Source organism: Struthio camelus, chromosome Z (genome assembly GCF_040807025.1).
Source record: "Struthio camelus isolate bStrCam1 chromosome Z, bStrCam1.hap1, whole genome shotgun sequence".
Taxonomy (NCBI): Eukaryota; Metazoa; Chordata; class Aves; order Struthioniformes; family Struthionidae; genus Struthio; species Struthio camelus.
The window spans coordinates 18,527,939-18,663,489 of NC_090982.1; the positions used below are offsets into that span (position 1 = coordinate 18,527,939).

General features: G+C 40.0%; 4 protein-coding genes across 10 annotated transcripts; 3 read left to right on the forward strand and 1 right to left on the reverse strand.

The window, feature by feature from the left end:
• The first annotated feature begins 9,860 nt into the window (after window positions 1-9,860).
• On the forward strand, window positions 9,861-65,864 carry RIC1 (RIC1 homolog, RAB6A GEF complex partner 1). 6 transcript variants are annotated; one of them, XM_068928799.1, is made up of 26 exons: window positions 9,871-10,274; window positions 21,712-21,819; window positions 26,507-26,583; window positions 41,710-41,817; window positions 42,893-43,035; window positions 43,275-43,411; window positions 44,827-44,918; window positions 46,208-46,296; window positions 47,116-47,260; window positions 47,759-47,807; window positions 48,903-49,055; window positions 49,411-49,614; window positions 51,167-51,205; window positions 51,465-51,575; window positions 52,240-52,329; window positions 52,927-53,087; window positions 54,120-54,258; window positions 57,345-57,461; window positions 58,414-59,142; window positions 59,465-59,623; window positions 59,740-59,873; window positions 60,933-61,219; window positions 61,997-62,191; window positions 63,033-63,210; window positions 63,363-63,551; window positions 63,887-65,864. In XM_068928799.1, exons 1-26 carry the CDS (start codon window positions 10,134-10,136, stop codon window positions 64,170-64,172), a joined length of 4,260 nt encoding a protein of 1,419 aa, XP_068784900.1. In that variant the 5' UTR covers window positions 9,871-10,133; the 3' UTR covers window positions 64,173-65,864. The 6 variants fall into 6 exon arrangements, with proteins under 6 accessions (XP_068784902.1, XP_068784900.1, XP_068784901.1 ...); XM_068928800.1 differs by having other exon boundaries at window positions 44,830-44,918; XM_009669096.2 differs by having other exon boundaries at window positions 43,278-43,411.
• Window positions 65,865-67,604: 1,740 nt separating this feature from the next.
• ERMP1 (endoplasmic reticulum metallopeptidase 1) lies at window positions 67,605-92,559 on the reverse strand. Its single transcript, XM_068928804.1, has 15 exons — window positions 92,234-92,559; window positions 90,985-91,286; window positions 85,646-85,773; window positions 85,187-85,292; window positions 84,172-84,318; window positions 82,610-82,702; window positions 80,913-81,125; window positions 79,831-80,051; window positions 77,004-77,178; window positions 76,230-76,420; window positions 75,429-75,581; window positions 74,665-74,867; window positions 73,810-73,925; window positions 73,106-73,269; window positions 67,605-71,877 (listed from the first exon to the last, which is right to left on the reverse strand). The coding sequence occupies exons 1-15, from the start codon at window positions 92,557-92,559 to the stop codon at window positions 71,713-71,715; spliced, it is 2,703 nt and encodes a 900-aa protein (XP_068784905.1). The 3' UTR covers window positions 67,605-71,712.
• A 7,305-nt stretch (window positions 92,560-99,864) lies between these two features.
• Window positions 99,865-117,536, forward strand: LOC104140357 (monocarboxylate transporter 13). 2 transcript variants are annotated; one of them, XM_068928805.1, is made up of 5 exons: window positions 99,865-100,764; window positions 107,815-108,104; window positions 112,013-112,156; window positions 113,294-114,100; window positions 116,026-117,536. In XM_068928805.1, the coding sequence occupies exons 2-5, from the start codon at window positions 107,903-107,905 to the stop codon at window positions 116,250-116,252; spliced, it is 1,380 nt and encodes a 459-aa protein (XP_068784906.1). In that variant the 5' UTR covers window positions 99,865-100,764; window positions 107,815-107,902; the 3' UTR covers window positions 116,253-117,536. The 2 variants fall into 2 exon arrangements, with proteins under 2 accessions (XP_068784906.1, XP_009667381.2); XM_009669086.2 differs by lacking the exon at window positions 99,865-100,764 and having other exon boundaries at window positions 106,902-108,104.
• Window positions 117,537-121,848: 4,312 nt separating this feature from the next.
• Window positions 121,849-127,611, forward strand: MLANA (melan-A). The gene is made up of 5 exons (XM_009669076.2): window positions 121,849-121,916; window positions 122,792-122,890; window positions 125,132-125,228; window positions 126,015-126,116; window positions 127,133-127,611. The coding sequence occupies exons 2-5, from the start codon at window positions 122,817-122,819 to the stop codon at window positions 127,199-127,201; spliced, it is 342 nt and encodes a 113-aa protein (XP_009667371.1). The 5' UTR covers window positions 121,849-121,916; window positions 122,792-122,816; the 3' UTR covers window positions 127,202-127,611.
• Window positions 127,612-135,551: the final 7,940 nt, after the last annotated feature.

Consider the following 135,551-nt stretch of genomic DNA (forward strand, 5'->3'; position numbering starts at 1 on the left):
GAGGTTAATATGAGCTTTTGCTTGATGAACAGCCTGGAATCTGTCTAATTAAGTAATTTATATCCCTAACAGTTTTGTGAGGCACGTATTACTAGTAAGATTTTACACATGAATCAAACAACAGAAAGACTTGGGTGACTTCCTAAAGGCCGCATCGGTGCCCTTATATGATCTCAGAGCAGAAGTCAGAAGTCTTGGAGTATAATCGTTCCATCTTCTCTGAGCCTCCTCATGAAAAAACATTTTGCTCATGTGCAGGAGATAACCATGAAGAGGAATAATTTGATAGTAAATGTAGTTATGAAAAGGCTTCACCTCACTTTGATGATATTCTTGCATTCAGGCAAGGGTTAGCTTTTGATCAGTGACGATTTGGGGTTGAGAAATCAGTTTTCATGTAACTGACCATGCGGCAATACACTTCAGAATTTTTTCCTGCAACTGTAAGATATGTAAAGTCTGAGATAGCTCATTAACAAGTAGAAAAAAAGTAGAGTTAGCATGTAATTTATTCTGCTTTCCATTGTATTTGAACAGGAAATTTGACAGCTCAGAATATGACGGCCTTCTATGACAGTGACAAAAGACAATTTAAGTTTTACTTGCAGCTGTGTTCTGGGGATGTTGTGACAGCTCTCCCCCAGCATCCACTTGGCTGCAGCTCACATAAGGCCCCAACAAAGCTGCTCATTTTTTTCAGCGTATTCACTGATCAGAAAGAATTGGAAATTGAATTTCTCATCCATTTCTTTCAGACTCAGCCAGTTCAGTACAGATGAAGATAAGTGCCTAGGAAAAATGGAGGTGGGAACTGGAATTATTGTTGCCAAGGGTGCTGAAGGATTGTAAGACACAAACTGATAGGAAACTAGATTTTGTTGTTTCTGTGGCTCTTGAAACAAGCCAGTAATTTGTTTGCATAGTGCTTTATGGATGTTCAGTTGCAACACTCTATGTTTGCTTCAGGGCAGCCTTGGGGAATAAAATTCCAAAGTTCAGATGACGCTCTCCTAGCAAAATATTTAAAAAGAAATAGCTCAGCCCAGTACAAACAGGTAATCAGTATAGAGCAAGGTTGCTACAGTTCCCTTTGCCTACCAGAGAAGACCCTGCAAAGAGCGCTGCCAATGCCACCGCCATGTTAATAATCGCAGGGGTTATGCAGCAGCCTTCTCCGTCCAGACAAGTGCCTACATTGAAGAGATATGCTAAATGGTACTAAGACTAACATCCCCCAGTCATACACAAGATATTCCCTCTCTTTTTACTTGCTCCATTCTTTCCTTTCACTTCATCCTTTCTGAGGTCTGACACTGCTCTGTCTGCAAGGAATACTCGCAGTGTGTTGTGTACCTTGACATCTGTAAACCCGGGTCCTGTTCGTTGGAGAGAGCTGGTGTTGGAGAGAGAGGACCAGGCTGCAGGTGATACCCAAGAGCTTGCCGGATGCTTAACCAGCATGTTTTGTTTCGCTTTTCGTCTCCAGACCAAAAACATCTGTTTTCAAGTCCAACAGCACAGTCAAAGCATTATCTGCTGCAGATAACACCACATCATAGAAGTATTTCTTCAGTGAGTGAGCTAATAGGTACAATGTTAGGTTCTTTTCTGAACCTCTACTATTTTCTTACTGGAAGAGCGCAAACTGATATCAAACTCACAGGTGGAGTCTGTGTGAAGATCAGGTCAAAAAAAGAGAGCTAAAACTTCAAGCCTGGGGTTTTCCTCTTCTTCTCTTCCAAAGAAACTTTGGGATCTAATTTTTAGAATTATCTTCTGTTTCTGACATTTCTAAAATTCATTCATTTCTAAAATTGATATAATCCTTTGGTTTTTGGAATGCTGCTATCTTACTGCATCCCATCTACTTTTTTTTGCGGGGGGGGGGGGAAATACACGTGCTAGATTCAGTGGAGGCAGTATGGGCCTCCTCACAGTCTTCAAATAACAGCTACACCTGTGGGCAAGGAAATTCTGCATATTAGCACACCTACGAAAAGCAGTACATGCAGTCTAGCTGCCCATTCATTAGTGTTCAACGGCACTATAAAAAGGCTACAAATGCAAAAGCTGAATAGCTTGTTGCTGTAACTACACGTAAAAGACATACAGTATACAGCATATATAGAACATATAGCATACATATAACAGACAAGTAAAACATTCATTGCAGACTGTTGCTCTACTCCTCCAGCACACATATGCAACAGTCAGATTGCTGTCTGAACACTGGTGGGACTGAATCTTTCTTTTTCACCTCCATAAATATTGCTACCAGTTGCATACTTTGGTGATTGTCCGCCGCACAAGAGGAAGTGCTCAGAGCAATCAGATTTTGTTCATAAAGCTCTCATTTTGAAGCATGGGTTACAAAGTGCTCTGCCTTTACCATGAGGTCTGGAAAACTCACTTTCCACAGTGTAGCCAACAATGAAAGATACATTGCAAAACTTTAACAGAGGAAAAGCAGTGGTAGGCATATCTTAACTGGACCTGTTATGAACATACACTCTCTGGCAAGGATTCATCAGAACACAAATATCCCATCGTCATTTACAGAAAATGGCTAAGATACAAAGTTTGTATGATGCAGGAACCGCAAACATACATATACGTTATCTCTACTAATCGCCTGTGAGCGTGGACAAGAAAGTGGAAGCCACTGTGGCCGTTGGCATGTCCTAAGACCTTCAGGCTGTTCCTTCTCTGTTATGAAGAGTCATTTCAGAGGCAGTGAGTCCTCGACTGGATACATCTGAATGTCAGAATATTTGAAACGGCCACATGTTCCTCTCATCCTCACCCCTGCAGCGCTTACGGCTGTTCAGAATTATGTGAGTTTGTCAATAAGTGACAATGATCCACTACTAACGTGAGCAGTGCATGTACCTATGCACATATGCAATACCATGCCTAGGAAAATGGCTTCTGAGGATTACTGTGGCAAGGTTACACATTTTAAAATATGATCGGAATATCTTTGCAGCCATCTAAAGTGGAAGCAGAATTTGTCTACAGAAGGTGACACTGTGCCGAACACCAGCTAGAGAAAACTAGTGAAACTTTGTATTGTGTGGACAAAAGACAGGCATATCTTTAATGTCCTATTTACAAGTAGCTTAAGGATAGATTTCACTGCATGATGTGAAGCTCTGCATGTCGGTCTCCTCACACAGGATACAGGTACCTCCTTCCTAGCGTACCAGAAAGGACCTCAGTACTGACTACTTGTACATAGGACTTCTTTGTCATAAAAGTTAAGCTGTGTGCTTAATCAAAGGCAAGACAATTCAAGTGTACTTTTGCGAGTTTTAGATGATTTAACACAGCCAATGTTTACAAAATTTGAGAAACACCTGCTAAAGGCGATAGTTAAACTATATAACATATGGCAAGTCTAGGTACTCATATCTATCAATTTCACTCCCGTGTACAAGAGCTACCACCTCTCCAACCACTTTGCCCATGATTTCAGGTTGATGTAACACACTGTGGCTGTGCTGTGTGCTCAGCACCTCAGGTAGGGAGTGTCACCTAGTTAAAACATGCAGCAATTATCCCCAAAAGCTTAATTCATGTTTTTCATTTGTGGCAGCTTGCAAGGTTCCTTGGTCAATTTGTTATTGTTCGTAACGTGTCTTTCCAACGCTTGTTACATTGAAAGCTATGCTAGGAATCACGTTCCAGAGTCATTTAATTCCATTAACAACCCTTTACTTGTTATTGGAAAGCCCTGTATAGTTTGAATGCATCTTCCTCACTGATCAGAGATGATCCAATCAAATGAAATAATTCGCAATTCATAGTGGTGGAGTGGTCTTTAGAGGTTGCACTGTGTGTTCAGAACCTAAAAGAATAAACTTATTTCCTAACATCAAGACTTAAAATGATCTGTGATTCTGGATGTTTCGGCTTCCTTGTATCCAACATCAAACATCTTCAAGGAATGTAGCTCTCTGGACATATTCAGAAACCACAGTGGCTTCTGGCATAAAAACTGTGAGCACAAAGCAAATTCTTCAGTGATTACGAAACAGTGCATTCCTCAGTCACTGAAACCTAGATAATAAAGTCTGAAAGAGGATCATATATTTCTAAGGATATTTTCACTGACCTAGAAGAGGATTTCTTTTTTTTTAAACAAACCCCTTTTGAATTCATAGCAGTTACGAAAACCAAACTGAATGCCTGAGGGCTGTTTCTGTATAGACGTTATTCTAAATGACCTGCGTCTTCTGCAAGTGTTGTGATACCTAACAACGTTAAATTAGGCCTACATCCTATGGTTTTGGCAATACGTTTATTTACGCTGACAATAATTAACCCATTAAGTGATATCGATTGCTTTCAATACTTCCAAATGATACAGTTTTATATCTCTTCCTTCATATTCTGTTTTAGATATCGTGTATAATTGCTAATGTATGGATAAGAGCTCAGCTGTGGTTTCCTTATCTATTTTCTCACAGCTGAGTGAACCTAAGTATTTTCAGCCCCATTTCATTTCTAAACTAAAACCATACTTAACAACTTTGTTGCTTTTACTTTCTACAAATCTTTCTGCTCCAAAATTTAACTAACAAATTCACTAATTTACTTGCAAATATTAAGCTTGGATTCAGCCAAGAATTCTTGGTGAAACCCATTTCTGAATGATATATATATTCGTAAAATTAAGAATAAAAATGTATGATTGCATATATAACTCATCCCCTAAAAAACAAGGGAAAAGACAAAACAACGGAAACAAAACTAAAAAACTCATGAAACTGAGTTCTAATCCTAGTGATTTATACTGTTGGTTAGCTACATGCATTTTCTAGTCAGAAATTGAAGACATACGCAACATAGGCAACATATGAAATGACATTCCACTGTAAAATGGATGGCAAGTATTTATAGGTCATTAGTGAATGATGTGAGACCAACAATTACTAATTGCATACATTTCTAAATTATCTGATGGTAAACAGTATTATTAAATGATTTTATGACCATTTGTGAATAATTTAGTAGGAAATAGTTGTTAGAAAAACAGGTGGAATGCATACTATTAATGTTATTACTCACACTTTCTTTGCTCCGAACTAGCTTTGTATGCTGGGTATAAAAAATATACATACATAGACAAAAAACATGTTTAAATTTCAAGATGTATCAAAACTCCTTCACTGGAGTATTCAAGAATGCTTGTTTTATATGAGAAAATGATGGAGTCATTGCAAAAGAGTACCTTCTTGGTATTTGAGGCCCTATCTTGTACATATGTACATACTGCTGACTTGGATTTTGCAACAATATAATACGCTACTCTTCCTCTTCTTTCTGACAGTCTCTTCACAGGAATTCACCCCCGCTGTGTTGTGCCTGAATTTAGAAAGTCTCTTTGATAATTAGTGATTTTTCTCTATGTGTTTTAACAAAAAGTGGCTTTGCAGTTCACTAGCCTTAGTGTTTAGTCTACTGCAACTTTCCTTCTTTTCTTCTTAAAGTACGTCAGATTTTCCTGTGATGTTGTAGTAAATAATTTCACTGTTTTTTTAAATATCTGACCTAAGTATTTTGAATTCTTTAGATTCCACCTTTAAGGACAGTAACGACCGTAACAACTTTCTCTTTGAAATCTTACCTGCGAATGGTCCGTAGGAAAGAGAGCTGAACATTTGCGATACTTTGTTCTGTTTACAGCACCTGTTCTGACTGAAAAAGCCCGTTTTTCTGTGGTTCAAAGGATGACTAATATAGCAGGGAGTTTAAATGACGTGTAAGGTGAATGACTTATTTGTCCTAACACCAGTTTTAAGAAGCCCAGATGACTTAATAAAGACATCTTGATGTACATAATAAGAGAGATGTGCATGTATTGTCACATGCCTTCTGCTAGATACATGACGTGACACCTGTGTCCTTAAACAACCTGGCAAGCTTCATATGGTGGGCTGTGACAGCACATCATTAACACTTTTCCTGTAAAGTATTTTTGGCTTTAAGCCACTTGGCCTGTAGCAATAATTTTTTGTTTTTTGCAGCACTTACGGGGGCTGACTCTCCTTAATTGTTCATGCAGATACACTGTAACACAGCTGCAGATAGGACAACAGTTGAGGGCTAACAGCTCAGCCTAAACGGCAGTTCGTGGCAATAGCTGCCAACTCTGTAGCGGGAATCTAACTGTGGTAGCTGTGCAGCATACTTACCTGCTGCAACATTTTCACCCCGGATCTAATGTCGTCACCCAGTTTCACCATGCTGCTCACATCTAGGCTTACGTATGTCAGCTTATGATATTTGAACATCCCTGGATGTTCGCAGAGATTGTCGTGGGCTTTCCACTTTCAAGACAGAGCTATCTCAAGAGTGCAGTTTCCAAAACAACATGCCTGTCACTACGTCGACAGTCACATGAAAGTACGTCTTATCTTCAGCTAGGTGAACTTGATGACAGCTGGACCTCTGTGCATGAAGGGCTTGCACAATTCTACCCAGGTATGTTATCAGAGACTCACTCCTACAACCCATGATTTTACCTCAGCAGTCACTGCCAGATCCGTTGAAGAAACTCTGTGAGCTTGGTCCTCTGCATGCTTGTCATTTCTACGCATCTTTTACCTCCTAGGTGAGTATGATTTACAGTCTAGTACCGTAACACCGAGAAGTGTGTCAATGTTTTTGCACTCAAGCACAAACAGTCTACGGATTCAAAAAGAACTACTATCTCATTATCACATTACCATTCTAGGCATCTAAATACGCTCTTGGTTCAGCACACAAAAATTTAACAAAAGGACACAGTTCAGGTCATATATCACCGATAGCAGGATTTTAATAGTCACACTTTCAAAGGAAATATTGCACCATTTTGTAGTCAGTGAACTCATCATTATCATTTCTCAATTTTATGATGTGTCCCTTGTCTCTCCCCAAGGAAAGGAATGACAGCAGCAACGTACACACTGCAGAGACTCCTGTCTCTTTGCTTGTTGCCCAGTGTAGAGTTATGACAAAATCGTACAGAGTAGTTATTAGCAGAAGCAGCTTTCCTTCACTTATGCATAGACCCTGCATGATCTAATTGTTCAGCAGAGGCAGCATGGCCTGTGAGCATGTTTGCCTCTTGTGTATGTATGTGCTACAATGCTGTAGCATTAACTAAGGGAAGCTACCTAAAACTAAGAAAGACATATGGATCCTTTACAAATTTTCTCACAGACTTGGATAAATTTCTCTGTATTTTCCTTTCATTAAGTAAGATGAAAAAACAATGTGTAGTTATCCCAGAAGAAATACGATTCCAAAAGCCACACTTACGTCATGGGATATCTTTTGTGGTATTTTTTTCTTGAGAAAAAGGAATAGATAAATGACAGGCTGCTAAAATCGTGAGTATTATTGCTATTTCCTAATTTAAAGGGCTAGCAACAGAAAAGCAAGTCAAAAAGAGACCACGGAAGAGACGAGTGTTTGTAGGAGAAACACTGATTGGCACCTTTCTGAGGGGCAGGAATTCGATGGCAAAACATTTCCAAGTTTTGCATTTAAAAGTTCAACATAAAAACATGCTTTGCTTCTTTACTGCAAAGTTTTTCAGGATTTATTAGGCTTTGTCTAGGTTCTAACATATACATATTCACAACTCACTCTTTTTGTTTCTGTGCTCACACAGAAAGATTTCAGCTAGAATATGATATTCACACAGTAACAACAATTTATTACCTAGAAAGATATGAGGAAAGAATGTATCTTAGATGTGGGGACAGGCCGCATTCCACAAGGGGAACTATGTAATCCGTGTTTTGTAGGAGCGGGTTTTGCGTTATGCCGGCCAGCAGAACTCTTCGAACAGGCAATGAAGGGCAAGCAGTTCAGTAAGTTTCTTTGATTATTTCCACCTGCAGCTCTTTCTTTCCAACATGGGCGCTGCCCTTGCAGTGGTGGGGAAATTTACCTCGTTCTCTTGCATATTCTTTTCAATTGCAAGATTTGCAAAATTTCAATAACGAAAGCCGCATTCACTACATCTAAAGCTATAGCTTAAGCAGTTACCACTTCCAGCCATCCTCCTCTCCACATTTTCCTGTTCTCTACTTAACGTATCAAGAAAAGCATTTGGGCAGTCACGGAAAAAAGATTACAGAACACGTCTTGGCTGAAAAATAACTTAGCCAAAAAAAAAAAATCATTTTTCAGATGAATTAGTTCCATTAGTTCCATCCCACTCATCATGCAGCAGGACAAACCTTCATGCCCATACGCAGCAGAAGCTCCAAATCAGTGCCGCATCCATCGGACATGTTGCGGGTAGAGCCATTCCCTGAGCCTGAGGTAATCCCAACCCAAAACACATATTCAAAGGCGACCTCTAAGGCATTGGAAACCCCTGGATCCGTCTCTGCTTCCCAGACTTGTTGTTGTCGCCTCCAACATTGCCCTGTGGAGCTCTGTTGCCAAAACAGTCTCTTAGAGGTGTGTGCGGGGGTGCGAGAGCACCCATTTTGTGTGACGTCTCTGATGCAGTGCCCAGGCCTCCCAGGAATTGCCAAACATGAGTGTGCAACAACATAAAACTCCTTTCCTAATTGATGGTGGGATGAACTGGAGAACATGACCTATCTGAGCACTGTTTGCCTATTTGAAGTAGTTTTTATTCCTCTCTAGACATATGCTTATACCGGTGGACTGATGGAGGACCGCGGCAGCATGCAACTGACTACAAACTAAACAGGGCCCTCAAAAAACACCGTTCTGCCTGCAAAACGGCTTCACCCTTCCACTGTCCCTATTCTTGGCCGAGAACTTCGACTCTAAGAGAGGGGTTTTTTCACTGCACGGTGTCAAACCACTGCACTGCACTCCCTGGCCTCTCACCCCCCCCTGCCCCGGACCACAGGCTAACCAGGCAGTTCCCCCTCTGCTCCCCAGGGCCGTCACCAGAGCAGGGCGAGGGGCAAACGGCTTTTCCCCGCCGTCCCCCTCCCCCTCCCCAGGCACGGCGCTCAGCACCAGCCCCGGCCACGCAGGCGACCGCTGCGCCCGGGCGGCCTTCCCCAACAGCCTCTTAAACGCCCCAACGGTCCCCGCAGCGCCCCGCCCCCGCAGCGCCCCAACGGTCCCCGCAGCGCCCCGCCCCCGCAGCGCCCCAACGGTCCCCGCAACACCTCGCCCCCGCAGCGCCCCAACGGTCCCCGCAGCGCCCCGCCCCCGCAGCGCCCCAACGGTCCCGCCCCTACCGCCCGCCCCCGGCGCTCAAGGAGCGGGGGGAGGGGCCCCGCCTTTGTGCGCCTGCGCGCCCCCCCCCCCCCCCGTTCTCCTCCACCCCTCCCTCCCTGCGCCAGCTCTTTCTCTCCCCGCCCCTAACGCCAGCGCTCGCGCTGTGGCGCGGAACCTTGACACGCAGTCTCTCGGGACGTGGGTGGGGGGGGAGGTGAGGGCGAGCATCCCGGCCTCCTCCTGACGTCACTTCCGCGCAGCCCGGCGGCTGGGGCCAATGGGCGGCGGCCGCCCCGGCCCCTCCCCGCCTCCCGCCCCGCCCCCTCGCGGGCCGCCGTCGCGCTCGGGGCTGCGGCGCCCGGACGCCGTAGCGGAGGGGGAGGAGGCGGGAGATGGCGGCGGCCGCGACAGCCCCAGCCCCGGTCCCGGTCCCGATCCCGATCTCGGCCCCGGCAGCGGTCGCAGGGAGAGCGGGAGCGTCCGGCACCCCGAGGCGGTCGGAGCCGCCGCCGCAGCTCCCGCCGGCCCCCTGGCAGCAGTGACCGGCCGCCGCCCCGCAGGCCCCGGCCCCCGCGGCTCGCTGCGCTCGGGCCTCGCCCCGCCCCGCGCTCTGCTCCCGCCTCCGCCCCTCGGCGGCCGCGGCCCTCCGCTCCCCCCGCCGCGCCCCGTGAAGAGGCCTCATCCTCCCCCGCCCCAACCCATCCCCCGTGCCCGGGCGGCGGTGCCGAGCCCGGGCCCCCGCCGCTCCGCTCGTGATTATGCTCGGCCGGCTGCGGGCCGGCCGTCAGAGCCCTTCGTCCGCAGGTCCGGGAGCGGGGAACCGGCGGGCCTGTTGCTGCTCCTCGGCCCGCCTGGCTGCCGCCGCCCCCCGGCTCGGTTAGAGCCCGCCGCGACTCCGCTCCCCGCGCACGGGCAGAGCTGCAGCCATGTATTTCCTCAGCGGCTGGCCCAAGAGGCTCCTCTGTCCTCTGGAGTCCCTGGAGCAACCTCTGCACATCCAGACGGATCCCCAGAGAGCTTTCTTCGCAGTGTTATCCCCATCTCAGCTGAGCGTCTGGTACTGCAGAGTGAGTATCTGCCTGTTAGCCCTCAAACCCTCATCTCCCAACCGAAAACCCCTCCAGTCTGTAAGATGTTCGTTCGCTCCTCTGCCAGAAAGCGTTGTAAAAGCTGGGACTAAATTTTACAAAGTACTACAGTATTTGTGGCTCTCTCTTGCAAGTCAGACGTGTTAAGCGGAGATATTTACCTGTAGGAACATACTGTCAAGGAAATATGTAAAAGTAACCTACTCGGAGTTAGCACCTGTTATTACCGAAAAGGAGACTCCAAAGCAACCTTTTTTTTTTTTTTTAGTTTGACTTTAAATAGCACGGTAGCCTGTTGCAAAGGATGTTATAATAACCCTTGTTTTGCAAACGTGCTTCATGTGACTGAAGGTCACTTGTCCTATGTTTTTTGCACCCAAAATTGGGAATCCAGGAGTCTTCCCCAAACCTAACTGCTTATGTTTGTCATTACTTTCACGATTCAGGCTTATTCAAGAGTGATTGTATAGCACAGACGTTCACAAACTTGTCTTGCTATGACCCCCATTTAAATGTTCTGTGGCCCTGAACATTAGAATTGGCATGGAATACAATTGAATTTGGCAGATGTTTGCATGGAAGTTGCTGCCCTAGCAACACTGAAGAGTATGTGTATAACATACGTTAAATACCTCACTTTAAATGGAAGTTTAACCTTTTTTCCCTTTGAGTTTGGTAACAAAAAGTGCTGTCAGCTGTGATATTGGCTTTAAATTTTGATGCTACATCTTCTTAAGTAGTACCTAAATTGAACCCTAAATCTGTGTATAAATACCTGTCTCCATCTAGTTAATAGAGTTCATCTCAGGTTGCAGGAGAAAACCAAAAATCTAATCTTAGAAAACTGATATTCAAAGGTATCAAGGGACAGACATAGCCTTAAATCACAGAACGGTTGAGGTTGGAAGGGACCTCTGGAGATCATCTAGTCCAACCCCCCCTGCTCAAGCATGTTGCCCAGGATCGCGTCCAGCCGGGTTTTGAATATCTGCAGTGAAGGAGACTCCACAACCTCTCTGGGCAGCCTGCTCCAGTGCTCAGAAAAAAATCTTCTCTTGTTGAGATTCCATCACCTTACCTTGTTGTGTTGTGTTGTGCTCAGTATTGCTGTTCATTAGTTTCTGGGTGGGGTGTTGTTTTTTAACCTACACAAATGTCTAATTAGAGCAGATTAGTCCAGTGGCTCTGCTGTGTGAACATCATCATGTGGCCTTTGATCTCTTAGAGTCATGATACATAGTGTAGACATACTCTTCTAGCTTTGCTAGTTGTTAATTTATAGCTGTAGTCAGTTAACAGAGCCTAATTAAAGGTAAATATGTGAAAAAGGACAGGCTTATAGAGTGCTTCTCAAGATACGTTGTGTTGTCTAGAATACAGTTTCCTTTATGGTCCATCACTGAGGATTTAATATGTTAACTTTCAGGTCTGGACTTGTTTTGAAATGTTAACTGTTGTACAGCTGGCTAGAGGCAAAGCTGGAGCAGAAGTCACTTGATGCAGAAGTTTGAGCAGAGTTGCAGATCATTTAAAACTTTTTTACTACATTTTAATTTCAGTATGTAATGGGTGCTTTGGAGGAAAATGCTGGCTTTGCCAGGTAAGATCCGTAGTTGACGTTAAACTAAAAAGTATGTTCCAGTCTCTCACCCTCTGCAGACAGTCAGCGTTAGCAAAACCAAGTACAACAAAGGTCTCTGTTAAGATAACCTTGTTTAAGATAATCTTTCTGCTATATGGATGCAAATGACAGAATAAAAAAAAAGCCATTTAGTGTGTAAAAGCATGTGTTGGATTTTTGTGAAAGAAGCTAAAATTTTTTGCATTCTATAATAAGCTTTCAGTTGTCAGAAGTATCTTCTTTGGAACAGAACTAAGTTCTAGTCTGGTTTAAGTAATTCAGTTTCCTGAAGCAAAAAAGCCTTTAGGCTAATATCTTTGTTAGTTCAGATAGTAATAAGCCTTATGTATATAAAGTTCCATGTCAGAATAAGGTGAGGAGGCTGGTAAGGTTCTGAGTTTTACACTTCCTATTTCAGGCATAGGGGCCATTGAAATATTTTCAGACTTGCAAACTTACATTTATTATTTTGTGTTTTTCATGTGATATGGTATTGCCTAAAACTCCTTTGAATCTACTATGTGCTTAAGAACTAGTATTAGGAAATTAAAGATTAGAAATGGAGTAAATGATGTAGGCAAAAACAGATGGAATGCTGTTGAAGATTTTGAGGCAAAAATGTGTAGACTAATTTGCATGTTATTTTGTAGGGAGAGATTGGATATATTGATGATTTTCATTACTGTAATGAAAAAATAGTAGGTAAAAATCAAGGTTCTATTTTGTTCTTATTTTGAAAATTAGGAAAATGTGACGCAGTTCCCACTTGTACCGCCAAGATTTTATTTCTTGCAGTTTTATAGTTAAATAATTCTAATCTGTTGTAGGATCTTGATTCTTAAATGTTTCTGTGGTTAGACTGAAATTTGGAAGGGGAGGGACAGTTAATGATTGTAATCTTTGGTTACCAAAGAAGCCTGGAACTCCTACAGTGAACTTGGAAATCAGAATGGTGCTGAAAATTGGTTAAATTAAGCAACATATTTTCTCCCTGTTAGAAGTGGAGGTTGCACAAGGATCCCATTTAATTGCATGGGACATAGTGGTTATCTGCTGCCTTTAAAATGTTATCTGTTTGTTGGCTTTCTTGCTGAAACCAAGCTTAACCTTATTTTCCCTCTCCATATATTTTAGCCTTCTTTGATGCAACCTAGGCGTCTCATTTGCCTCTAGAAGGAAATGATTGCAAAAATCCTGGATATAACAAAATAGGCTGCTTATCTTACTGTATAAGCCGCTGTTGGAGCGGGAGGGAATCTGCATTGTGGTTTTTAATGATATTGTCATAAACTGAGGATGACTTCTTTGACGATGTGCTGTTTTTCTACAAAATCCTCCAAATGTAATTTTGAAATTTCTTTCTGAGGCTGCAGTTCTGTTTTTGTGCATTGTCAGTGATATATTCGGTTTAAGGGCTTTTCGCTTACTTACTTCTGTTACGCTTTTACGGGTACTGCTGTTTGTTATGCCAGCTTGTTTTTTGTGTGGCTGTGCTCTAAACTGTATTTGAGAAATGATCTATTTTTTTTAAAGGGGAAAACTTTGCAGTTTTTTTCCAACTGGATCACTTCACAGGTCTGTTTCACAAAGTGACAAGTAAGCAGTTACATTGGCATAACTTGGGTCAAAAGAAAAAAAAAATCTTAAAATGGATCCGCCTCTGGCATAAGAATAAGGAGGAATTACAGGCTAACAGTAGGAAGTGATAAATGGTGGTGTTTGAGTTTCTTTGCTATTATAAAATAGAACTCATATATCACAGATTCAGTGGGAGAATGATCTTTAATAGCGTTTTATTAATGTGACAGGTTGAGAAGCCTGATTTATTGATGCTTATTGTCCTGTTTCTGGTATTGGAACTTTTGCCTGCTTTGTCTGCTTTCTGCAAGTGACATGAATGAACTAAAATGATGCTGATGTTTTTCATTGTCTTACGGAGTTAGATGTCATGCAGATTTTGCTGTATAAATAGGTGTTTCCTGAGAGAGACTAAGAATGGTCTACTAAGACATATTTCAGAAAGTCTTACCATTTGAAATCTATAATTTTAAGTGAATGTTCTCGAAGGATGAACAAAATCAACAGATGTTTAAGACTGTAACAGGTAGAAGACAGGACATACTTCCTTTGTGCGATGTTCTCTGCTTTACCACTTTTGCAGTTAGACGGTCACATAGAAACAAGGGAGAAATGTTTTAAAAATAGGAAGCGTTTGAGGAACCAGAAAATATGCAATGATGTTTCAGTAGCTAAAACCAAATGTTAACTGTGCCTTTCTGAAACTCACTAGTTTACAAGTTGAGGCCATATGTAACTCCCAGTAGAGCAGTTCAAGCTGTGTAAGGATTTGAAATCTGCTGATTAAGATGTCCTGTAATGTCTTCTGTATAGAAGGACTTCTCTTTTTAGTGATAGTTGTAGATGTGGTGCCCTTGTGAACGAACTGAAGCAAGTTACTAGCTTTCTTGGAAGGAAGGTTATACTATGTTTCAGTCTTCCTTGCTATTTTCTGATACTTTTAAAGTATTTCTTTTGTAGTATTTTAGGAGAAATTTTGATTTAGCTATCTTGGAAGATTCCTTCACATTAAGAGCTAATGAAGCCTGCCATAGACAGCTATCGAAAGCTTGTAAATTTTTTTATTCTGCTTCTATTAGGTAATTGGTTGTTTGAAATCAGAAAATTTATTTTATGAATTGAAATTTCTTAAATATTAAAATTAAGTCATTGATGTTTACTAGATTGACTAGGGAACTAAAGATGAGGTTTCCTCATCTGCAGCTGGGCAGTTTGAAGTGTTGTCTTCTTTCTCGCTCCCAGCTATACTTTTGTGACTTGTTATGGACTAGTGTTGGCTTTTATCTTGACTCCATGAACAGATGGAAAAGTGTTTGCTTTCTTTTGCCAGGATAGTAAACTGAATCCCTCAGGGGATCAGAGGAGCGTTCTAGTTGGCAAACTGAAAGCAGTTACTCCTTTGACAGCGGTAACTTTTAATGCCATTAGATTGGTGTGGTTATCTCATGAAATGTGAGATTGAGATATTTTGAGGAGTTCTAGATATTTACCTACAGGATTCGATAAGCTGAGGGGAGATGTATGTAACTGAAGAAGGTGGTGTGATAGATCAGTGGAGTTTCCCTGGAGATCTTGAAGAGCAAAGTAGGTGGAACAAGAATAGAGTCTGACGCAGTTGTACATATAAATATAGTTCAGCATTTCCTTTCTTTAATCTTAGCAGACTGTGGCAGTGCCAGGAATATGTACTGTCCTTGAATATTTAATGAAAGCTCCTGGAGGTTATTGGAGTATCTGCTCTGACTCTGCCAGTCAAATCCAGTTTTGTAAGCTCTCTGGAGCTGAGGATAGTTTGGCCCAACCACTTATTTTGAGGAACGTTTCTTAATAACCTAAATGTGTACCAGCTTATGATTTATATCTAGCCATTGTTTTTAAACTTGCCTGTTTTTTATGACAAGCTGATACTGAATCAGACCAGCCGAATGAACTTCAGCTTTATGGGAACGCATGCCTGTCAGAATCCTAGACTGCAGAGTAATCTGTATTTGTTCTGTATGCTGAACTAGGCTGTATACAGGCAAGTACATAACTCTCTTCTCATGTGCTTTCAGTGTGACACAGATGGCATCAGTGCAAGTTACCATGTCTTACCTCCTATCCCTGTGGTTTTTTCTTAGTTGTTTAACCCCTGAGAAGCTAATGAGGAATTTCTTACTGCTACCCAACAGATGTTGATCTGAGAAGACTTTCTTTTTATGCGAGCTACAAAAAGACTCTGGGCCTGACGTGATCCAATGACCTACAGATAGTTATAATCTTAATTTCCTACGTGAGCTTTACCTTTGTCGTTGCCTTTGTTCTTTGTGTTGAATCTTAATAATCAGTTATTAAATAGACAATACTTCCAAAAAAGTAGCAGTTTTGCTGTCTCTTCTGTTGTAATTATATATTTGTAGTTACATCATGAAGGAAATAAGAGAAATACCCTTTAGACTGATTGGATCATCATGAGAGATCTAAAGTTATCATGTTAATATTCGTTGGGCCTTAAAAGTTTTTCAGTTTCTCCTGTGCTAGTATCGAATAAATGACCCTTGAAAGACATCTCATTTACTTGCATTGAGAGAAAAGCGTCCTCAGTTGTGAATTTTGACAGTCCAGTCTATTGCACATAAAGTTATTTGCCAGTATAAGGTTTGTTTATAGTTAGAGATTGTATGAATCTACTCTGCATCACACAGACTTCTGTGATGCTGTATTTGAAATTTAAGCACAGCTGTCTATGGCCCTGCAAGTTCCTGTGTTGATGTTCCATTAAAAAAACCCCCTGTGTAATACCATGTTGTCAGCTGCTAGTGCTGTTGCATACTTTCAGCCGATGTACTATGGGAAGAATCTTCTTCCTGGAGATAACAGCTGTGAAGAGACTGCTAGTCTTCCAGATGTTCAGTGTTTGACAGCCATACTTAAATGCAAAAAACTCTTTGGAAACTCTTTGGAAAGTAAATTAGTAGTAGTGAATTAGTGGCATTAGGGGTGAGAATCCTTTAAAAAAGAAGCATTAAGGTTGGTGTCCTTTACTTGCATTGGAAATTCAAGTTACTTTGGATTCATATGTAAAATAAAAAAGAGCAGAAGCAAAAGTATAGGTCAGATCTGAACATGCCCTCTGCATATAGCTAGGCAAAGCCTTCAGACTAAATGTTCTTTGGGGAAATAATTGGATTCTGTGCAACTCGTTTGGTATTTTTAAGTGTGTGTGACTTTCTTGCAGTACATACTTAAGAATTTGGGTATGACTTGATATATCAGCTACTTAATGTATCCTTCCCTCAATTCTAAGAATGTTGTGGTTTCGCTATTCATATTTAATACAGTTATAAGAACTACTGTTTGGTGTTGTATAGAAGTTGTAAGAGTGCTGTTCTCTTACAGGAACATCCGAAGATCAGAGAGAGATTGTAACTTCATATTTTTGTTTCTGTATCAATTTTCTTAACTTTATTTGTGTATGTCATCGGTTTAAAAAAAGTCAGTGTCTCCATCTCAGTATGATATTCCCAAGTTTCAACCATTTACTATTACTGTAATTGAGTATCTTAAGGATGAACCTTCTAGCTTTCAAAGTCCAAACTACAGTCTGTCAAGGCAGAGAATATGGTTAATGGAAAAAAAAAACAGTATTGACAGCCATTGTCTCTGTCACCCAAATAACCACTCTTCTTGAGTAGTTGACAGGGTCCATTATTTATTTTTTTGGGTGGCTGTGAATGGCAGTGTTTCTCTCTTGCCCTTTCTCTTTCGGGATCTAGGTGAACTGAAATTTTTTTTAGTATTCCTTCATTTTTACTTGCTCTCTTACTTTTAACGTCTGAAGGTGTAGATGCTGTTAGGTGTCTGCCTCTCAAAATTTTTTCAGTAGTTTTTCTTTTTATTTCTTGACTCATATAACTTATTTGATAAAACTACTATGTGCACAGTTTGTCTTTAACTTGCCGCGGTCAAAGCACAGAATCCAAATTAAGGAAAACTCCATTTTTCCCAATTGTATGTTCTCCCAGACAGAAACAATGACTGTACTTCTCTCTGTGTACCTCTAAATTTATTAATGGATAATTTTTTTTTAAGCCCTTTAAACAGCTCATTAAGTCAGGCATTTACTCCTGATCAGCTACTCTTCAATCTGTAGTACTGCTGCTATTTAAAGACTGCGTGTTCAGAGCGACATTCACATCTTAGTTTAAGGTGTAAATGTCTTCAATGTGCATCTGAATCAAATGTGCATAGAAAGCTTGTGTTTGGAAATGGTAATATAATTTCCACTGAAGTGGTAATATCACTTCTGAAATGGTGATACCACTTCTGCTTTGAGAGAATTCAGATGTAGGGTTTGACCATCTTGATAAATCTCTTCAGGAAAACTGCTTGATGTGGTTCAGTTTGTTTTGAGACTGTTCATGTTGCTCATGGTTATCCCTTAAAGAAGGAATTGGGAAAGGTGATGTATCCTGTCAGCTAGAATTAAGTTAAACAATCACAAAGTTTTAAATGAGTGTGACAGTGATTGCCCTAATGTTGATGCAGAGCTATGGCAAAAGAACTGCGTCTTCAAGTATTTCTTAGCTGAAAATCCAAAAGAATTCTTACTCTGCAACCTTTCAGCAACTAATAACAAAATGGAAATGAGTTTTAGCGTAGGTTGTTGAATTAGGTGTCTTTATGTATGAAGCTAGCTAGCTACCTTACTTTATAAATGATGTAGTTCTTCTGTCTCGGTTTTGGCTATCCAGAGTATATTTGCACTCATTGCTCTCCTATGAATGTTTTAACAGTCTGACATCAAAAAAGAAAAGACATATTTTATGCTAGAAAGGCATTGATTTAGGAGTGAGAGCACTGTGGAAAGGACTCTTGTGAAAAAGAAAGGTAAGGTAGTTGAACGGTAGGTAAAAAGGGGGAAAATCTAGTGTATTCATGGGAACAAGAAGTTATATCCCATTTCTTTTTTCAATATTGTTAACTAGAGCGCTGGAGAACTTATTTAGTCTTAGAGATGACATCACTATATGTTTTTTAGGATCTTTCCCCTTTTTATTTTCTACATTTTAATTATTCTGTGACCATCCATCCCCTGTTCTATTCATAAATGAATGTTAGCTTCTGTTATGCCTTACTCAGAGGCCAAATTGTTATATCAAAATGCTAGACTTTCTCTGCAGCAGATTGTGAAATGCCAGATTTACTTTTCGTTTATCTTGAGAAGCTCTTGCCAGCTTTAAGTCAAAATTTGAGGGAGAATTTCTTATTAATTGCACAGAAAGTCTTCAGTTATTTCTTTGTTACAAACTGGAGGTGTTTACTGTTGTTCTATAAATGAATACCTTTTTTTTTTTTTGGAATAACTCTGGTTTTATTTGTTAGATAAATTCCAATGTTTCTAGAATCACCAGTTTCTTCAAAAGCTGTTACTCTACCATGAAATCTTAACTGAAAGCTGATTTTAAAAAGGAGGATGTTTTTACATATTTGAGCCCTAGAGTATGCATGTTTCACCTCAGTTACACCTAACTAGATTCGTTTATAACGTTCAATGGCTGCGTGAAGAAGTGAGAACAGGAAAAGCCATATGGAGTTCATGAAGTTGATGTGGGAAGCTGTTTTTTATGATAGAAGCAAATGTAAAGGTTTAAGGAAAAATCTACGTAATAGAACCCAAATACCTGAAGTTTCTGTACCTACTGTGAGCTAATTATCTAAAACTAACCAGAAAGAAGTATTGTACTAATTGGCACTTCTTTTGCTAAAAGTAGGGATTTAACAGCTTGTTCCACTTGGGACAAGTAATGAAAATTATGCTGATATACCCTCCTATTTACAGAAGGAGTGCAGTTGTACGGTTCTTAGTGCTGTTATATGTATTAGATGACTTTTGATAATAAATTGCTGTAGAAGTAAAATGGTGATTTTTCTCTCCCATCTGAGCAGAGTAGGGTAACAAGCTGTCCTTCTAGCTGTATTACGCTCATAGCTGTTCACACTGGTCACACGTCTGTGACAAACTTCTAAAACTAGGGAGAGCGTGTTTGTACATCAGGGGTTTTTCTCCTGTGAAATCCTGCTCTTGAATATCCTTACGTGTGAATAGCTTTATATTAATTAAATATTTATGGTTTAAACGTTAGCTAGGTAGACTTTGTGACCTATTGAATTAGAAATGAGTCTGCTAATAAGAAAAGAGATCTCTTAAACTGCATAAAAGTCAAATATGCTTGTATTCTTAATGTTGGCTCATTTAGTCCTCAAATTTTAAGGCATAAAATTAAATCAATCTGGAAGTCACTTCATATAAATTTTATAGGTTCTCTGTTTGCAAAACTTCCTTCCAAATTCTAAGGTGTAGTAGTATCTTTCTAATGAAGGAATATCACAAGAAAGTTACAGTATAAATGCTGTCATTATCTTCTGTAAAAGTAACTGTATGCAAAAACCTATGCTGGAGTGCATTAATGAGGGTTTAAAAAGGATGTTCTTGCCTGCTGGTGAAATGCTTAAAGCACAGTAGAAGAGGATTGGTCTCAGAATCATTACTGCAGATTACCAGGACTGTATTGTCACTAGATGCATGTTTTTTCTGTCTGTCTGAGGCAATTAAAGTGGATGTAAGCCAAGCAGTGAAAGGTCTTAGCTTAAAAATTAGCTTGCTTGTTACACGTTCTAGTATGTATGTTTCGCTTTATTTTTTGATAATTCAATTTTGTGTGGATGTAAAATTTAAGCAATAATGTACAGAATGCTGTTTATGGAATGAGAAGTCATGCTATGAATTTACCAGGGCAAAGAGTGCCTGTATGGTGTTAATTAAACTTCTTACTTGCATGTTTGGTGAGAGTATTTGATTACTTAGTTTCATAGTATCTTTTTTGAATATTTTTTGACATTACTTTTTATTAAGGGAAACTGAAATAGCTGATGATAAACGTGGTGGTGATAGGCACCCACGCAGTGTATGGGTAGAACTAAAAGTTTTTGATTTGTTGTACCAACTTCTGCAATTTGAGCTAGTAGACTGACTAAAAACGGTAGTAAAGTTGTCATCGCCTGTGGCTCTAGTGATGCTGTGCCAAGAGATTTCATAATTCCTTTCAGCAAAAGGAATGATTGCTACTCAGCCTTTTGTTTCCAGGGGCTGGAAATTCTTTTTGGGACTCAGAGTTTGCTTCTGAGTTGGCTCAGAAGAAAAACTGGCACCGATAGAGTTAAGGGAGAGGGTCTATTGGGAGGGTGAGGGGAAAGTTCTTTTACAAGACCAGAAGAGCTTGGCTTGTTTAATTTTGTTGAATCTTGAGGAGATACAGTTGTCATCTAACTAGTGTATACGTGCTTCTTCCCTTTTTCCTGTCCTGAAAAGGTCAGAGGGTGGCAGAAGTGGGGATACATACCTAAGCTGAAAGCTATTACTATTTCAAGAGCAAGTGAGTACAAATTGGTCTGCAATATATTTAGGAAGGAAATTAGAAGGATGTTGCTAAGCTCTGGAGCAGTGAAGGGTAGCTTTCTACGGGTTTTTTTCTGTTGCAACTCTCAACTGCCTTAATGGAAGAGAATAAACAACTTGGTGGTTATGATAGCAATGTCTGGGCTTTGTGACCCAAAAGCTGTTCTCCGTTCCCAAAAAGGGTACTAGTGCGGGCATCTCATAAAATCATACGCAAAGTCTTCATCAAACAGTACATGTGGCTTTACTGAATGATTTCTGGAAACCTTTTCTTGGAGATACAAAACAGATTTCCTGACTTTTGCTTTCTCTGATGGCCCATCCATTTAATAGCAACCAAGTAGACAGAATATTCTATAGTAAGAATTTGGTACATTTCATCCTGCTTGATTTGACAGTACTTCTCATTATAAAAGCCTATTTGAGATGCTTTTCTTCATCTTAAGCATCAGTCGCTCTGTCTCTAACTTGAAACAACTTGTACACTCTGTGATGACTGCTTACTGGAAGAATGAAGTATTTTATATAAAAGGTCTCAGATTTGAAAGAGTGAGATTAAGACTGGCACTGTCACAGGTGTTCTGCGTAATCTCTCTTTAAAAGCATTTTGTGTAATGCATTGTCAAATATACAGTAATAATTTCTTGAACCTGTGTTTTTTAATGGAAATATGTTTTGTTATTAAAGAAACGTAATTGTTTGCAGTTGTATCACAAGATAACAAAAATCCCTTTCCTTCTAGACGTGACATAAAATTACTGTTGTTGTTTTTTCTCCAGCCCAGTGTATTAATCGTAAGCTACAAGGAACATTCAAAATCGGCTTCTCAGTTTGGACCTTATGAACAAGCAGAATGGCGGCCTGACAGCACCATGATAGCTGTTTCAGTAAGTAGCGTTTTGTTTTAATTTGTGTTGTGGTTAAGCTATTGTAAAGAGATTCTTGTGCTATCTATGTTTTCATGCAGAGACCTGCAGACTGCGTATACATTTAACTGTTATATATCTCACACATATATATATATATATATAATAGTATCCTGTTTTTTACGATGACCGAATGAAAGTCGCTTAAGAAAACTTTAGTTTTTCCCTGAAGAATTGCAGTTCTCCTTTCTAAAGCAATATTCCGATGCACTGGCTAGGGTTGACCTAGCCATCTCGTTACTTTAATAATTTGGTCATGAAGAATAAATAGGATCTTTTCTGTAGGGAGTTTAAAGAACAGACACGTGAATGAAAGAAATAGTTGAGGTGGAATTAGGTGACATGAGCATGTTTAGCTTGACAAATAATAAGGGTTTACGTGTCTTCCAGAAAGGTGAATCTACAGAGGTTGAAACTATGGCTTTATTAAGGTGTGAAAGTGGTATGTTTTGTTGCTTTTTTGTTTTTCGTTTTAAATCAACAAAAAACAATAGCTGGGCACTGAGAACACAGAAGCAAAGGCAGTGATCACTGTCGTGGGTGATACATAGACCCTAACTTCTGTTAAGGCTCTGAAAGGAATAGATGAAGTCTTGTTTTACATATGCAAACAAAATCTGTGGGATGATGGTCAGTGGCTAATGCTGTGCTTACAGCAGTGAAGTGAACGGTTTCAGCATCAGCATTTAGAAAATGAATTGGAGGAGCAAGGTCCTCACAGCAAAGGTAGGAGTAGTTGAGAATTTAGGAGTCAGAATGTGGAATGATGCCTGTGGTGACTGTTGGTTTGTTCAAGGCCCAGGTCTTAATTTAGATATATTCCTTTCTACAGCCTTTTAAATCAAGGCTGTTATATGTAAAGTTTTCTTGTGAGAAGGTGTAGAAAAGAAGAATGAAATCATTAAAATTCCTCATCAAAAGTTCGGTATGTGGAATTACAAATTGGATAATAATTGCTGCATTTGTTGGCACAGTGACTTAGTGTCCTAATATAAACAGTCTTATGTACTTCAAAGGATGCCTGTCGTGCCTTGTATAGTGCCTTTTAACCACACAGACCTTGTTATCTTAGCGGAAAACACCTCAGATGATTTATGGAATAGTTCCTGTTTCTACAGTTGTCTTCATGACTATGTGAATCAGCTGAACTTCCTGTGCTCCAGTTTTCTTGTGTGTAATCCTGGAGTAGACTTCACTGCGTAGCTGGTTTATAATGTTTAAAACACCTAAAAGGACCTGGTGAATCCACTCCTATTGCTGTCAGATTATATCTTGAGACCATAAATTCTAATAATTACCAGCGAAGGCAAAACAGACTCTTGTAAGAATTGTCACGAATAATCAAAGCATTCTTCTATTTTATAATGCAGCATGTAATCACAAATAAACTATCTAAGCACATTTTAACTACGCTCATATAAAGCAGTTCGGAAGAGACAGAGTCTGTTATATTGAATTAGGGTGTATATTGTTTTCTCTGTGATGTGGGGATCCATTTGTTTAAGAGACCTTCCACTGCAGCTGAGAGTCAAACTAGCTTTAATTTCATCTGGTTATTTAGTGTTATTTAGCTTGGTGCTCTTTATGGCAGATGATGTTGGACTCTTAACGGCCCTTATCTTGAAGTCTGAGTTTGTAAACTTCACAAACTAAATTTCAAAATGATCAAATGGTTGTCAAAATACTGAGCTGCATGAGGTTACTAGTATCCTTTGTTTCTGATGCTTATATAGCATCTCCCATGTGTAATTATTTATTCAAACATGTTATGTTAGCTTGAACACCACCTTTCTTGATTTTTTCCAAGATTTTGTAATAAGCTTTTGGAATCTGTCCAAGGTTTAGTTTTAATTAGATACTGAGTCCTACCAAAGGACTAGATTTAAAAATACTGGTATTTCTTTTATAGAGAGAAAGGAAGAACCTTTTTTCTTAGAGAATAAACGTTTTTTTTCCCTTCTTTGTGACTTTTTCTTAAGGAGAAAACGAGTGAACAAAAATGATAGAACAATATCAAGTTGAGCTATTTATTTATAAAATTTGAATATTTTATGTTGCTGGTTATGTTGAAGTTAATTGCTGAAGTCCTAGGCAGTACCTGAATATCTTAATTTGAAAGCTGAGGTAGGTGGTTCTGTTTCTTAGCTGTTTCTTGGCTGAATTTTTTGACTGAGTAGTTTTACGTAATGATAAAAATGTTGAACTTTTCTTTTTTAAGAAGGTGAACAAACAAGTTAGTATTTACATAAGAAATGTACCACTTGGCTAATGAACTAATTTTTTTTTTTTAATGACATAATTATGAGGGTAGTCTTGATTTAATGTCCACTAGAACAGTGATCTGCAATGTTTTCTTTATTTCTTTCTCACTATCGAAGTGTTCAGAGCATCTTTATGAAAATAAATCACTGTGCAGCAGACCTTCTGAGGTAATAATTATTTGTACTGAAAGCAAACCTTCGTTTAGCTTGTAAGGTTTTCTAAAAAAATCTCAGGTAGCTTTAATGGTACATGATTAAACAAGCTTAAACAATTTTTGCACCATACCCATCCTCTAGCCATTACAGCTTTTTCTACTACTCTTGTCTTGTCTTGCTAAGCTGTTGGAACATACCTAAACTGATGTCTTCCTTTGGACTAACATCATTTTAGATTTTGTGATTTTTTTGGTAGAATCTCATCCTAGTCACTTTCTGAACTGTCGTCTTTTTTTTCCTGATATTTTGCAGTTTCTTTTCTCATCTTGCTCTTTTTGTAATTTTTCCAGTGTTACTGGGAAATACTTTGTTCCTTGTTGGACTGGCATATTCACCCATGGTAGCTGATTCTAGTAGTTAAATAAACTTGTAAACTGGATGGAGGTGCTTCATTGTAGAAAAGAGTGTAAGAGGTTTGAGTCCTTCCATTCCACTGCTGCAGTCAGTCTTCTAATAGTCTACTCTTCTAAATCCATTTCCATAGCTAAATTGGAGCATTATTAAACATCATAGCGTATGAGAAACCATAGAATGAAATCACTTGTGAGGCAATGGATGGTTATGCTTTGGCAAGAAGATGCCATCTCGATGACCGTCTGAGAACAATCAGGGAACAGATGACAGTGATGGTAACTTTAGTAAAGTTTCTTTGGAAGACAGACATTTCTAAAGCAGTGTAGAAACTTAACTGAATGCGTATAATCAGTTTGCAGCAAGAGCATGGTAGAATGCTTTTTACAATTCAAATAACTATTCATGGAATTTGAGGCTCTGCTCAAAAATGAACCTGTAACAATAGCAACTTCTACTTTAGATAGAGTTTGTGAAGGTCTTTTGTATCTTAATATCAGTATAAAGATACTTCACAGTATTGCTTTACTTCTCCTTCCAGTATAAGATAACTTACGGGTTAAATATTTAATGATGTAATGGAGAGTACCTGTACAGATGTTAGAAATGAGTGTATGCTTCCTTATTACATAATACCTGAACATTATTTTACCGGATAGGGAAAAGCTCCCACTTTTTTTTCAGTCTGTCTCAAGATCAACACTATGGTACATATCTTATTCTTGCACAAGAAAGATATTTGCTTTGAATGAGAACTGTGTTTTTTAAAGTGCGTTCCTGGAGCTTGTTTGAAGTTGAAACGCTAAATTTATTTCGTTACGAAGCAAATTGATTGAGTGGGGGGAAAAAATGCCCCCCTGAACTGCTAAACTAACGTAACGAGTGTTTCTCCTTCCTTTATTGGAAGAAAGGGAAACCAACCCTACAAAGCAACTTGAAACCATTCGTTTCACTGCTGCTTGTCTTCATAGTGCTTTGGGTGCATGCCTAGCCCCTATTAAAATGACTGGACAGAAACACTGTTTAACTGGTATGCATTTGCCAGTTTGTCTGAAGGATAAACTTATGCTTAAAAAAATAGTACCTCCTAATTTTGGACACCTAACTTTATTGGTCACCTGGCTCTCCTGTATTTATACAAATCCTGGGTCAGCTTCTAGTCCGGACTGGAACATCTGATAACTAAATGATTTGCATTTGTTCTTCAGATAGTGTTATAATTTGAAATCACTCTTCCAGAATAACAGAATATGACTTGGGCTTGAGTGATAAAAAATTTTCCAGACATAGGCAGGTTAAGTGTGTTGTGATACCTAATGGCACTAGGTGATGTTAGGATTTTTTAAAGCCTGTCTGGATGACTGAGAGTCAGTGCCTAGCTCCTCTGTACTCTATAGTGTCTATCAGCGTTTGGATTTACTGTGAATGCTCGCTATATTCTGTTAGATGCCTTCTGCAGTAACTTGCTCTTTTACTGGGAATTAGGTGCCTACATTTTTGACTATCTGAGACTAGCTGTCTTTTAAAAATGTATTTAAATCAATGTAAATCAGAAAAAATCCAATCTGTGTGCATACATCTAACTGTTTTTTCATATTTTCTCCCTCCTGAGTGATCTGTACAGTGGGTTCTGTTAAAGGGTAGTATGGATTTTATCAACAATGAATTTCAAGAGACAAGTTTTTAATATATCCAGAGCTGGTATGAGTGTATGTTTGTCTGCAATGTATTGGAGAGTTGTATAAAAATCGTAAGAGTCTGTGTAAGTTTTATATACACAGATAGCTTAGATATATATTTTATCAGCGTTTCTGTTTCAGACTGCAAATGGATACATCTTATTTTTTGAAATTCCATCAGCAGCAGACAAGTATCTTTATGAGCCTCTGTTTCCAAAGTAAGTATTTACATTTTTCTCTGCTTCCCTGCAATATAGTAAACTGTGACTAGCCAGGTCTTATATGGATTTTAGGATTAGAAAAAATTTGTTCTTTTAAAGTAGGTTTTAAGACTTGATGGATATATGAGGTGTCATTCTTACAAATTAAAGTCAGTTCAGAGGAGAAATTGAATCTAATTAGTTGGCTGTCCCCTGGTAGGATTCCTTAGCTCCCTTTTGTCAGCAGCAAAAACTTTCAATAGCAGCATTAAAATAGCCTAATTTCATAACTGATTTGAGGCAATCTCTTTAATTCATGTAATCTGACAGGCTTTAATAGTTGCTTTTGAGTAAATCAGTTAAACAAACCATGTTTCTTAAGAATTGATAGGGTGAAATCTTTTTACAGATTCCTCCCCTCACCCCAACTTGTTGGTAGTTTAGAGATCTTTTAAACAAGCTGGGCAGAAGTTCTAAATATTTTTGAAAGAATATGAAATATCTTCAATAAAAAGTATAAGTGTTTTAACTGTAATGTATTATATCGACATGGCCATCTAATTGCCTTTATTGTGAAGTAGAGAATCCTTTTAATTTTGTTAAATGTGACCGTACATTGAAGGTATTTCTGATTGGCTTTTAATAGAATTTGCAAAATTACAAAATATTTAGGAGAGAAATTAAAACCTCAAGGGGTGTATTTGTGTGTGTCCGTGTTTAGGCAGAACCTATAGTCATTGTTTGAACCAAACTTGTCTAGAGCAAGAGGAAAACGTTACTATCTCTCATTGGCTAGAAACTACTTTTAAAAATATGTCTGAAAATTGGCATTTGAAGCCATGATGTGACTTGCTTCAGGCAAATTCTGAAAAAGAAAGCATAATACCAAGAGACGAGCAAGAATTTCACTGGGCCAATAAGAAAGAAGAGCTCAGATATGAATTCTAGGAATACAGTTTTTCTTTTTTTTAAGTGTTAGCCATTCAAAGTGGTATTCATATTTGTTTTTAATTTTTTGTCTGAAATACAGGAGACTTCATGTTAAGTAAATTTTTTGTCATGTAAACCAGGAGCTAAATTGTATGCCTGTATTATTGTGATAATGCTAGTCAACTTAATTTTAAAGTTTTTTAGTATTCGTGAAGCAAACTAAAATGGAGTGATGTTTCCAAGTGGTCAGCTCTTGAGTAATAGTGGATAACCTATGATGTCATGTAAGAGAACATTCTTGTTTTAAACCCTAACTGTTAAACCATGAACGCTAAACATTTGAATGCTCATGAAGACTTTTTTTTTTTTCAATCACATAATTTTGTTACAAGTGCTTATGAAGAAAAATGACTTGGCAGGTATTAAATGATTTCCTAATAAATTCCTGCTATTACTACTTTTGCTAGTAAACAATACTGTTGCCTTGCCTCTTGTGAGACCCAAACAGTGTTTTTCAAAACGACAAACTGACTTTTTGTCTGACTTACTGCCTTTTTTAAAAAAAAAAAAAAAAAAAAAAGGGAGAGCAGAAAAGCGTCATCTGCTGAAAACCTGTTGAAGTGAATAACAAGATAGCTTATCTTCAGCTGTAGGTAATATACAAGACTAAACAGGAATCGATGGTATGCTGCTCTTGTTCTATTGGGAATGTATTTTTAATTGTTCTATTATTGGTAAAATCTGAAAATATGTGGAAATGTGTATAAAACTGCAGTAAAGGTTAAAACAGGCGAACTTGTGGGAAAGTTTGCTTAAGTTGGTATGTAGGCAGCTTTAAAAATATACTCTTTCATTAAACAGTGGCTAACTGGTCCAACTTTGTAGAAAATATGGATTGATTTGTGCTGTCAATCTACAGGCTTATATTTTATGAAAAATATTTTTCTATTATGTTGGAGGGTGAGGCTTTTAAGATGTATTTATGTAGCCCAAAAGGATATTAATGCCAATTCTGTGGGTATATAAGAGAAGGTGTTTGTCCTTGGAGTATTTATGATAGGTTGCTCACAATCTCCTAAGACTAATGCATGTCCTTCTCTTAAAGAGGATAAATTATCTCCTTGAACTTACTAGGATTGCTTGTTGATCTGTTTTTAGCCCTCAAGTTGGCAGACTTGCACAAAATTACTACTATTTGGGTTATATTAGAGCACAAGAAATATGAAAACCCAATAGGATTTGTCTGTGAGTTAATTGTGATTAACCTCAAATCATTCTACAATGTATTATGACTGGATGAACTTCTTTTTTATGGTGCAGGGCTCTGTCTGCAGACAATTTCACTGATTCCGCTTTATAGTTTTTCCTTCAGGATCAAACATGAAAACAAAAGCAAACAAAAAAACCCAAATCTCAGATCTGAAACTTGAACTTTCCTCTGGGATGTGTTTATTTCCCTAAGAAGGGGGTTATTTCACTGAAGTACTTGGATTTCATTTTCTAGTGGACTGAACAATGTCAAAATAAGCTCTTAACTTTGAGACCACTGAAAATCAGCGTGTGGCCTCATACTTGGTTTAACATTGTGCTTAAAAGGGATCATCTTACTGTGTTCTCCCACTGTAGCAAGTGTGTTCTTGGCCTCTTTTTGCATTTTGGTGGTAGTGACTATGCAGCTATGCCTTAAGTCAAATCAGGTTGCTGATCTAATGGCAAAATGAAACAGGCTCCACCCCCTCCTCCCCCTCCAAACTCGTCACAGGTGTCAAATGAGCAAATGCTGAAGCTTATGAGTGATAGGGGAGGCAAGGAGAGAAAGGAAGCAACTGGCAGGACCTCCTTCTCCTTTTGCGCAGTATAAAGGAAGGCTCTACATATTATGCTGGCTAGTATCTTGTATTTTAAGATGGCTTCCTGTGCTATGGAAGTCTTTTAAATCCTTACTTTTAAGGATGTGAAGCTTTTGGTAAATTGCATGGTTTAAACTTCTGAGGGTTTTCTGTCCTTGTATTATCAATATGGTATCAGGCAATGTCTCACGTGCTTTTGGAAACGGGTCAGTATAAGCAGTGAAATGGGTGGACGACAGCTTTCAATTGTAGGTGTACACACCTCGCGTATCTGAGGTAAAGTTTTTTGGTGATCACTCTTCTCTTCAGCCACCGCTGCAGCACACTAGAGGGTTAAGAAATGTTGCAGAACGTCATCTTCTTCTTCTTTTTTTTTTTTGCCTAACAGACACACTTGTGGCAGTCTTTCTAAATGTTCTCACTTTTTTTAGCTTTTAAAAATTCTGAATAGCTTCAGGTTTTGCTTAATGTTGATGATATGTCCCTGTCTACTAGTAAACGTTTTGTAATTGTTTTGTCTCAAAAAAACAATTAAGCTGCATGGGAGGCTGTACGAAGTGTTAGAAACACTTTTGCTGATTTTGACTGTATGTGCATTGCAGTATGTCTACTGGAGGTTGGAGGACTTCTCTTCTCTCCTCTGCTATTATTTGTTTAGAAATATGTAGAATAGGAATAGAAATATGGAGACTAGGAAAACTGATTTCCTGTTTAAGAAATGCTTGTTAGGCATGGCTTCCTCCTTTTCAGAACAACCTATTGTAATAGTCTTTATATTCAAAAAATCATTATTTTAATGGAAGTGCTGTGCATGAAAATTAACAAAGCTTACTGCTGGAACCCACAAAACCTTTTCAGTTTGTTTTATCACTGTCTGAGGGCATGGCTCTTAACAAAACTGAGGCTGTATTAAATACTTTGAGATGGGTGAATGGGAATTATTTTAAACGTATGCAAGTATTTTATGCCTTTTGGTGTGTAATCAGTTTCAAATATACTGAAGTAGTTATGATAAGTGTTAAGGAACTGTTCAGCATTATGCACAAAAATTTAAGGTAAGAATAATGTGGTAAAATTAATGCTCATATCATAAGGACAGTATTCTGCCATTAACTTGGAGAGCTTTTCCAAAGAAAAAAGGAACCTTTTGACATGTCTCCTGGAATCACTTGATAACTTCTTTGTCAAATTGTAGTATTTCAGCAATGTTATGATTTGAAATTGTCTGTTGAAGGAAATATTTTTGTCTGTGTTGAAAAATTTGGCTAGGAAGTGCTAGTCCATTCTTGGAGTGACTGCTCGATAAAAAATGTAATCTATTCTGCTTAATTTGTTAGAATAAAAACAAGGAAAAAAAGTAGTAATTGGCTTTAAAATTGAGCCAGAATATTCTGCAGTTTTGTTCCAGCTCTTGGAAATTTTGTTCCAGTTCAGAGCAGGCTTGGAACAGTTTCAGTATTGGCTGCTAGCCCACATTCTGGGATATTTTTCCTTAAGTGAACACACAGTCCTGCTTCAGTTAATTCAGTCTATTTTTACCACCATATTAAAAACAAAAAAGAAAAAGCAAAATTAAAATATGAAAATATATGTGTGTGGTAAAACAGCATCTATCTTTACACCTTATAAAAGTGGCAGAGTATGCATACAAATTTGTAACTTTATAAGCTGTGGCAAACTATGACAGTATTTTTTTGGAAATGTTCCCAAAGGAATTTGTACAGATATTCCTTTGTTTCACGATGATGGATCTATAATGCCATTACAGTAGAGGCTTCTCTATACTGAACTATGAATTATTTCTGATGAATTCAGAAATTGAATTCAGCAGCGCAGCAGTGTCTGGGCTCTGCCTGGGCCTTTTGTGGGCCTTGTTGGAAGTTGTGGAGACTTTCTGGGGACCCCCGAGGAACTAGACGGTGCCTGCTGCTAGCAGGAAGGGAGAGCTGGGCAAGGACTCCTGCAGGGGGCCTTGACTTAACTTCTCCTGGGAAGTTCTAGCTAGGTGGGGCTGCTGCTAACGAGCTCTCTGGGCTGCCCTGGTCCGAGGGAGTTGGGGCTTTTGTTTCAGGTGGCTCCTGGTTGGGTGGGTCAAGCACCCTTGTGAGTCACTGCTAGGCAGAGGCCCATATAAGAGCCAGGCCTAGAGCGCAGCTCCCACAATGCAGCCAACAGAGGCAGCGAACAGACGCAGCAGTTGGCGCAGAAGGGTGCCAGAAGGCAAAGAAGGCACCTCTCCATTTTGCACAGTGGTGTGTCCTTTCCCCGGGGCATGGTCATGACACGCCGCAGAGCACGTTCCCCGGTGGCTGCTGGAGGTGCTGCATCGGCTGTGTCTGAGGCTTCAAGCCAGACAGACCCTCAGACAGCAGATGCAGCTCTGCAGGTGTCAGGCCGCAGGGAGTGCCTGGGGCCTCTCCGTGGGGTCTGGGCTGACAGACAGCTCTCCTGCGTGAGGTGTGCTGTGGTTGACCAGTTGCGTCACCAGATCAAGGAGTTACGGGAGGAGGTTAGTAGGCTGCGTAGCATCCGAGAGGATGAGCGGGAGATTGAGAGGGCGTTCTCGGAGACGGTGCAGCTCCAGGAGTCCCCTGCCCCCACTGCAGCGGAGTTGTCAGAGGGCTCAGCACCGTGTGTAAAGGTGCATCATAACACTGTTGAAGAGGGCTGGAAGCTGGTGAGCTCTCGTAGAAGGAGAAGGGCTCTTGCTCCTCCTCAGGAGTTGCCTGTGAAGAACAAGTTTAGCGCCCTCCAGCTGAAGAGGAGCTGGGCACAGCTCCAAGGGAGGCAACTGGCCTGGCTGGCAGACCCTGTGCCGTGCAGGAACCCCCGGAAGAAGCGGCGAGTGATTGTTGTGGGTGACTCCCTGCTGCAGGGGCCAGAGGCACCTCTCTGCCGACCCGACCTCTTGTCCAGAGAGGTTTGCTGCCTGCCAGGGGCTCGAATAAGAGATGTCGTGGATAGACTGCCAAGGCTTGTCCATGCATCGGACTACTACCCTCTGCTGGTCTTCCATGTGGGTGCTAACGACATGAAAGGCAAACTGGAAACCATCCAACAGGACTTCCGAGCTGTGGGAATGGTGGTGAAGGGTCTGGGAGCCCAGGTCGTTTTCTCCTCAATCTTGCCTGTGAGGGGAAAGGACGGGAGGAGGAGTAGACGAGTTTTCCGAGTTAACAACTGGCTGCGCCGCTGGTGTTGGCAACAGGGCTTTGGTTCCTATGGCCATGGGACCCTGTTTGAAGATCGACAGCTGATGGGGAGCGATGGGATCCACCTTACCAAGCGGGGCACGCGTGTCTTTGCCAACAGGTTGGCCAGCCTGGTAAGGAGGGCTTTAAGCTAGGCAAGATGGGGGAAGGGGAGTGGTATAGTGGCAGGGGAGTCAGTAAAACACCGCTCAAGTCAGGAGGCCTCCAGCGGGTGCATGCAGCCTGGGGAGACAGGATGGGACATGGCTATGGAGGATCCTCTTGCACCTCTCCTGGGAAGCCTGCGTGCTTGACTGGCTCTCTGAAATGCCTGTACACCAATGCACGCAGCATGGGGAATAAACAGGAAGAGTTAGAGATCTGTGTGCGGTCGCAGGGCCACGATCTCATTGCAGTGACAGAGACATGGTGGGATAGTTCACATGACTGGGATGCCGTCACGGACCTTTTTAGGAAAGACAGGCCAGGAAGGCGAGGTGGTGGAGTTGCCCTTTATGTGAGGGAGCAACTAGAATGTATGGAGCTCTGCCTCGGGGTGGATGAAGAGCAAGTGGAGAGCCTATGGGTAAGGATTAGAGGGCAGGCTAACATGGGAGACACTGTTGTGGGGGTTTACTGCAGGCCACCTGACCAGGAGGAAGTCGTCGATGAGGCCTTCTACAGGCAGCTGGAAGTACCCTGCGGTTCACAGGCCCTGGTTCTCATGGGGGACTTCAACCCCCCTGACATCTGTTGGGGAGACAGCACAGCTAGGCAGAAACAGTCAAAGAGGTTCCTGCAGAGGATTGAGGATAATTTCTTGATGCAGGTGGTGGAGACGCCAATGAGGAGAGGTGCACTGCTAGCCCTTGTACTAACGAACAAAGAAGGTCTAGTTGGAGAGGTGAAGGTTGGGGGCAGCCTTGGCTGCAGTGACCATGAGATGGTGGAGTTCAGGATCCTCCGAGGAGGGAGCAGGGCAATGAGTAGGATTGCAACGCTGGACTTGAGGAGAGCTAACTTTGGCCTCTTGAGGGGCCTACTTAGGGGAATCTCATGGGGTAGGGCCCTAGAAGGAAGGGGGGTCCAAGAAAGCTGGTTAGTATTCAAGTATCACCTCTTCCAGGCTCAAGATCGGTGCATCCCTCTGAGGAAGAAGTCCAGCAAAGCGGGCAGGAGACCTGCATGGGTGAGCAAGGAACTCCTGGCCAAACTCCAGCAGAAGAAGGAAGTGTACAGAATGTGGAAAAGGGGACAGGCCACTTGGGAGGAATACAGGGACGTTGTCAGAGCGTGCAGGGATGCGACAAGGAAGGCTAAGGCCCAGTTGGAATTAAATCTGTCAAGGGATGTCAAGGACAACAAGAAGGGCTTCTTCAAATACATCCATAGCAAAAGGAAGAGTAGGGAAAACGTGGGCTCGCTGCTGAATGGGGCAGGTGCCCTGGTGACAAAGGATACAGAGAAGGCAGAGTTATTGAATGCTGCCTTTGCTTCCGTCTTCACTGCTAAGGCCAGTCCTGGGGAACTCCAGACCCTGGGGACAAGAGAGGAAGTCTGGAGAAAGGCAGACTCTCCCTTGGTTGAGGAGGATCAGGTTAGAGATCTTTTGTCCAAACTTGACATCCACAAATCCATGGGCCCTGATGGGATGCACCCACGAGTGCTGAGGGAGCTGGCGGGTGTTATTGCTAGGCCACTCTCCATCCTCTTTGAAAGGTCCTGGAGATCAGGAGGGGTGCCTGAGGACTGGAAGAAAGCCAATGTCACGCCAGTCTTCCAAAAGGGCAAGAAGGAGGAGCCAGGAAACTGCAGGCCTGTCAGCCTCCCCTCCCTGCCTGGCAAGGTGATGGAACAGCTCCTCCTGGAGGTCCTCACTAAGCATGTGGAGGACAAGAAGGTGATCAGGAGTAGTCCGCATGGAGTCACCAAAGGGAAATCCTGCTTGACCAACCTGATAGCCTTCTCGGATGGGATGACTGGCTGGGTAGATGAGGGCAGAGCAGTGGATGTTGTCTGCGTGGACTTCAGCAAGGCTTTTGACACTGTCTCCCATCACATCCTTGTAGGTAAACTCAGGAAGTGTGGGCTAGATGAGTGGACGGTGAGGTGGCTTGAGAAGTGGCTGGATGGCCGAGCTCAGAGGGTTGTGGTGAATGGCGCAGAGTCAAGTTGGAGGCCTGTGGCTAGTGGTGTCCCCCAGGGGTCAGTCCTGGGTCCAGTCTTGTTCAATATATTCATCAGTGACCTTGAGGAAGGGACAAAGTGCACCCTCAGCAAGTTTGCTGATGATACGAAACTGGGGGGAGAGGCTGACACAGTAGAGGGCTGTGCTGCCGTTCAGAGGGACCTGGACAGGTTGGAGAGGTGGGCGGAGAGGAACCTCCTGAAGTTCAACAAAGGCAAGTGCAGGGTGTCCTGCACCTAGGCAGGAATAATCCCATGCCCCAGTACAGGCTGGGGGTTGACCTGCTGGAAAGCAGCTCTGCCGAGAAGGACCTGGGAGTGCTGGTGGAGAACAAGTTGACCATGAGGCAGCAGTGTGCCCTTGTGGCCAAGAAGGCCAATGGTCTCCTGGGGTGCATTAGGCAGGGTGCTGCCAGCAGGTGGAGGGAGGTGATCCTGCCCCTCTCCTCAGCCCTGGGGAGGCCCCACCTGGAGTCCTGTGTCCAGTGCTGGGCTCCCCAGGACAAGAGAGACATGGCGCTACTGGAGAGAGTCCAGCGGAGGGCTACCAAGATGATGAGGGGACTGGAGCGTGTCTCCTATGAGGAAAGGCTGCGAGAGCTGGGCCTGTTCAGCCTGGAGAAGAGAAGACTGAGAGGCGATCTCATCAACGTGTACAAGTATCTGAAGGGGGAGCGTCAAGAGGATGAGGCCAGTCTCTTCTCCGTGGTGCCCAGCAACAGGACAAGCGGCAACGGGCAGAAACTGAACCACAGGAAGTTCCACCTAAACCTGAGAAAAAACTTCCTCGCTGTGAGGGCGACGGAGCATTGGAACAGGTTTCCCAGAGAGGTGGTGGAGTCTCCTTCGCTGGAGATATTCCAAACCCGTCTGGATGTGATCCTGGGCAATCTGCTCTAGGTGACCCTGCTTGAGCAGGGAGGTTGGACTAGATGATCTCCAGAGGTCCCTTCCAACCTAAACGATTCTGTGATTCTGTGTAATTCTGGCAAGAGAGTGACTTAAGCTTTGTGAGTGAAGACATAGTGTGCAATGACTTAATGGCAAGGATATTTTCTCATTCAAAAACAAAGCAACAAAAACTTTACAGTTACCATGTGTAGCTTATAAACCATGTAGATTTTTTATTTTTCCTCAAATTTCTTTATATTTTCAAATGGAGCCTTCAGTTGTTGACCTTGTAATAAAAGGATGTGCTATGAATGATGTATAAACACAGAACGAGACCAGAATGCTTTTAAATACCTGAAGAAGCTTTAAAACTTCTTGCTAACTTATGCTACTGACACATGTAGTTAGTGTATTTATGTCCTACTCTTTTTGACACTTATCAAATCTTTTTCTTTTTCTATAGCAAGACTGTTTGTAGGCACTGAAAATTGCCCCATCAGTTTGATTCAGTAGATTTAGACTAGTATGTACAAAGGTTTGAACTTTAAACTCTAGAACAATCAGCAGCTATGCAAGGACAACTGATTAGGTGTAAAGTTAAAACTTATTAAAGCATTTTTGTTGGGAATTACGTTTGGAGTGAACTTTAAGTGTGTGGTTTTTCCAGTAAGTTGCTTTTGGCATTGATTGGATAATGTATATTTAAAACTGGGTTAGTTTTAGGATTTTTATTAACCATTATGATGCTTGCTAGTCCATTATGTGGTTTCAGGATATTTAGTGTTTCATGAAGTCTTTGAAACCGGAATAATAATTTGGTAAACCATTTAGCTTTTAAAAAAGAATAGTTGATTAGTATGTGAGCTCATTATTACTCTCCTCAAACCACAGAAAGCTGTTATTATTCAGATGTATAGCCTTTGTTAGCAAAGACTGTACTAAGAATTACTGTTTAAAACTCTTGCCCGTTCCAGAGCTTTTATAATTGGGTCCATAGGCTCTCTTTTAGTTAAATTTGTGATAAATTTGTGACCTGTTGCCAGTCTGCATATGCATGCCACGTTTCTGCTGCTGATGGCTGGTTGTAGTATCTGGTGGGAGATGCAAGTTTAGGAGATAGAAGACGCTATCTATGAAGGCAAAGCTCATGGAGCAACTTGTTTTACTTGTGTCAAATTGTTCATTAAAAAGTATCATAAATGATGAATTATTAGTGAAGGATCACGCATTTAGAGGTGGTAATGCAGTCTGTTTAAACCTGACTTACAAAAAAATAATAGCTGTACAGACAGTACACTAACTGAAGTCTTGGCGTGAACCCTTGAACAATTAATAAGCGTTATCTAATGCTGCTAATACAACAACAACTGATGTTGCCAGTTTTCTGCTGTTGCATCTTCAGGGAGAGCAACCCATGGGACTACCTCATGGTATAAATTCATTTGTAAACGTTTACTCTTTTTTTTCTCATATCATATATAAAGCTCCTAACAGCAGAAACATTTGATTTTTTTTGCAAGAAACACTGCTGAAGGAACCATTTTAGCAGCAAAAATTGGAAGCTTCATAATCCCGAAGTAGTATGACAATATTCAGTCTTGTTAGCTTCACTTATTTGTTCTAAAGGTACTTACTGAAGAACCGAGTGTGGAGTGTTTTTTTGTGTATTTTTTAGTAAAATGTCTCCTTTACTTCTCAAGCAGCTGTAATTCAACTTGTGGGAACTGATGCTATTGACTTGGATTTTTTTGTTATATCTGACCTGTGCATTTAGACACATTCATTTTTTGGAAGCGTAGTGTTTGCTGACCATAAGACCATCTATGAATTTCTCTAAACTATTATCCAGCCATAACTGTAGGTCTAGTTTTAAATTAATGTAATATGCAGACATTCTAGGATTTATTTTGGGTATGGACCCATAACTAGTAGTTTTCTTATGTATTGTCCTCTGCCTAGCCTTCGTGATGCAAGTATTTTAAGTGCCTTGTTTTGTCTACTGCTAGTAGTAGCAGGAGTTAATTTATATTCATTTGGTTTAAAAATTCCTTTGTTATTCTTCATTTCTGCCTGTTTAGGGAAACAAATTCTTCTTTTAGGTTGAAAAACACAGACCTGATTGGATTTGAAGGAAGGAAATAACTGTATTTCCATAGGAAGAATAGGGTAAATTCGGACAGAAGATTTCAGACGTGTGATGTGTGTTTTTCAGCTAATTTTAATAGAGAAGACCTCGTATGTTAGTGTCTGCATGTTTTTCTTATTTTATTATTTAAATTTTAATATACGATACATTGAAGGACAATCCAGGGAAATCTGTAAATGTCGTAATCATTGACGAATTGAAAAGAAGTATAGGAGATATTCTTGTTTCTGCTGGATTCAACCTTCTTAATATTTCTTAGTTGCTTCTGCTAGCAGTGACTAAGCTGGTAACGGTATTTCTGAGTTAAGTTTTGTCTGTGGATCATTCTGTATCGTTTAACCACTGTTATGCAGTGGAAGACATAAATGCAGCACTGTGCTACTGGAACACCTAGCTTGCTTGCATACTGTCCTCCCTGGACCTCCCACAACCCCAGGCAGCAAACTGTTGTGTGTTGTTTTTTTTTTTTTTTCTCCTATTTCTCCTTCCTCCATCACATTCAGGGGAGGCTAGCTGACTAAGATATTGCGTATTGTAAAGTGCTTTCCCTTTTTTACAGTTAGGATACTTACTTTTTTTTTTTTTTTTTAAAAAAAACTGTTCTCAGTTTTCTTATCCTTGCGTCTTGCAGCTTTGAGCTTATTGTTTTTTCTGTTAACAGAATCAAAGTATTATAGAGCTAATTATTCTCCTAAAGAAAATGAAATGAATACAACAAATTATTATTTTGTGCTGGAATTTTAGCACTTCACTTTTGTATAAGCTTCTCTTTCATTTTGGGGAAATAAGGGCTAGAACTAAACAGCTGGAGAGAGTTAGTGTAGGACAACCTTAGAGAATCAGAGTTTTGGAAAGGAGGGCAGCCCTTAACATAGAATTATGTACCCTTCTTCTTAACCCTTATTTAAAAAATCAGATTCTCAGCTTCTGCAAGGCATTTTATTAGGCCATATAGGGCTCTGATTTTTGTGAGTAAGCACATGATTTATTACATGTGAAACAGGGAACAGAAAATGAACCTAGTGATTAAAAACTCCACCTAGATGGACAGTTTAAGAAGATCTGAAACTTCCCTTAAAACTTGCATTCTACCATTAAAAATAGTCTGGCATTCCTTTTGCTTCTTGTTTGGAATGCTCTTAAGATCATGCATGCAGTGGGAGATTTTTCTGAATTCTGAGGGTTAGGAGGTAATACAAAGTTTTAGTTATGTTAGCCAATAAGGCTAATATCTTTAAAATAAATGAATAAAATATCTGAACATGGAATCTTGCTGCTGGCAGGCCCTCAGTTATTCGTGGAAATTAATGCCTGAACTCGCAAAATAAAGGGGCATACATGAGACCTTTGGATATATGACTCATAATTTTCTCTTCATTCTTTAAACCACAGACTCATTCACTTCATGAAGGTGTTTTTACATGTATATCGAAATGCAAATACTATTGAAATAATGCTGTTTGTTTCGTACATTTAGTCCTTGCAATGTGTTCATTCCTTTCAATTCTTGTACAAAGCTGAGTTACTTAAAATTTGGATTCAAATGTAGCAGATGCTGATGTGGCAACACAGACCAAACATTCTTGGTTTAAAGGTCAAAGTAACTTGTAGCTGACTCATGAAAATGTGGACCGTTTGTGAACCCAGTGTAATTTTTATTGCCTCTGCCAATAGTAAGTTTCTTTTGAATTGGAGAATGACATCATTATAGTAAACAGATTAAAATACTGACACTTTGAATTTTGATCATGACAGGGGTGCCTCCAAGGAAAAAATATATCCTACTAATAGATTAACCCTTGTAATAAATTAACTGAAATTAGCAAATACAGTTGAAAAGTCTTGCATACTTTTTTTTTTTTTTTAAAAAAACTCCTTTGATTTTAAAAACAAACCAAGCCCTCCACCATGGAGACTGCAGTTTCTCTTCCAGCAAAAGATGTCTTGTAAACTATATGATCCTATTCTGGCTTTATAGTTTTTACTCTCTAGAAACACTATATTTATACTTCGTTGTATACCTCAGTTAGTTATAAGAATCATATTGTATGTTGTGTTGTCTACGTGTAACAGTAACATTTAATACAAATGTAACAGTAATATTTATACAATCATTTTTCTTCAATTTTAGTTGCTGTAGTTGATTCAGTTATACCACTGGTTCTAGCCGATAGACTTTTCGTCTTGCTTGGGAGTATGTCATTATCTGCATCTTCCATTTTATTTTACCTTCTTTAAGCCCAGCTCATGCTGCTGGACCAAAGAACCATCTTTGCGTCCATGACTTGAAAGACATGTTTCCTAACAGCTTTTGCGAGGGAGAGGCAGTTGTATTAGTTTTCTGTCCCTTTCTTCCGTCGGGATGATGGTTTGCAGATAGTGACATAGAAATCTGAAGGAATTAATCCTGTATAGTATAGCTTTTGTTTCTATATGAAAACCTTGACTCTAAAGGATGCCAGACCAAATCAGGTGGATTTGGCCTCATGGACTTCAAGAAATTCAGTTTCATTTACAATTTAAGAAAAAACAATGTTATTCTTAACTAGTCAGCTTTTCTTATTGTATCTCAGGTCTCGTGTCACTCCCTGATAGCTAGCTTCCATAAAAGTCTGTCTTTTCCCAAGCGATTCTATTTTGTAATTATCTTTTGAAATGCAAAAAAAAAAAAAAGCATTTAATATAATTTAATGTTTACACAAATGTATCATTTTTGGGCAGTAGGCTGACTAACCCTATGTTAGTTGTTCTCATTTTTGCTAAAATCCTTCATGGTCACCATGGTTTTTTGTTGCGGAAAGATGTTGCCACCTCCTTCTGCTAACTGTAGCATGTCAAAGGTCACCGTCCTGGTCTCTGCTGTCCTAAGCAATTGCATTGGCTACCGTGCTGTAAAAGGAAATGTTTTGTCAGTTGGAATCCAGGTAACTATGATGTGGATTTGTGTATATATCTGTTGCTTCTATCTAATGAAGTTAGACCAGATTTAACTCTAATTTGTCTGCAATGCCTTTGTCATGCAGATCTAACTTTGTTCATTAGTATAGTGCTATGTTCTGCACTGGATGGAATGATGTTTCAATACTTAAGATTGTAAGTCACTTTTCTAAAAAAATATTATTGTTAAACAAACTTCTGATAACCTAGACATGTATGGAATTATTTGGTGATGCTGTATGGAGGTTTAAAATAATTGCATTTTATGAGAGAGTGACATGTGAAATTTAAAATGAGGGAAATATAAATTGGAAGCTTTCTGCATCTGGAAGTTGATTTGGTGTAGTGGTCTGTTAGAGGAAGAAGATGCATGGTCAGCCTTGCCTTTTCTTACTACAGGTCTTAGGTTTATTGTTAATGAGGAAATATATTCATCTGGATCCCTGTAAATAAATGTCTATCTGTTGGGATATGTGTGCAGAGTTAACAGCATAGACCTTAATCTTGCAAAAGGAACTGAAGAAACATAAGTGGTCTAAAATATCTGGGGTGCGTTTTGGCAAAGAATGAGTTAGGGATGTTATGTGTTTATCTCCATGAGAAGCAGAATCACCACGTTTCTAAGACTGATTAAATCTGAGTAGAACTGGTAAGTAACAGTAACAGTTGTATACTATTTCATTGAATGATACTTTTCATTTATATATATATAAATTTTTATTTTAATAGATATATAAAACTCAGACCACAAAGTTATTGTAATGCTCACTGTCTGTTGGTTGTCTTAATTTGCATACTTACTCTTTATAGGCACACATATATTTATAGTAATAGGATTATATGACAAACTTTCTGCACTAAAACTATATTCTAAATATTTATTGTTGCTTCTGGCAGGCTTGTGGAAAATTTCTGGTATGTGTTTATTGTTTTCTTTTCTATGTGAGTCAATAACAGTTATCTTGTTGGAGATGCAGCTTGTTTCAGTTTTAATATTTCTCTTTTCTTTTAGAGGAAGCCCACATGTGAAGGGGACCCCACATTATAAGGAAGAACAATGTGCTCCTTCATTAAATCTAGAAATGAAAAAAGTGCTGGACTTGCAAGCATCTGTCACAAGGTATGCTCACTAATAATATGCTAAGGCTTTTTCCTCATATAGCACTTACTTCTTAAAAAGGAAAGAGGAAAACCAAAAGGAAAAACCTTCTAGTAAGTCTAAGAAGGTAAAAATGGAAATTGTTGTTCGGGAATTAGTATTTGGAAAGCAGACATTCTTTTTTTCTGGGCTTGTCTGTATTGATATTTTTGGCTTTTAGAGGTCTATATTGCGTTTACTTTCAGCATTACATTATAGTACTATAAATGTGTTCGGCTTCTGACTCAAGATGTGAATTAGGGATTTTGTGGACACATCTGTAAAGCAGAGCAAAACTATGGACAGAGTTCCAGCACCTCCCCTGCCATCTGCTTAGATTTGCCAGTTTGTTTTAGGGTAACTTCTTGTTTAGCTCAGATTTTTTGTGGTGAGTGCCTTCCCTGTAAATAGACATTTAATGTGCTGAGTAAGCATGAATGAAAAGTTGACAAAACTGTATAGGATTGGGAGGGTGTGGAGTGAGGAAAAGAGAGCAAAGTGCAATTTGCATACGGGCCTCATAGGAGAAAGGGTTATTGGAAGAAATGCAGTAAAAATTGAGTAGATACTGATTGTTATCTGCATGCAAATGGATAGCAGTGTTTTGAATTTTTGAGCTCTTTTGGGAAAGGCTACAGGAAAAATCTCTTAAGCATAGACCACAGGCTAGACAGTGTTTTGGAAATGTGTATAGTCAAGGTTAAAATCAGTTATGTAGGATGGAAGAATAATGGACTGTTGGTAGCAATGTATTGTATTTGGTGGGGAAAAAAAAGACCTTTAGCAGTTCATTTACTAGTTAAACAATTAATGTAACAATACAGATCTGTTCACAGACTAATTCTCAAGGGAGGAGAAACATATATATACCATATTTTATCAGCTTAGTGTCTTTACTGTCTAGAGGGCTTCTGTACTTAGTTCGTAACACTACGTGATTTGCTAACATAGCTGCTTAAACAAAGTGCAGTAATGTAGTGGTTATTACATTAGTTGATATTTCTGTGATACGGATTTAAGCTGCAAATTTTTAGAAAATGACAAATGCATCTGTTAGTTTGCAGTCTATGTTAGAGGATCTGCTTGTTGCTACTGCTGATGGATTTCTCCATCTTATTCACTGGGATGGCATGACCAACGGAAGGAAGGCCATCAACTTATGTACAGTTCCATTTTCTGTGGACCTGCAGTCTTCTCGAGGTAGGGTTTTTCGTTTGTTGTAACTTACGATGGTTAAATATTGGAGAAATACCCTCTAATATAAAACATGATGTTGCCTTTTTCAAGCAGAGAAATAGAAGAATGTCCCTCTTGTAAATGTGGAAAAATTACCTGTTGAAATTAGTTTCTTCTCTGAAGGAATAGGTAAAGAACTGAAATCTCTGTTGGCTTGCGGTTATCACTGTGTTGGTGTCTCAAAATTATTAATGTTTTCTCAGCAGGTTCATTTTTGGGCTTTGAAAATGTTCACATCAGGGATATGGAGTACTGTGCCACGCTTGATGGGTTTGCCGTTGTTTTCAATGATGGAAGGGTTGGTTTCATTACACCAATGTCAAGTAGATTCACTGCTGAGGTACAATTCCTCTAATATTTCTGGTGCACATTCTGCAATTAAGGTTTTTGTTTTTTGGCTTCCCCCCCCCGCCCGCTCTCTGTTTCAGTTAGCTTACCCCTTAAACTTCAGCTGGTCTAAAAATAAATTTAAAAACTACCAAGTGCTTAAGAGGTAACAAGAGAGCCATACTGGATTTCATACCATAATTTGAACTAAATTGTTTTCTGGCTAGTGGCTGACTCTATGGGAGAGCATGGCTGGAAGTAGATTTGGTCTTTATTTATCATCTCCGAATCCCATTACAGTTCTGAAGTCATATTTCTGTCTCGGCAACTGACTTCCTGTTGCTAGCTGTAAGAGGGGGTGATGAGAATTGGATTCTTCAGCTGCAAAGTATCATGTGTACTATTTCTAGTTTTCAGCTGTAACCAGGTCTAACTCTTCCCACAGTGACATATTTCAGAATTTTTGTAAAGGAATCTTTCTCCAATATGTTCTGTTTCCTGAAATTCAGCCTACAAACTACACTAAATTTTATCATTAGAGTTCTTTATTTTAATTACAGAAACAATAGAAGGATGTGTGTAGTCATGCCTAAACTCCTAATTTGCTTTGGTTATTCAGAGCTCTGATAATCAAAATCCAGTGTATGTGTAACTTGTTCCATTCTTCCTAAGAAAAATTAGAGAAAGATGCCAGTCTGTAGGAAGGCTACTTATCTGAGCCATGTCAGTTACTACTGAAATTTGCAGTAGAAATAGAAATTCAGGTAGAAATACAATCTACCTTAATATTGAAACAAAAGGCAGTATTAAAATTTTGGTTTGAGATTTCCACATTAATATGCTGTGCAGTTTGAATATCTCCATCATGGCAGAAAAATATTACCTGTAGTGGTTTTTGGTATTTAAAATACAGCTATGCTTCTTGCTTGTAGATACACATATTGTAAAGAAAAAAGCCTAGGTGACGAAGGTCATCCGGCAGATCCAGAATATGGTCTCTGCCTCTGTAAATGTGGCTGGAAACCCATAGTGAATGCACAAGCTTGTCCAATAAACTGCTGTCACACTCATGGGAGAAAAGGGTTGCTGTCATGATTTTGTGGAGTTTTTGATTGTTATCCCCAAATAGGTGGCTGGATTACAATGTAGAAAGGTCGCATCACTGTGCAAACACCTATGTACATTCATACGCACATATTGTATGTATCTACATTATATATATTTTTTGTTTGGTTTTTTTTGACCATGTCTATGAAATCAGTCTTAACTGGGAGCATCTTGGGCACGGTACTGTAAAGTTCCCTTTCCTGGACAACTTTGAGCTTCAGTTGCGTGACTGCTGAATTCTGTTAGAAGTACACGGATAGAAGACAACTATCATGATTAAAAGTCCTGTTTAACCAAAAACCTGACTTCTTTTCTTTGCAGCAGCTCCACGGTGTTTGGGCACAAGATGTGATTGATGGAACTTGTGTGGCAGTAAATAACAAATACAGATTAATGGCATTTGGATGCGCCAAGTAAGTTTCGTAAGGCAAGTTGAATGGGAGTTTTGGGTTTTTTTTTTTGTTTTTTGTTTTTAATAAAACGTAAGTACTACTTTCTGCTTACAAAATTGTGCTGCAGAAACTTTTAAAGGTGAAAATTATCAGTTTTGCAAGAGATGGTGTAACCTACTTTGTCAAGAACGTAGGAGGAGAGAAGAAAAGAAATGATTACCTGGTTGTGATAAAGCTGGATTTGATGCTTGTTTTTTTTAAGCTATGAAAAAGAAAAGTAGTTGGAACTGTAGCAAGGGTTGGAAATGTGCTGCTATCCCAGTTAATCTCAAGGCAAGATTATAAAATCAGTTTTAAGCAGTTAATCATGCTCGTATTGAACAAGAAATAGCAACACTTTGCACCCAACTGTGAAAGTGTTGATTTGGTTAAGAAGAATGTTGTGTATTTGAATAAGTGGGAATATCCATAAATTAAAAAGTTAGGAAAGTGCTCTTAATTCTAATGTTTGTTTTACCGTTCTTTCAAGACTTCCTCCTATATAATATTGTTTCAGAAGGTCTAGAGTGTAACTTTTTTAGAGCGTTTTCTTAAAAACTTAGTCGTCTGGGTGGTTTAGTCTTCAACTATTTTCTTAGGTATTCTACACTGTAGTAATAATGCTGTATTTTAGTGTCTGCCTTTGAAACAAAAAGCAGTTACTATATATAGTTCATTGATCTTAGTATGCACTAGTGCACTTCAGATAAAACTTCAGCACCTGGTTAATACTGTGCCCATTGCATGGATTGTCATGAAGTTGGGAGCTGTATAAATACTTGGGTTTGTGTGTGTTCGTGTGTATGTTTTCAGAAAATGAAGCACTCTCAGTGAATGAAGTACTCTTAGGTTTTGAGTTCCCCACTGCATTCAGGAAACCATTTTGTAAATATTTTTTTTGAAGTGCTTTAAATTTTTACTTGCCACAGCGCCTCTGTTCTAGATAAATTTAGTATTGTACAGCAGGAGACACAGGTATAAATGTTAAGGTGTGGGGCTGTTTTTTTCCCCCATTTTTAGAAGTGAAAATGAATAGTTAAAAAAATGTTTGTCCTTAATCAGAACTTACTCTTGCATGAAAGTTGTATTATGGACAGGTTATCTTTTAAAATTACTTTTATTAAATTGTAGGTATGAATAGAGTATTTCTGAGAGTGGGAAAACAACTTTTAGTCAATAAATAACAGTTTTTTTTTTTTTTTTTTAAACTCTTGATATCAGTTAGAAGTTCAAATACTCTTGTAGTCTAAAGCATCTGTAATCTCTTCCAGCGGCTCTGTACAAGTTTATACAATAGATGTCACCACTGGAGCCATGCAATTTTCTCATAAATTGGAGCTGACACCAAAACAATATCCTGGTGAGCTAATTCTATTGCTAGAATTTTTCCAGCTGTTTTTCAGATATTAAAGAGTATTTTTATCCCTCGCTAGTTAACAGTTATTCATTGTTTGCATTCTCATTGGTGGTATTAGTATTTTTCCTCCTCCCCTTTCTCCCTTGATTATTAATAGATAATGAGATGCTTTTTCCGTTACTCACCTGAGAAAATGAGAGATTATTGTCAAAACTGGTATTGGGTGTATGGATGTGGGAATTCACTTAAAACAGTTGTCATGCTTTCTGTAATTCCATAGAAAATCATGTAGGGTGCCGAAATTGCAGAAAAAAAATTGAGGAAGGCACCAGTCCTCTGGCTGAATCGAAGCACAATAGAATTTTTCATGTAGTAGTGAATAAGTACTGTGGGCTTGAGAGTGGGGAGCATATGAATGGGTAAATCATGTCCTTAACTTGAACACGTGTACCTGTTGTGAAAATGAAATTTTGCAGTTCCCGTATGTGCCAAAGGAAGAGGATTTTTTTTTTTTTTCCCCCCCTCCAAGGATCGTCTTATCAGAATGGCAGTTATATGTTTGTGCGATAGCACAGTGTATTTCTGACCTGTTTTTTTAAATTCTTAGTTTCCAGTGAGGCTGGAATACCTTTAAAGAAAATATGAATTCTTTATTTTTCTGCTTACTCATTTTTAGATGGTTAGATGGATGAATGCAGCAAAGTAGTAAATTGGAAAATCAAGTTTTTATTTATATGTTCTCTTATTCTTTTCATATGACAAAAGCAATAATGCTCATTTTGACATTTTTCACAAGGTATTTTATTGTCTACTTTTAAACAGATATTTGGAATAAAACAGGACCTGTTAAACTAATCAAATGGTCACCTGATAGCTGTGTTGTTATGGTGACCTGGGAATGTGGAGGTTTATCTTTATGGAGTGTTTTTGGTGCTCAGCTTATCTGTACTTTAGGAGGTGATTTTGCGTGAGTATCTTTCATTAAAAATTACAAAATGTTTATCAGAATGTTCTATTTTTCTAATGAAAACATTTATTTAGAAGATAATTAGCTGAGTTAGAGGTTTTTTTTCTCACTACATTATAATTTCTAGATATCAAAGTCAGGGAATGATAATTAGGAGAGGATCATTTGAATATAAATGATAATATATTATCTTTTTGTAGTCGCCTTTTTGGATAGCAAAGCAAATTACCTAAAGGCAGGCTTTACAAGGAAATAGTATTAAAATTTCCTTAAATATAATATACTTACTGAAATTGTTCTAGTATCCAGAAATCACAAATCAGAAATGTTACACTAGACAACTGGCAATTGCTTTGCCATTAGGCATTGACATGGATCAAGCAGGCTTTACAGCTAGAGGTGAGGATAAAAATAGAACCCTATGGTAATATGACGATAGGAAGATACTTCTTAATTTTGATGCGCTTATTCCAAACTCAAACTTGTTCTATTTTTAAGGTATCGATCTGATGGAACCAAAAAAGACCCTCTAAGGATCAGTTCTATGGTAAATATGAATGTAAAAATGTTGTAACAGGATGCCTATTAATTTTTTATTATTTTCAGTAGAGCAGATCCTCAGAAAGCAGGCTGGCTTTCTTCAGCTGTATTTACATTTAATAAGTTAAGATGCCTTAACTGTACTTCCTAACACAAGTGTTGTATTGAGGGAAGGGGGGGAATGGGATAGCTGCCTGATCATGAAGTATGCATGCTAAGCCTTTTCTTGACTTTGTTTTAATATTAGAGTGAACATTTTTTATTTTCATTAATCTCAGTTGCTATTCTGTGCTGTATTTCAGAGTACAATGGGACACAAAACTACACTGATTGTGAACTTACTAATTTTCCTAAAATTAACTAGCCCTACCGTTGGTTGTTGAAGTAATTCACAATATGGAGTCATGAGAAAGTTAACTACTGTTGTTTTAATACAAACAACAAATCCTGCTAGTCTATCAAATCCTGCTAGTCTATCAAATCAGTAGATGTTAAGTGTAATGTTTAATGATCTTGAAGATCCTTTTCCCAAACCATGGTGCCTTTTGTAGAATTCTTCCAGGGGAAAAAAAAAATTTGATTATATTTACGTATAGCCTTGTTGCTATCAAGATGCATAATTTTGAAGATGCACCCCAATTGGAAATACGTATTCGCAAGAACAATAAAATATATCTTTTTTTTTTTTTAAAAAAAAAGGGGGGTTGAAATTCTAATACTGTTGAAGTTAATGACCAAAAACTGTAGTCATTGTTGGGATCAGGATTTTGTACCTGATTCTGTGTGTGTGTTTTGGCTTTTATTGTTAGTTGCTTAGCCAGCACGCTAAACAGTCTGCATAGCTTAAGTGGACTTCTTCCAGAGTTACTTTTCATTTAAGAAACTTTTTTTTATATACATACAAAGATTTTAAGTTAGATTTTTACTGTTCTTTGTGAGTTTTACTGCTTAGAGGCCCTTATCTGATGCCTATGATGGTATATGTCAGAGCAGCAAATGTGTGGTTTTCTCCCAGTCCTGTATCTATCATAAGATCAATTACAATAAGTTCCTGTAGCTCTTGCTTTCTGAAAATCAGTAGTGACTTTTTTTTAACATTCAGAGCTGGGGTTCAGAAGGGTATCACCTGTGGGTGATTGATGGAAGTTGTTTGCAAAACACAAGACCTGAAGGAGATGCAAAAAATGAAGCTCGCCAGTTTGGTATTCTGCAGTTTCAGTTCATCAAGAGTGCACTTACTGTTAATCCTTGTATGGTAAGTTTTTATTAATAATTGTCCTCATTTTAGAGAATATTTCTGGTTTGCAGATGACTTGAGTTATTCTCTTACCAGATTTTAAGTCCATTTTCCAACTGTTAGCTTGATCTTCCTTTTTTAACCATATCTCTGTTTTAAAGCCTTAAAAATGATACTTTGAAAATATTGCTGTGCAATATTCTAACGTGAAACCTATAATTTAAGACATCATTGCCTAGTGATACAAAGATTGAAAACTGCATTAATTCCTGTATTTTAGGTCATTTAAGTTGAACTTGTTAATGCAGTGATTTTGTGTTTTGCTTTTTTTTTTTTTGCACTTTTTGTTGTTTTTTTTTTTTTTTAAATGTAGAGTAACCAGGAGCAAGTCCTCCTTCAAGGAGAAGATCGCTTGTACTTGAACTGTGGAGATGCAACACAGGCCCAGAGTCCCCGAAATACTTCAGTACCCTCTGAACACAAGCCTGCCAGGGAAAGAGGCCTGTTTTCAGATGGCAGTTTAGATTCTCAGGGGTTAAGCACTTTATTAGGACACAGGCATTGGCATGTTGTACAGGTAATTCTCTCTGGTTACCCATATGTGTTCTATGCGTTCTGGAGTTTATGGGGCTAGAACTTGCACCTATTCTCAGTCTTTAACAGACCCTTTTTGTTTTGTTTGAGACTGTTGGCTTACTTCCTCTTGGTTCTCCCCCAGTATAGCTCTTTCTTATTACCTAATGATAAAGGAATGTTGGCCATCTCAGCTTTCTGGATGTGAATTTGCATCCTAGCCAATAAAAAAAAATCAACATATTTTTGACCCGAGGAAAGAGCAGTTAAATTCCCTTCCTATGGTTTGAAGTGGAGAATAGGTACAACATGCGAGAAATCATATTTATGCAGATCACTTTAAGCATATTCAACTGTTGAATACAACCTTAGGACTTCGGTTGCATCTTCAGGCACTCTGAGATGGTATATATTTAAGTAAATAATTAAAACTTTACTGGGCAGTGTGCTCTAGATGACCCTGCTTGAGTAGTTGGGGGGGGGGGGTGAGCTAGACTAGGTGATCTCCAGAGGTCCCTTCCAACCTCAACTTCTCTGTGATTCTGTAATATCAAATGTGGGAAGAAGAAGCTGTTTCTAGCAGTATAAATGACCCAGATCCTACTTTTCCTGTAATATTGAAGGCAAGTTAAATAACTTTTAATGTGTAATTTTAGTTTGTCTTCTTCCACACTTGAATTAAGGATCTTCTGAAAACCTATGCTCAGAGGAATTATACCAGGATTTTTCACGTAGTTTTTCACGTAGTGCATGGGTCAGTATTATTAAACTGCATTTCATGCTAGGCATGTATATCAGATTTTGGAAACTTGAATTTCTACTCTGACTGTCCAGGTAGTTGTCCTGTCCTCTGAAAATAAGATAGGAGGGGGAAGCCTTCATCTTATTTAGGAAGAAAAGTAACACAGCTGAAACTTTTGTGACGGGCCTTATACCCATGAGAACAGCTTAGTGCTTTGGTAATGAGGGCACTTGCCTCAGTCAAGTCAGACTTGCCTGCCTTTTGTCAAACTGAGGACTGAAGCTTGATCTTGGATTTGTATTATTCTAGGTGACATGAAAAATCCAGGATCAAGATTTAATTTGACACATCTCCGGCAAGTGCCCTCGTCGCCATGCCCTCATGGCTCTGGCAGGGTGTGTTTCTGCTTGGATTAGAAATTTTACCCTGACACTGAAACACCCTGCCTGCCTGCTGGGTTTATGAAAAATAGCACACTCCCATGGAAGGTTCTGATGTAGCAGAAGTTTCTGGTGGGGGGCAAGAAATGTACAAATTTGATTCTTAATCCATAGTGTAGCATTAGCCATTGTGTATTCTTAATACTTTTCTATATATATTGTATTAAAAACAAACTAACACTTGCTATTCTGTAATGTTAAGGAGGCGGGGGGGAAAGCACTTGTATTTAGAAAAGAAACCACAACACTTAAAAACCCCTAAGTCAATGATCTGCAAAACAATGGATATTGTACAAATTCTGTTAAAACATTCTAATTAATCACAACTCTAATGGATTTTGGTATAATTACTTGTTTGTTTTTGGTTTCTTTAGATTCACAGTACATATCTAGAGAGCAACTGGCCTATAAGGGTGAGTTATTTTAAGAATATATTGTTGCTTCGTTAAAAGTATTAAGTTCTTGCAACTATCTTTTAGGGTTGCATCTCTGGCAGATGAGATCGTTGTATTAAATTACAGAAAGAAAAATGTATGTTGGGCAGGATAGTAGGAAATGTGAAGATACTTTACAGATTTTTGACTCTAGTATTATATTGCTTGTAGTGATGCACTTGGATAGGATAAACAGTTTAAATTTCTGTACTGAGGTTCTGTTTTTTTCTTTGAATAGTTTTCAGCCATTGACAAGCTAGGGCAGAATGTAGCTGTTGTTGGCAAGTTTGGTTTTGCACATTATTCTTTACTTACCAAAAAATGGAAGCTGTTTGGAAACGTTACCCAGGTAAGCGGTTATTTAATTTTGTCCAAGTATGCTGGGAAGGTTATACTTGTTAAAATGTGACTTTTGAAGAGAATGAAAAATATCTTTTCTAAAAAAACAACTTGAAGAACAGACTTGGGATTAGGGATGCTGGTTTTCCATGTCTTTTTCGTAAAATGGGTGGAACATATCTTCTGACTTTGGCATAATAACTCGTATCTGATTATTAGCAATTTCCGAATATGTTGTGTAAGGTCAGAGTCCTACTGCAATATATCTTATTTAGGAGCCTGTGAGAGGCCTAGCTTTGGATGCCAAGCTTGTAAACCTCATGAATAGCAAAAAATTAATTTGAGACTCTCCAGATCAGGGGTGGCAGTAGACTGGTGAACTGCAGAGCGGTGTTTTATATGATAGAGTTTATTCTTCGCATACTATTCTTCAGCAACTGGCTATTTTTAAACAAGAACAACTTCTGATATCTCGATTAGATTGTTTTGCTGCAGTCAGTAAAGCTTTACAGACATCATATCTGGCTCTCAGAAACTGCTCACAGAATGCATATATGTATGTGTGTATATATTTGTGTATGCATGTATGCGCGCTTGTGCATGTATTTGTATGTGTATATATATATGTTGATCTCTGTCATTTGCTTGTCCTGTTTCTTTTTTTTTTTTTTAAGGAGCAAAATATGACGGTAACAGGTGGCTTAGCCTGGTGGAATGATTTCATTGTTCTTGCATGTTATAATTTAAATGATCATCAGGAAGAGGTGAGGTACTTTTTTCTCCTGAATAAATAAATCATAATGTTTTATATCACATATGTTCTAAACTAGTATTATAAATGCAAAAAACATGATACACAGGTGGCTGTGGTCACTTTCAAAACTTCTTTCTTAGCGTGTAACTAATTTGTTGCAGAAGAGTTTATTATTCCTAGTAAAAGCTATTTTCTGCTGACAACCACTACTACTTTGCTTATTATTCTGAAAACTCTGTGGTGTTTTTGAATGCTAGCACAAAAGCTATTTTGAGGTTTTAATTACAGTATTTTGGGAGAATTTTGTAAGATTTCCAAATAAGGTGGGCATAAGAACTTGAATTAATTCTGTTTTTTTTAAAACTAAGGAATGAAACTTCTTCCTTTTTTATGCACCTCAGAAGTGGCTATACTGTTCTTTAACTGCTTTGGATGTATTGCTTTGTGTAATATTCTGGAGAAGGCATTTGTTAAAACAAAAATACAGCATTATGTCTTGCTAAAGATCCTTGACAGCCATTCCATAAAACGTAAATAATCAAATATTGCAGTACTGTTAATTTCCCTTAAACAGAACCTGTATTCAAACTTCTGGTTTTCCTTGTAGCTGAGAATTTACCTGCGAACATCTAATCTTGACAATGCATTTGCACACATCACCAAAGTGCAAGCAGACACGTTACTACTCAGTGTCTTCCGAGACATTGTGATATTGTTCAGAGCGGATTGTTCAATTTGCCTTTACAGTATTGAGAGACGGCCTGAAGGGTGAGTATCAGTGAACCAGTTTTAATACAATTGCTTTAATGCTTTTGCAGTAATGTACTCTTAAATGTGTCCTCAGTCTCAGTAAACGTTCATGATAACATAAAATCCTTTGATAACTTGTTGAATCAGACTTTTAAAACATGGAATCGGAGTGGGAGTGTCATATGCATAAGCGATAGTTCCTGAGTGTTGTCACTCGCATGCATGAAAATGTACAGATTAGGTGTGCAGGTAAGGACTGAGATATGCACATTCCAAGCTGTATCTGTACAAATACTGCACTGGGGTGCTGTGGAAAACTTGGCTTGTTCTAGCTGATAGGAACTTGAAAAACTTTTAAACAGAAGAAAAAGACATTGAAAGACACCCATATATTTGAATATTGTTAAAATAAAAAATGTTAATGTTGCCAACATTAAAAGTAGGAATTGTTGGAGCGTTGCAGGGAATATGAAGGCAGAAAAAGGTTTGGCCTCCGATTTGTTTGTGGGGAGCTATTTTGAGGCCAAAAAAATAGGAGCACAAGAACCGGATGCTTACAGATGGTTAAGACCAATGAACGTAGGGAGGAGATAAACACTCACAGACAGTTTTTGAAGTGTCCAAGCAGATGCTTTTCTTTAGTACTGTAGCTTGGTTTCAGAAAGGAGAAGGGACGTTTTTTAGTAGAAAGCAAGCTGTTGACTAACTTTAGAGGAAAATATTTTCAATGCCTTTTCAAAAAAACACAAAAAAACTCAAACCCTAATGTTGTCTTATTGAAGGGATGCTACAGTCTTGTAGTTAAAAATCTCATGTTCCCTTCTATCTGCTTATAACTTGATTCCTCTAAATTATCAAGACAGAGTAACTCAGTTTAGGTTTATTTGGTAACTTTAGGTGGTGTAGATGTGTGAGCCTGCATGATTCCTGGTTAAAAGGGGAGTTGTTTTGATCTGTCGAGTACATTGTTTGCTGAGGTTAACTTGGTTATTTTCAGTGTTTGCTGTTGACTATTAAAAACTTGCTAAACAAAGTTATCTTTTCTTTCAGTCTTAATCCAACTGCCAGTATCCAGGTTCTTCAAGAAGTATCCATGTCTCGATACATTCCTCATCCTTTTCTTGTAGTGTCTGTTACATTGACATCAGTGAGGACAGAGACTGGCATCAGCTTGAAGATGCCTCAGCAGGTACAAGTTCTACAGCACTCAAAATTTAAAGAATCGGTGTCCGCTCTGGATTTGGTTAGCTCTCAAAGGTTATCTGACTGATACTGTCATAATGCAGTGGTTCTTCTGTATGGTAACAAGCAGAACATGCTTTTTCTAGTACTTGTTACATAGACTTTTTGTATGTGAACTAAAGAACAAAATCAGGACTTATTTCTACTTCATATCTTCTCCTTTCATTCTGTAAAACCTATAAAACCACATCTCAGAGGGCAAATTGGACTTTGCTCTGCCAAGGGGTGTGTTTCTCTATTGCATATTAAATGCTGCTATGTGGGACTAGGAAGCATCGTCGTTGCAGCAATAGGCCAGTGACCCAAATTAAAAACCGTGAAAGTGTTGCAGGTGGGAGTAGGGGGGAAGCACATGACCCTAAAAGGTACCTTCTAGTCCATTTCCTAGTACAACAAAGTAAAATAAACTGAGATAAGATAGTCAGTCTCACTAGCTCTGTTAGGTCAGTCTCACTAGCTCTGTTAGGAGAGAGGCCCAACAATGGCTGAGGTGTGAAGATAAAGCCCTGTCTCAACTCCATGAAATGATTCAGGCTCCTGAGAAGTGCAGTGCAAAGAACTTGATCTTTTATTGTCTGTGATATAAATAAACTAAGCTTAACTATGAAGTAGCTGCAGTGTGAAACATAGTTTCTCGTATGTTTTTGCCAGATTTCTGGCACAGAGAGCAGATAATGTAGGGTAGTCATGAAATTGTGGCATCTGTGAGGTAGGCCCCTAGACACACCAAAGAGGATGCTTCTCTTTACATACCAAAGCCGCTGCACTCCAGGGGCACAGATGCAAAATCTGAAGGTTTGCACTTGCTTCCTTTAGTTTATTCCACTTCAGTGTCCGGCAGTGCTGAACATGTCGTGAGCCTTCCTTATGATCTCAGACAGGGGCATAAAAGGCAGCAGTTTGTGGTTTTTCCAGGGTCTGTCTTGCTGTCAGACAGCATCCTTGTGTCTGAACTACCTGACCTGTAGGATTTCCTAATTGTGAGGAAAAAGCTACTGGAACCTTTTAAAGTATTAGTAATGTTTAAATTTAACTTCAGATCAAACAGATGCTATCTGTTTTCTTTCTAATTAGGAGCCCATAATTTTCAAACCTTGTCCATCCTGCAACTGATTGCTTTCCTAGTGGAAAGATATGACAGGTGCTTGTTCAGTCTGGGTATGTCCAGATCCCAAACTAGTGTTTGATTTTTATCTTCTACCTCTTGCCTGATAAGTCCTGCTAAAGATGGAAGCTGTCATAGAATGATTAAGTGGTAGCAGACTTAAGAGCCAGGCTTCCAAACAGAAATGCTGGTCAAGCTGGTATTTACACAGTACACTTATGTAAGTGATGCCTGAGATTTGTTTCTGTAGAAAAGTTTCTGCCAGTCAGAAGACAAGCATTAGTATCAAGATTGACTGTAACACTGCACCGGAGCCACTGAATGCATCAAGACTTCAGACAATTAAGGCAACGTGTCCTACTGAGTGGAATGTGACGACTTTTTTGGTGGTGTTACCCCGTTAGTGACCTCAGTCAGTCCCTGACAACTGCAAACTTACAGGCCCTCTACCCTTACGTAATAAAACTGAACTTCATGCGCAGTGTAGTATTAACTCAAATAATTTGACTTTAAAATGGACATGAAACAGTTCTGAAATACATCCTTAAAAACAATACTTTGCTTCCTTGATATACCCAAGTAAAAATGTTTTTCTTTAGCTGCAGCTTCTGAAAGCTTAAGATAACTGTGCAAGTGCGTAGCTACATAGCTAAACTCTTTTGGCTCTTGTGTTAGTCTCTGTAATCTGATATTGCAGTTACATAATTGCGATACCAGTGAGAACACAGAGTTTCTCATTTTTCTGAAAATATTGTTGGCTTGTCCATGCCAATAGGGGTAAGTGAGAAAAGCAAGATCGAGTAAACATGTGAGATGAGTCTAGTCAACAAAAAAACTACAATACTTACCATTTTGCTTAAGAACTATGTAAACGACTATGCGTAGATACAGTTCTGCTTATTTCTTTTGAATACTTCTGCACAGAATTAGGTTTTAAGATTCTTCTCATTTGGACTGGGAAGCTGCTGAATTCACATTGGCAGAAAGGCTAGTCAAACCTAAAAAACAAAAAACAAACCCCCCCCAAAAACAAAAAAAAAAACCAACAGACAACCTTCTTTTAAGGGATGTATGCCTAGAGACATGATTAGAAGTGCTAGACTAACAGAAATGTGAGAGTTTTGGCAGTTAAAACACTTCCTTTCTTCAAGAATTGTGATAATTTCTTTGCTATTAATCCATTTGAAATAATAGCATTATTATCACAATGGTGGTGTTTCTTTTCCATTTCTGGAACTTATTAAATCACTAATGATTGAAATGAGGTATTAACCATTATAAATTCAGTTTTGCAGGTAATGATTGTGTGAGCCAGCATCTATATATATGTGTATAACTGGCTATTTCAGGTTTATATAGAAAGCATTTTCTAAATTAGGGCATTATGCAATTCAGATTTAGAACTGTGTGGGAAGGGGTCTCCATGTACCTAGTGCAACATCTGTTACGCTTAACTCTCAACAGGTGTGACTGGAGCTCTGAGCTACATCGTGTTTACAAAGGGGTAATTGTCGGCTTTAAGCCGGTTAATGCTAAGTAGCTGTTGTGTTGCAAGTTTACACAGCAGCCTATTTTGCTGTAACTTGTCAGCTCCTGGTGTAAAGCAGCCAAGGAAGACAATGCCTGGAGTTCTCAGATATGCCCTGTTTACGCATGCTACTGCTAGGAAGTAAAACTGTTAGGGAACTCCTTGGGTAATGTCTTGCCTGAGGAGCAGAAACTGAGGGCTCTGAACTGGTCCCCTTTGTAAACAGAATCTGCCTTGGAGGGTAACTAAACATGTAGTAGCTTGTAAATTCTGGACACCGATTATGAGTGGCCTTTGCAGTTAATTAACTCTTTTATAGTCTACGTTTGCATTGTAGCTATGGGTAAAAAAAATGCATTCAGAGTGCTTAAATAATTTTCATAACGCTTTTTTTTCTTAGGCCTGTGAGGCAGAAAGCATTATGCTAAACTTAGCTGGACAACTCATCATGTTGCAAAGGGATCGATCTGGCCCCCAGATACGAGAGAAGGATAATAATCCTAACCAAAGGAAGCATGTAAGTAAATACATGTGGGATGTTGTATACAGTTTCAACGATGTCAGCGACTGGTCAAGTTGCAAAAAGGCGTGGTCCAAGCTTAAAGTTGTCTGTAATGCTATGTGGTGCTTACACTTACAGGTTTAACTGACAGCTGGAAATAAAGCACTACCTCTACGAGTCTTCTAAGAATCTCCCAGAAATTACTCCTTAATTGTGTGAAAGTCTAACTAAAGAAGTATCTGCCACTTGTATTTCCTAGCAGTATTTACTACTTGTATTGTAGTGAAAGATAGGAGTTTTAAGCATCAAGGTCTGGTACAAAATGTGGTTTTTGTAGTATCGGTAGAAAATCTTTGGTCTCTAGTTTCTAAAACTGTTCTGTAAGTTTAGTTTCTAAAACTGTTCTATAAGTTTATGGAATGTTATTTTCACAGAATGTATTTACAAAACTTCTAAAAACAGTAACAGAAATCAGAGACTGAACTTTCTTGTCTCAATCTTTCTGTGCTGATGAACACCACTTCTGCTATGCGAAACAAACACTTTGGGAAGGTGAAAAGTGAAAAGTTTAGATGAAGAACAGTTGGTTTACAATTCAGTCAAATATCTGCAAATTTTTGTCTTTGTCAGTTCTAGGTTGAACTCTTGCGCTAAGTGAAGAAGCAGAGAGCAGTTTTTTCTTTTCGTCCCTTATCCTTATCTCTCCAGCTTCCTGACTAATACCAGGAGGGAAAAAAAAGAAAGAAATGCCTTTTTTTTTTTTTTTAAATTAATGTAAGTGATAAGTAGTGTTTTCCCAGGTGCTAAGGTACAGCTAAACTTAAGAGATAAACATATTTATTTATTTTTTGTTAGAATACAATGTGTTTTGCAGCGAGAGGAACTCTCAGCTGAACCAAGAGTTCTTGTGGGCAGAAAAAAGGAATAATGACTTTTGATAAATGTTCTTTATCTTTCTTTTTTATAGCTGCCTTTTTGTGCTCCAGTTGTTCTAGCCCAGTCTGTTGAAAACGTCTGGACTACTTGCAGGATCAACAAGCAGAAACGCCACTTACTGGAGGCTCTCTGGCTCAGCTGTGGCGGGGCAGGTATGAAAGTCTGGCTTCCCCTGTTTCCCAGAGATCATCGAAAACCACACTCCTTTCTGTCAAGACGCATCATGCTGCCTTTCCACATCAATATATACCCGTTGGCTGTTTTGTTTGAAGATGCCTTGGTTCTTGGTGCTGTTAATGACACTGTGCTCTACGACTGTTTATACACTCAAACCAGTGCTAGAGAACACTTAGAGGTCCTCTTTCCTTTCTCCATTGTTGAGAGAACTTCTCAGATCTACCTCCATCACATTTTACGCCAGCTTTTGGTTAGGAACCTCGGTGAGCAAGCCTTGCTTTTGGCCCACTCCTGTGCCACGTTACCATACTTTCCTCACGTACTAGAACTGATGCTTCATGAAGTGCTGGAAGAAGAAGCTACCTCGCGGGAACCCATTCCCGACCCTCTGCTTCCCACGGTGGCGAAGTTCATTACAGAGTTCCCCCTCTTCCTGCAGACAGTTGTCCATTGTGCTAGGAAGACAGAATATGCCCTGTGGAATTACCTTTTTGCTGCTGTTGGAAACCCAAAGGACTTATTTGAGGAGTGCTTGATGGCCCAGGACTTGGACACAGCTGCCTCTTATCTCATTATCCTACAGGTAATGGTACCCTCCATATTGCAAAAAGGAGATGACAGTTAACAAGGTTGTATTATTTAAAAATGATTGTCATACCAAACGAATGCGTATTAAATTTTTAATTTAAAAGTTTTCTGCTGAGATTATGCCCAGTTGTGGAAGGAGGAATATCAAGAAATTTGAATAGTTAATTTACTGTCATAAAAAGAAAAAGAACAGCATCAAATCTAATTCTTCCATTATCTGGTGGTATTATGTAACATGAAGTGCCTTGAATTCTTGAGTACTTTTTATTGCTGGATGGAGAAAGCAAATGACTTAAATTATATTTTGTTATTTGCAGAATATGGAAGTTCCAGCAGTTAGTAGACAACATGCTACTCTTCTATTTAACACTGCTTTAGAGCAGGGAAAGTGGGATCTTTGTCGTCATATGATCAGATTTCTTAAAGCCATTGGTTCTGGAGAAACAGAGACACCTCCAGCTACACCAACAACTCAGGTTTGTGATCAACATAGTAAATACTGTGCACCAACCCATGTTTGACTGATCTCCCCTATACCATTATGCGATGTGCTTACTCAGCTGATTGTATGTTTGGGTTTTCTTGGTTTTAGGAACCTAGTTCGAGTAGTGGCTTTGAGTTCTTCAGACATCGTAGCATTAGTTTATCCCAGTCAGCAGAGAATCTCCATAACAAATTCAACCTGACAAAAACGCTGAGTATGCCCTCTGGCCCGTCTGGGAAAAGGTAATTGGTAATAATAATGTATGTCCTCTTCTTCCCCATTTTGTTAGGTACTGTACTAGCTCTCACCAGTTTCTGTTATACAAAAATATTGTATGATAGATTTGTTCTAGTCTTGCTTCACACTGATTTGCATTAGTCTTTTCTGGACTCTTGTAATGCCCATACCTCTCATGTTCTTGGCAACTTATGTTCCCACACATGTAAATATGCATGTGTACATATACATATGCATATATGTATATATTTGTGTGTGTGTGCATACACAAATAAATTGCTAACCAAAAGCCTCTGAATCCACTGGATGCATGTGTAGTAATTTAAATACCTAGTGAGACCACATGCCTCATATTTGAAGCTTGTTTTGCTGAAAGATATCTGTCCTGAAGGGCTTTTAATACTGCAGCATCGCAGCATGCATTGCACTGTGATACTGTGCACATCTCTTGATCCAGCAACGTCCTGCCAAGTCATAAGAGAGATGAGGGAAATGCATACCTGTGGGTGAATCCCTCTCCCAGCTGCTGAATTCATACTGAGCTGTATGAATTTCTGCCTCAGGTGAAGCACTGAGATAGAAGTTTGTTATTACCTTAGTGTCTTTTTTTTTCCCCTTCATATAAGACTTTCAAAACAATCTTGGGTACAAATCGAAATGCCTTTTATTTAGTAATTTTCCACAGAGTAATATATTAGGGTTTTGAAAGAAAGGGTCTCAGACTAATGTTTGTTTTGTTCTCTAAACCTTGTTTCTAAGAAATCACTTTGCAATGGCACCTCATTTTTTTTTCTTCTTTTCTCTCCTTTTTTTCTTATTGGTAATGTTTTAACACTGTATAGATACTGCTGCCATTGTAGCTTCTTTCCCTTGCTTCATTTGCCCGTTGTGACAGTGGGAATTATAGAGAAAGTAATACCGAGGGGTAGTGGAAACTGCTTTTGTTGGTATAGAGAAAGCTTTCACTGTTACACTGGTCGCTTTGTATCTTGTGGTTGTGGCCAACAGTCCTTACGGTTCAGTTTTGTCAGTCTTAATGTTACTGTTCTGTGGTTTGTCCATAGGTGGAGTAAAGACAGTGACTGTGCTGAGAACATGTACATTGATATGATGCTCTGGCGACATGCTCGGCGTCTCCTAGAAGAAATCAAGCTGAAAGACCTTGGCTGCTTTGCTGCGCAGTTAGGTTTTGAGCTGATCGGCTGGCTGTGTAAGGAGCGAGCCAGAGCTGCCCGCGTGGAGGATTTTGTGATTGCTTTGAAGAAGCTACACAAGGACTTTCTCTGGCCTTTTCCAGTCATACCAGCTTCCTCTGTTAGTTCACCCTTCAAGAACGGAAAATATAAGACAGGTGCTGTGACATCTGAGTTGACTTGAACTAGGTTTCTCTTCGGCAGACTTGCACCCATCATCTCTCCTTCCTTAGTTCAACCACGCACAGACTGAGGCTTAGTACCTGCACAGTGTTCTTATGCTGGATGTGTGCTTTGAAGGAACGCTGTTCAGCGTAGACTTCATCTCTTCTATAGTCCCATTACATGGTTGTTTCTGTAAAGGTTTCTTGCTTTTTCAGGAGCACTGAATTGGATACCGCTCAGGCAGATATTTAGTTGACCTTGGGTATTGGTCCTCCATGTAAATTCTGCTACAGGAAATTACTAAGAACAGTGTTCTTATATCGTTTTTTAGATGAAGATTTGATTAACTCTTTTAAAATTCAGTGTTTTTAATCTTTGAAATTTGCTAACTGTCTAGTAAAAGGTTAGAATTTTCAGAACTTGCTGTAAACTCTGTTGTACCTCTAAGTACAGTAGTTTACCTTTCTAAAGCAAAGCTGACACTAGCTAACAAGTCTTCCTTCTCGTGGTAGTAGTAGTACCTTTATTTAGTTCTGTTGGTGTGAGCAGCTTATTAGCTGATGCTTCTTTTATGCCAGTACTTACATAAAAAGCTGATCAGAGTTCTTGAAATAGCTAAACTTGCTGCAGCCCCTTGCTTTTGGTCGTTTCTCAGCAAACTAACTGAATGTTAAGTTAAATACAGCTTTTAGCTTCCAGAAATGACTTTGCATTTTGATGATTACATGACTTGTCCTTCAGTGGAATTTTTTTGTTTTTTGTTATTTTAGCTATGGGGGAACAGCTGTTAAAATCTCAGTCTGCAGATACCTTTTTAAACATGGAAATGGAAACAGGGGTTTCAAACACACCTCGGAGTCGCAGCTGGCTTGGCACTATCAACTCCTCTCAGAGAGAGATTGACACAGTTTCATCCCATGGACCCCACATGCAAGATGCGTTTCTTTCCCCTTTGTTGAGTAAAGGTTAGTTGCTCTCCCTTCTGTATGGCTATTAGAAAAATGTACCTGGAGGTAAGCATTCATATTCTGATGTTTGCTTATCCCTTCTTTGTTACGGTGTCTCAGCTGCTGATACCATAATACCAAGGGGGCGGAAAGACATCGGGCAAGTGTGCTGAAACTTCCACAACAGAAACATATGCCCATGTCATACATCTGTGAGCACTTCTGTGTTTTGATGCATGAACTTGGATTTCTTTAGAAAGGAACGTTAATTACATACCTTTTTAAATACTTAGAGGAATTTGAGGAAATTATATTCCTATATAGATTTTTTTTTTCTTTCTTCTTCCATTGATTTGCTTGATCAGTCTTGCTGAAACACAAATATATAATCAGCTCACAGAAAATAGAGGAGAATCATAATCTCTATGCATCTTTCCTGACTGTAGTCATAGACAAGATGTTTTAGTCTGACCATTCATGGTTTTTTGGTTTGGGGTTTTTTTGATTGGTTGGGGTTTTTTTTGTTTTTTTTGTTTTTAATTGCATCTTGTCCTGAAGTCTAGAGCAACATTTTTCCATGAGATGTATATCCAAAATTGTTTTTAACTGATTAAAAAAAAAACAAAACTACCATGCTCCTGGAAATGACTCGGCATAAAGGTATGAGTATACTGTGTCAATAGGAGTGGTTAACTGGAATGGACAGTATGCCTCAGGGAAGTCTGTAGCAATTACTGTGATATACAGCAAAAAACATTACTGGGTAATTTGTTAATTTCTATAGAAAGTAGTTCAAGAATAAGTCTTATTAAGCTAAGTAGTTTCCCTTTTCCCTTATACTTCTGAACGTTGTTGACAGGTGACGAATGCAGCATCGGTTCAGCAACAGACCTGACGGAAACAAGTTCTATGGTGGATGGTGACTGGACCATGGTGGATGAAAACTTCTCTAGTCTAAGTTTAACTCAGTCAGAGCTTGAACATATCTCTCTAGAACTGGCTAGTAAAGGGCCACACAAGTCACAGGTCCAACTGCGGTAAGTTGTATAATCTTTGCATTTGAAACTTAAAATGCCATCTGTTCTTGCAATGCAGCATTAGGACGAAGCAGTACTGTTTGCAGAATCACACATAGGGCTTTTATCTTTTGTGGGGGGGGGAAAAAAAATAAGTAGACTTTTTCATTCAGGTACTTGCTGCATATCTTCATGGAAGCAGGCTGTCTGGATTGGTGTATTATCATAGGCCTTATCCTCAGAGAATCTTCAGTAATCAGCCAGGTTTTCAGTATCATGCAATCCTCCGATACTGATGGAGAAATCTGTCGGAATATAAAGACTGGCCTACATGCTGTTGACAAATGGGCTTCCACGGATTGGTAAGTTATTTTCCACTGTCATTTCTATTCCAGTTGAAGCTACTTAGTTACTTAAGAAATAAACTCTGAGTTCTCTCAGCCCTAGTTCAAACAAGTGAAGCATTTCTGCAAGAAGTTTCACAACTGTCAATACAGTTATGGTCTAACTAGGAAAAAAGAACATTGATTATATTTGCATTTTTTCCATATTTAAAAAATAAAGATTCATTTCTGTACAGGAAGGATGATTGATAGAAGTTCTTCCTTTGTTAGACACTTCCCAGGAAATACTGCACTTCAGGCAATACTGACAGAAGTACTATTTTTAATTCACTCCTATACCCATTATCTCCTAGCCCTGGGTACAAGCCATTTCTAAGCATCATCAAACCACAGATCCAGAAACTAAGTGAAATAACAGAAGAGCAAGTGCAGCCTGAAGCTTTTCAGCCAGTGAATCCTTCTAAGGTTACAGAACAAGCAAATCCCAGAGCTGAAGAAAGCAGGATTTCATCTAGCCATTGCACTAATCCTCAGAGTGATGCTGGGAACAGCAGTGTAAGCAGACACGAGGAGGACAAGTCTAGGACAGAGGATGAGGATTCATTCCAAGAAAGCAGTTATGACTGCACTGTGTCTTAAATGGAGGATGATGACGACTTAAGCATCAGATGTGAAAGGAAGCAAACCAGCTTTTAGACATGCTTCCATAAAACTTTTGAACTTTTTTTTATATAGATTTCATCTTTGAAATCTGTTGTGGGGATAATACAACTGAGAAGCAGTTTCATTTAAAAATTTCATAAGAAGGCAGGATTTCTTTTTGCAAGCTTCAGACTGCAGCTTTCGTTAACTAAGTGTTGAGAGACAGTGAATGCCTATGTAGACTTAGCTTCAGCTAATAGTCATCAGTTCGCCTGCATCACAAACGCGCGTTCTGGAGAACCTTCTCGCTTAGTACCTCCTGCTTGAGTATAAAAAGTAAAGAGGAGATTAAATTTAAGTGTTATCCTTCCCAGCTTGGCCACTTTCCCTCTGAACTGCAAGTACATAGAAACTAGACAGAAAGCTGCTTGACTGCCTAAAAGGAAAGAAGTCTGATCAATGCAGTTCAGATTGTGGTTTGATATCAAGTAAGATTTTGTATTAAAGGACTGTAAAATATATTGTATGTTTTTTGTGAATACTCTTGTATAAATATTCATGGTTGTACCATATTTGAAGGTACCTATATGTATTGTGCATGTTTCTGGATTACTAGTAAATTCAAAGCAAAGTTGCACTTCCTTCTGGATGAGGCATACTTTCCTGACCTAGCAGTGATGTTAGGTGGCTTATCTTTTTCTACTGCCACTTACAGATCCTGTAGTTGGGCTTAGGGGATTGCTAAAAGTTATTTATTTCATTTGTAAATTCTTTTCTGAAAAGTGGATTTTTTTTTTTTTTAGTGTAAATACTCACTTATCATGTACTCTTACTAAAGTTCAGTTAAATAGCTCATACTTAAACATTTTTCAAATATTTTATAATCTGTATACTTGTAACTAAGACTTTATTTTAACTTTCAAACAATGTTACGGAAAGCTGGCTGCAGAATTCTATTGCTTTGAGGTACTTACTTTTTCTAGCTGCTGTCCCTATGTAATAACTACCCGTAACAGTATTCATTTAGGTATTAGCTTCTTTGTACTGTGCGATCTGAACAAAAATTCAACATTGCTCATTTTATAAGAAAACTAGTTTATTTTTTATAACATCACTTGATTGCTGACATGGACCAAACTAGTCATCAGAAGGTAGTTCCAGCATCTGTCACTTTTCTAGCGTATTGCTAAATAAATACAAATCCCTTTAAATTCTGAAAATTAAGAGCTTTCATAATTAAGTTAAAATAAATGGTGGCTTTGTTTACTTGTCTATCTCCTTTGCAGACAGGATTAAGTGCTTTAAAATGTACAGATATTAAAGTATTGCTTTAGAATGGCTTTACTAAGCCAATAAAACCAGTACAAGTGCAATAATTGTTACCTGGCAAGCTGGAGATTAGTGGATGTGACTTGAATTTCCACTTAAGAGTTGAAACTCTAATATCTAAGTTTTGGCAAAGAAATCCAGTCCAAATCCCAGCTTAAATTTAGACTGCATTGTAGCTACTGGTTACATATGTCTATCATACTGCTAAAAGAAACTTTCTTCCAAATTAAGATTTACAAGCCTCTTATGAACCGACTTTAAAATCTGTTGTCTTTGGGGATATTTAGAAAGCTATTTTTAAAGAAAAACTTGCATAGTCTGTAAGTTTCCATGTTAAATCAAATAAAAACTGTGCTTCAAGTCGGTTTTCTTTTGTGATTCTGTGGTAAAGTGGTATACCTAGAAGCAAAGCCCTTCCTTTCTGTGCTTTCAGGTTTTGGATCTGTACAAGTGAATGCATACATTAGCTCATATACTATCTATCTTGCGACTGCGCTACTGTTGTTTAGCAGCGTTCCTTTAAATCTTTAGTTGTGAAAATTTTTAGAATTTTGTATTTCTATAGTAGTAGTTATCTCTATGCAAAACTTACTTACTTACTTACATGCTAATTTTGTATTTCAATTCCACTGCTGTTACACATGTAATTAAAAAACAAATTTATTCAACTTCACTCAAAGTTACTCCTTTGGAAAATAACTTTTTCTGACCTCAACCCATTAATAGAAAGCTACCTGAATTTAAGCAGGTTATCTCAGAGAAACTAAAACTTCCACAGCAAAAAAAGAGCTAAAAGTTGTTTTAGGGTGCAACATCATAGCCATATAGCCTAATTGTTGTAAAGAATCAAGACATTAAGCTTTTAAGGAAAAAAAAAAAAATTACCCTAGTCGTGCATCTTTGAAGTTAAGTAAGTCCCTCTGTTTTCAAAAGAGGCTGAAGCATCAGCAAATACGAGCTCTTATCTCGATGTAAACACAGAAGAAACTGCCTGACCGTTTAGAAGAAATGTCTCCAGGGTTAACATTTTCTATGTAATGCTCCACAGTGAGCTGGTTGCCCTAGTTCTTGCCAGCCTGGCCTACTAAGTAAGTTTAGTACTTAATGGTTTGTAAAGATGGCTGTGATTTCAGCCTAGTTTTTTAACTAGGATTCTCATATCACACTGAGAAGGTCTCTTGACCTGGTTCTTGTCTTGTACAAAGTTAATTGCCTCTAAAAATTGAATAACACTGCTGGGTTTCTGGCTGCTTATCTAAAAATCATCTTGCACAAAGTGCATTTGTGAAGCTGACTGGCTGATAACAATGGTGAAAAGTTTCCTCAGAAACATGATTCGACCCAGTCAAAGTAAATTTGTTCTTATTAATGTGTGTTAGACAGTCACAAAACAGATTGAAACAGTTGTTTTTAGAGCTTAAGCTCTCAAAGAGTAGAGGTTGAGGTTAATGCAGAAGTAGGTCGATGACAAGATTTGCTTTATTATAAATCAAAGGGGGGAAAAAGTCATTGTCTACAGATAAAATGCAATGTCAAAACAGGTGCTAAGCTGCCTACAATCAGACAAAAGGAGAACCCCTAGAGAAGAGCCCACTGAGTGTACTTACTGCCTTGGCATAGCTTCCTCTGTTCTATAGCCAAAGGCTATTGAAGGAATCTAGCAAGTTAGTTAGCAGATGAATACCAGCTTACAGTGAATGCCAAGAGTTACCCCAAAGCTTTAGCACAGAAAAGGGAGGAAGTGATCCTCTATTTATATTCTGATTTTGTGCTGCTAGACTTTCATAGCATTACACAGAGTTCTAGAAGTGAGGTGAGAACCGCAGAAACCTCGTGATGAGTGATTCAAAGAGAGGACTCCAAGTGTCTATATAGAAACACATCTGAGCAGAGACAGGAACAGCAATGTATCTTTATTTCTTAACATACCAAATGAGAGGAGGGCATTAAAAGAAACAGAAAGCAAAGTTAAACACGGTCAGAAGCAGGGCTGGGGTAGGAAGCCAGTTCAGTCCCAGCACTGGGGTTGCAATTGATGGCTTTGCCCAGACCCAGGCAGGGGACAAACTGGAAAGAAAAAAAAAAAAAAAAAAAATCTTACCTCCTAACTGCAGGGTGGGCAGGGGAATTCAATACCTGGAGGGTAGGGTGAGGGAAAGAGTGGCAGGTCAAAGCCCTGCAGTAAACAAAACAGGGTTACTCCATAGGACTGACTGTAAAGCCACTGCCTATCCAGGCACCTTTAACAAAGTAATTTTCTTTTTTCCAAGCAGCTTTCTCTTATCTCTGAGTAGATGAAACCATTTGCTGACCTCCGAAAGCTAAAACGCATTCACAAAGTCCTGCTGAGTCCTGCTCCTTCAGCCGTCATGTCAGTACACCCGAGGTGTTCCCTACCAAAAAACAAACAAACCAAAACACACCCCACCACCTTGACAAAGAAAGACCTTTAAAAAAGCCCAGAACTGGAATCTGAAACAGCTTAGAACTAAGGCACTTTTTACTATTTGAAACAAGGCCAAAACAAAGTCAAAAGAACAGTGGTTAAGTTTTCTAATGCTGATCAGGTCTCCAAAAAAAAATACAGCAAGCCCCTCCCCTCCACCTTTTCTCCCAATAAACCAGGCATAGGCACCCTTCCAAGAGAGTTACTTAAATTCACTTGTACCTACTGGCCTTGAAATGGGTATGTTTCACCATCTCAGACCAGGCTGACAGAATGATCCAGTCCTGAACACTGTTATTAATGTTCAGATCTGATTCTTACAGCTTTCTAAAGTTGTAAACACAATTTCTTTGAAACTTAGCAGCAGCCACAAATGCTTGATGGCCTGCTTGAACTCAGTAGCTACTACTGAGTAATTTTCCCTCAAAGTTAGCCTACTTGAGCTTCCTGCTCAAGCCTCAGCTTTCTCAATCTGCTGAGCAGTCTGTTTTTTGGGTTGACAGGGTATCCTTCATAACACTAGTTTCATAATCTGGTGCATGCTCTGAGCCCTGCTGTAGCTGCTGCTGTCACAGCAGCACTACCACATGCTGCATCTTTGCTTGACAGAATCATGAAGCGCTACAGCATAACAGAACCTCCTCTACAGTGAATATGAAAGCCTGATCATAGATGACTGATTCCTCCTGAAACTAGAGCAAGTTTTCATGAAAACTGAGAATGAATATTCTCCATTTGAAACACAAGCCACATTTAAGCAACTTTACCCTCTTCACTCACAGTTTTGTGACAGAACATAAAAGAGTTCTTGCATGGCTTTTTAAACATCCCTCACTAGGAAGGCACAGCTATTGCTTCCTTTGCAATCACATGCTTAAGTTGATATAATGCTTATTTCTGAATTGTTTTCTTTCTCCTCCTTTTTACACAAGACTTTGTACACATTCTCCAAGTTAACATGTAGAGAAGTACTCTGTCTTTAGGCTACAGTAAAGCAGTTTAGGAAAGACCACATGTAAGTCATTTCAGATAAATGCAGAATATAGGGGATTCCAATCAACTAGCTGCTTGCTCCCCCACTAAGAATAAAAACAGCCTCTATTGTCACATGCTTTCACCATTAGAAATACTGGCTGCTTTCTTGGTGCATGTTTCACAGAATAGGACACAATACTGTTCATCATTAGAAATAAGAAAACCATAGTAGCAGAAGACTAATCTGCTTTTATTGAGTGGGGAAATGGACAGTGGAAGTCAGCAAAATTTTCAATCCTGTTTTTCCAGCGACAATCAGCAACAATTTGCAACCAACTCTCTGATGTGAAAAGTGTATTTAAGTCTGCTCTGTAACACCTGTTACTCCTCCATACCACATCTCACTTTAATTAGAAACTTTTGTCCAGGCGAACAGCCAGGACCCTCATTTTATCAGCAAGTCTCAGTTCATATCGTTATCGCATTCTTTGGCCATGCTTTACCTTACAGCTAGCTCTAACCGTAGTTGTTTCCAGCATTACTTAGCAGTATTTCCAGGCAAAGCTTAAATAAGACATTTTTGCAAAGAACAAAAACAACTCAAATATGCCTTGTACTAATTAAGTTTCACTTTTATTTTACGAAGGCAGAAATTTACAACAAACTAGACATCCCTCATTTAAGTATTTAATAAAGGATAAATCCTGAGTTAGCAAGAGTTATTGCTTCATTGAAGTTCCAGAGTTTCTAACATGTTTACATTTTTTGGCTGTAAGTACAAATTCTTCATGCAACACCTTAAAGCTTTCAAGGAAAAAAAAAAAAAAAAAAAGCCCTGAGGAAGACAGCAAATAAATCAGTGCAGCTTTAGTTAAGCAGCTGTGCATCAGCTAGGCAAGAGTGCAATACAAAACTATATATTTAAGATATATCAGTTATGAGCTCTTCTTTTAAATGATTTTTAAAATGACTTTTTTTAAATAATGAATACATAATATAAGGATTGTACTTTAAAATCAGATACAACCAAGTGACGACTAACACACAATAACCCATTGGTTTTATTTAAGGAGACTGATGTCTAGTTTAGTGTAATTACAGTAATTAAACCTCTTACCCTCATCCATGAGTCAGTCACACCATCTTTGCAAGTGTACCTTGCAACAGGCAAGACTGTTTCATGCTGTTTACCTACCCAACTACAGAAAAATTTGGAGGGAGTTAAATGTGAAGGCAAAATACTTCATCAGGCAACTGCTGTCTGTCGAGGATTACAGCAAATTAAGAAGCGTCACAAGATTGTCTTTCACATGGCCCGCAGACTTCCCAATACTAATGCTTTTTTACTTAATATAAATCATCCTCATAGTAATATGTAATATGAGGATGCACGCACAAAAAGCTGCTTTGCATGCTACTTGGCAATGCTCACGAGATGAGCAAAACATGAAGTCTGTATTATAGTGTGGTGTTGATGTTACAGAATATTTTATATTTAGCTTGGAAAAACAATATAAGAAGTTTCCTCAGATACAGAGCATTTGTTGAATTTCAGGAACAGGTGTTAACATTGCACTGACCCCCCCTTCCTCCCCCCCCCCCCAAAAAAAAAAAAACCCCACAAAACCACTAACCAGAAAAGCCCAGCACCTTGAGGATAAAAAACAGGTAAATACCTTCATACCTCAAGGCTTGCCAATTAAAATTGGAAGCTATTGTAAAAATCACTTAAGGTCATTTGTAAACCTCATCCTGTGGAAATAAGGCAATCCACAGGTATTAGATACTCTTTTTTAAAAGACTCTTCTTGATACTTTTCCTTATGGAAAGCAAACTATCCTGTAAAAAAGTTAAATGTGAAAGTATTAAACTGCAATACTGTCACAGCACCAGAAGTCTCTCCAAAGGAGATACCAAAAATACAGCCAATTCTAATAAACTGTAAGTTTATAACCAGAAGTTTGGAATTAATTATAAGACATCTACACAAACGAGTGGTGACTCAGCACTCTTATACAAAAGATGGCAAGTCACATGCTAATATGCTGATACTTAAAAGATCCCAACAGGAACAAGTGTAAGATGGTAGTTTGCTCAAACTTTCCTACTCAAGTTGCAACGCTAAACAGATAGGCAAAAGGGTAGGCACTAAGTTTTTAACATAAAGATGAAATTTGAAAAACAATCCAGATGAATAGTTACCACATTCCATAATACCTCGTTTTCTGCATTATGCATTTGCCAATGACTGGGAACGCAACCAAGACAGGTTTTACAGCTTCCAGTGACTTCCTCTAGTGACAGAAGTATTTTGCCACCCCCCTAGCATGTAAACAATCACCTTTTAGCTGAAGGTCTTGCTTTAATAGGACGGATAGCATTGGTAGGTGGTAGTCCCCACACATACATGAAGTATGGTCATATTCTGTGTAACAAAGTAATTTCTTCATGAGGCCCTTCTCATTACAACTGCCATTGTATTATGCTAATATTACCTCCCTGAATGCAGTCTTCCTGTTAAGAACCGCACTAGTCAAACTGCCATTTCAGTGGAAGAAACAGCTGAACTGTATCTGCATCAACATGGAGCACTGCATTTCTCCCAGAAACCCAGAGAGTAGTAGCCCGAATTAGCCTTCAACTAGTCAAACTGCCAGAGAAACACCATTTGCCGTCAAAGTACTTAAGTTCTCATGAAGGGGAGAGGCTTCTTGTCAAAATTTCAAAGTTTACTACAGCAGCATCCTATGACAGGGAGATCTGCCTGTTCTTTGCAGTACTGCAACATTAAAAGACAAAAAGGTCGTAAGTGCAGGACCAGCCAGAAGAAAATGTCCAGTTTGGAAGTCTCTCCAGTAAGGCATAGAGTTGAGGCGACTTTTGATTTTCCCCAAAGAAATAATGTGCTGCTATGGCAAGGGAGACTATTCCATCAGTGCCCTTTTCGGAAGCCTGAAAGTAAGAAAGAGCTGTAACACCACATTCAAGATTTGTTTATGCCTTCCAAATATAAAGTTAATCCAGATATCCCTTTCCACAGACTTAATATTTATGCAACAAACTTGACACCACAAGTCATTGTTCTATATATTAAAACATTCCCAGTATCCTCAAATGTATCACTAAGTACACAGTGCAAGTTCAATTCAAATTGAACTCAACTAGATATTGAGATCACAGTGCTTCTGACACGTTTACATAGCTTGCACAGGCTCAAAACTCAACATCTGTATCTTTTAGGAAGCCAGTATGACAAATCAAGATATGGAGCCCAACTTAGCATTTATACTGATCATCCTATTGTGTTATCTTTAGCCTGAAAAGCCTTTTCTGCCTAGCTTTGCCAGGGCAATCTTGCAAAGCCAGCTGTCCTGCAGATTCCTGTCCATCTTTACCAAGTGATCCTCTGAGGGTACTTTCTAAGTGTTTAGGATGCCTGATCCAAGAAGGAACAAGGGAATTCCTGAACATTCATAGGTCCTTGTAATAATTCTCAAGGAATAAGACACTGTTAAACCTGGAATAAAAACTTACAGGTTCGCAAAAAGTTCTTCACTGGCAATTTGACAGTTGGGAGTAAAACTCTAAATCCTACTTAAGTAGGAATGCTGAAAGCTTTGCATTCAGAAAAACAAAATCAAAAGGAAATTAGGAAAACAAAGCCTTTATGATTCTCTTCGGCTTCAGGACAGTTGAGTTTCCCACTGTGCACTCTAATTTCAAAACAAACAAACCCACAAACACTCAACAACAACCAAAAAATGAAAAGAAAAACCAAACTAAACTAAAAAGAATACCATGCACACAGAGAGTATGGAAAAGAAATCACTTACAACAGGAAAATGGATTAAGAAATAACAAGAATAAAGACAAAGCTTCAAAAAATAAGAGGTTAAGATCAGAGAAATTCTAATTTCAGACCCAAGACTGCAGAAGTTATCAAAAGAAATAAGGAAAAGTCTTCTCCTTTTGGCTATCTGAAAAGTTAGTGGACAAAAGCATTAAGATAGATGTGAACTGATACAGGGCAGAGGGACAAACTAAGAGATAGAGAAGCTAGAATTAGGAACTTTGAAATAAAGCAAAGTCTAAGAAAGTTGTTATAACATTTTTCACTCTTAGGAATGCAGAAGTGGTGACACTGGGACAGATCAAGAATTTCCAACAGTGGTATACTCACTGTTAATTCTATCCAGAAGTGCCATGGTGCAGCCTGCAGGCCATGGGAGTAAAACACAAAGTAATCCCCTCCTACGCTAGCAATCGGCGTTCCATCTCCAAGAGACCAGCTGGACAGAGTTGACCCTTTGTGTGGTCGAATATACAGCGACATGTGACTGGGCCCTACAGAAAGCCAAATGTATCTATCTATACGTGTGAACAGACAAGGGTGGAAAAACCATCTACCCAACTTCCTTTCATTCCAACAACCTATATTCCTAAATGGTAACATGTAGTCTCTATAATACTATCTTATAGTTTCCAAAAGACGACACAGCTAAACTATTGTATTCTCCATAGAAGAAGCTTCAATTATGTCGGAGAAGTGAGATAATAAATGAGATAGCTCTGTCCCTCTCTTTCTTTGCTATAGAATAGACTTCAAAAAAGGACTAGCTAAAAAAGATTCAGGCTTACTCCAAATAGACAAGGTACCAGTCCTCCAATTAACAACTGCAATATGTACACCCATAGCTTCTAGTGTGTTATAAGACTGAATTAATTTGTGCCAGTCACACAAAGCCAGTCAAGCTGGCCTTAGGAATGCCACAATAACCTTCAGTACTGGAAACAAAATCTGACTTTTTAATGAAAATTTAAGAAAAAAAAAGGTTTAAAAAAAAAAAAAAACCCAACCACAAGTGAGAAGCTTCAGTCACTCACCAGATACTTCAAAACTTATCCTCACAGAGTTCCAAGGCATTAGCTCTTTGGCCAGAACTTTAAAGCCAACAGGGCTAGATGGTAAAATTTCTGGAGCAGGAAGATACCAGTTTTTCCTGTAACAAAATGGTTAGTTTTTAGTACATCCAACTGCTGGCTTCTAGTGTTTAATCTCAAGACAAGAACAAGTTTCTGTATAGCTGACTGTGCTATTACTATATTTAAATATTCAACAGCTATTTGTTCTAGCAGAAGGAAGTTTAAAAATTAACAGTTTGTGGCCAGAAAAATATTTACAGGCCACAAGAATAGAACAGTTGTTACCAGTGTTTTCATTCATTACCTTAATCTCTTAACTGAACTTACACAGCAACTTGAGAAACACTACAATAAATAGGGATATTTGGATATCCAAACTGCTGTCAAAAGTTTTTTGAGGGTGACGGAGGCAGTCACAGCAGCAGGTTTTCTTCTGGGAAGACTTACTCCAGAACGTCTCTATTATCAGCAGGAAGGAGAAAGAGAGGGAGATAGACATGGATACTTGTACTTTGAACTGCCTTTTGGAAGATCTCCTTTCACCCTTCTCTCCACCGACTATGGACGGAGCTGAGGTTCACTGCTGCCAACATCAGTTTTCACATAACTGTGCAGCAGAACCAGCAGTCTCTTGCAGAGATTCTTGCAAAAGACACTGTACCTAAACAGAGGCAGAAGTGTCTTCCAGAGTAGAAGAGTTATTTACTTTTCACCAAGGTGAGCCTCACTTTTTCTTCCCTTACTTAAGCAAAATCGCATAAATATTCAGTTTGCTTTGGCCAGTAATTTCTCAAGTTAAGCAGCATTCACACGAACCGGAACATAAAATGCACTGGCAGAATCCAAGGAAAGCCACAAAAAGGAGCCCGCTCCTCACACTGAGTCCTAATGGTGTCATTGATTTCAGGTACATGGGGAGTTATGTGAGATATGCCATTATAATCAAATCCATTAATCCATATACCAGAGTCACTCTTAACCAAGTTTCCATCTAGATCATGAAATCTTCTGCTCGTGTGCTAGAATTAAAAGGAAAAAAGAAAAATAAAAAGACGTTAAGAGTCTAGGTAATCTGCAGAAGTGATTCTGATCCGTCTTCCATGTCAATTCTGAAGGTTTTCTGCATGTTCAGTACGCACTGAACACTGTAGGCACTGAATATTTATGAACATGAATAGAGAATTACCTGGACAGAAGCGCTGCATGAAAACATCTAAATTCAGAAGACAACTGTCCACGTAAATATTTACACCATCTCCCATCACGTCCACTTTTTAAGTGATCATTGCTTACTAAACTCTCCTACTAAGCCTTAACCTTACATACCCTCCCACATCAAGTTTTTCTGGCACAAGTGAACTGAACACAGAAATGAAGCATGGGCAATATTAGTAATTCTTTCAAATCCAGAAATCTACAGGTTTTTAAACCAAGCTAGTATTTTCTCCCTCTCAGAGCAAGGGAATTTCTCCCTCTCAGAGCAAGGGAAAGGTGGCTGTTTAATTCTTTCTTAAGCTTTATAAAAGCGATAGCTACTGCAGATAAAACAGGGGCAACGTAATATGCAGGACTTTTCTTACCTGGAGAAAAACTCGCTTAGGCTTTGGATTAGCTGAATCAGAACTGTAAGGAAAGAAGATTCCACTACAAACGAGAAGCAGAGTGATGACAAACACAGCAGTTAGAGTTATTAGGGTTGTTTTTGTGCTTTTGACAAGGTAAATGAAGTTAATCTAGAGAAAAAAACAAAAAATAAAACCAGCTCAGTTATAAAACTTCATGCCTTGGAATCAAGGGACGCTATTTGTGTACTGCTAAAATCTAATTATGGAATTAAAAGTATATTAAGATGTCATCATCACAAATACCACCTAAGACTAGATTCTTCATAAACCACAGAATCTAAAACTAAAGGAAGAGAGTACTTCCCTAAGATTTCATAAAATTTTCAATTTTTAAAACCATCTACCAACCAAAACATCGATTTGTTTTGGTTTGCAAACCATCGATTTGCAAACGCCGCCCAAAAAGAGCATATACAAATATTTTGAAGAATTTTTTTTTCAAAAAGTTCAGCCACATGCTATACTTCTCCTAAAATGAAGGCCTGTTTAAACTCCACCGTTAAATTGCATATTTCACACCAGTCTTTGCTACATTCACTATAGAGCAGATTTATTTTTCTAACCACGACTTCAATGAGTTTTTGAACTAACATAATACACAGAATCCTGCAAGGCTTGGCATGCTTCCTAGAAGTTCCCTAGAGTAACATTTTTGTAAAAATATCGTTAATTTCTAATATTAATTTAGAAAAACATTGATTTTAAACTCTAGAGAAAGTTATGAAGTTTTAAACAATGTTTAAAAATTCTCCTTACAAAATAGGATGACAGAATCATAGTGATGGCCACAATTAATCCTGCTAACGCTACATCTGGTGGAATTTCTGAACCACTTCGTCCCATGATAGGAGTAAACATTTCAAATACAGTCCAACTAAGGTACATCACATACAGATAGGGAACAAACATTCCTAGCATGTACATCATGACAAACCTCATTGTGGCACCTGTATGGGACAGAAAAACAAACAAAAGACAAAACTATGTAAGAGTTAATAGGGCATAAAACACACAGCTTTACTACATATGCATATACATATAGTGCCTCAAGGTCCAAATGCAACACTGGTCCACACACCCAACACTGATGAAAAAGCAGTTCTCATTTTACATAGCAAGTGCCAGTATCACATTTTCAAAAACGTCAGGAAACTATTCCAGCAGCAGCAACAACAAGAAAAAATTCTAAGAGGTCTTCCACCTCAACCACTGTTTAACTATAACAAGCTTTACTGTCTTTATTGTCTTCCTAGTACGTGATCGGTTATTATAATCCCATATAGCGTCATTCTTTTTAGCCCGAGAAACAGAATGTGTTTCAGACTGTCTGAACAGCTTTTCTACAGTCATAAACTGACTTGGGTTCAAGAACACTTTTACTTGCAACAGAAATACGACTTGTGTATTTTGACTACTCAAAACTGAAGTTCAGGATTTTTTTTGCTTGTTTGAACAGCAGCTGGGGACAGAAACATCCCAATACATAGTAATAAAGGTTTTGAAATACATGCAAACATCCCAGGTTTTTACCTCTTTGTCTGAACTCTTTATGGATCATCAGCTTCGTGATTAAAGGAAACGCTACCCATAATGTACAAATGAATGCTGAACATAGACCTATCTGAGTAAGTACAGCCAACGCGATAGACCAGATCATCAATGAGGCATCAAAAAACACATCTCCCAGGTACTGCTCATTCATATTCTGTAACAAAACAAAACCAAAAAAAGTCACTGAGAAGACATATTGTGTACCACATCTCCTAAGAACACACAGAATGAATCCTCATTTCTTGCATACAGTTGTTTTACTTGGACAATGTACATTTTAATAAGCACCACCTCAGCATTCTCTTACCATTTACAGAGCTATCCATGACAGTATGCTTTTTTACATCTGCTTTCATGCAGATGGAAAAACATATTACTTGGGCTGGGGTGGAGGGAGCAAGGGTGGAATACAAGTGACAACACCAAGATGACAGAATATGCATTATACATGTGCAAATAGATGTTTCAGATACAGATAAACGTGCAAATAAGGCACATAGCTACATGCGTGTATATATAAAATATTTGGAAAAAATTATCCAGAGCTCCTAAGATTTTAAACTGTTTTTGAGTAGCACCCGTTAATGCATACTCTTACGCATGCACCTGTATTAGTGCACAAATAATATGGTGGTACACCTTTTTGTTTCACATAACAGTGGCTCATTTGGGAGACTTGCTTTTTTAATATATTATTTGTTTTGAAGAGGACATGCATGGGTCAGCTCATACCAAGGCCATAAAAGACAGGTACATTAAAAAAAAAAAAAAAAACAAAGACTTAAACCATTAAAAATGTTTTCTAGTTACAGAGGCAGTGTCAAAGGGTTTGCAGGGCAACACTGTTAATTGTGAATTACACTAGCAGTTCTACCCAAGAGGGACCGCTTCCATGAACAATGGCTATCAGAAAGCATTGTGTTTGATGAGGGAGGGGAGAGTTGCCAAACCTACTTCAAAATAAAAACCTAATTAATTCTAACATTACTGAGCCACTAACATAAAACACACTGTTTCATCAACACCTAGGCACTACCTACAATAGCCAGGTAAGAGATCAGCTTCCACAGTTTCTATGCAACTCAAACAGCGAAAGATGCCGAAGGCAGCATAAACCACACATTACACTGCAAGCTGTAACATGCAAAGAAAATCGTGAGAGAAAAGTGATACCTCGTTGGCTGATCTGCTGATCAGACAAACAGCAGATAAGACTAAGATCCAAAACCTGAAATAGCTGGACAGTTAACCAAAATATGCTCTCTTGCTAGTAACAGCCACTACTCCAGAAGACGGAGTGGAAAACGGCAGTGGAATATCTATGCTGAAAATAACTTTAACATGATCTCCATAAGGGGACAACAGTATTTCACACATACATGTGCCAATTCATTAAAAAAAATCCTCAAACAAAAATAAAAAACAAAAACTATTTCCAGATGAGGATATGAGGGATCCACTCAATAAGTTTCCAGAAAATAAGATCCCAGTAAGTTCTTAAACTTCAAGTGTTTGGAAAAAGTTGGACTTGGATGACAAATTCAGTTTCCTAAATTCCCTTGTCCAAAGCTTGTACCAACGGCTAAGAAAAGTAAATAAGAACTGAATGATATCGACATGCTTAATACTGGAAACCTAAAGCAGGATCAAAGAAGTCAGTTTCTGGCCTATAAAAATGCTATCTGTTGGATAGCTCAAGGCTTCACAGCAATACAAAACCATGCAACTGACTTACCATCTAGACATTTTGGATTATTAACTATGCTTACGAATTATGACATTACTATGCAAGTAAAAAAATTGTTTCTGTTAGCCCATACAGCAGAATTCTAAACAAAGGAGGCAGTATCATGACACAAAATGACAGCAATGCAAAGGTAAGGCACATCAAACCTTTGCCTAAACTTTGCAGGGGTCTAATGACCTTTATCTACTGCAGAAAAGGATGCTGCAAAGAGCTTGGTCTGTGTCTAGTTGTGGTGAAAACCAATAAGTACTAGAATGATTACAGAAAGGAGAACAACTCCTCTAATTTTTGCAACAGCTTCATCTAGAAAGCTGCGTACAGTACAGCTATGGCACCTAGAAGAGGGTATTGCAGAGGCAGAAATTCTGATAGATGTAAGAAAAAGCTCTCATCTAAAACATCTGAAAAAAGTGGTATTATTTGCTCAGAAGGTGAGGACTAGAAGTGATATCATCAAAGGAACATGAATAATACGAGGATAGAGTAAAACAGAGAACACGAATTCCCAGTTTCATACCAAAATATCAACAACGGATGAAGTGAAAAAAGAAGGATAACAAGAGAAAAATATACACCAAATGATTAAACTGTGGGAACCTGTCATACAAAGACATCTGGAAGACAGAATGAAAAAGATTCAAGGAAGAGTTGGATATTATGTAGATTCTTTAAGTATTAGGAAGAACATCAAAAGATACCTAAAAACCAAAAACCTCCACCTCAGTTCTTTCTTTAATCTCTGATACCAGGAAAGGTAGGAAAATATTATTCTATCCTATCTTCCACAAAGCTGTTGCCTTTTCTTCAGCAGCCTCTGGGAACTGCAAAACTCTAGGTCGCTAGCAAAGAGGAAGCTATAAGATCGGGGGGGGGATGTTACTTCTAATTCTGTAGATTAATACATTTGCTTAAATGAAACAATTTTGACAGAAATATCGTAAATAGTACCTCTGGTCAATATACAAAACTTAATGTGTCTTCCGAACCAACTCAAAAATTAGTCTTCCTCAAATTCCCCAGTACACTCCCCTTCAACATTAGCAACAATGTCAGGCTTACCTTGTAGAAGAACTTCTTGGCTAGCGTGTGCACAAGGATGAGCTTAGCTATAGCTGCAGTGCCATACAGAGAGAAAGAGACATAGAAATGGGTATACCAAGAAAGAGATCGTCCAATGAGAGAGATGAACACTGCCACAATAAGGACAGTCACCAGTGCAGAGATCCAACTTAACAATGTTAGGCCAAATGCAGTAGAGAATTTCTTCAGGTTACTGATAGCTACGAAGAAGAGAGAAAAAAAGTTATTCAACAGCCCAATATTCTACAGATTATCGAGATTATTCTAATCTCTGGAGTATAATTACTTCAAAGACCAAAATGATAAGACTGTATTAAAAGTCTGCTTTGAGGACTTCTGAGCAACAGCAGGGCCTAAACCACTCAGTCTGTCCCCTTACAAGTCTTCCACACTACAAGATGAAGCCCCAGAGCACTAGTGCATTTTCCAGGTTACCACGTGCCTCGTGATAAAAGTTTCTCTAGGGAACTGGTGAAATCATCCTGCGGCTTACAAAGTCTTTGAGAAAAATTCAGAGTTGCTTTTCTTGCAACTTTTGTTTATCCCAGCAACGTTTTCTGGATTTAGTTTGTTATTTTTTTAAAAAGGTATGCTCATATGCCTCTAATGAAAAGGTCTAACTGAAAGATTTTAATAGTTACAGGCCCGTTATTAAGTTCCATCTTTTTTCCCCATTTATTATTTTGTTATTTGTTCCTGTCTGTAGAGAGATCTGAAAGAAACACATATTTCTAAAGCATTAGAGAAATGCATTAATCCAGATGCTAAGCGAATCTAAAATTTCTTCCACTTTCAGATCTTTAAAAGATTCAATTTAAATCTTCATGAAAGGATAAGGGACATAAGCATTTAGGCCTATCTTACCGTTCCTTTATCATAATTTTTCATAGGTGAGGGATTTCATCTCTTAAATAAAAAGCAATTCCTATGGCATGCTGCATAACTAAAGCTCATTTCTGGGGTTTACCTAAACAGCTAATGTTGTAACTATTGATCATAATTAACAGAATGAGAAATGGTCTCTTTAAATCTTTTTTTTTTCCCCTCTAAACTAGACTTACCTCTGGTTTTGGGCTGAAATACTTTTTTGCTTAAATAAAGAGCAGCAATTGCTAGTATCATATAGTTCATGATGGTGCCAACACGAGCAGGATAAGCCAGGACAAACAGACCAAGTATATCAAAGAAGACGACCCTTCCGTGTCGATACTCAAAAGATTTAGCCAACTTATCTGATGTTGCCAGGTATTTTAGGACAGCCAAGATATTATCACCTATTCAAGAAAGGAGACAGACAGCATAACTATACCAGGGGATGAAGAATTAGCACACAGCGCTCATGTACATAAAAACAAAACTATTGAAATATCCTCCTCCACGAAGAAAGAAGTGCATATGTAACTGATCATTCGGAATTACTATTTGATGCTATACACTGCATAGTATTTTCATAAAGCGATCTATACAGGTGTCCAAAAAGTAAATATACTTGGAAAGCTTCACGTACCGAAATACTACTGTGGAAGTATCAAAAAAGGGAGTAGGCAAGCTTTCAGCCCACAAGCCCTTCTTCAGGTCTGATATCAAAGTAGCAGACTTCAAGGCTAAACAACAGAAGAATTTTCTGCTAACCCTCCTCTTCTCCTACTTGTCTCTACTAACCTCGCCATATTTCACTGACTACGAATTGCATATCTTTCTTTAGAAGACTGTAAGGTAGGAGCCAAGGAAGCTATTTTCCTTTGTAGTCTGTGGGTACAAATTACCTTTTCTCTCACACAATACAGCTGCAACACATAAAATCAAACGAGAACTGTTGTTCTCAACTTTTATTTTGCTTCTGCTTCAGCTGTATAAGTTCTTACTGGGTGAAGAGTTTTTCTTTCTTTCTTTCTTTCCAGTTGTAATACAGTTAGCAAAAAAATGTTTTATCGCACCACAATGACCAGTAAAAATTACCTTTCCAATAGGAAGTTACGGAGAAAGTGTCACCTTTTCTCACAACTGCATTTCTGCAACATGTATAAAATCCTTGCTTGTAGTAAGATTAGCTTCTCACTCCTGCAACTTCAGCTCTAGAGCCATAAGACGAATATGGATAATCTATGCAACTTCTGCATGTTTAAAGAGTCAAAATCCTGGAGGCACCTAGGTTTATTTAAAATACTTCTGGGAAACTAAAGAACTCACTGTAATTTCCTCTTTCTATAACCCATGAAATAGCTGTTAAGAACAAAGGCTGCTGGAAGAGGATGAATCCTATCTATCCACAGGATACAGACAGTATAAACTTACTGTAATGTTGTATAATTTTGACTAAGACTCATTCTCAAAAAATCTCTCTCTTGGCAGGTCAGCCTCTATACCATCTACTTAACTGGAAGCTTCTCATGATGAAGGTTAATTAGTGAGGGTATACATACCAAGAGGCAAAACGAACACAGAACTCTGAACAACAGTTAGGAAACAACGAAGGTAACTAGTCAAGATGACTAGAATATAATCTTGAATAGACTCCATAGTTTCTTATAGGTCAATGTCACGTGATCCTCACAAAGCTTATTTTCTTGAGCTGACCAAACATGATTCCCTATGTATTTCAGAAGCACATATATAGCTAACTCTTCCTTTAGAACATGCCCAGTCATTTTTTGAATTATACACTTCTTGAGATACTGGTTTCAGATCAAAAAACAAAGAAACAGCTCTGTAGACCTTCTCTCCAGTAAATTTGTAATGGAATTCTTGAAATACTAACCAGCTCTCTGAATGGAATCTGTTAGAATTCTGTCTGATGTGTCATATTCTGTATGATAAATGTAACCGTTTTCAATAAAAGCCATGTCTATCCCTACAGAAAGAAAAAAAAAAAGAATTAAAATTGTGTACATCTGAGAGACTCAAAAGAAACATGAAAGTTACATGAGATACATTTCATTCAAAATGTAATTCTTCTGCTTTGTAAAACACCCACTTTCGTCAATGACGAACAAAAACAGCCTGCTTTGTAGAACGAAGGCTAATTAGTTTGTTAAAAAAAAAAAAAACCAAATACTCAACCATACTCAACCGTTTAAAAACACATCTCCCTCCTAATCCATTAATCTGCACAACATCTCTACACAAATTGATCTGTACTGGCACAATGCATGAAAAAAATCTTACAATCATCTCAGCTTCAGAAAAAAAACGACAAGATGGTCCGCCTTCATATGTACTGGCAGAGCAGTCTAAGTTAAATATTCAGTTTCATGCTTGGTGCTTTCCAAACATTTACTGTTACAATACCAATAGAGAGCTACTCTGAAAAGTACTTAAAATCAATACTGTAGAGTTTTAAAAACATCCTCTCAAAATGCCAGGTGCTTTTTTTTTTTACTTCTAAAATGTAAAAAGTTTTTTTAATGCTTTGTCTGAGAACTCTTTGCAAGTCCAAATAATTTGTAAAAACAACAACAAAAAATACCAACTGAGGTTCTGCAAGCTAAATTATACGTTCAGTATATCTCAAACAAATCATACCCTCAGCTGCACGTGCAAAAAAGCTCCTGTCCACACTGTATATTGTCACAGACAACAAAGTAGACCTCGACTCTATCAGTGCACAAAGAGGAACAAAGTAGTTTTTAAACTCAATCATTTTATTCCTGTTGATGTGCAAAAATAGATGTCACTGAGAATTCATTTATGAACCAAGTATGATTCTGATTATATAAAGAACAAATTTTAACAGTTACTTGATTTTTCAGGCTAGAAATGTATTTTGAAACGGTTTAAAATGTGCTAACATGTTTTGTTCTAAGAATCACTTCAGATAGATCACTTCTCTTGAAAGTTACTCTACTGACAACCATCAGACAGCAAGGATTTTACAGCAGTTTACATTCCTCTGAATTGTGCTTGTTCAGATGTCATTCTGTGTTCCACACTTTTCCAGCGCTCATTTTCTCCTTTCGCTCATTAGATAGTTATTTGCTTCTCACCGCCCCCCGCCAGCACGTTTTGTTACCAAAATGTTTCAAAACAAGATACGTAAGAGTGGACTGTTATTTCTAGAATTGTTTCCCTGATTTTTAGGAAGTTTGTTTTCCACCACGTAGTTTCTATTTGGAACACTCCAGGCTCCAAATACATGCTTACAACCTACATGGCACACCAAAGTTGAAGGCTCTTGCCTTAGAAAAAAAGATGGGAATATTTTATCCTGAAAGATAAACCAAATTCGAGGGAGTGCTCACAGTAATCATCTCACAATCTCCTCGTTGCAAGCTTGCATAAATAGTTACATAACACCCATTGATATGTCTTCCAATAACACACCTGGAATGTTGCCGAAGTCCCTGTAGATACGGAAGTCTGTATCTGCTGGGATAATACCACTCTGAAATATTTCCTGTGCCACCACAGAGGCAAAGGGATGCTCGGCTGCAAATATATATGCTTGTACCAACCAAGGATTTTCAGGTCCTAACAAAAAGGGCAAAAAGCTCAGAAAAAAAAATATTCTGAACTTCAGTTAAGATACGTATCTCTAGTGAGTTTTTCTGCAACACTTTTGTTACCACAGACTTTTAATACTGTTGCTCCAGAAACTACACTGAGTTCATTTGTGAAGGACTCCATGCTAAAGGACTCACAGACTTGAGAGGAAGGATTAGCTACGCTGGAAAAAGGCTAACCCCTTGAACGTTCAGTGACAAGACAGATAAGCCTCTTGCAAAGATGACCCAGCACTAATGCAGACTTTAATGACTTTCCATTTCCACCCACTCATGTATCACACATCAAAACTGTCATTTAGAGAAAAGTCTCTCCACCAAAGCATTCAAAGCAAGGAAACAATTAAGCAGCCGCAGCAGTAGAAGGAAGTCTACAGTCCAGCCAGGACAGCGTTGAAATTTAACGGGAGCCTATTTGAGGAGTTTTGTTGCTTTCTGGGCAGCAGACAGAGTTCTACTGCCAACATCTCCCTGCAGAGATTTTGAAAGAATTGCTGCCAAAATAAAATAAAGTACACCCTATGAAAGTATGGCTATGAAGAGATATGAAAAATATCCAAACCTGTTTTTCCCCTTACCACCTTGAGGTGGAAGAGTAATACAACTTCTGTAATTCTATTCTGCACAGGTTTCTTTTCTTGTGAAACTAATTCTTTGGCAATGCTTTAGCCTTCACGTAACTAAAAAACGTAGAGCAACTTATCGGCTGCAGACAAAAAGGCACAGGAGTTCTCTTGTCTTCTCTTTACGAACCACTTGCAATACTCTTTCAAATCTACATTGTTTATTATCAGATTACCCTGGTGCAAAAAATGGGACACAATGCATACTCGTACCTGTTTGAAAAACAAGTTCTTTCCCTCCTACACCTGCTGCCTCCAGGTTAATAAAAGCTCTAATTGACTTGGCCCACTCATGTTGTGTTATGAAGCCGTGACTAGCCTTGACGGGAAACAAAGAAGATTTAGGTCAAATATCTTCCAGACCAGCCTAAACATTATTTTCCATCACGGATGATCACACCTCAAGGTCTGACAAGGCAGCAAGATCATACTTACACCACAGAGGGAGAGAGAAGATCAAAGTCTTCTAATTAAATTCATACAGACAATATTCTTAATCCAAGTACATATTTTCCTTTAACAGCAAGCACATTTTCCCCAGGGTGTTAAGACTAGCATTTAACTAACATTTCAATAGCTAGAATACAAGTCACATCTGTAGTTACTTCTTCCTTTGTCAGAATCTTGATTCACAGCTTTGGTATACATTTTATCATTCTAGCACATTCTTACCTGCAAAATGTTTTCTTCTGCACCATTAAATAAGAATATGACAGCATGCTGCAGGGGCTCTGATGATTTTGAAAGAGTGTTAAGTATTTCCAGCATCACTGAGCAGCTAACAGCATCATCACTGGCACCTTAAAATAATCAGTAGAACAGTAAGGCTTACAACAAATAGAGAACTGCAGCAAAGACCAGAGTAGGAAAAAAAGTCTGTAGCTCCTCTCAATCATTTACTCTAACTGTATACGAGGTGCAATTATGCCAAGCTTCAAAGTACATTCTGCTACAGCTTGCATCCTGTGTCCATACTAGCTAGCAGCAACAGAAGAAAGTAAAAATAACGTTCTGGAGTTCAAAACACGTAGAGTACAAGATACCAGATCCAACATTACTCTTAAAAGCAGGCTGACTAGGTTGCTCAAGTTGAGAATGTTCCTTTAATATTCAGTCTGACATTTTTACAATTAATCCTACTGAATGCACCTCCCCTCCAATAATGTTAGATAAATGATATTTTAAGATCACTTGAATAATAATTCTGCCAAAATCCATTCCCCTGCTGCTGATAGTTTGCTTTTGGTACATCATCCAGCAAAGTCATCATTACGCTTCTAACAATACGAACAAATGAGGACAACATTTTCACTTACAGCATAATCTAATTTAAAAAATCCAAATATTCCCACACATCACCCTAAAGCATTCTATACATTGCTACAAAGAAGTTAAATAAATGGATGAAGCCAGAAAGTTAACTAAATGCCAAGACTGCAAAATAAAGTATTCAGAAGCAAGCAAACACCAGAATCCAGACAATTTATGACATTTTAAAAATGGGAATATACATTATGTTGCGGTATTTTTATGATGCTTTCTACTACCTGCTACCCTCAGCTTCCTTTGCACAGGATCACTTTTGCTTTGACCTGTTTTATGTTCTCTTTTAGTTCCTCTTTCAACACTTTATTCTTGACTTATCCCCAATTCTTCCTCCCTCTGCCAAATTTTCATCTTGATTGAGTGTCTGCCTTACTTAAGTAATTCCCTTACTTACATGCAAGTCCCAGCCTCCTCCTACCTCACTCTAATCAATAAAGCTTGAGAGCAAGGTGGGGGGGGGGAGGGAGGGGGAAATTCACTTTATTCCTGTAGCCTAGGTTGTACACGCCATGCTCACCTACACTGAGATGACGACAGATGACAGCTGTGGTCAGCGTTGCTTGCCACAGTATGACTCAACATAGTATTGCAGCAGACTCACTGGCTGCTAAAATTGACTTAGACATTAAAAGAAAATGAAGCTTTTTATTTTCACTTGCATCTTTAGCCAAAAGGATACCAAAGCTTTCTAATGCTGAAGGTCTAGTGCTGTACTGAGTTTTCCTCTACACTGTTTCCTTGCTGCCACCTCAATAGCATACCAAGCTATACCATTAGCAAAAGTGGTAAGTATTTCTTTTGCTTTAGAAGAAACATATACACAAGAACATCAGTGCCACCTTAAAGACAATTTTAAGCATCCAAATCTGATAGGCAGAACATTTTGCAATGCTTATAAATAAGTAAAATATGAGTAATACTAACCCCTAAAGGAAACTAATCAAATTTTATCAATTTTATACAGATTTAGTATCTATTTCATCAGCACACAAACAGGCTCACTGACTACTAATCACGCCAGTCAGGTCAATAGCAGATTATCTTTTATTATCTGAATTTCAAGTGTATTAGTCAGTTATCAAAATATCAGAGACATGCTGATTCTGGTCCTGTAATATATTTTGGTAGTTAAAACAAAGCTGTGAGCAAACAATTTAAAGGAATACCAGAAAATAAAAGATTCTTGCCTAGGCTATGTGCAATTTTCACAATAAGAAAATGAAAAATTTTCTCACTTTTTACCACAACTCATTGTTGAGTTGCTTTGTGATTACGGGCTGCTTTGTGATACAGCTCGATTTTCAGCTCCTCTGCAAATTTCTGTGCAATCCTATACAAATCACCAATATTTCCTTGGCGCTTACATGCAAGATTGGTGCAATACTTCACTGTCTGCATAACTGCAAAAAAATGAATGTATACAGAATCACAGAATCGTTTAGGTTGGATGGGACCTCTGGAGATCATCTAGTCCAACCTCCCTGCTCAAGCAGGGTCCTCTAGAGCATATTGCCCAGGATCACATCCAGACGGGTTTTGAATATCTCCAGCGAAGGAGACTCCACCACCTCTCTGGGCAACCTGTTCCAATGCTCGGTCACCCTCACAGTGAAGAATTTTTTTCTCAGGTTCAGATGGAACTTCCTGTGCTTCAGTTTCTGCCCGTTGCCGCTTGTCTGTTGCTGGGCACCACAGAGAAGAGACTGGCCTTATCCTCTTGACGCTCCCCCTTCAGATACTTGTACACGTTGATGAGATCGCCTCTCAGTCTTCTCTTCTCCAGGCTGAACAGGCCCAGCTCTTGCAGTCTTTCTTCATAGGAAAGGTGCTCCAGCCCTCTAATCATCTTGGTAGCCCTCCGCTGGACTCTCTCCAGCCTGCCCAGGTCCCTCTGAATGGCAGCACAGCCTTCTGGTGTGCTAGCCTCTCCCCCCAGTTTCGTATCATCAGCAAACTTGCTGAGGGTGCACTCTGTCCCTTCCTCCAGGTCACTGATGAATATATTGAACAAGACTGGACCCAGGACTGACCCCTGGGGGACACCACTTGACTCCAACTTGACTCTGCGCCATTCACCACAACCCTCTGAGCTCGGCCATCCAGCCACTTCTCAAGCCACCTCACCGTCCACTCGTCTAGCCCACACTTCCTGAGTTTACCTACAAGGATGTGATGGGAGACAGTGTCAAAAGCCTTGCTGAAGTCCAGGCAGACAACATCCACTGCTCTGCCCTCATCTACCCAGCCAGTCATCCCATCCGAGAAGGCTATCAGGTTGGTCAAGCAGGATTTCCCTTTGGTGACTCCATGCGGACTACTCCTGATCACCTTCTTGTCCTCCACATGCTTAGTGAGGACCTCCAGGAGGAGCTGTTCCATCACCTTGCCAGGCAGGGAGGGGAGGCTGACAGGCCTGCAGTTTCCTGGCTCCTCCTTCTTGCCCTTTTGGAAGACTGGCGTGACATCGGCTTTCTTCCAGTCCTCAGGCACCCCTCCTGATCTCCAGGACCTTTCAAAGAGGATGGAGAGTGGCCTAGCGATAACACCCGCCAGCTCCCTCAGCACTCGTGGGTGCATCCCATCGGGGCCCATGGATTTGTGGATGTCAAGTTTGGACAAAAGATCTCTAACCTGATCCTCCTCAACCAAGGGAGAGTCTTCCTTTCTCCAGACTTCCTCTCTTGTCTCCAAGGTCTGGAGTTCCCCAGGGATGGCCTTAGCAGTGAAGACGGAAGCAAAGGCAGCATTCAATAACTCTGCCTTCTCTATATCCTTTGTCACCAGGGCACCCGCCCCATTCAGCAGCGGGCCCACGTTTTCCCTACTCTTCCTTTTGCTATGGATGTATTTGAAGAAGCCCTTCTTGTTGTCCTTGACGTCCCTTGACGGATTTAATTCCAACTGGGCCTTAGCCTTCCTTGTCGCATCCCTGCACGCTCTGACAACGTCCCTGTATTCCTCCCAAGTGGCCTGTCCCCTTTTCCACATTCTGTACACTTCCTTCTTCTGCTGGAGTTTGGCCAGGAGTTCCTTGCTCATCCATGCAGGTCTCCTGCCCGCTTTGCCGGACTTCTTCCTCAGAGGGATGCACCGATCTTGAGCCTGGAGGAGGTGACGCTTGAATATTAACCAGCTTTCTTGGACCCCTCTTCCTTCTAGGGCCCTACCCCATGAGATTCCCCTAAGTAGGCCCCTCAAGAGGCCAAAGTCAGCTCTCCTGAAGTCCAGGGTTCCAGGTCATAGCCCCAGACCTGCAACTTATATAGGGCAATTTAAAAACCAGCTTTAATGATCATTGTATCACACTTCCAAAGTATTCTTCTTAGGTCTGGGCAGCCATATTTAGATTATTAATACAGTAGTGTCTCTGCAGCTCCTAAATTACAAAGCATGTACAATAATAACCCAGTTATTCAGCTTAACTGGATATCCACCTTGCCCAAATATGGTTGGAAGAGAAGCGTTAAGCATGCTGTTTGTTGACAGAAAGAGGGCAAAGAGTACAGCAGGTGTTTTGCTTTTCTAAGTAATACTCAACTGTTCTTGGCATGAAGATTATTTATGTACTTGTTTAAAATACACAAACAAAAAAACCCAGAGAAACCCAAAAAGAACGCAACAGAAACCTACTGCTGTCCTTAAAAACTGGAAGTTTAACCAAGAAATAAAGCTTCTCATAGACTGTAAGCAAAAAGCACTTAAGTAAAAAAAGCTGGTAATGAGAAAATCTTTAGCTCTTGAAAAATACCTTCAGATTTCAAATACTGACCATACTGAAGGAGCTGCACTTTAGTTGAAGTATAACCTCCAGATTTTTTTACTATCTAAAGAGCACAGCAGTAAGAATACCAGCAATTGATACTCATGCAAATAGTAACCTCTTCATGGGACCTAAACTAGCAGTTGCCAAAAGGGGAATATGCTTAGAACAAATGTTTGCAAGCAGTTTCTCACTCCTTACACATTTGTAAACAAAGATGTTTACACCCACGCAGCAGTAGTTATTTGATACCATCAGATTTATAAAAATGCAGAGAGACAGGAACCAGAAAGAGCACAGTAGTGAAAGTAGCAGTGTAGGAGATGTACATACTACTGAGGCAACAGCACGCTACTCTTTGATCACCATAGGCTTTTGAGACAGAAGCTTTGAGTGCAGAAAGAAAAACTGGCATAGCATAAGGATAGAAGAGTAGAAACTTGAGGTAAAGTATGATACCAGCACTGGGAGGCGAAACAGTCAACGAATTAAAAAAAAAAAAAAAAAAGTGAGAACTATCCGGCACAAACTAGCCTTTAAATGGAATTTCAGGTTTAAGTTAGTACAGAAATACAGAAACAGCTGAACTACAGGTAAAAACACACAAACCACATGTATAAGCAGTGAACTACAGGAAAGGTGATGTTGGAAAAAAAAGTTCTAGAAATACAAATAGAGTGTCTGTAGTTAATGCCTCCCAGAAAATGAAAACAATAGCCTGAAATACATTGAGTTCAACAGGACCAACCTGTCACTCTAAATACTGAATTTCACTGAAATCAAGTACAGACAACTTGACACAAACAGTTTCCTAGCATGTGGCTATAAACATGCCTGCTATGAGAAGAACAAATCCCATCTTAAAAAGAAAAAGCTCTGTAGCTCACATGATGCAGAAAAACAGAGAATAAACGTATGGACCTACCTGGAGTATTCGGTACAGAATCAAAGTGACAATTGGATAACACCGCATGTTCAGCTCCACTCCGTGGTTCCAGTTTCACTACAACATTGGTTATGTTTGCATAATAACTGGTAAAACCTCCTAAAAAGTCAATACTGAAGGAGCCTGTGGGCCTCTGTATGTCTATAAAAATCTTGTGAGCATCTGTGCTTTCAACTTTAATTGCCTTAATTTGTTCTAAGAGGTAGTTAACTGTATGGATTTCATTTTCCGGACTTCCAACTGTTCTGGGCCCAATTGCTGTTATGTCATCAAGATATCCCCTGCAAGAGATAAATTACACATTCAGCATCAACATACTTAGCGTGTAACTGATCTACACCTACAACATTTCTGTGCACCCTTCTAATTGCCTTCAGTTTCTCCTACTTACAGTGAGTTTTGGAGTAGAATGCAACTGTACTCAGATATCTAAGACCATTACGGTAATTGACACAAAACTGATTTTTCCTGAGGGCTCCTTACCCAATCTGTCACAATACTAAATCAAGACATCATGTTTTGAAAATGCATCTCTCCACAACATCAATCCAAAAAGAAAGAAAGGCATAACGGGAAAAGATCCTGCTAAGGATTTTGCCTGTGGCTGCACGCATTTTGTGTATATATACATCCTCTCCCCTGAGCAAGTAAATTCTTAGTAAGATTTCCCCTGAGCCAATTAACAATTTGCAAAGCCATCTCCCTGCACAGCAAGTACTTTATAATACTAGCTGAATTAAACTATGAAGGATGCATCTGTTCGATCAGAGTAACACCTATGTACTTCAAGAAGCAGCCAGCATGAGAGCTGAGGCACTTCAAAGCGTTTTAGCCTACCCTCTGCCCTTGCTTATCCAAACAAATCCCGAGCTCTCAGCTGGAGACGCAGCCGCTGTGCAGAGGGTCCTAACCCAGCAGCTCGCAGGAGACGGAGGGGCCTATCCACTTAGGAGCCCAGTGAGGCTGCGGGAGTGCCAAACCAAAGCGGCCCCCGCGACTCTGGGGGCGGTGCGGTTTGGAAAGAGCACGAGCAGCTCCCAGGCCAGCCCTCCACGGACATGCCCGACTGAACCGCGAGGCCCCCCGGGACAAGGGGACGTTACAGCCCGTTGCCGCCCGCTACCGTTCGGGCGGCCCCGTCCCCGCCCCGCCCGCGGCCGCCGGCGGGAGGGCAGGCCTCACGGCTCCGCCGCCCCGCGGGGTGGGGGGGACCCCGGCCCCGCCGTACCTGGCGCGGGAGGCGCTGAAGTGGCGGGCCCCGCCGCGGCCCGGGCGGCTCAGCAGTTGCCAGTGCGAGACGTGCACCAGGGCCCGCAGCGCCAGCAGGTAGAGCAGCACCAGCGGCGCCCCCCGCGCCTCGGCCAGCGCCCGCTGCTGCCGCCGCCCGCCCCGCTTCTTCCCGCCCGCGGGAGAAGCGCCCTCGCCGCCGTCTGCCTCAGCGTCGCCGCCCCGAGCCGGCGGCCGTGGCGCATCCCGCCGCTCCCGCTCGCTGCCGCCGCCGCCGCCGGGCGCGCGGAGCCGCCGCACCGCCGCCGCCGCCCCGCTCCGCTCCATGGGCCACGCGCTGCCGCCGGCCGGCGCGCAGTACGGAAGCGGCTGAGGGTCAGAAAGTGCGGCCCGGGGCGGGAGGGGGGGGGGTTGGTGGCGGCCGTTGGGGCGGGGCGGGGCGGGGTTGCGCTGCGCTCGTGACGGCCGTTGGGGCTGGGCGATGCTGGTGACGGCCGTTGGGGGTGGGGGGCGGTGCGGAGCGGAGCGGAGCGGGGCGGTGCTGTGTTACGCTCGTGACGGCCGTTGGAGCGAGGCGATGCCGGCAACGGCCGTTGAGGCGGGGCGGGGTTGGGCTGCGCTGGTTACGGCCGTTGGGGTGGGGCGATGCTGGTAGCGGCCTTTGGGGGCAGTGCGGTGCGGCCTGGCGGGGGTGAGAGCCGTCCGGGCAGCCGCGGCCCGCGCCGAGACGGGGCAGTGCCCGGGCGCTGTCGCGGGCGGGATGCGCTGAGTAAGTTGCGTAGTGCCGTCACGTAATGGTGATCGCCTCATGCTTTTGGGGCCCGAAGAAGCAGGCCGGTCGTCCGACCCGCTGGCTGGTGCTGGAGGGAGGTATCGCTCGGGTAATAAGCGAGCCGTCCTTGTTACACATCTGGGAGAATTAGAGTTCAGAGCTCAACATGATAACCTCAGTTGCACTGAGATAATTCTCTGGTGTGCTAGTTATTAACAGCTTTCACCGAAGTAGCAGCAGTGAAGAGCACCTGTGAAAGTCAAGAGTTTGTGGAGCTATGACTGTGTCTGAAGCTTGCGCTACACTTCACATACTTCTCTCCTGAGAGTACTTTTCTGGCTTCTCAGCGCCTAATGAGGCACCGTTCAGAGATGAAATGGAACTTTATGATGGTCATTTTCACTGTCTTTATTACAGACTTTGCAATTTATCTGGCTAGCACTGAGAACAAATACTTGTTTCTTTGATTTTATTTTACTGTGTGAAGTAATCTGGAAACAAAAGAAAATATACAATGATACAATCCAGAAAAGTGAAAGTTTCGCTATACTAACTGTTAGAGATAAACTAGGAGCCACCAACTATGTTGGTGTTTTCAACCCTGTCTCTATGTTGCTACACGGAGGCTTTGCAGCACCACTTGTGATACCCTTCAGGACAAAAGAAAGTCTGAAGGAGTGGAGCACTGAATTGTAATGACTACGCTCTGTGCAAACTTCAGGTGCTTTTGTAAATTTCCATATTCAGGCTCAGTGAGTTGTCTCATTTGCTTCACCACGAACTCATTAAAGACAAGATTATTGCTTAGAACTGCAGGTTGTGTTACGGGTATTTAAGGCCCAGTAACCTAGTTCTAGGCCAGGAGATTTGTTTTAGCCTGTTTTGTTCAGTTTCTCCCGCTTCATTTTTTCACTTACCAATTTCACCTTTGTATTCTCAAATAGAAACTGTCAGGACAAACATACTCCCAAATTTGGTTCTCAGAAGTATATTTTACATTAGCAGCAGCTCCTGTATAAAAATTCCAATGTAGATGTTTTCTTAAAAATGCAAGTGTACAATCATTCCAGCAAAATGCTTGCAGCTCAAATATTCTAAGCTAATTAAACATAAGCGCCCCCCCCCCCACCCCCCAAGAGTATGATGCAGCGGAAACTGCCCTTTCAAAACCCTCATCTTAATAATCTGTAGGATGATAACGTAGTAGTATTAATATCCATAACAAAATGTGGTTTTAAAAAAATGTGGCCAGGTACTCAGTGTACATCTGCGTTTCCCCTTTGAAATTCCTAAGTAAGCCTTACAGCTGTATAGAGGAGTCAAACAAGGAACCAGGTATAGACCTTCATACTGAGCCCTCTGTCTTTTATTTTCATTTCACATATAAAGTTTCGTCAGCTTAAGTACTGAGGTCTTGAGGAATCTCACCTAAGCAGCTTAATGTAAGAGCCATTTCTCTCCAACAAAAAATCTTGCTGAATTTCAATTTGACTGCGTCAGAATAAACCCTACATTCCTGGGGATAATCTCTCTTTTAAAAAAATGAGAACATAGGAGCTACACAGCACTTACTCATCTTTTTTCTGTGCTCACTTGAGGATTAGAACTGTAGTAGAACTATGCCCTTTCATTAGTGGTCATTTTTTTCTTTCATTTTTTAGCAATATTTGAACATAAAATCTCAATTAAGAATGAGATCTGACTACACCAACTTTGGTGACAGTGATCCTCTGCAGGTGTTTTAGTATTCTGTCAATTCACAGTTCGGAAGCAATTTTCTGCTTTAGTACAGAATATATTCTGATACTTGGAGCACTGACAGCCCTTTTATCACCTGCTCTGAGCACAGCCTTTGGGAGGACACTGCACAAAGTGAGTTAAGCTGGAAGCACACAGCATACATGTTTTGACATGAATGCAACCTCAGTGTCAAATACATCAACGAATACAGTGCCCTTTCTTGCTCTATTAGTCTGGAAAGACTGATTTAAGATAATTTAACCTAATTTCCAACCAAATGATTCAGCATTTATTCAATTTGATTTTATGTCAAGAAGACTGATGCCTAACCTAGCATCGTGTAATCAACCCTGCTTCATTTTCTCAGCTGGCATTAGCAGGAAATCCCTTCTTCACTGACTAAAACTTCTACTTTTCAGCTGCATTTTAAGCAGGGAAAGTAAAAATAAAAAGCCAGTATCTCATGCAGAGGGACCTGGGGCCTGCTTCATTTTCCATCTTAGTAGCAAAACCAGGTTAGATGGCAGCAGGATAATATTCTTGTTTAAAAAGTACCTACAAATATGACTGTATTACAGGTCAAGGCCACTGTTGACTGTTTAGGGAAAGAGAACTAGAACACTGTCCTCAGAACAGCGTCTAATTTTGATTTAAAATAAACAATAGTGAAGAGTGCATCAAATAATTGGTAAATTGCTCCCATGGTCAGTCACCTTTCTTCTCTTAAAAATGTGACTTCACTTGTGGTACTAATTTGCTGCCTTCCATTTTCTCTCCCTTGGATCCTCTTCTGTCTTTGACTGATAAATTGAAAATCCTTTTGTTACCAGATTTCTCTTCCTCTGTAGATATTAGTAGATCACAATCATGTCTCCCCTCTGCACTGCTCTTTCAAACTGGAGCTTTATAAGCCTTCACTTTTCCAGTCCTTTCATCCTCCTCCTAACTGTTCTCTGGCCACTTCCAGTTTATCACTTTCCCGCATTTCTGAATCAAAAGTAGAAATGGTATTGACTCCTGCGGCAGGGTCCAAGGCAACGCTAAAATAGTCACTACTGTGCAAGGGGGCAGAGCTGTTTGCTTTAACGTAAGCATGCTGCCATGGTTTGGAAGTCTCAATTCTGGCTGGCTGGCTGGGGAAAATGTTGCTGTCACCACAGTGTATACCGGTCAGCTGCTCAGTGTTACCTAGCTGCTTTGACAGGCACGGTCTACCGAATCAGAGCTTTCACTAACATTGGAGTTCAGTGGGAAACGGGAAACCCTGTGGGAGGAGAAACAAGATCTTACGTTCTGAACCTACAGTGGCTGTTGTGTCCCAGCCTTTCCTGAGGGGTTTGGAAAGTTGAATCTTGCTTCCCAGAGCCGCAGTGAGTTTTGGGTCACTGCTGATCTCACGTGGCTTCTGAGCTCTCCTACTGCAGTGGAGCTGTATCTTCACTCCTCCCCCACACTTCAGGCATCAAATACCTCCCCTCTTTGGTCACGCACCCATCAGTTAAAACACTCCTGCAGCCACAGCATGGGAACTGGAAGCTCATATACAACTGATTTTCCGCCAGTCTTCAAGTCCTTTTCAGTCATTGCTTCCCACAGTAGAAACCCCCATTCCTTAAGTATGGCCTGCCTCCGATTCTGTTTTCAAAATGGAAGTCTCAGAGGTTTCCCATGAGAAGTAAGTAAGCATTCGATATCATTCTGACTCAACAGGTGGTCTTCATTTTCTGTAGCTCTCCTACTCTTAAAAACAAAAACAAAATGAATGTTTTAAGAGCTCAGTGCAAGAATCCACCCCTGTAAATAAAACAGAGTATTGCTGCATAGGCTGTATTCAGCTCAGCATAGCATGAGCGGCTGTTCACTTTGAGAACTCCTGCACAGGGACACTTTATGTTGTGAAGGAAGTTTGCATTTCATCTTGCCCTTTATTGTTTCACTCATCACATTACTCCACAATACAGCTTCTGTTCCATGGATGGCATTGTTTTTTTGTAATTATGAAAATTACATTGGGTATCTAATGAGCTTGCACCTCCTGACATCTCTGCTCTTAACTGAATCTTTGTAAAATCTTTCTCAGACATTAGCTAGAAAGAGGACATTTAGAGTTCATTTAGTCACATGCTTCTACCTCTCTCTTCCAAGACACGAGGACAAGGAAGACCTCATCAGCAGTCCAGCCATCGCCAAGAACTGGGCATTTACATCATCATCCTGTAATTAGGGCAGAACGATTATATCCTGGCCACTCATTTCAGCAACTGGAAGTGGAAGAAGCATCCACAGATACTGCAGATGGGGTTCGGGTGGAGTGTTATTTGCATCAGCGCTGTCTTTAACCATTTCGTTTTGATAAGCTTAAGCAGTACTTTTCCCTCTTTGCTGTTTAATGATACTTCCCTCTCTTCCTTACCCTGTTATTTTGTGATGGGAGTTGTAATCACAGCCAATAATTACATAGAAATCGGGAACTGATTATTGTCAAACACCAGAACAAACTATTCTGCTGCAGATAGATGTGTCCTCCCTTCAGAGCCACTTTGTACTCTACACCCCCCTCCTCTATCTGGATGCTATCCCCTCTTTCCTTCAGTGGCATAGTCACTTTCTTATTAAGGGGAGGCCAGGACTTGGTGGTACCCTGGAGGAAGGCTGGGGGAAGAAACACAGGAAAACCTATGGGAGGGACAGCAGCATCCCCTGCTGCAGTGCAGGGGGGGAGGTTTCTCAACCCTGTGAGGGATTTCAGGACAGAAGTGCTTTTTTCTCTTGTTCCCAGCCTAGAAAGGGTTTGATATCTGGTTCAGTCAATCGTAAAGTGACAATCATTTTTTAAACTGGTAATAGGATTACCTGGGCCCAATCCAAATATAGCTAGTTTTAGTTCTACTATCAATTAAGTATCTGATCTTCCTCTACAGTCTGACAGCTTCAACTTTCAGCCAAATTGTGATCACTCAATAGCTTGACTGTTGCTGCTTTCTGCTCTTTAGCCCTTCTAATACTCTATTGCTACCTATCCTATCTACATAGAAATTACCTCCTTCATCCAGCTGTCATTAACAGCGTTATGCAGCTGAATCACCTCACTGGTTCCCCTTCTTCCATCACATCAAAAATAATCTTTTTTCCTTCAAGACCTCAAGTCATTCCACACTCAGTCCATGTCTCATCTAGTTTGTTTTTGCATCCCATGTCAACTGTTCTTGGCAGTAACATCAACCTTAGTGGCTGTTTATTCTGTAATACTTTCCTAAACTTTAGCCATGCTAACACCGCTCCTACACGCAGTGCGCAAACAATTCATTTAAGGATACTTATATTATGTTAGCAGTCGTTTAACAGCACACACCAGGACCAATCTGATTTTGATTCAATCATTTTGTTAACCATTCCCTGCAGTTGAAAAATTGTGTGACCTTGCAATGTTTTATCTTGGCATACTATCTGTTTATAGAAAGCTTCTGGTCAGTAAAAAAGACAGCGTGTGCAGTGAGAGCCAGTAGTTCCCACTGGAGGGATGAGCGTGATCACCATCGAGAACGGCAGAAACCAGGTGGTGTATTCGCATGAACGATCCTTCCTTCCACCTGAGCACAGCTGACTGGTAGGAAACTTTGCAGCAGGCTGGCCTTCTATGGTTGTGCAGCTTATTTACGTATGACCTATGCTACAGAGACTTATTTTCCAAATCCCATAAATACTTCAGTAGTAATAAACAGCCAGTAGAAATATTGTATCTTCTATAAAAGCAACCCTGGTCCGATAGAGAAATCACTAAAGAAATTCTCTGCTGGTGAAAGAGGAAGAAATGTTTTTGAACTTAATGGAGCTGCAACCATTTACAGCAGCAGAGAGCACAGCCACTAATTTCAGTTTCCAGATTATTAGTAGAAAGACATTCCCAAAGCTGATATGACTAGCTTGTGTTTGAGCCATGGGCAATTTTCTTCTACAAGCCTAATGGTAAAAGGCAAAACAACAATTAACTCCTAAATGGTTAAATAATTATTTCTGACTCATTGAGCAACACATATGCATAATCTCTTTGTAACCATGAGTCACCGTTATTCTCTGAAGCATAGATGTTCCAGGCAGATTCTCATTTCATTTTTCACTTCACAGCAAATATTTTATGTAGCGCTGTACCTCTGAACTCATTTTGTGCTTGCTCAAGCACTTAAAGTGGAACCTAGCCGCTGGACTTAGTGAAAGCTGAGCTGTCAGGCTAGATCGGAACAGATGTTCTTGCCGCCTGGAGTAAAATGTATTCTGCAAGGTACAAATGGAAACCTGAAAATCCTTGCAATGTATTATAAAACTCTTAAATTCTAAACATGAACAATGTAAGCAGTATTTATAAAAGTGCAGTCTACAAGTTTTTCTTACTTTCTTGAGGAGAAATGAGAGAGGCTCAGATTTAATTTTGAAATGTAAAATGTGATGAACGTTAGGTGGGTGATTATTGGGAAGTACTGCACAAAGCTGCAAGTATAGCTTAAAGATTCCACGTATTGACAGAAAGTTGCAAAAACAACATTTTAGCCTGACCAGCTTAACAAAGGCTGCTATAATAGCTGGGAGTAGTTCTGTATAACCCAAACCACATGATGATGATACAGATGAAAAAAATGATACAGATGAAAAAATCCATGTACTCTATACCTAAATTTTCTACTGTCATTTCTAATGGACTGCTAAAAAGCTCAGTTAAATTGGCAAAACCCCTGAAACCTTAGCAGGCTTCCAGTAGGCATATCAAGAATTGCCTTTTGCTTTTCATTTTAATGGCACAGCAAAAAGGACAAAAGGCAAATATCACAAGTTGCAGCAAGGGAAATTCCAGTTAGATAATTAGAAAAAAATAATCCACAATGAAGGTGGTAAAGCACTGGTTCACATTGCCCAGAGAGGTGATAGAATCTTTATCTTTGGGGACATTTGAGACTTCACAAGTCCTGGAGCAACCTGATCTAACTTCAAAGTTGGCCTTGCTTTGAGCAGTAACTTGGACGAGTTGACCTTCAGAAGTCCCTTCCGGCTTAAATTATCCTATAGTTTTAGATAATTTTGTCAAGGAGCTGGTCATGACTTTATTGCTGATAAGAGCCTACGTATTTGTGTAAGAGGTGAGTGTGAGTGAAACGTGTATTATGACATTATGACACAAGCTCTTGATACAAGATCTTGTGATCTCATCCCTGCTAGCCATGAACTGGGGTTTTTTCAAGGGGTGGTGAAGGCCTGCCTAAGAAGTGAGAAGTTACCGTGTCACGTATCCAATTAAAAACCAAAGGCCCTGCAAAGTTTCTAGGAAAGGTGTCATATTGTGTGAAAAATCAGCAGAAACACAACCTTTTTCCTACATGTTACTCAAGAAATTCCAAGCATGCTGTTAGACAACAGCATTTCTAAGTTGTTGCTGAACTTCAGAGAAAGAAAACAGACTTTCCTGGCACTACCCAGCTGAACACATCACTTCTCTATGAATTGCATTGCGTTGCCTTTCAGATCTCAAGACAAGAACGCGTGCTGTGAGAAGAAGCAGGATGGTTGCGCTCTGCTGTGAGAAGGAAACCCCATTTGGATTGCTCTTTGTTTCCATCCAGATCATAGCTCTAGCCGTGTGAGAAGTAGTCTTGTTTATAAAGTTCCTGTCATAGGCATGGCTGGCTGACTGGATGATTTGGCATAGCTTCATCCAGCTGTGCACATATACTACAATTGTGAGACAGTTTTATCTTTTCACAGTAGGGCTCCAGAAGGTAATGCAGGCCTACAGAGTTAGGAAGTAAACTAAGCCTTGGCTAGAACCAGGTCTACCAACCCAGTTTATATATATGAGGCCAAAGAAAATCTGGTGTAAAGACACCAGGTCTGCTCGAGGTCTTGCAGGTTTCTCAGACACGAGCTGTGCAGCATCAGACTACACAACTCCCATCAACATGGTGAGGAAGGAAGGAGAAGAGAGACATGAGTGGTGTCACTGCTGCAGAATTACTCTGAAACTTCATCTTAAAGTAAGTCAGTTAGCATTTCAGTTGGCATTTCACATTAGCACCTCTGGTATCATCTACTTTTCTCTGTCTCTAACATAGAGTTTCTAGGCTCACAGCTTGGGTCATGTGAATATACTGATTGTTCTACAATTCCCGTGTGAATTTCTCCTTTGGATTAAGTGGCCCTTACCTGCCAGTGATTGTTCCTGGCCACTTTTTCCTGCCCTCCACGTTGTGAAAGTACACAATTCCTTTAAATTGAGCAACTACACCAAAGATGCGTTTTTCCCAGCTGGATCAGTTCCCCAGTTTGGTTCACTGCATAAAAGCCCACATGGCAGCAGAAAGGTGAGGAAGGGATGGCTGCAACTTTTCTGGCAACGATACACATTTAAATGCACATCGGAAAAAAATCTCATAATTTTTCTTTACCGTTCCCTTAACTCCTCCAGTCCTACCAAACTTCCTGGAGAATCATTCCAAAGAAACAAAATTAAAATATGTTAACGCTCTCTATACAGACTTGCTGACTTCCCATTTCAAAAAGTAAGACAAAGCCAGAAAAGCTTTCCAAGGATTGGTCAGCAGGTGCTTAGACCCCAAAATATTTCACACACAATGGACTGATGCTGATTTTAGTTCTCATGAATTTAGTGCACCAAAAGCTAGCTATTGTCACGCTTTTGGATGGCACAAGGTACAGTGACATTTAATAACTAACTCTGCTTTAAGAATCTGCATTGTATGTTTCTAATCCAATTTTCAGTGCAACTAGCAGGAAATAAATCAGATGGCATGCTGTTAGGTTTTTCTTAGACACCCCAGGCTCTATTTTTCCTACTGGATTGACAAGAGTGTGAAGTGATACTGCTTTAAGGAAGAGCTTTCTATTTTTGACTTACCTGTTCAGCTGCATACCACCTGTCATTGTACTTACATGCGCTATACCAAATTTTTGGTAATATCATTCTTTTCTAAGGCATATTTCATCTCCCAGGGCTAAAAGCATGGTCTGAGAACTCTAATACATACTGGTGTTCCTGCACAGCCAGTAACATCGTACTAGGTCTGCTGTTATAGAATGGGCCTCTATTGCTCAGGCTTATGTATTTTTAGCCAAAAAGCTAAACAAGTGGGAGGCTACAACTTCAGTGGAACATCTACTCATATGAATTGTGTTGGGTGAGTGGCTACGGTAGCCCCCTTTTTTCCCCCTTTCTCCTACTGAGCGCGTAAGAGCTCATCCTGTCCTGTTTTTTGAGTAATGAACATTCCTATACTTTTCATTCTGACCACAGAGAGCTGGTAAATTGTATCAGTTCTCAGAGAAAAGCTACATCGGTTTCTTCTTTCCTATTCAACACCCTAAAAGATAGTCCTGAAGTTGTGGTGCCAGCTCTTTCCCATGCAATAGATCAGAAGATTAAAAAAAAGTCCAAAAATCTTCATCCATTTCTTTATTATGTAAATCAGTAGACCTATCAGTACAGTCATGCTACCCACTAGCACACACAAACCATGCAGATTACTGATCAATTCTTAAAACCTAATGTAACAAAATCCCACACAAAACTATTACAATAGCAGTCTATAGCCACTACGTGGTTTAGAGCAAGACAAATCCTAAGGAAACAGAATCAGTCACCATAAGCTTGCAGTAAAAGCGTGGCAAGAGCCAACAGCGCATATAAGTAAATAAAACATCGGGGTCCCTGAAAATAACAAATCACACAACCTGACTGCTGTAATATGGTGAAAGGTTGTAGCCATACAAGTTGCAGCCTTAGGATCAGGAGAGCACAGACAAGCTTTCTGCCATTTCTGTGGTTGCTGAGAGCTCTGTGATGCTCCTATGTAGTCAACATCTGGCCAGCAGAGAGAAGCTACAAATAAATTCCATATGTGAACAAATATCGGCAGCGACTGGTCAGAAATAGCAGGGAGGTTCAGGTCTGCTGACACATCTGAACTTTCCGGCTAGCCCAAAACTTGCACTGAATAAAAACCGCAGACGGCAGTCCGAGTCTAATACCAATATAGTGCATATATATTAGCAAATCTGTCTTCCTCATCTCCTTCTCTCCGCCCATCCTTGATTTTGCTTTCTCTGATCTCTAACCAGTCTAGAACTTAGTTTTTCTGAGTGTAGGTGGAGCCAAATGACTTCTGGGGAGGGGGCAATTTTCTTTCTTATAAAATCCAGCAGCTTATATATCCTGAATGAGACACATTGATTTCTTCTGCTGTGCCTACCAAGAACAACGAGTAAGACGACCTGGTAGTTTGCAGCACAACTCAAGAACTTAGGTACAACTGGGAGGTAAAGGAAGAGCTTAATATCCCATGAAAACCTGGCTTATCTGAATAAGGTAATTTCTTTATGCTATACTTCATTTTTGTTATTTCAAACAGATTGCTCAGAGCATGCTGCCACTATCTTCCACCCTGATATTGCAGTAAGTTGTTTTACAGACCCTGTTCATTTAGGCTGGCTCTTACTGAAATTATGTTAGTGAAGTTAGAAAGTACAATTTTGTTAAGAGGTCTTGAATTTGTGCCTGAAGAGCAATAACTAGCACAGCTATGTTGTATTTGAATTTGGGGAGGCATGTGAGCATCATCAGGGTCAGTTTGCAATGTTATATGAGGACCAGAAAGAATCTGAGTCTGATGAACACAGTGAGTACCTATCCCTGGCTACAGGTATGAGGGAAGTTTTAGCATGCCTTACCATTTATTTCCTTCTCTTCCCCTCTTTCTTTTACTCTAACAGTTAAAAAATTATTGTAGTTGTTCTGTTGTCATCTTGTGAAAGACCTACTTCATATTTAGTTTTAAGTAGTCCATTTTCCTGAGTAGTTTCCACTTGAAGGTAGTTTTAGCGGTAATTGTGTCCCGGTACCAGACTTTAGGTTATAGTAGTTTTGCCTTTATGTATATCAGCAAGCAATTCTTCTCCTTCTCCTTCTCCTTCTCCTTCTCCTTCTCCTTCTCCTTCTCCTTCTCCTTCTCCTTCTCCTTCTCCTTCTCCTTCTCCTTCTCCTTCTCCTTCTCCTTCTCCTTCTCCTCCTTTTCCCTTTCCCTTTCCCTTTCCCTTTCCGTTTCCCTCTCCCTTTCCCTTTCCGTTTCCCTTTCCCTTTCCGTTTCCCTTTCCCTTCAAATCCACGTTGAATTACCATGCTTTAGTGGGAAACAAAAACAAAAACCCACTAGCAAGTCATGGTTCTTCATGTAAGTATGACAAAGCTTAATACTAGCCTTTTTTCTCTTCTTTGGGAACCTGCTTCTGCAAAGTGCTGGGTATCCCTGGCTCCTGCGGAATCCATCCCGCCTCTAAGTGATAGTTAATGTAGTTATTCAGGGGCATTTATGTATTAGTTGCATGAGAACCAGAAGACTACGGTTCGTGGCAACTGGAATCTTTTCTTGACTTCACTACCAAGTTGTTCTGTGAGCTGCAGCAAATATTTTTCAAGCATTCATAAATTTGCCTTTATAAAAAAGGAAATTAGACCACTGAGCACCAGATAATTAAATAATGCAAATCTCAGTCTTTCCAAGTTTAGATGGCACCCTAAAATGAAAGCAGCCAAACAGGACTTGTATAGTTCATTATTGTTGTCTGATATTATTGCCACAGACAGTGCAGGCATTTGAAGCATAGTCATTTCCCCCATCAGGGTAATGGCCCTACTGGCAGAGCTGCCTGGTCGTCCTGCTGCGCACACCACAAGCACAGATCACAGCATTATGACTTTCTTGGCTGAAGCTTCTGCCTCGCGGGGCATCTGCTCCAGCAGCCATGGGGAAGTTCAGAGAGAGGAAACAGTGAGATCCTAGAGATGATGCTTGTGCTTCCAAGCACAGCTTTGCGCTCTCTGAGAGATCTGGTGTGCTAGCAAGTGCAATGGACAGGGCATTTTCCGTACAGCTTTTTCTTCCTTTCTTTTAATAGGTCAGTTTTAGCAGTAAGAGGAGAAACTAGAAACTTTTAAAAACTTGCCACTCACAACTGCTCAATAGTTAAGAGATTTTGGGGTGACTTTCTCAGCTGAGTTTTGTTCTCACTTACATGCCTGTAGTCCTCTTTCACCTGCAAGCAAAGAAGTGTACTGTCAGAGCATGCTGTCAGATGCACACACATCTACCCACTGCAACATCTCAAATTTTCCCTACTCAGTTCAGGCATTTCAGCAATTCTCTGCAGTACGTAGCTGCACTGCTTTACGATCTGCTTTAAGGACTCCTGGGAGAGATAATAACCTTATTAACTCCTCAAGCAACTGAAATGGTCTCTTCGTTTTGGAATTGCATCTAAAACTGTAATCATTAAAACAGGTTGGAGAATGAATTCAGAGCTGTGATATGGAAGATATACTTGTAGGAAAAAGTTCATGAAATTTTTGTGAGTAGTAGGGCCTGATTTATACTCTTTTTAGGGCAGGGTTTGCCTAATGAAGGTGAAGAGTCCTGGGTGGTGTCAGGAAGTAGTAGATTTTATCATGGTTGTCTTAGTCTGGGTGCAGCTTGGTAAGTAGCAGCAGTTCTTCTATCTGTCCTGCGGCACAAATCCTAATCCCTTGCCTAGGCATGTCCATGCAGGGTGCAATAATGTCAGGATCACTCTGCCGCAGCAGGCTTATTGAGACGGAGTGCTGCATCCTTCTTTATGTACGATAATGACTGTGCCTCTCGAGCCCATCAAGATACGACATGGCCATACTTTGATCTCATTTTATATTTTCTTACAGTATCTGAGCACTGACACAAGTATTCATGTTTTCAACCTCATAATATTCATGACCTATAAAGGTATTGCATTTGACAATTGAGAAAACTGGGGGGCAGCAAGATTAAATAATGTACTCAAGGTTATCCAGACACTGTGAGAATGAATTCCAGAGTTCTCTGTATAGACCCCAGCCACAAGGCATTCCTTCCTTTCTTGTGTCTGAGCTTTTAGATTTTCAGGATATTGCCTTTTGCAACTGACAAATCTCTAGCTATGTCTGTCATGCAAATGTGTCCAGTGCCATATGTTAATCGGAAGTTTGAGCCAGACACATGGCAGCAAGACGATCTTGCTTCTGTTCTCTACAAGACTCTGACTGGTGCTTTGTACTGGATGGCTTGTAGAGCTATGGATTCCCTCAATTCTTGTCATTCCAGCTGTGCACAAGGAAGATAAATGTAAGTATAGCAAGATCATTTGTAGCTCACATTCTCCCTTCTAAGTCAAAACAGCTTTCTGTGCCATGTCTATTTTACTCTGTTGTTGATAGTGCGACATGCCTGCTTGAAATTACTTCTAGGTTCCATGAAAAAACACAAGAAGAGTAGGAATGTTTCCCCCTCCGCCAGATCTTACATCTTCTATGCACTGCATGATTTTTCCAAGCTAATCACAAACCTGCTAAGGAGAAATATGCTTTTTCAGCTACACATTTGAGAGGATATGCCTGTCTATTGAGATGTCTTCACAAAGAAGCACGTGCCACATTTTGACAAAAATGCTTTGCAGCACTGGAACCATCAATGTTTATAAATGCCCATACGTTACCAAGAGGGCTCTAAAGGCCTTTCCCACTGCTCCTTTCAAGTTACTTACAATGTAAAAATGACTATCTTGCTTCAGGCCAAAAGGGGATGCCTCCAGTTGAAGAATAGATTAAGCGTAAAGTAATAGTTTCTGGGTTCTGATTCTTTGCAGATTGGAGACTTCCTGAACCAGAAACCATTTTTAATATTTAATGATCCTCAACAGTTTTTAACACCCCAAATGTATCTAGTATTTCCATGTAAAGTTTTAAAAACCATAGAATCTTGTGACAAGGAGCTCCACAGTTTCACGATATGCAGGCAGTGTGCAAACTTCCGTTACCATATTTAACAGTTGTTCCTTAATATACTCCTTGGAGACCAGAATAATACCCAGTTTTAGGTTGAATACCGTTTTCAGTATTGCACCCATGCTGTTCAGGGAGAAAAACTATTTCCTCTGGAATTACTAAGAAATTATTGTCATGGTTCTGAATTAGAATATCTCTTATAACTTTTCATATTACTCTTGGTGTTTCAAAATAATCTACATAAGTAAGTATTAAGTTTATACATTCCCACTCTTCTCTTTAGTCAAAGTTAGCAGTTCACGTGGGATATGAAAGACAGAATGCAAAAAAAGGGTTTGGCTGCAATATTCCTAGAACCTAGGCAATGATTAAAAAGACAGTATCAAGGTCTAGATGATACGATATTCAGCCCCTTCAACTTTAATTCTTCTACTTCTAAATGCCATTTAGACCACAAGGTAATATATTTGCCAAATAGAAGGTTCTGCCTCTCAGAGAGAGATTCAAGGCAGCAATGGAAAGCCTTCTGGATTCAGATTTCCAGATAAGTGAAGTAGCCTTCTTTAACTTCTAACTTCCGCTTATGTGGACACCTAGGAGATTGACACTGACAGGTTTCCTGCATTTTGAAGGTCAGGGATCTTTTCTTTTTCTACCTCCTATTTAGTCACTCTATTGATATTACTCACAGGAGCACATAGCAAATATAATTATGCTTTATCCTTACACACAGTTGTGGCTGGGGTTACTTAGTTGATGCCTGCAAACAGCAGCTGCTATGACCTTAGTTCATAAACTTTATTTCATTGCCCAGAGAACATTAGAATATAAGGTATCATTTAACATATATTTGTTTCTTGTTTAGTATAATATGTCATTTTAAAAATTAGATAGGGTTCTTGAAGTTACTAGAGTGAGTAGGATCCTGGACCTGTCTTTGAGAATCTTAATGCCTACTTCATCTCTCCTCTCACTACCACCATATTCTCTCCAATTTGCACTTCGGCATGCTTCTTTTTGTCCTCCTTGCCTGAACGTTTTTCCTTTCTTCACTTTTTAACCTTTCTTCTCCTGTTCTCTGGTACACCTATTTCCCGGCTGATATTTTAAATCAAACCACTGAAGTGTGTAATCTATTTTCCCTTGGTAATTACTTGTGTAAGTCTTTCCTAGAGTATTTTAATTCATTTCTTTTAACACTGGGCCTTTTCCTGATTTGCAGATCTGTTAAAAATCCTCACCACCACCACGCTCCCTGCCCTCCCCCCCAAAAAAAAAGGAACTGAGAGAAGATTTGATAAGAAGAAAAGATGCTGAGTGGAGAGAGTATTCCACCAGATGGTGGCTATGGGTGGGTTGTGGTAGTGTCAGCCTTCATAGTGATGGGCCTTACTGCTGCTGTCCTCAAGACTTTTGGTCTGTTCTTTGTTGAAATCCAGCAGCACTTTGATGAGCTTGCAAGCATCACTTCCTGGATCACGTCAATAACGATTGCCATTTTTCATTTAGGAGGTAGGTGAAAGTGTTCCTCCAGCACTTTTATTTTAGGATCTTAACTACTCAACAAGACATTTCAAGAGCTTCCATAAAAAAATTCCACCAAACCAGAACATGCAAGAGCAGTACTTCCTCCTTCTTTTCACAAAATTATTTGCGTCCTCTCATAAAGGTATATCTGTGTCTCAGACATGGAATGGATTAGTGATGATTCTTTGCATATACATAGAAATCTGGTTACCTTAAAGAACTTTATGTAGCTAGGCTCATGATTCAGTTTTCCTGCAGGCCTTGAATCAAACTCAGTGGGAATAATCCTAAGAAATCCACAGCTTGCTGGATCAAGCTTGTAAACCAGTTTGTGCAAGCTCACTGATTTCACAGTGACTATCACTTTTTTGCAATTACTACAAAACATAAGAGGTGTGACCTTGCCTGTCAGAGAACTATATACTGCTGAAATTGTGGCTCTCAGTCCTGCTTTCCTCCCCTTTCTGATTTTTGCCAAGATCCCTCCCTTCTGTCCATAGCCAGCTCTGGCACACTCCATGAACCGTTTCAAGTCATTAATCTAACAGAAAACTAACCAAGTTAAAAAAAAAAAATTCAGTTCACTGAGAGCTAGTGTAAGGAAGGTAAGACCATAAAAGCGGAGAGTAAGGGAAGAGAGAATGAACTATCAGTCAAAGGCAATGAGCTATTGGATCAGCTACACTATCTCATCTCACCAAACTAACAAGGGAAAGATATCAAATGTACAATATGCATTCTTTGACTCTTCACTGAGTAGTCCTTTTCAGAGTCTTTTGTACCCTTGTAAATTAGATCATCCTTTGCCATTATTGTAAGGATTCCAAACGTGTACAGACAGGAACTGTACAGAATTTGTGACATCGTCTTCACATAGTCTCATATAGATACATGATTGTAATGGGTAATCCTTACATAATAAATGCTATTGTAGTTCTTGCTGTGAAGACTCTTCATTGCACAGATACTGTATATTATAGGCATCCTACTCAGGCCACACCTATCAGTATTATTGTTTGTAATCACAATGTACAACTGATCTTCTTTTGAAAAATGTATTCAGAAGAACAAAACAACAATTCAAAATAAAAAGGCAAAAGAGAAAACAAATTATAGATTCACAAAATTTTATCAGTTCTATAAGCTGCCGTTTTTGTTGCTCAATTTGCAGTATTAGAGATTGTTTCATTCTGACAGAAAGAATTAACTGAAAAAATCAGGAAAAAGCCTGTTTCCCCACCTCCTTCATGGACTGCAGAATGAATAATTGGGAATCTATCACTTTGGCTCACAGATTAGGCTTATCACTGATGTATTGTGGTGCTAGTTTTGTCATTCAGACATATAAATTTGATCAGAAAAAAATGCCAATGGAGGACCAAAGAACTCAAATTAAATTTACATTTTCATTGTATCGGAATGCACCAAGCATATTGCAGAAAGAATGAGATTGTCAGTGTATAAGCCAACAAAAATTATATTTGCCTAACTAGGGTCTGAAGGTGGCCTACTTCAAAGAAAGCAGCTATAATTTTCAGCAGAAAGGCAGTGATCTTCCACTCTTCAAAATCCTTTGAAAGTAATCCTGTTTCTATGAATAGAGCCTGATGCCAAAACATTCTAAAACCCTTTCTTATAGCAGCTCATGGTTCTCAGGTCACTAGGTAATTTTCATTATCTTCTCCTGCCTTTGCTTCATTTATAGGGACCAGAAGACTTTCTGCTGAAGATCATCTGAGCCTCCAGTTCATTGATCATCTTTCCTGGCCTGGCTTAGTCATTCTTAGTGTGTTCCTGTGGGAAACCTTCAGTGTCGTTTGTCTCAGTATGAAGTATGATCAGTGAACTATTCATTTTTCCCATTTGGATCATTTCAACAGTAGCTCCGTCTCTTGTGTGGAAGGAGACAGAACGTGCCTCTATTTTTTGTGTTTGCATCTGCCAACAGGCAGTTCAGTTATCATAGCAAGGATTCCCTCATCACATACATCTGCCTCCTCCTGGTACTGATGTGTGTCTCCCACTACCTTTCTGTTTTGCACAGTGACTGTTTTCCGCTTCTGTTTTTTTGTAAGCTTTTTGTATATCGTCCTTTGTTCTTTCAGACTCTGACACTTAGCAGTCTTCACTTCCTGTTCGGGGGCTAGCTTCTTTCTTCTTTTCTCTGCTACCCCATGTTTAATTTCTACCTTTTTCTGCTCCTTATTCTCTAATAAAAAAACTTTCTCTGTAGCAGTATTTCTGCTCCAACTGCAGGTCTTTCTCCTGTCATTAAGCACTTCCATGGGTCTTTCTTGTTACCCCAGAGTCTACTTATCTCTTCTTTTGTTCATCATATATGTATGACCCTCCAACTGTGTATGCATTATCCGATCTCATCCCTTCCACTACATCTTCTAGACCATGACCGAATTCTAGTATCATTTTTACATACTTATCAAAACATGATATTTTTACTGGTAATGGGACATTTGGGGTTTGTATAGCTTCTGTCGGATAGCTACTGTCAGATAATATCCATCCTGCAGCTTCTGCACAAATATAATGTCTGTCTGATAGATTTATTTCACTTTTCTTAGTTATCAGATTGTCTTCTTTCTTTTCTTAACACAGGCAAATATACAACAACCTGCCCCTACAAGCTAGTATAAAACCTCCATTGTTCATTGTTACTCCACTTATTTCAGTTTATAGCAATGGTTCTTACGAACTGAATATCAGTGTATCTTTGAACTCTTAATTTCTAGATTCTCAGTCATTTGTATGAAACTGACTACCTATACCTGCTAATAAACCCCACCCAAGAATTGATGGTGTGTTGTATTACTTATGATCCCTCTAGTGGCTATGGTTATTTCACAGAAATATATACTTACTGGTTTGAAACCGTCTCCGCAGAACATGCCTTTTGATGAAAGGCGTAGTCTTGATCTTGACTATTTGATGCTTTTGGAAAAATAGCTAGGGAGTATAACTGATCCTTAATTAAGCAAAATATTATTAGTCATTTCTGGTGCTTCTAAACAATAACTAGAGAGTAGTCCTTTCTTTTTTTGGAATTTCTGCACCAAGTTATGCGTGTGACTGAGGAAAAAAGCCTCAGATCTCTAGCTTGTGCAACTTTTTTCTCTTGTGTATTGAAGAGTTCCTACAGTCTGCTGAAAGAAACAGTACCACTGAAAAGCAAATTTAAGAAATGAACTGTAGAATTTCTGGAAAAATACTGCCGCAAATTAACCTTGGATTTTTTTTGTTCTTTATAAAACATTTACAGCTCCATGAACAGCTGATTTTTCAAAGCTCTAGAAGTTAAGAAGAGGATTAGTTTTATGCAGAAAATTTCCATGACAGCCATATCAATCATACATTGACAATAATACAAATTTATTAGATTAACCTAGATCGTCTATGGCAGGGGGTTCACTTTCCACTGAAGGGCTACATGAATATCTGCCATGTCATTAGGTGTACACTTATATAAAATTCAGTGGAACTGTTCCAAAAAGAAGGCACTGATATGCTCTTCTCTTATAAAAAGTCCACTTCACGAATTCAGAATATATTTGGGAAGGGTTTTTCCTCTCTCTCTGCTCTCGTGACTGTTACTTCCCTATAAGCAAATATCCAATTTTAGAATCACAGTCTCCCCTTTTCCAAGCAGAATACTGCAGAACTGTGACATTCTCCATCTCTCTCTCACGCACACACACACCACTCCCCCACAGGAAAAAAACTGTATTTGAGACAGCTGTATTTTACTGCTGTGTAATACAGCATAATACCGTATTTTTAGCTGTATTTATTTGAGCTAAATCTTCAAATGCTTTATTTGGTTATCATGTTAATCAGCTGCATGTTCTGAATGTAATTGTCTTATTTTGCTGTTGCTCTAGCCCCTGTAGCCAGCTCACTGTGTGTAAAATACACTCATCGGGCAGTTGTGATCACTGGAGGACTCCTGGCTTTTTCAGGAATGGCACTGGGATTTCTTGGACTCAACATGGTTTGGATGTATGCAACAACTGGCTTCCTACAGGGTATGGTTTTATGGCTTTAGAGATTTTTTTCACTGATAAATCAGAGTCTTTTTCAGAGCCCTTTAGGGTGCTGATGGTAGGAGTTTTAAAATCTGAATCTTATTCTGATGGTATACATAACTAGAACCAGTAACAATCCTTAAAGGTTGTTTCTGTCATGTCCTGCTCAGAAGGTAAGAATCTGTGCTAGAAAACTGCAATCACAAGGTATAATAATAATTAGATGCCAATAATTTTCACCTGCAAATTATTTGCAACCAGAAAATTAAAAGCATTTTATTTTTAATCACAGCTGAAAGCTCTGTGAAGGTTTTCAAGAACCTAAAGGCTGCTAAAGTGCAAGAACCTCGAGCTCCCAAATTCTGTATTTTGCACCAAACAGTCCTACATTTTTGATCACAGGCCCAGGCCTTGTTTCCAATCCTTTGCTTTACTCCAGGTTAAAACAGGCCAGAAAGCTATCTTTAACAAATAGCAGATTTTCCTGGAACAGGAAGTAAAGCTGACAGGAAATAAAATAAATCATTCCCAGTTCCATGCTGGATGCGCAAGAAAATGTCTGGAATTATAGCCCTTTGGCTGTCCTGGGCTTGCCAAATAGTTCCTTGGAAGCCATCAAAACTAGTGTAAGTTAGAGCAGGTTTGAAGCCAAGCAGGTCCACTCAGAAAACGAAGAGCATACAGATGTGATACACCAGCATCCTTCACATTCTCCTCCATTTTCTAACCCTGAGCACAGCTCAGCTTAACCCAGACAGCTGATCCAGGACCACCTAGCCCTTAATTAGGACAGCATTAACACTCTGAGCTCTATCTTGTTTTAACACATGGACATCTATTTTCCATCTAGTGGCAAATTCCTCAAACCAACATATTTCTTCCACGGTCATAATATAATAGTGCATACTTCATCCTGTTTTGCTACTTAAACCTACAACTTATTCCTGCAGAACAAGTGGCACAAATAAACTCTAACAAATAGTATAGCTGAGCTGATGCTTCTGCTAGAAACAAAGATGTTTTTCTTTTCCCAATTTTTAACTTTGTACATACAGGAACACTAACTGTTTTAATTGTCACCTTCATAAAATACCCCAGTGGTGTCTAACTGGTGTTATTTGTATTGGTGTTTTTCAGGACTTGGGATTTCCTTTTCATGGATACCAGCCATTAGCATTGTTAGCCATTACTTCTCCAAGAAAAGAGCTTTGGCCAATGCTATTGCCAGTGCTGGAGAATGTGCCTTTGCCTTCACCTTTGGGCCGTTCTTCCAGTGGTTGATTGGTCAATATGGATGGAAAGGTGCTCTCTTGATCATAGGTGGCATGCAACTCAATATTTGTGTCTGTGGAGCACTGATGCGACCGCTGAAAAGCAGCTGCCTGCCTGAGACTAGCTGTTCTGAAGCTGAGACACCATCTAGCAGTGGTTCATCTAGGAGAGACAAAGAAGATAAGTCTCCCATCACACACAAAACCTTCAACTGGATGCTTGTGAGAAGACTGGAGTTTGTACTTTATACCATTTTTGGCATTTTAGCTGCTATGAGTTTTTTTGTTCCTCCATTATTTTTAGTTCCGCTTAGCTACAGCCTTGGAGTAGATGAATCTTGGACCGCATCTCTCCTGTCCATTTTGGCTATGGTGGATTTTGCAGGCAGACTGCTGTGTGGCTGGTATGCCAATCTCCATGTTACCAAAACTATTCATTTGCTGACAATGACAATTACACTGATCAGTACTTCTTTGATGCTGTTGCCGCTAGCTAACAATTACCTATCCTTGTCGATATTCACTGGCTTCTATGGATTTTTCTTTGGCACAACAGTCGCCATTCACATTACAGTGCTAGCAGATGTTGTAGGCATGTCAGATTTTGACAGCGCTCTAGGGCTTTTCATGCTCATTCGAAGCACTGGAGGTTTTGTGGGGCCTCCTCTCGCTGGTAAGTTAAGATACTCTCCTAAATACAGTTTACAAGTGGAAAGTAAACCTAAACTGAAAAGTCTGGACCTGGGCCCAAATTCCCCCCTCTTTTAGCTCACAAGCACCTGGACCAAGAAGCATATTAAAACAGAGTCAGTTTAATTCATCTTAAAAATATCTTGCTCCCTCTCTTCCCTTGGCTTTTCAGAAATACCCATCCAACATAAAAGCAGGGAAGAAAGGCAGGGCCATATGATGTTGTTCCTGCTTCTTGAATTCCACAAAATCCCATTTGATGAACTCCCACTACCTTGCTATGAAAGTGTATCCCTGGGACATGCATTCACTGAGGAGAGACTGTTGGGTTACTGGAAATTTGAGAGCAGTGATGGCTGTATCAATGTTGTAATTGCTGGAAGGGTTTCTTCAGAGGGTCACAGCTTATGCGAATATAGGAAAACCAAGGAAATATTCAGAGAGAATGCCTGCTGTTTTCAGACAGCATTTGAGCTAACCAATATAATAAATGGGGGAGGCAGCATAAAAAACAGTGGGAAGAGAGAGCAGGCAATGAGACAGCACGTAGGATTATGGGTTGGCAATGACACAAATTTCATCTTGGAAAAATGCAAGAAAACCAAATTACAAGCTGGAAGGACTTTACAATGTGATACAGCAGAGAAAAGACCAACATGACTTGTAAAAAGTGGATCTGAGTCCTCATCCAAAGAGCACTGAATGTGATAAGGGACTGCTCACAGATTACAGTAACTTCTTGATTATGATACGATGTGCTAGGTTGCAAAGGCGTCACACTGAATGCTGGAATATTTTCATTCACTTTTTGATATATGAATTAGAATAATTTTTGGAGAATTTGAGAGAACAGTGTCAAAAATGCCATAGGAAGATCTGAATAAAATACAAAGATAACAAGATTTATATGTCTAGTGCCTGGTCATTAGTGCTGATTACTTGGGGATCAGTGTGGCCCCTTTGTGTACATATAGTCAGCTAAAAAGAATTGCCTAGGAGAATAAAAAGGACTTACGCGGGCAGGTGGAAGGGGGGGCATAGTATTAAATAGTGAGGGTGTGGAAGAGGAGGAATCCCTAAGTGCTTTCCCCACTCTTTAGCCTTTAAAAGCAGAATCTGAAAGACCTAGTCTCAGAGTTTCTTTGCCTGGCAGGTTTGATGTTAGACTGGAAGGAGGGCTAGAGAATAGACCAAATCTGGAGTAAATTTGCAATGGCAGAAAACCAGTCAAGCAGCCTTCACTGGCCCACAAACGAATCTGCAGTTGTACCCACAGAGCAGCCCATACTACTTAAATATACTACCATGGTACGACTACAATATTATTATTTTTTCGATATGATACATGATAGCATGATGTATTGTGGTTGGATTAAAGCTACCTAAAAAACAGTCTTTTCCCTCATTAACGTCCATGGTTCTTTGAAAAATTATTAGCAGGAAAGCCAGTAACACAGTAGGCAAGCTCTCAATCTGCATCTCTCCAGTAGAGGGCCTCTCCTTTCCTTCCTTAAACCCTCTGACATGCTCTGTAATTACAGCAAATTACAGCAGCTGAGGATAGCTACACCACAGAACACAGGACTACTCAAATACAGAGTTGTAGGATTTATTTTCTTCTGCCATTACCTTTATTTTCTGCTGTATTTTGCACTGGAAAACACTTCATACTGTAGAACATTTTGTTTTACTAACAATTCGTATTATGCAAAATGAATGAGAAGTTAATTGTGTTTCGAATTTAAAAATGCTCAAAGGGAGTGATGACGTTTTATGCACTCCTAGTGTAAGGAGCTGAAAGATGTAGCAGGTATGCTCTCTTTAGGAGAGGATACCTTCATGTTTATAAGCTGATTCACATTATCTCTTTTCTACCGATTGACATTTCTGTCATTTGTTTCTCTCCAGGTCTGATTGTGGACATGGCCGGAGATTACAGAGCAGGCTTCTACATGGCAGGAGCCACTCTTATCCTATCTGGTGTATTTTTAGTTATTTTAGATCAATTTCAACAGAGAAAAGAAAAAGGAAACCAGACTAACACTAAATCAGAAAAATCAACATTGCCCTACCCTTCACTCCATTTCCTGAAACTTCAGAACAGAAAATATCAAGAGCATGATGTAGTGGTGTGATTACATTGCACATCTTACAGCATTTCAGGACTTACTGAAGTGTTTTCTTTTCTCTAGACTCAGTAATGGTAGGATTCATAAATAGATGGCTGTTTTGGGTAGGAATGTGTGAAACTCAGGAAAAAAGTCATTAGTTTACAAATAAGCAACATCAATACTCATTGTCTTACTATTTTGATGCTGAAGTTGCATGTTGACTATACTAGTCTTCAACACAGTCCCACAAGGCTATGATAAGCAAACTAGGGAAAATATGGTCTCATGAGGTGTGTACCCAGCAGAATGAAACCCTCCCCTCAAATATAGACCTTAGCTATCACTGTCAAGTACAAAAAGATGCCAGCCGAAGTGTCACAGATGTTTAACCTGGGGGAAGTACTGTTCAGTATTTTCATTAAATTATTTTTGAGAGTGAGAGTACCTGAATACAGTTTTCAGTTAAAAGGTTTGCAAATACTCAACAGAGCAAGGATTAGAATTCAAATGATCTGGAAAAAACAAATGGATGAAATGAAACTGGAAAAAACAAATGAATAATAGAATTCAGTAAAGAGAAGTGCAGTTTTAAATATCAGAAGGAGTAAGCAAAACACACACACACACAAAATGAGGAATGGCTGATGAATAAGGATAACTAGAGGAACTACACCAACTAAGTAACTAAGTAAACTAAGGTTGCAGCTGACTTCAGAGTAAGAACTCTACATGCAACACTATATTAATAAAGGTAAATGCCTTTCTGCTCTGTAGTAAGGTAGAGGCAATAATGATGCTTGTAAGGCTTTAACCAGAAAAGGTACATAAATTGCAGAGAATTAAGGCCGACAAGAATAAGAAGGTTTAAAAAACATGGTATAAAGAAAAAGGTCAAGAAATTAGGTTTGTCTAAGTTCAGAAAACAGAGGGTTGTAAAGGACGTGAGAACAGTCTTCAAAGCTATAAAAGGTTAAGCTAAAGAAGACATGATCAGTTTCTTTCCTTGTTAAGGCAATTAGTAATTGACAGAGTTTGCAGCAAGTCAGTTATATAACTGGAAAAAGCTTCCTCGGTAATAAAAACAGTTAAGCATAGAAACAGACTACTTAGGAAGAATATGAAATCATAGAGATATTCATAAGAGAGAATCTAAATATACTAAATTCTGCCTCAGAATAGGGGAATGGACTAGATGGTTTCATGAGGTCCTCTTTAGCCCTACATTTCAATTATCCTAAGGCTAATGTGTGCAAATATTTGTAATTTTGAGCAAATGTTTGATTTATGAGATTATAAAGATGCCTATATTTATCCAAATCACATGTTTTTTTGTAATTTTATTTTATCAAGGGAAAGAGAAGGTAAAAGAAGGGTATAACTTAATATTTGAACACAGTAAAAAATATCTGGCATTTAAAAGCTTTAAAACTACTGCAAATGTTATAGCTGCCCTAGTTCTGAACTTCAGTGTCATTGAAACACTTGATCTGCAATGCTAAGTTTAACATGAATCACTCATATAAAATAATTATTCCCTGTCCCTTAGGAATAACAATCATTTCAAAATTTTAATTTAACTTAAATTAAATCTGCCAACCACTAATAAACCAAGTATCTGTGAGGGCTTGATTACAGAACACACACTAGAAGGGTCACACTGAATGGTAAAATCTTGTGACAGGGCCATGAAATTTCTTACAAAACATTTTTCAATCATTTCAATTTAAAAACTTAAGATTTTTCTAGAAAGTGTTACTCTTCAGTCACTGCTGTGTTCTAGTACTTAAATCAGCCTTTTGAATTGAAAGGAAAGGAAATCACTGGAGTGAGGAGGAATCACAGAATGGTTGAGGTTAAGGAGATCATCTAGACCCCCGCTCAAGCAGGGTCACACTCACAGGACCTTGCCCAGGATCACATCCAGACGGGTTTGGAATATCTCCAGGGAAGGAGACTCCACAACCTCTCTGGGCAACCTGCTCCAGGGCTCCGTCACCCTCACAGGAAAGAAGTTTTTCCCGTTGTTCAGATGGAACTGCCTGTGGTTCAGTTTGTGCCCGTTGCCTCTTGTCCTGTCGCTGGGCACCATCCTCTTGACACCCTCCCTTCAGATATTTATACCCATTGATATTTATATCCCCCCTCAGTCCTCTCTTCTCCAGGCTGAAGAGTCCCAGCTCTCTCAGCCTTTCCTCATAGAAGAGATGCTCCAGTCCCCTAATGTCCTTAGCCCTCTGCTGGACTTGCTCCCAGATCTCTAATTCCTCCTGTTTATTCCCTATGCTCCGTGCATTGGTGTACAGGCACTTCAGAGAAGTATCCGAGTAAACTGATTTTCCAGAAGGGGTGCAAGAGGTTTCCTGGGAGTGTTGTCTTGTAGGCAGTTCCTTGCCTGCTTGCAAATACTTGAGGTGCCCCCACAAAGCCCTTTTTCGCTGATTGTGTAGTCCCTGTAACTCTCCCCTGTTTCTCCTAGTTTGAAGCCCTCCTTACCAGGTTGGCCAGCCTCTTGGCAAAGACATGCGTACTCCATTTAGTGAGGTGGATCCCATCTCTCCCAGTCAGTTGCTGATCTTCAAACAGGGTCCCGTGGTCATAGAAACCAAAACAAGCAAGCCACTGACTTGTGGAGATACGACCATGAATCTTTAGAAAGCAGCACCACTGTCTTGAAATCAGGCATGGTCTCCTGAAATTACATCCACAGTAAGTGAAGTCAAAAATCTCAGCTCACCTTGATAGCGGCCCTCTGCATCCCACATATTTGCACCCAGGGTTTTTCATCTCACATCTCAAGAACGATGTACTCCCATTCATATCCTGGGCTCAGAACCACCACGCAACCACAGCCAAAAATAGCTGCAAAGAAAAACACTTCCATAAAATAATCCAATCTCTCTTCTTAGGAAAAACAAAATGTGGGAACACAGGCACTGAGGCATTCACAGCATCCCCTTGGCATAGCTGCTATAGGATTAAAAGTACCACTTCTGTACTGGCACTGTTCAGAGGTGGAGTTGGGGGAGATGGGCCTGGCACTGGGGACCACAAGCGCACTTGGAAATTGCAGGGGGGAAAGCAGACCTTCTGTGTGTGACAATATACTAAACTCTCTGCAAGACAGTCTCCTGGACAACACGGTGCTTCCTAGGGGGGCCTGCAGTTGAGGTGGCAGCAATTTGCGGCATAACTTCCCTTCAAAAAGCTCCAAGCCACACGTATAGTGGAACCGTTTAGCCCAGGAGGCCATGTAACATCTAATTCAAAGTAAACCCACAAACCACGGAGAGTTGAGTATTCTCAGCACCAACTGGTATAATCCTCTTATCCACTCTTACTGTACTGCATTACTTGTTAATGTAGATGTAGTACTGAAATGCTCAGTTCCCACTGAGATTCCCGTCAAACACATACTAAAGCCTTTTCCTAAAATCAGGTATCAAGCTGCTTATGTGTCTTTGCTGTCTGCTCTAGCAAACCTCAAATGCCAGAGAAAAAAGGATTATCAACTAAGGCAGATAAATAAATGAATAAAAATACCAGAATCTCATACTAGAAAGATGAAATCACGCAATCAACAGAACAGAAACAATTGCCGTTCTGTTTAAAAGGTGAAACAAAAATATTCATTTCACATCTATTCACAGGATTCATCAGACTGTCCAACTGGTTAGAGGCTGTTGGCTACCAAAAGAGGTTTTGACTGTTTTGGGGTTTCTCCTCCTTTCCCATCCTCTTCTCCTCTTGAAATGTTATCAGTTCAACATAGACCTAAACTGCTAACAAGTGTAATGTCTTTAAAAAATAACATCTGTTGAATCTGCACTTAACTTTATACTGACGGAGTTAGTAGCACTCCCAGAGAGAAACAGATTTTGTAAAATATAACTGAGCTCAGAACCGTGACATGGTGTTTCACCTTATTTATCATCTATCCACCCCTCAATAGCAGCATTACGTATTTGTATGCTGCAGATCTATGACAAAGTTGTTCACTTTTTTCCTCCTTGTTATACTGAGACAAGAGATTCCTTCAGAAGATAAACTGTTCGTTCAATTGACATTTCCCCCCACCCGATGCCTAAGGCAAAGAAGGAGCAGAGAGGTACTGGGTTTGGTATCATGTGGCTCTTCTGCATGTCTCAGCTTTGACTTTAGTAAGAACAAACAGTGCTCTTCAGTTAGCATCCTCTCCCAGCAGTGAAGCTTTTCTTCAAGAAAGCACATGATTTGATAAGGAATTATATGACATTTTCAAAGCACTGCTCAAGGGCTGGCATATTTCTACGGGAATTTACCGGAGTGTGATAGCGTATACTTACTGTTTTGCAGACATGGGTATCTACAGCTTTGCCTGTACCTCTCACATTGTAACCTCCCATTAAGTTCCTCTGTGGTAACATAAAAGAAACACTGAACCATTTGGCCAACTGAGCAAATTTATGCTCCTCACTAATGTGCATTCTTCTTCCCTTCCTCCCTTTACTTCCCCTTCTGCTAAAAGAAAAGGTTGCTTTGAACCTTAATGGTTCTAGCAAAAACAGTTAGATCCTCCTGGTGTTAATGCTACGCAAGGCTCAGCTTTTTGGCATCATTAGACAAAATCAGGGGAACGCACAGGACAGAGGAATGGTTAGGCCTTTCCAAGGACTGCACTAGCTACGGATAGCGAGGTTACAACTTTCCAGCTGACTACTCAGGAATTAAGTCTTTCATGATCTCTCATACTATCTGTTCTTTCCTATTCATTTTTGAATCTATCAATCAGTCATCTTTTACAAAATTTAGAGCCAAATTTACCACCCCAAAGACAATTAATCTCCTTCAAACTTGAAAAAAAAAAGAAAGATCGTGACAGGATAGAAAGGCCCATGTTAATGCCCTTACTGGGACAATGGCAAACAGAACATGATCCTTGTACTTTTTTTTTTGGCAGTAACTTTTTTTGGCCAATTACAGTACCCACAACTCTAGATTAATCATAGACTGCTGTTTCTTGCCAGGTGCTGTAAATGGAATTACTGTAAAATGTGTGCACGCATGAGCACGAACACTGACACTTTGCACATCCATAGGAAACCACTGCTGCCCACAGGAAAGTGTCTCTCTTTTTGCAGCAGCATTTGCTTACCAGTGCAGAGTAAACCGTACTCACCTTAGTCTAAGACACTGCTGCCATGGTATAACAGCATCCATGTTAGAGTTTTGCCCCAATCACACAGGTTTCTACATACTGTTACAATAGTATAAGATGTGTGAGTACACAAAATTTGAGTTAAACCCATTAAAAAAAATTCTGTTTAGACCACCCTCTGTCACAAAATAATCGGACCTAAATCAAAGTAACTTTTAATTTAGTACTAGTCTGCCCACTCTAGCAACTTGTATTGATTAGGTAGGTAAACCAGTGTTGGATCATCTCTAAGAGGATATGTAATAACACAGAGAAGTACCAGATTTTTGGGATGTTTATTAGGAAGGAAGGATGTAGACTCTAAGAAGAAAGCAAGAAGTTGTCTTCTTGCCTCTGTCATGCTAATGAATGCAGTCAGAAGCTGTACTGAAAGGAATTTAAACTCGTGATAGTCATAAGAGAACAGATCAAAGAGGGGAAAAAAACAGATCAAGTCAAGGAGAAGAAAGCTGTACATGCCTTTAGCTGGCATACAGAGTACAGGTTTGAAGGAGGTAAGACTCGTATTTTTTTAATTCTACCTGAACTTTTCTGTATTGCTTTAGAATTATGCTTCAGAAAAGGCTTGACTGTCTCTTGGTGAATTCTGAAAATGTTTTGTTTCCTTGGCCTGAATTCTCTTGAGTAGGGTTATTGTTTTTTAACGGTACAAGGTAGGCAGATTAATTGGGTACTGTCAAATAGGATCTGTTTGTGTGCTATTTACATGAGAGAAACATGGTAACTTGTGTATTTTTCCTTCACTATAGCTGATCAGTTTGATTTTTAACTGTTCAGACTCTATTTAGTTGGATGCATCATTCCCCAAAGACTGGAAATTAAGATTACAATATACGTTTCCTGTAACTATTGGTAGAACATCTAAAAATATAGGCTGTCAGCAAATGTAAATTGGTATAAACATCTGAAAGTCATTAGATCCCTGACAGTTTATGCAGGCTGAAAATCTGGCCCTTAAGTGTTTACAAGGAATAGAAACAGTGACTTTAAGGACAATACTAGCCTTATCTTTTGAGTATTTTTTCTTGTCCAGGTAAATTGCCTCATTTCTCTATTCCTAAGGGATTAAGTTCAGAAGTCTGCCATCATTTAGCACCTAAAGAGAACATGACAAGTCGTTCTCGGTTACACTCAGGTGCAAGTATCCTGATGTCACTGGAGCTATTCAAACATAAACTTTAGTTTTGGGTTTGAGTTTTGCCTTAAATTGTGACAGTTGTATACATATATGGATATATCTGATTCTAAAGATACCAGTTTGCCCCAGCTCCCCAAAGTGCACCTGTCAAAAGAAAAAAGTTGATAACACATTAGTCCTTAGAGATAGCAATTATTTCCTTCACTGAGAGGCAATATTTCCATCTTGTAGGCTTGAACAGGACCAAGATCACAAAATGCCCAGAAGAAATCACCAGCCAGACGGCAACTTTTTCGGAGGGAAAGGACACAGCTACTTCGCAGCAGAAGAGTGAGCATAAAGCAAAATCTAAAATAGCATGTAATCTGGTGAAAAAATTTTACACTGAAAAGAAATGTACCAAATAGGATTAATTACTGAAAAAAAAAATTATAACTATGGAAGGCAGAGGAGTACTGTTTAGCTATTTTATAGTTGTCTGTGATGTCCTTCATTGCAGTATCTTAAAAAGCATTCAATGGTTAGGAAAAAATGGAATGGCAGAAATTCCAGAATCTACAGCTTGATCATATGATCGCAAGTCATTAACCTTCATAATAAAATTACTAGGCTTACTGAGGCTTATTTCAGATTACGCTTTTGAGGGTGTTTTAAGGTGATCCTTACAATGGCTTTTATCTCCAGATCCGCGTACATGTCTTCAGAACCTCAAAGGGACATCATCTCACCCCAAGGAATATTATAAGTGAAAATCCCAGGGAAATGGTAAAATACCATCAAAAAGCTGATGCAGACATCAATGCCATACAAAAGTGACTCTCAATATTTTGTTCCTGGGAGGGACTCCTTTTAAGCAGAACTAATCCAAGCTAACGCTTCGTTAGCTCACAGTAAAGTATGTTCGGTCTTGGGTTACTAGAGACACTACCCTGCTGGTGATGTGTTATTACTTTAGATGAATTTTTCCAACGTGCTTGGGCTATCCGCATGGAAAATCTGTTCCTAATACTGGTTCGCTAGACCCCAAATTTGGTGACTTGTTCCACACACATACTGCAAGATACTTGTTCTCCCATGCTTATCCTTGGGCACAGAGAGTAAACAAAGGGGAAAGCTCTCTAATGGTATTTCCAAAAATGCTCAGTTCTCCAAAGCAGAAAGCTGACCAGCCACATCTCAGCACTCTAAACAAGCACACTTGCCTCAAATTGCTGTAACTTCCAACGCTCAAATCAAAGCACACGTGCAGTTTTTCTAGAGATGGTAGAGGAAGGTTACTGTCTCATTCCAGGACCACAAGGAGCATTTAAGATGAAACTAAATAAAAATTTATAAGATCACAGCTGCAACTTTAACTGGAATTGCAAATGCACTTTCTTACTTACCTGTCTAGCCTCTAGCTAGGCAGGTAAGGAGTTAGACAGAAAATACGCAGTAAAACGACCAACTTCAGATATGACAGATTCTGTGTTTCCAGGGGAATATGGGCTAATTGATTGCCAAAACACAAGAAGCGTACAGAGGACATAAGACTAAAAAGGAGAAAACAGTCTCAAAAAGCAGAAATGGAATTACCTTCCTAGAGACAGTAACAAAACCAGTGGAGCCGTCTCTTATCATCAGCTGCAACACTGCTGCTCCAGGCAGCAAGCGAGCCTGTTCTTGGACAGGTTACCAGATCTCCATCCAGCACAAAGTACCCCTTTTCAAGGGGCAGAGGTAGCTGGCATGATTCAAGTACATGTGATAAAGAAAATCCCTTTGGTTTCAAGGGGCTTTATGCTTCAAAAAGTGCCCAGGCAGTTTAGACATGGAGACAACCTGCTCTACCACCCTAATCTCTTTGCACTCCGTCTTCATTTCATATGTCTTAGGTCATAGGTACACAAGAAAGACTCAACAAAAAATTGTTAGCAAAAATGCTAACAAATAGATATAAAAAGTCACATAGTCTGTTTCTCAATCCCAATAGAAAAGCTTGGTGGTAATTATTCTAAGCAACTGGATATGAGTGAATTATGGTAAGATATATAAATGGGTGTTAGGATCCCAACTCATGTTATCATTTTTTTCTGCCTTCTTTTCTCTTTAAGCAGTTCCCAGACTCTTCTGTTCATGAAGGCATGGTTTTAGTCTTCTCTTTTTTTGATGGTTACTTATCATCCTTAAAAAAAGGGGAATTGGGGGGAAGAACAGGCCAATAACAGAAAAATGGGGAGCTGTTTCTATGCCTCTTAACAGAAAGAGCATTAGACTGGGAAGAAGAGGTTTTATGACTAGAAACTTGCAACTACTTTGTCACCTTGCTTTCTGATAAATAGCGCAACAGTGCTACTTCTTCTGAGTTCCCGGTTGTGGGAAAGATCTCTTGCAACACATTTTACTAAGCCTGTGTTCCGTAAAACGACCCAGTGACACCAATACCGGGCCTAGCAGGTCACAGAACAAGAACCAGACTGTTAGAGAGTAGTTTATGAATAATTTTTAATAATTGCTTACTTTCATTTTTCTTGTTACTGGAAGAATGCGTCTAGTTCTGCTGTTAATTATTTTGCTCTGCTTTCACAACAGAGCTCTGGGCATTGGAATTTTCATTTTGGTGCTGGCAATTTTACTTATCTTTGGCTGCTGGTATTACAGAAGACGCAGTGGCTACAAAAGTCTACGGGTAAGCATGGCAGCTCACTTTCTGTCACATTATTTTGCCAGCATGTTATCACTATCTGTATTATACTAATGCACAGAATGTCCAATCTAGAATAGGACACCGTTGTCTCGGGCAATACACACACTGACATATACACAGGTATGAGAACAGGCAATATGAAACACCTCTTGTCCTGAAAAACTTGCAAGTCAGGCAAAAGGGTAAGAAGCATGTGGAGGTGAAGTTACGAGCCCAGATTCACAAAACACATCAGTGAAAAAACCTGTTATCTAGGGACACTGAATTTTATATTTACATAATACCCAAAGTGTACAATCTCTTTGCAGGTCTCTACTTTCAAGTTTTGAAAATCTTACCCTGGTCAGGGTTGTTAGATGACAAAAGAATGACGAAAAAGAAAAAAGTTTGAGAATAAAAAACGTTTTCAATGAAGGATTTGAAAAAAGAAATGTGGCAACCGAAAGGGCGATAAATTCAGATAGCTCAGAACATGTCAGTTCTTGCAGCAATCTTGGACTTAAAAAGTGTGATCCTCATTTTTGCTGGCAAAACAACTGGGTTTTATACAGGAGACAGGGTATTATGCTGTAGCAGGGAGAGCAAAAAGTGATATGCAGACAACCTGTCTTACTTGCTGGCATTCTGTGCGGCCCTAAATACCACTTCTAATAAATATTGTAAATTTGCTGTCAAATGTTAAATGATCATTTATGCTTCAACAGCAAGCTGAAGTTTAAGTTCAGTTTTCCTTTCACTTTCTATATCTTTCTTTATGATCTATTACAGAGTCAAAGCTCTAGCAAGGGCACAATACAAACCGTGGTAGGCGAGCGAACAGCACTGGACTGCAAAATGGCTCTGCAGGAGTACAAAAACTTTAATGCTGTGGTAAGTCACAGCTCAAGGTTTCATTTACTTACAACATAGCAAGACATTTTCAGACAATTTTGGTACGCACTCACTAATTATTTCTTTCTTGGATTGTGCTCTCTAGATTGGGTGTTCACTATCCCTATGTTAACTGTTAAAAAGTAGTAATTTGCACAAATTTTAAAGTGAAAAGGTTTTTTAAAATCTGCTATTAAGAATCTTTCTTTTAAAAAATTCTCCCCTTTCACCTACTGTTAAGCTGCATGATCATTATGCAACCTACTAGCTAGGATGCAACATAATGCCCATGTGCTAAAATATATTGAAAAAATATCTTTCTGCTAGATGTTCTACCATTATGACAAACAACAAACGGGTTGTGTCTGGCATGCTGTAGCCTGACAAAAATAGTCAGGGAATGTCACAAAGCAAGAACCAAAGTGCTCAGGTGCTCATAGCTTCTCTAATCAGTATGGAAAGATGTACATTCAAACCTATAACTTTAAACAGTTAACATAAATTAATTGATAAATATACATGTCAAGGTATGGTTGTGTTTACATAGTTTGAGAACAGGGAAAAGGGTAGTTATGTGACAATTTATAACCAATTTTAAGCATGCTTCCAAAATTGTTAACATTAGCAATTACATATTATTATATAATACATAAAATATATATAATATATATTAGCAATTATATAACACACATGCATTAAGAATCTAAATGAAATGTTTTAATATTAATCTGAAATCTCAATACGTAATGAATAATATTTTCCTTTAAAAGTTCCTGCCCCTATAATACTGAAAATTCTCTCTTTGGATGGATATAAACCAAATCAATTTAATCTGATGCAAAACCAGAAACATGTACTAAACTTTAAAATAATAACGACATAGCAAATCAGCTCAGTTATTTTAAGCTATAATAGTGTATCTCATATGAGGGTAAATAGACAGGTGCATCTTTAATGTCATCTTCTTGTACCTCAACTGTTTTTTCACACTTTCACGTTCATTTTCCTTACAATAGGTACCTGATGCTCCACCAGCTTATGAGAAAATTGCTGCAGAACAATCACCACCACCTTATTCACCATGATAATAAGAAAGCTTAAACTCTATGTCTCTTTACAAACTCGATACAAATTAATTTTATTCATGCTTCCTCTTCCTATCTTGCACATTCTAAACCTTCTTTACAGCTAAAACTGCAGTAAAAATCACATGCTTTCATTAGCAGTTGCTGAAAATTTTTCCTGCCTAGGTGGTAGAAAAAGTTCTTGAAACATTTCAGTAAAGCTGAATGTGCTTTTGCTTTAAATTTTTCATTTCCTGTGGTCACATTAAAACAGCATGTTCAAGTCTGGGTCTTTTGTGTCCTTCGTAAATCCATCAAGAGCAAGTACATTCCACTGAGTATCAACACAAGTAGGAAGTGTTGGGACTTCTTTTTTCATCTTCCCTATTTATTTTTCTTTTCTTTAAAAAAGAAATAAATAAACTATTTCCTAAAATATACTGTACAAAAATCCATCACAAAATGGACCGAAACCTTTTACTATATGTCCTGTTAAAAAAGCCTAAACATTTTCCCTACTAGCAGTTCCAGAAGTTAACCTGCACTATGCCTATATGTCTGTTTTTATAATTTATTTGCTTTTCACAGAATCACAGAATCACAGAATGGTTTAGGTTGAAAGGGACCTCTGGAGATCATCTAGTCCAACCTCCCTGCTCAAGCAGGGAGCACGTTGCCCAGGATCACATCCAGACGGGTTTTGAATATCTCCAGCGAAGGAGACTCCACTACCTCTCTGGGCAACCTGTTCCAATGCTCTGTCACCCTCACAGTGAGGAAGTTTTTTCTCAGGTTTAGGTGGAACTTCCTGTGGTTCAGTTTCTGCCCGTTGCCGCTTGTCCTGTTGCTGGGCACCACGGAGAAGAGACTGGCCTCATCCTCTTGACACTCCCCCTTCAGATACTTGTACACGTTGATGAGATCGCCTCTCAGTCTTCTCTTCTCCAGGCTGAACAGGCCCAGCTCTCGCAGCCTTTCCTCATAGGAGACACGCTCCAGTCCCCTCATCATCTTGGTAGCCCTCTGCTGGACTCTCTCCAGTAGCGCCATGTCTCTCTTGTACTGGGGAGCCCAGCACTGGACACAGGACTCCAGGTGGGGCCTCCCCAGGGCTGAGGAGAGGGGCAGGATCACCTCCCTCCACCTGCTGGCAGCACCCTGCCTAATGCACCCCAGGAGACCATTGGCCTTCTTGGCCACAAGGGCACACTGCTGCCTCATGGTCAATTTGTTCTCCATCAGCACTCCCAGGTCCTTCTCGGCAGAGCTGCTTTCCAGCAGGTCAACCCCCAGCCTGTACTGGGGCATGGGATTATTCCTGCCTAGGTGCAGGACCCTGCACTTGCCTTTGTTGAACTTCAGGAGGTTCCTCTCCGCCCACCTCTCCAGCCTGCCACAGTCTTCTGGTGTGTTAGCCACTCCCCCCAGTTTCGTATCATCAGCAAACTTGCTGAGGGTGCACTCTGTCCCTTCCTCAAGGTCACTGATGAATATATTGAACAAGACTGGACCCAGGACTGACCCCTGGGGGACACCACTAGCCACAGGCCTCCAACTTGACTCTGCGCCATTCACCACAACCCTCTGAGCTCGGCCATCCAGCCACTTCTCAAGCCACCTCACCGTCCACTCGTCTAGCCCACACTTCCTGAGTTTACCTACAAGGATGTGATGGGAGACAGTGTCAAAAGCCTTGCTGAAGTCCACGCAGACAACATCCACTGCTCTGCCCTCATCTACCCAGCCAGTCATCCCATCCGAGAAGGCTATCAGGTTGGTCAAGCAGGATTTCCCTTTGGTGACTCCATGCTGACTACTCCTGATCACCTTCTTGTCCTCCACATGCTTAGTGAGGACCTCCAGGAGGAGCTGTTCCATCACCTTGCCAGGCAGGGAGGGGAGGCTGACAGGCCTGCAGTTTCCTGGCTCCTCCTTCTTGCCCTTTTGGAAGACTGGCGTGACATCGGCTTTCTTCCAGTCCTCAGGCACCCCTCCTGATCTCCAGGACCTTTCAAAGAGGATGGAGAGTGGCCTAGTGATAACACCCGCCAGCTCCCTCAGCACTCCTGGGTGCATCCCATCAGGGCCCATGGATTTGTGGATGTCAAGTTTGGACAAAAGATCTCTAACCTGATCCCCCTCCACTAAGGGAGAGTCTTCCTTTCTCCAGCCTTCCTCTCTTGTCCCCAGGGTCTGGAGTTCCCCAGGACTGGCCTTAGCAGTCAAGACTGAAGCAAAGGCAGCATTCAATAACTCTGCCTTCTCTATATCCTTTGTTACCAGGGCACCCGCCCCATTCAGCAGCGGGCCCACGTTTTCCCTACTCTTCCTTTTGCTATGGATGTATTTGAAGAAGCCCTTCTTGTTGTCCTTGACATCCCTTGACGGATTTAATTCCAACTGGGCCTTAGCCTTCCTTGTCGCATCCCTGCACGCTCTGTCCCTGTATTCCTCCCAAGTGGCCTGTCCCCTTTTCCACATTCTGTACACTTCCTTCTTCTGCTGGAGTTTGGCCAGGAGTTCCTTGCTCACCCATGCAGGTCTCCTGCCCGCTTTGCTGGACTTCTTCCTCAGAGGGATGCACCGATCTTGAGCCTGGAGGAGGTGATGCTTGAATACTAACCAGCTTTCTTGGACCCCTCTTCCTTCTAGGGCCCTACCCCATGAGATTCCCCTAAGTAGGCCCCTCAAGAGGCCAAAGTTAGCTCTCCTCAAGTCCAGCGTTGCAATCCTACTCATTGCCCTGCTCCCTCCTCGGAGGATCCTGAACTCCACCATCTCATGGTCACTGCAGCCAAGGCTGCCCCCAACCTTCACCTCTCCAACTAGACCTTCTTTGTTCGTTAGTACAAGGGCTAGCAGTGCACCTCTCCTCGTTGGCGTCTCCACCACCTGCGTCAAGAAATTATCCTCAGTCCTCTGCAGGAACCTCTTTGACTGTTTCTGCCTAGCTGTGCTGTCTCCCCAACAGATGTCAGGGGGGTTGAAGTCCCCCATGAGAACCAGGGCCTGTGAACCGCAGGGTACTTCCAGCTGCCTGTAGAAGGCCTCATCGACGACTTCCTCCTGGTCAGGTGGCCTGTAGTAAACCCCCACAACAGTGTCTCCCATGTTAGCCTGCCCTTTAATCCTTACCCATAGGCTCTCCACTTGCTCTTCATCCACCCCGAGGCAGAGCTCCATACATTCTAGTTGCTCCCTCACATAAAGGGCAACTCCACCACCTCGCCTTCCTGGCCTGTCTTTCCTAAAAAGGTCCGTGACGGCATCCCAGTCATGTGAACTATCCCACCATGTCTCTGTGACTGCAATGAGATCGTGGCCCTGCGACCGCACACAGATCTCTAACTTCCTGTTTATTCCCCATGCTGCGTGCATTGGTGTACAGGCATTTCAGAGAGCCAGTCAAGCACGCAGGCTTCCCAGGAGAGGTGCAAGAGGATCCTCCATAGCCATGTCCCATCCTGTCTCCCCTGGCTGCATGCACCCGCTGGAGGCCTCCTGACTTGAGCGGTGTTTTACTGACTCCCCTGCCACTATACCACTCCCCTTCCCCCATCTTGCCTAGCTTAAAGCCCTCCTTACCAGGCTGGCCAACCTGTTGGCAAAGACACGCGTGCCCCGCTTGGTAAGGTGGATCCCATCGCTCCCCATCAGCTGTCGATCTTCAAACACGGTCCCATGGCCATAGGAACCAAAGCCCTGTTGCCAACACCAGCGGCGCAGCCAGTTGTTAACTCGGAAAACTCGTCTACTCCTCCTCCCGTCCTTTCCCCTCACAGGCAAGATTGAGGAGAAAACGACCTGGGCTCCCAGACCCTTCACCACCATTCCCACAGCTCGGAAGTCCCGTTGGATGGTTTCCAGTTTGCCTTTCATGTCGTTAGCACCCACATGGAAGACCAGCAGAGGGTAGTAGTCCGATGCATGGACAAGCCTTGGCAGTCTATCCACGACATCTCTTATTCGAGCCCCTGGCAGGCAGCAAACCTCTCTGGACAAGAGGTCGGGTCGGCAGAGAGGTGCCTCTGGCCCCTGCAGCAGGGAGTCACCCACAACAATCACTCGCCGCTTCTTCCGGGGGTTCCTGCACGGCACAGGGTCTGCCAGCCAGGCCAGTTGCCTCCCTTGGAGCCGTGCCCAGCTCCTCTTCAGCTGGAGGGCGCTAAACTTGTTCTTCACAGGCAACTCCTGAGGAGGAGCAAGAGCCCTTCTCCTTCTACGAGAGCTCACCAGCTTCCAGCCCTCTTCAACAGTGTTATGATGCACCTTTACACACGGTGCTGAGCCCTCTGACAACTCCGCTGCAGTGGGGGCAGGGGACTCCTGGAGCTGCACCGTCTCCGAGAACGCCCTCTCAATCTCCCGCTCATCCTCTCGGATGCTACGCAGCCTACTAACCTCCTCCCGTAACTCCTTGATCTGGTGACGCAACTGGTCAACCACAGCACACCTCACGCAGGAGAGCTCACTGTCAGCCCAGGCCCCACGGAGAGGCCCCAGGCACTCCCTGCAGCCTGACACCTGCAGAGCTGCATCTGCTGTCTGAGGGTCTGTCTGGGTTGAAGCCTCAGACACAGCCAATGCAGCACCTCCAGCAGCCACCGGGGAACGTGCTCTGCGGCGTGTCATGACCATGCCCCGGGGAAAGGACACACCACTGTGCAAAATGGAGAGGTGCCTTCTTTGCCTTCTGGCACCCTTCTGCACGCACCGCTGCGCAAACTGCTGCGTCTGTTCGCTGCCTCCGTTGGCTGCGCTCTTTTGTACTTAGAAATTTAGAGAGGTACCCTATTAATCTCTGACCTAAACAGATGCCTTACATTTGCCAATTTTTGCTTGAAGATACTTAATGAAAACATTACGCAGTCTTGTAACAGTAAGAAAAACAGATAGGAAAAATATACAAAATACCAGCTTATATATAATTGTGAAGTGATACAAATGTAGAACATAATAGGATGATTAAATTTGTTGCAAAACTAATAAGCTAAAGATCCGGGCTGAAATTAGTACCATTAAACAACCAGCAACACTTGAGGCAACGTTCTTTCAGAGGAGCGTGTCCTACTACAATTGGACAAAACTGACATACACATCTGTGACTCAGAAAAATTGTCTGAATTTCTACAAAGATCAATTACTACGAATAATTGGAAGTGAGGCGCTTAGGAATAAAAGGAAGTGAGGCGCTTAGAACTAAAGTAGTTTACTTTATTGCAGTCATTTTTCAGTAGGATCAACATTAAATCTGTGTGTCTAGCCATTTTAAAAGCTCATGAGTAACTTAACTTTGACTAAATAGAAATATTATTTCTATAACATGTAAGTATTAACCAAAGTAGAGTTATTACACTACTCTTCAACTACATAGCACCAAACTGTTGGAACTGCTCATGCCAAACAAGAGCAGCCAGAGCTTAAACTATTGAACCTCGATACTGACTTATAGATATTCAAGTGATAGTTAAACCCTACTGAGAGACTACCCTTGGTTTTCAGAATGTCATACTATTTTTCCATTCTGTGAGAGCACCCTTCTCTCAGTACAGAAACACCAGTAAACAGTGGTCTAAGATTTTAATTAGCACATGGAAGCAAGACCAAGAAACAGAAGTTAATGGAGTACAATCTTATAAGGATGGAAGCCATTTGCCACCCATTTTAAATACCCTCACAGGTTCTATATTCAAGTAAGGACACTGCAGAGGCTGGGTATTAACCCATTAAAAATTAGCAATACAGAATAACTCAGAACTTAGCAAGAAACATGTAATTGCTGAAGCTGCATGCTGCAAGAACTAGCTATGTTATGTATGTTCTGTAGCAGACTCAAATCTCATGGTACTTGACCAACGGCAAGCTGAAACTTTCGAGGAAGTGAATTTTCCCCCTGAAAAAGAATGAGAGAAATGCACAGAAGCTTCTCAACTGGCAGATATGAAGAGTGAGGTGTAGAGTTCTCAGGTTTCGAGCAAAGACTTTCACTTCAGACACTCAGTTGTATGGCATTAGATTAGTAAATTTATAGTAAAAGCCACCAAAATTTACATTTAGAATTTCTCTTGTATAGTCATTTACAGGGCCATTAAAAATTAACTGTACAAGAGGATGTTAGCTATGTCTGTAAAGATACGCATGCAACCCCTCTGCAAATATAGTGAACCACACAAAAACAAGGCGTTTTGTTAAAACATTTCGTATTTTGTTCAGGCTGGTAAGTTATAATGGCAAAAGAGCACCAGCAGGAGCAGCCACATCGTCACTGTTGGGGATTCCTGACATGACTCTATTGGATTATCTGCTTTCTAAGGAAGCCACAGACCTTCACGTAGCTGTAAAGGACTGAAGAACATTGTTCGGCCACAACAGCCTTTGTACAAAGCCAAAAAGCTTTGGGGTGCTAAAGGAGTGCAATCTTTCTGACACACTGAACCACAGAGCGAAATGAGCCGGGAGCCACGAGGCAGGTACCACATGCCTCAGGGAGCTCAGAGAAGGAAGTCCCAGGTGCTGTTCTCAGGAAACGTTCAGCTTTTTCGAGCTCGCCATCGCACCATTACAGGACTGGCTTATGCTGCTGACTGTCAGGACATCCCAGTGATGTTTACCTCAGCCATCTCTGTTGGATTAATTCCTGCGGCAGCCGGGGATACAGACTCTCTGGCCCTCAAGAACTGTATTAGTATTAACCATATTGACCATTCCAGAGTAATTTTTTCAAAAAACAAAATTGTCAACATATTCTGATTCATGTTTATGTCTAATGTTGGTCGTTGCATTGCACTGTTGGTATTTGCCCATACATTCATGTGCTATAAGCTTATTTTCTTGCCTTTAAAAACAAGCTTATCTTCACTTCTTTTGTAAAGGGAAAAGTTAACTGGTTCTTCTGTGCTTTGGAGAAATAACATTTGTTCAGTTGCTTGATAGTATTTTTCTGTTGACTGCATACTAAATTCTGCAACAAATAAAAGTGTAAGAATGATTTTTTCCACATCATTTCATCAAACATATTTTGTTGCCCATTATATATGAAAGGTGCTTGAAAGCTTCCAGTTCCCTGTTTTGGCCACAAATCTGCACTGAACTTCACATACAGTAACAAAGTTAAACTAGCAGCAATATGAAGCTGAAAAAGCTACCTACAGTTAAACACATGCCCCACATACTGATAGCTAATTGTGCGCTTTTTGGAGCTGACCCTCCATAGTCTGTATCCTCACACAATGCTCTAATTTCACTTTACTTCCTTTTCCCAGAAAATAATCAAAGCAGCATTGGCTTCTAGGAAAAAGGAAGAAGAATTATGTCCCTTACAGTAAAATTGTAGCTCTTCAGATGTATTGTCCACACAGGCTCTACACTTCTGGACCGCTGCAAAAGACCACGCTTGTGCTCATGAATACATGAAGGACAGATGAGGCCGAACCACTGCCCATAACCCTTCAACAAAAGAGAACCAAAGATTACTGGACCCTGACTTACCAGGGCAGGGTGCAGAATCCACCGTGACAACGTGTTTTTAACTGCTGACATCTAAGCTACATGCTGTAGTTACTGCAACCTTTAGCTCCTCTAAAAACACACTTACCACGTGACAGTGATGTACCATACTTCGCTCCTGACGGGTCCACACGGCCCAAATACTGAGACAGCGCTTGTGCAGCAGATGTGCCTTCACCTTTCCAAACCATTTTAGTGGTACAGCCCCAGTTACATGCTTGGACCATGTGCTTTATTTGCTTCTTTCCTCAGAGGTACACCACATCAGTAGAGTATAAATCAATATAAGGCCAAGAGCGATGGCCTAGTATACATAAGTTAGTCTCTCAATACCAGTCTTTATAAGGTCCTTTCAGCTCAGCTGGCTCCCATTTTTGGACTGAAGAAACAGATTGCTCTGCTGAATGTTGTATTCACCGTCTCTCTATTTTCGCTGGCTACACAGAGAAGCAGCTTTCCTCCTTCCTAGTTATCTTATTTGCACTTACCTTGTTTGCAGCTGCATCCTTGTAGCTATTGGGGAAAATAACTGTCTAGTTTTTGTTGAATTTGGAGAATTCTTTATAAGAAAAAAGTCTAGTCTTTCAATTTCTATGGCATGCACTTTCTTATTTACCTTGGTAATGGTAATTACCATTACCTTTGGCAATGGCAGACGTAATTTCCATTTCTCCATACCCTCACTTATCCCTCAAGTAATCCTTTCCTGAGGTCCTTTCCCAGGCAAATCCAAGTGTCCTTTTAGGCTCCTTTTAGTGTTAGATTCGCTGTTTGCAGTTGCTTACAGTAGGAACTTTAAGCTTGTCATCCGATAGCCACATTGGCAAATATCTCCGAAATGCTTCAAGACTTGTTGGAAAAAAAC

What these genes read in the sequence shown, in the direction of transcription:
- LOC104140357 (XM_068928805.1), top strand. Translation starts at nt 107,903, where the DNA reads ATGCTGAGTGGAGAGAGTATTCCACCAGATGGTGGCTATGGGTGGGTT. An exon ending in AACAACTGGCTTCCTACAGG is followed by an intron (nt 112,157 to 113,293) that starts GTATGGTTTTAT and finishes GGTGTTTTTCAG; the next exon opens with GACTTGGGATTTCCTTTTCA. An exon ending in TGTGGGGCCTCCTCTCGCTG is followed by an intron (nt 114,101 to 116,025) that starts GTAAGTTAAGAT and finishes GTTTCTCTCCAG; the next exon opens with GTCTGATTGTGGACATGGCC.
- RIC1 (XM_068928799.1), top strand. Translation starts at nt 10,134, where the DNA reads ATGTATTTCCTCAGCGGCTGGCCCAAGAGGCTCCTCTGTCCTCTGGAG. An exon ending in GGACCTGCAGTCTTCTCGAG is followed by an intron (nt 43,036 to 43,274) that starts GTAGGGTTTTTC and finishes ATGTTTTCTCAG; the next exon opens with CAGGTTCATTTTTGGGCTTT. An exon ending in GGCATTGGCATGTTGTACAG is followed by an intron (nt 49,615 to 51,166) that starts GTAATTCTCTCT and finishes TGGTTTCTTTAG; the next exon opens with ATTCACAGTACATATCTAGA.
- ERMP1 (XM_068928804.1), bottom strand. Translation starts at nt 92,559, where the DNA reads ATGGAGCGGAGCGGGGCGGCGGCGGCGGTGCGGCGGCTCCGCGCGCCC. An exon ending in GGACTTCGGCAACATTCCAG is followed by an intron (nt 82,703 to 84,171) that starts GTGTGTTATTGG and finishes TTCTTTCTGTAG; the next exon opens with GGATAGACATGGCTTTTATT. An exon ending in CCAAGAAGTTCTTCTACAAG is followed by an intron (nt 77,179 to 79,830) that starts GTAAGCCTGACA and finishes GTTTTGTTACAG; the next exon opens with AATATGAATGAGCAGTACCT.
- MLANA (XM_009669076.2), top strand. Translation starts at nt 122,817, where the DNA reads ATGCCCAGAAGAAATCACCAGCCAGACGGCAACTTTTTCGGAGGGAAA. An exon ending in AGCTACTTCGCAGCAGAAGA is followed by an intron (nt 122,891 to 125,131) that starts GTGAGCATAAAG and finishes CTTTCACAACAG; the next exon opens with AGCTCTGGGCATTGGAATTT. An exon ending in GTGGCTACAAAAGTCTACGG is followed by an intron (nt 125,229 to 126,014) that starts GTAAGCATGGCA and finishes GATCTATTACAG; the next exon opens with AGTCAAAGCTCTAGCAAGGG.